Raw genomic sequence first — 123,183 nt, forward strand, 5'->3', positions numbered from 1 at the left:
GTTGATGTAATGGCTTAAAAAATGCTGATTTTATTTTGGTGTGTGGATGGAGCTTAACTTGCATCAGTTTAAAGAATATCTTTTTTTGCCTTTTATTATGATAGGACAGTATAGTATCAAGAAATTTCGAGGGCCCGGGCCTTGAACTCGGGTCGCAATAAGCTGAAAAACAACGAATGTTAACGCAGAGTGCACTGACCACTAGGCTATTGGGTCTAGTAATCACCTGCAATGTCATCAATATTAGAACCTCATTGTGTAAGAAACATAGGGGGAACAGAATCCGACGGCAAATAGTTCAGCTGTCGAAATCCGTTCCCCCACCCCAATGATGAGAGATGTTGATGTATCGGCTTAAAAAATGCTTATTCCTTTCTGTGTGTGGATGGAGCTTAAACAGCATCAATTTGATAAAATATTAGAACCTCAGTGTGTCAGAAATATGGGGGGAACAGAATCCGACGGCAAAAAAAACAGCTGTCGGAATCGATGTAATGGCTTAAAAAATGCTGATTTTATTTTGGTGTGTGGATGGAGCTTAACTTGCATCAGTTTAAAGAATATATTTTTTTGCCTTTTATTATGATAGGACAGTATAGTATCAAGAAATTTCGAGGGCCCGGGCCTTGAACTCGGGTCGCAATAAGCTGAAAAACAACAAATGTTAACGCAGAGTGCACTGACCACTAGGCTATTGGGTCTAGTAATCAGCTGCAATGTCATCAATATTAGAACCTCATTGTGTAAGAAACATAGGGGGAACAGAATCCGACGGCAAATAGTTCAGCTGTCGAAATCCGTTCCCCCACCCCAATGATGAGAGATGTTGATGTATCGGCTTAAAAAATGCTTATTCCTTTCTGTGTGTGGATGGAGCTTAAACAGCATCAATTTGAGAAATATTAGAACCTCAGTGTGTCAGAAATATGGGGGGAACAGAATCCGACGGCAAAAAAAACAGCTGTCGGAATCCGTTCCCCCACTCCCATTATGAGAGGTGTTGATGTAATGGCTTAAAAAATGCTGATTTTATTTTGGTGTGTGGATGGAGCTTAACTTGCATCAGTTTAAAGAATATATTTTTTTGCCTTTTATTATGATAGGACAGTATAGTATCAAGAAATTTCGAGGGCCCGGGCCTTGAACTCGGGTCGCAATTAGCTGAAAACCAATGAATGTTAACACAGAGTGCACTGACCACTAGGCTATTGGGTCTAGTAATCAGCTGCAATGTCATCAATATTAGAACCTCATTGTGTAAGAAACATAGGGGGAACAGAATCCGACGGCAAATAGTTCAGCTGTCGAAATCCGTTCCCCCACCCCAATGATGAGAGATGTTGATGTATCGGCTTAAAAAATGCTTATTCCTTTCTGTGTGTGGATGGAGCTTAAACAGCATCAATTTGAGAAATATTAGAACCTCAGTGTGTCAGAAATATGGGGGAACAGAATCCGACGGCAAAAAAAACAGCTGTCGGAATCGATGTAATGGCTTAAAAAATGCTGATTTTATTTTGGTGTGTGGATGGAGCTTAACTTGCATCAGTTTAAAGAATATATTTTTTTGCCTTTTATTATGATAGGACAGTATAGTATCAAGAAATTTCGAGGGCCCGGGCCGGGCCTTGAACTCGGGTCGCAATAAGCTGAAAAACAACGAATGTTAACGCAGAGTGCACTGACCACTAGGCTATTGGGTCTAGTAATCAGCTGCAATGTCATCAATATTAGAACCTCATTGTGTAAGAAACATAGGGGGAACAGAATCCGACGGCAAATAGTTCAGCTGTCGAAATCCGTTCCCCCACCCCAATGATGAGAGATGTTGATGTATCGGCTTAAAAAATGCTTATTCCTTTCTGTGTGTGGATGGAGCTTAAACAGCATCAATTTGAGAAATATTAGAACCTCAGTGTGTCAGAAATATGGGGGGAACAGAATCCGACGGCAAAAAAAACAGCTGTCGGAATCCGTTCCCCCACTCCCATTATGAGAGGTGTTGATGTAATGGCTTAAAAAATGCTGATTTTATTTTGGTGTGTGGATGGAGCTTAACTTGCATCAGTTTAAAGAATATATTATTTTGCCTTTTATTATGATAGGACAGTATAGTATCAAAAAATTTCGAGGGCCCGGGCCTTGAACTCGGGTCGCAATAAGCTGAAAAACAACGAATGTTAACGCAGAGTGCACTGACCACTAGGCTATTGGGTCTAGTAATCAGCTGCAATGTCATCAATATTAGAACCTCATTGTGTAAGAAACATAGGGGGAACAGAATCCGACGGCAAATAGTTCAGCTGTCGAAATCCGTTCCCCCACCCCAATGATGAGAGATGTTGATGTATCGGCTTAAAAAATGCTTATTCCTTTCTGTGTGTGGATGGAGCTTAAACAGCATCAATTTGAGAAATATTAGAACCTCAGTGTGTCAGAAATATGGGGGGAACAGAATCCGACGGCAAAAAAAACAGCTGTCGGAATCGATGTAATGGCTTAAAAAATGCTGATTTTATTTTGGTGTGTGGATGGAGCTTAACTTGCATCAGTTTAAAGAATATATTTTTTTGCCTTTTATTATGATAGGACAGTATAGTATCAAGAAATTTCGAGGGCCCGGGCCTTGAACTCGGGTCGCAATAAGCTGAAAAACAACGCATGTTAACGCAGAGTGCACTGACCACTAGGCTATTGGGTCTAGTAATCAGCTGCAATGTCATCAATATTAGAACCTCATTGTGTAAGAAACATAGGGGGAACAGAATCCGACGGCAAATAGTTCAGCTGTCGAAATCCGTTCCCCCACCCCAATGATGAGAGATGTTGATGTATCGGCTTAAAAAATGCTTATTCCTTTCTGTGTGTGGATGGAGCTTAAACAGCATCAATTTGAGAAATATTAGAACCTCAGTGTGTCAGAAATATGGGGGGAACAGAATCCGACGGCAAAAAAAACAGCTGTCGGAATCCGTTCCCCCACTCCCATTATGAGAGGTGTTGATGTAATGGCTTAAAAAATGCTGATTTTATTTTGGTGTGTGGATGGAGCTTAACTTGCATCAGTTTAAAGAATATATATTTTTTCCTTTTATTATGATAGGACAGTATAGTATCAAGAAATTTCGAGGGCCCGGGCCTTGAACTCGGGTCGCAATAAGCTGAAAAACAATGAATGTTAATGCAGAGTGCACTGACCACTAGGCTATTGGGTTTAGTAATCAGCTGCAATGTCATCAATATTAGAACCTCATTGTGTAAGAAACATAGGGGGAACAGAATCCGACGGCAAATAGTTCAGCTGTCGAAATCCGTTCCCCCACCCCAATGATGAGAGATGTTGATGTATCGGCTTAAAAAATGCTGATTTTATTTTGGTGTGTGGATGGAGCTTAACTTGCATCAGTTTAAAGAATATATTTTTTTGCCTTTTATTATGATAGGACAGTATAGTATCAAGAAATTTCGAGGGCCCGGGCCTTGAACTCGGGTCGCAATAAGCTGAAAAACAACAAATGTTAACGCAGAGTGCACTGACCACTAGGCTATTGGGTCTAATAATCAGTTGCAATGTCATAAATATTAGAACCTCATTGTGTAAGAAACATAGGGGGAACAGAATCCGACGGCAAATAGTTCAGCTGTCGAAATCCGTTCCCCCACCCCAATGATGAGAGATGTTGATGTATCGGCTTAAAAAATGCTTATTCCTTTCTGTGTGTGGATGGAGCTTAAACAGCATCAATTTGAGAAATATTAGAACCTCAGTGTGTCAGAAATATGGGGGGAACAGAATCCGACGGCAAAAAAAACAGCTGTCGGAATCCGTTCCCCCACTCCCATTATGAGAGGTGTTGATGTAATGGCTTAAAAAATGCTGATTTTATTTTGGTGTGTGGATGGAGCTTAACTTGCATCAGTTTAAAGAATATATTATTTTGCCTTTTATTATGATAGGACAGTATAGTATCAAGAAATTTCGAGGGCCCGGGCCTTGAACTCGGGTCGCAATAAGCTGAAAAACAACGCATGTTAACGCAGAGTGCACTGACCACTAGGCTATTGGGTCTAGTAATCAGCTGCAATGTCATCAATATTAGAACCTCATTGTGTAAGAAACATAGGGGGAACAGAATCCGACGGCAAATAGTTCAGCTGTCGAAATCCGTTCCCCCACCCCAATGATGAGAGATGTTGATGTATCGGCTTAAAAAATGCTGATTTTATTTTGGTGTGTGGATGGAGCTTAACTTGCATCAGTTTAAAGAATATATTTTTTTGCCTTTTATTATGATAGGACAGTATAGTATCAAGAAATTTCGAGGGCCCGGGCCTTGAACTCGGGTCGCAATAAGCTGAAAAACAACAAATGTTAACGCAGAGTGCACTGACCACTAGGCTATTGGGTCTAATAATCAGTTGCAATGTCATAAATATTAGAACCTCATTGTGTAAGAAACATAGGGGGAACAGAATCCGACGGCAAATAGTTCAGCTGTCGAAATCCGTTCCCCCACCCCAATGATGAGAGATGTTGATGTATCGGCTTAAAAAATGCTTATTCCTTTCTGTGTGTGGATGGAGCTTAAACAGCATCAATTTGAGAAATATTAGAACCTCAGTGTGTCAGAAATATGGGGGGAACAGAATCCGACGGCAAAAAAAACAGCTGTCGGAATCCGTTCCCCCACTCCCATTATGAGAGGTGTTGATGTAATGGCTTAAAAAATGCTGATTTTATTTTGGTGTGTGGATGGAGCTTAACTTGCATCAGTTTAAAGAATATATTATTTTGCCTTTTATTATGATAGGACAGTATAGTATCAAAAAATTTCGAGGGCCCGGGCCTTGAACTCGGGTCGCAATAAGCTGAAAAACAACGAATGTTAACGCAGAGTGCACTGACCACTAGGCTATTGGGTCTAGTAATCAGCTGCAATGTCATCAATATTAGAACCTCATTGTGTAAGAAACATAGGGGGAACAGAATCCGACGGCAAATAGTTCAGCTGTCGAAATCCGTTCCCCCACCCCAATGATGAGAGATGTTGATGTATCGGCTTAAAAAATGCTTATTCCTTTCTGTGTGTGGATGGAGCTTAAACAGCATCAATTTGAGAAGTATTAGAACCTCAGTGTGTCAGAAATATGGGGGAACAGAATCCGACGGCAAAAAAACCAGCTGTCGGAATCGATGTAATGGCTTAAAAAATGCTGATTTTATTTTGGTGTGTGGATGGAGCTTAACTTGCATCAGTTTAAAGAATATATTTTTTTGCCTTTTATTATGATAGGACAGTATAGTATCAAGAAATTTCGAGGGCCCGGGCCGGGCCTTGAACTCGGGTCGCAATAAGCTGAAAAACAACGAATGTTAACGCAGAGTGCACTGACCACTAGGCTATTGGGTCTAGTAATCAGCTGCAATGTCATCAATATTAGAACCTCATTGTGTAAGAAACATAGGGGGAACAGAATCCGACGGCAAATAGTTCAGCTGTCGAAATCCGTTCCCCCACCCCAATGATGAGAGATGTTGATGTATCGGCTTAAAAAATGCTTATTCCTTTCTGTGTGTGGATGGAGCTTAAACAGCATCAATTTGAGAAATATTAGAACCTCAGTGTGTCAGAAATATGGGGGGAACAGAATCCGACGGCAAAAAAAACAGCTGTCGGAATCCGTTCCCCCACTCCCATTATGAGAGGTGTTGATGTAATGGCTTAAAAAATGCTGATTTTATTTTGGTGTGTGGATGGAGCTTAACTTGCATCAGTTTAAAGAATATATTATTTTGCCTTGTATAATGATAGGACAGTATAGTATCAAAAAATTTCGAGGGCCCGGGCCTTGAACTCGGGTCGCAATAAGCTGAAAAACAACGAATGTTAACGCAGAGTGCACTGACCACTAGGCTATTGGGTCTAGTAATCAGCTGCAATGTCATCAATATTAGAACCTCATTGTGTAAGAAACATAGGGGGAACAGAATCCGACGGCAAATAGTTCAGCTGTCGAAATCCGTTCCCCCACCCCAATGATGAGAGATGTTGATGTATCGGCTTAAAAAATGCTTATTCCTTTCTGTGTGTGGATGGAGCTTAAACAGCATCAATTTGAGAAATATTAGAACCTCAGTGTGTCAGAAATATGGGGGGAACAGAATCCGACGGCAAAAAAAACAGCTGTCGGAATCGATGTAATGGCTTAAAAAATGCTGATTTTATTTTGGTGTGTGGATGGAGCTTAACTTGCATCAGTTTAAAGAATATATTTTTTTGCCTTTTATTATGATAGGACAGTATAGTATCAAGAAATTTCGAGGGCCCGGGCCTTGAACTCGGGTCGCAATAAGCTGAAAAACAACAAATGTTAACGCAGAGTGCACTGACCACTAGGCTATTGGGTCTAGTAATCAGCTGCAATGTCATCAATATTAGAACCTCATTGTGTAAGAAACATAGGGGGAACAGAATCCGACGGCAAATAGTTCAGCTGTCGAAATCCGTTCCCCCACCCCAATGATGAGAGATGTTGATGTATCGGCTTAAAAAATGCTTATTCCTTTCTGTGTGTGGATGGAGCTTAAACAGCATAAATTTGAGAAATATTAGAACCTCAGTGTGTCAGAAATATGGGGGGAACAGAATCCGACGGCAAAAAAAACAGCTGTCGGAATCCGTTCCCCCACTCCCATTATGAGAGGTGTTGATGTAATGGCTTAAAAAATGCTGATTTTATTTTGGTGTGTGGATGGAGCTTAACTTGCATCAGTTTAAAGAATATATTTTTTTGCCTTTTATTATGATAGGACAGTATAGTATCAAGAAATTTCGAGGGCCCGGGCCTTGAACTCGGGTCGCAATTAGCTGAAAACCAATGAATGTTAACACAGAGTGCACTGACCACTAGGCTATTGGGTCTAGTAATCAGCTGCAATGTCATCAATATTAGAACCTCATTGTGTAAGAAACATAGGGGGAACAGAATCCGACGGCAAATAGTTCAGCTGTCGAAATCCGTTCCCCCACCCCAATGATGAGAGATGTTGATGTATCGGCTTAAAAAATGCTTATTCCTTTCTGTGTGTGGATGGAGCTTAAACAGCATCAATTTGAGAAATATTAGAACCTCAGTGTGTCAGAAATATGGGGGAACAGAATCCGACGGCAAAAAAAACAGCTGTCGGAATCGATGTAATGGCTTAAAAAATGCTGATTTTATTTTGGTGTGTGGATGGAGCTTAACTTGCATCAGTTTAAAGAATATATTTTTTTGCCTTTTATTATGATAGGACAGTATAGTATCAAGAAATTTCGAGGGCCCGGGCCGGGCCTTGAACTCGGGTCGCAATAAGCTGAAAAACAACGAATGTTAACGCAGAGTGCACTGACCACTAGGCTATTGGGTCTAGTAATCAGCTGCAATGTCATCAATATTAGAACCTCATTGTGTAAGAAACATAGGGGGAACAGAATCCGACGGCAAATAGTTCAGCTGTCGAAATCCGTTCCCCCACCCCAATGATGAGAGATGTTGATGTATCGGCTTAAAAAATGCTTATTCCTTTCTGTGTGTGGATGGAGCTTAAACAGCATCAATTTGAGAAATATTAGAACCTCAGTGTGTCAGAAATATGGGGGGAACAGAATCCGACGGCAAAAAAAACAGCTGTCGGAATCCGTTCCCCCACTCCCATTATGAGAGGTGTTGATGTAATGGCTTAAAAAATGCTGATTTTATTTTGGTGTGTGGATGGAGCTTAACTTGCATCAGTTTAAAGAATATATTATTTTGCCTTTTATTATGATAGGACAGTATAGTATCAAAAAATTTCGAGGGCCCGGGCCTTGAACTCGGGTCGCAATAAGCTGAAAAACAACGAATGTTAACGCAGAGTGCACTGACCACTAGGCTATTGGGTCTAGTAATCAGCTGCAATGTCATCAATATTAGAACCTCATTGTGTAAGAAACATAGGGGGAACAGAATCCGACGGCAAATAGTTCAGCTGTCGAAATCCGTTCCCCCACCCCAATGATGAGAGATGTTGATGTATCGGCTTAAAAAATGCTTATTCCTTTCTGTGTGTGGATGGAGCTTAAACAGCATCAATTTGAGAAATATTAGAACCTCAGTGTGTCAGAAATATGGGGGGAACAGAATCCGACGGCAAAAAAAACAGCTGTCGGAATCGATGTAATGGCTTAAAAAATGCTGATTTTATTTTGGTGTGTGGATGGAGCTTAACTTGCATCAGTTTAAAGAATATATTTTTTTGCCTTTTATTATGATAGGACAGTATAGTATCAAGAAATTTCGAGGGCCCGGGCCTTGAACTCGGGTCGCAATAAGCTGAAAAACAACGCATGTTAACGCAGAGTGCACTGACCACTAGGCTATTGGGTCTAGTAATCAGCTGCAATGTCATCAATATTAGAACCTCATTGTGTAAGAAACATAGGGGGAACAGAATCCGACGGCAAATAGTTCAGCTGTCGAAATCCGTTCCCCCACCCCAATGATGAGAGATGTTGATGTATCGGCTTAAAAAATGCTTATTCCTTTCTGTGTGTGGATGGAGCTTAAACAGCATCAATTTGAGAAATATTAGAACCTCAGTGTGTCAGAAATATGGGGGGAACAGAATCCGACGGCAAAAAAAACAGCTGTCGGAATCGATGTAATGGCTTAAAAAATGCTGATTTTATTTTGGTGTGTGGATGGAGCTTAACTTGCATCAGTTTAAAGAATATATTTTTTTGCCTTTTATTATGATAGGACAGTATAGTATCAAGAAATTTCGAGGGCCCGGGCCTTGAACTCGGGTCGCAATAAGCTGAAAAACAACAAATGTTAACGCAGAGTGCACTGACCACTAGGCTATTGGGTCTAGTAATCAGCTGCAATGTCATCAATATTAGAACCTCATTGTGTAAGAAACATAGGGGGAACAGAATCCGACGGCAAATAGTTCAGCTGTCGAAATCCGTTCCCCCACCCCAATGATGAGAGATGTTGATGTATCGGCTTAAAAAATGCTTATTCCTTTCTGTGTGTGGATGGAGCTTAAACAGCATCAATTTGAGAAATATTAGAACCTCAGTGTGTCAGAAATATGGGGGGAACAGAATCCGACGGCAAAAAAAACAGCTGTCGGAATCCGTTCCCCCACTCCCATTATGAGAGGTGTTGATGTAATGGCTTAAAAAATGCTGATTTTATTTTGGTGTGTGGATGGAGCTTAACTTGCATCAGTTTAAAGAATATATATTTTTTCCTTTTATTATGATAGGACAGTATAGTATCAAGAAATTTCGAGGGCCCGGGCCTTGAACTCGGGTCGCAATAAGCTGAAAAACAATGAATGTTAATGCAGAGTGCACTGACCACTAGGCTATTGGGTTTAGTAATCAGCTGCAATGTCATCAATATTAGAACCTCATTGTGTAAGAAACATAGGGGGAACAGAATCCGACGGCAAATAGTTCAGCTGTCGAAATCCGTTCCCCCACCCCAATGATGAGAGATGTTGATGTATCGGCTTAAAAAATGCTGATTTTATTTTGGTGTGTGGATGGAGCTTAACTTGCATCAGTTTAAAGAATATATTTTTTTGCCTTTTATTATGATAGGACAGTATAGTATCAAGAAATTTCGAGGGCCCGGGCCTTGAACTCGGGTCGCAATAAGCTGAAAAACAACAAATGTTAACGCAGAGTGCACTGACCACTAGGCTATTGGGTCTAATAATCAGTTGCAATGTCATAAATATTAGAACCTCATTGTGTAAGAAACATAGGGGGAACAGAATCCGACGGCAAATAGTTCAGCTGTCGAAATCCGTTCCCCCACCCCAATGATGAGAGATGTTGATGTATCGGCTTAAAAAATGCTTATTCCTTTCTGTGTGTGGATGGAGCTTAAACAGCATCAATTTGAGAAATATTAGAACCTCAGTGTGTCAGAAATATGGGGGGAACAGAATCCGACGGCAAAAAAAACAGCTGTCGGAATCCGTTCCCCCACTCCCATTATGAGAGGTGTTGATGTAATGGCTTAAAAAATGCTGATTTTATTTTGGTGTGTGGATGGAGCTTAACTTGCATCAGTTTAAAGAATATATTATTTTGCCTTTTATTATGATAGGACAGTATAGTATCAAAAAATTTCGAGGGCCCGGGCCTTGAACTCGGGTCGCAATAAGCTGAAAAACAACGCATGTTAACGCAGAGTGCACTGCCCACTAGGCTATTGGGTCTAGTAATCAGCTGCAATGTCATCAATATTAGAACCTCATTGTGTAAGAAACATAGGGGGAACAGAATCCGACGGCAAATAGTTCAGCTGTCGAAATCCGTTCCCCCACCCCAATGATGAGAGATGTTGATGTATCGGCTTAAAAAATGCTTATTCCTTTCTGTGTGTGGATGGAGCTTAAACAGCATCAATTTGAGAAATATTAGAACCTCAGTGTGTCAGAAATATGGGGGGAACAGAATCCGACGGCAAAAAAAACAGCTGTCGGAATCGATGTAATGGCTTAAAAAATGCTGATTTTATTTTGGTGTGTGGATGGAGCTTAACTTGCATCAGTTTAAAGAATATATTTTTTTGCCTTTTATTATGATAGGACAGTATAGTATCAAGAAATTTCGAGGGCCCGGGCCTTGAACTCGGGTCGCAATAAGCTGAAAAACAACGCATGTTAACGCAGAGTGCACTGACCACTAGGCTATTGGGTCTAGTAATCAGCTGCAATGTCATCAATATTAGAACCTCATTGTGTAAGAAACATAGGGGGAACAGAATCCGACGGCAAATAGTTCAGCTGTCGAAATCCGTTCCCCCACCCCAATGATGAGAGATGTTGATGTATCGGCTTAAAAAATGCTTATTCCTTTCTGTGTGTGGATGGAGCTTAAACAGCATCAATTTGAGAAATATTAGAACCTCAGTGTGTCAGAAATATGGGGGGAACAGAATCCGACGGCAAAAAAAACAGCTGTCGGAATCGATGTAATGGCTTAAAAAATGCTGATTTTATTTTGGTGTGTGGATGGAGCTTAACTTGCATCAGTTTAAAGAATATATTTTTTTGCCTTTTATTATGATAGGACAGTATAGTATCAAGAAATTTCGAGGGCCCGGGCCTTGAACTCGGGTCGCAATAAGCTGAAAAACAACAAATGTTAACGCAGAGTGCACTGACCACTAGGCTATTGGGTCTAGTAATCAGCTGCAATGTCATCAATATTAGAACCTCATTGTGTAAGAAACATAGGGGGAACAGAATCCGACGGCAAATAGTTCAGCTGTCGAAATCCGTTCCCCCACCCCAATGATGAGAGATGTTGATGTATCGGCTTAAAAAATGCTTATTCCTTTCTGTGTGTGGATGGAGCTTAAACAGCATCAATTTGAGAAATATTAGAACCTCAGTGTGTCAGAAATATGGGGGGAACAGAATCCGACGGCAAAAAAAACAGCTGTCGGAATCCGTTCCCCCACTCCCATTATGAGAGGTGTTGATGTAATGGCTTAAAAAATGCTGATTTTATTTTGGTGTGTGGATGGAGCTTAACTTGCATCAGTTTAAAGAATATATATTTTTTCCTTTTATTATGATAGGACAGTATAGTATCAAGAAATTTCGAGGGCCCGGGCCTTGAACTCGGGTCGCAATAAGCTGAAAAACAATGAATGTTAATGCAGAGTGCACTGACCACTAGGCTATTGGGTTTAGTAATCAGCTGCAATGTCATCAATATTAGAACCTCATTGTGTAAGAAACATAGGGGGAACAGAATCCGACGGCAAATAGTTCAGCTGTCGAAATCCGTTCCCCCACCCCAATGATGAGAGATGTTGATGTATCGGCTTAAAAAATGCTGATTTTATTTTGGTGTGTGGATGGAGCTTAACTTGCATCAGTTTAAAGAATATATTTTTTTGCCTTTTATTATGATAGGACAGTATAGTATCAAGAAATTTCGAGGGCCCGGGCCTTGAACTCGGGTCGCAATAAGCTGAAAAACAACAAATGTTAACGCAGAGTGCACTGACCACTAGGCTATTGGGTCTAATAATCAGTTGCAATGTCATAAATATTAGAACCTCATTGTGTAAGAAACATAGGGGGAACAGAATCCGACGGCAAATAGTTCAGCTGTCGAAATCCGTTCCCCCACCCCAATGATGAGAGATGTTGATGTATCGGCTTAAAAAATGCTTATTCCTTTCTGTGTGTGGATGGAGCTTAAACAGCATCAATTTGAGAAATATTAGAACCTCAGTGTGTCAGAAATATGGGGGGAACAGAATCCGACGGCAAAAAAAACAGCTGTCGGAATCCGTTCCCCCACTCCCATTATGAGAGGTGTTGATGTAATGGCTTAAAAAATGCTGATTTTATTTTGGTGTGTGGATGGAGCTTAACTTGCATCAGTTTAAAGAATATATTATTTTGCCTTTTATTATGATAGGACAGTATAGTATCAAAAAATTTCGAGGGCCCGGGCCTTGAACTCGGGTCGCAATAAGCTGAAAAACAACGCATGTTAACGCAGAGTGCACTGCCCACTAGGCTATTGGGTCTAGTAATCAGCTGCAATGTCATCAATATTAGAACCTCATTGTGTAAGAAACATAGGGGGAACAGAATCCGACGGCAAATAGTTCAGCTGTCGAAATCCGTTCCCCCACCCCAATGATGAGAGATGTTGATGTATCGGCTTAAAAAATGCTTATTCCTTTCTGTGTGTGGATGGAGCTTAAACAGCATCAATTTGAGAAATATTAGAACCTCAGTGTGTCAGAAATATGGGGGGAACAGAATCCGACGGCAAAAAAAACAGCTGTCGGAATCCGTTCCCCCACTCCCATTATGAGAGGTGTTGATGTAATGGCTTAAAAAATGCTGATTTTATTTTGGTGTGTGGATGGAGCTTAACTTGCATCAGTTTAAAGAATATATTATTTTGCCTTTTATTATGATAGGACAGTATAGTATCAAAAAATTTCGAGGGCCCGGGCCTTGAACTCGGGTCGCAATAAGCTGAAAAACAACGAATGTTAACGCAGAGTGCACTGACCACTAGGCTATTGGGTCTAGTAATCAGCTGCAATGTCATCAATATTAGAACCTCATTGTGTAAGAAACATAGGGGGAACAGAATCCGACGGCAAATAGTTCAGCTGTCGAAATCCGTTCCCCCACCCCAATGATGAGAGATGTTGATGTATCGGCTTAAAAAATGCTGATTTTATTTTGGTGTGTGGATGGAGCTTAACTTGCATCAGTTTAAAGAATATATTTTTTTGCCTTTTATTATGATAGGACAGTATAGTATCAAGAAATTTCGAGGGCCCGGGCCTTGAACTCGGGTCGCAATAAGCTGAAAAACAACAAATGTTAACGCAGAGTGCACTGACCACTAGGCTATTGGGTCTAATAATCAGTTGCAATGTCATAAATATTAGAACCTCATTGTGTAAGAAACATAGGGGGAACAGAATCCGACGGCAAATAGTTCAGCTGTCGAAATCCGTTCCCCCACCCCAATGATGAGAGATGTTGATGTATCGGCTTAAAAAATGCTTATTCCTTTCTGTGTGTGGATGGAGCTTAAACAGCATCAATTTGAGAAATATTAGAACCTCAGTGTGTCAGAAATATGGGGGGAACAGAATCCGACGGCAAAAAAAACAGCTGTCGGAATCGATGTAATGGCTTAAAAAATGCTGATTTTATTTTGGTGTGTGGATGGAGCTTAACTTGCATCAGTTTAAAGAATATATTTTTTTGCCTTTTATTATGATAGGACAGTATAGTATCAAGAAATTTCGAGGGCCCGGGCCTTGAACTCGGGTCGCAATAAGCTGAAAAACAACAAATGTTAACGCAGAGTGCACTGACCACTAGGCTATTGGGTCTAGTAATCAGCTGCAATGTCATCAATATTAGAACCTCATTGTGTAAGAAACATAGGGGGAACAGAATCCGACGGCAAATAGTTCAGCTGTCGAAATCCGTTCCCCCACCCCAATGATGAGAGATGTTGATGTATCGGCTTAAAAAATGCTTATTCCTTTCTGTGTGTGGATGGAGCTTAAACAGCATCAATTTGAGAAATATTAGAACCTCAGTGTGTCAGAAATATGGGGGGAACAGAATCCGACGGCAAAAAAAACAGCTGTCGGAATCCGTTCCCCCACTCCCATTATGAGAGGTGTTGATGTAATGGCTTAAAAAATGCTGATTTTATTTTGGTGTGTGGATGGAGCTTAACTTGCATCAGTTTAAAGAATATATTATTTTGCCTTTTATTATGATAGGACAGTATAGTATCAAAAAATTTCGAGGGCCCGGGCCTTGAACTCGGGTCGCAATAAGCTGAAAAACAACGAATGTTAACGCAGAGTGCACTGACCACTAGGCTATTGGGTCTAGTAATCAGCTGCAATGTCATCAATATTAGAACCTCATTGTGTAAGAAACATAGGGGGAACAGAATCCGACGGCAAATAGTTCAGCTGTCGAAATCCGTTCCCCCACCCCAATGATGAGAGATGTTGATGTATCGGCTTAAAAAATGCTGATTTTATTTTGGTGTGTGGATGGAGCTTAACTTGCATCAGTTTAAAGAATATATTTTTTTGCCTTTTATTATGATAGGACAGTATAGTATCAAGAAATTTCGAGGGCCCGGGCCTTGAACTCGGGTCGCAATAAGCTGAAAAACAACAAATGTTAACGCAGAGTGCACTGACCACTAGGCTATTGGGTCTAATAATCAGTTGCAATGTCATAAATATTAGAACCTCATTGTGTAAGAAACATAGGGGGAACAGAATCCGACGGCAAATAGTTCAGCTGTCGAAATCCGTTCCCCCACCCCAATGATGAGAGATGTTGATGTATCGGCTTAAAAAATGCTTATTCCTTTCTGTGTGTGGATGGAGCTTAAACAGCATCAATTTGAGAAATATTAGAACCTCAGTGTGTCAGAAATATGGGGGGAACAGAATCCGACGGCAAAAAAAACAGCTGTCGGAATCCGTTCCCCCACTCCCATTATGAGAGGTGTTGATGTAATGGCTTAAAAAATGCTGATTTTATTTTGGTGTGTGGATGGAGCTTAACTTGCATCAGTTTAAAGAATATATTATTTTGCCTTTTATTATGATAGGACAGTATAGTATCAAAAAATTTCGAGGGCCCGGGCCTTGAACTCGGGTCGCAATAAGCTGAAAAAAAACGCATGTTAACGCAGAGTGCACTGACCACTAGGCTATTGGGTCTAGTAATCAGCTGCAATGTCATCAATATTAGAACCTCATTGTGTAAGAAACATAGGGGGAACAGAATCCGACGGCAAATAGTTCAGCTGTCGAAATCCGTTCCCCCACCCCAATGATGAGAGATGTTGATGTATCGGCTTAAAAAATGCTTATTCCTTTCTGTGTGTGGATGGAGCTTAAACAGCATCAATTTGAGAAATATTAGAACCTCAGTGTGTCAGAAATATGGGGGGAACAGAATCCGACGGCAAAAAAAACAGCTGTCGGAATCGATGTAATGGCTTAAAAAATGCTGATTTTATTTTGGTGTGTGGATGGAGCTTAACTTGCATCAGTTTAAAGAATATATTTTTTTGCCTTTTATTATGATAGGACAGTATAGTATCAAGAAATTTCGAGGGCCCGGGCCTTGAACTCGGGTCGCAATAAGCTGAAAAACAACAAATGTTAACGCAGAGTGCACTGACCACTAGGCTATTGGGTCTAGTAATCAGCTGCAATGTCATCAATATTAGAACCTCATTGTGTAAGAAACATAGGGGGAACAGAATCCGACGGCAAATAGTTCAGCTGTCGAAATCCGTTCCCCCACCCCAATGATGAGAGATGTTGATGTATCGGCTTAAAAAATGCTTATTCCTTTCTGTGTGTGGATGGAGCTTAAACAGCATCAATTTGAGAAATATTAGAACCTCAGTGTGTCAGAAATATGGGGGGAACAGAATCCGACGGCAAAAAAAACAGCTGTCGGAATCCGTTCCCCCACTCCCATTATGAGAGGTGTTGATGTAATGGCTTAAAAAATGCTGATTTTATTTTGGTGTGTGGATGGAGCTTAACTTGCATCAGTTTAAAGAACATTTTTTTTGCCTTTTATTATGATAGGACAGTATAGTATCAAGAAATTTCGAGGGCCCGGGCCTTGAACTCGGGTCGCAATAAGCTGAAAACCAATGAATGTTAACGCAGAGTGCACTGACCACTAGGCTATTGGGTCTAGTAATCAGCTGCAATGTCATCAATATTAGAACCTCATTGTGTAAGAAACATAGGGGGAACAGAATCCGACGGCAAATAGTTCAGCTGTCGAAATCCGTTCCCCCACCCCAATGATGAGAGATGTTGATGTATCGGCTTAAAAAATGCTGATTTTATTTTGGTGTGTGGATGGAGCTTAACTTGCATCAGTTTAAAGAATATATTTTTTTGCCTTTTATTATGATAGGACAGTATAGTATCAAGAAATTTCGAGGGCCCGGGCCGGGCCTTGAACTCGGGTCGCAATAAGCTGAAAAACAACGAATGTTAAAGCAGAGTGCACTGACCACTAGGCTATTGGGTCTAGTAATCAGCTGCAATGTCATCAATATTAGAACCTCATTGTGTAAGAAACATAGGGGGAACAGAATCCGACGGCAAATAGTTCAGCTGTCGAAATCCGTTCCCCCACCCCAATGATGAGAGATGTTGATGTATCGGCTTAAAAAATGCTTATTCCTTTCTGTGTGTGGATGGAGCTTAAACAGCATCAATTTGAGAAATATTAGAACCTCAGTGTGTCAGAAATATGGGGGGAACAGAATCCGACGGCAAAAAAAACAGCTGTCGGAATCCGTTCCCCCACTCCCATTATGAGAGGTGTTGATGTAATGGCTTAAAAAATGCTGATTTTATTTTGGTGTGTGGATGGAGCTTAACTTGCATCAGTTTAAAGAATATATTATTTTGCCTTTTATTATGATAGGACAGTATAGTATCAAAAAATTTCGAGGGCCCGGGCCTTGAACTCGGGTCGCAATAAGCTGAAAAACAACGAATGTTAACGCAGAGTGCACTGACCACTAGGCTATTGGGTCTAGTAATCAGCTGCAATGTCATCAATATTAGAACCTCATTGTGTAAGAAACATAGGGGGAACAGAATCCGACGGCAAATAGTTCAGCTGTCGAAATCCGTTCCCCCACCCCAATGATGAGAGATGTTGATGTATCGGCTTAAAAAATGCTTATTCCTTTCTGTGTGTGGATGGAGCTTAAACAGCATCAATTTGAGAAATATTAGAACCTCAGTGTGTCAGAAATATGGGGGGAACAGAATCCGACGGCAAAAAAAACAGCTGTCGGAATCGATGTAATGGCTTAAAAAATGCTGATTTTATTTTGGTGTGTGGATGGAGCTTAACTTGCATCAGTTTAAAGAATATCTTTTTTTGCCTTTTATTATGATAGGACAGTATAGTATCAAGAAATTTCGAGGGCCCGGGCCTTGAACTCGGGTCGCAATAAGCTGAAAAACAACGCATGTTAACGCAGAGTGCACTGACCACTAGGCTATTGGGTCTAGTAATCAGCTGCAATGTCATCAATATTAGAACCTCATTGTGTAAGAAACATAGGGGGAACAGAATCCGACGGCAAATAGTTCAGCTGTCGAAATCCGTTCCCCCACCCCAATGATGAGAGATGTTGATGTATCGGCTTAAAAAATGCTTATTCCTTTCTGTGTGTGGATGGAGCTTAAACAGCATCAATTTGAGAAATATTAGAACCTCAGTGTGTCAGAAATATGGGGGGAACAGAATCCGACGGCAAAAAAAACAGCTGTCGGAATCGATGTAATGGCTTAAAAAATGCTGATTTTATTTTGGTGTGTGGATGGAGCTTAACTTGCATCAGTTTAAAGAATATATTTTTTTGCCTTTTATTATGATAGGACAGTATAGTATCAAGAAATTTCGAGGGCCCGGGCCTTGAACTCGGGTCGCAATAAGCTGAAAAACAACAAATGTTAACGCAGAGTGCACTGACCACTAGGCTATTGGGTCTAGTAATCAGCTGCAATGTCATCAATATTAGAACCTCATTGTGTAAGAAACATAGGGGGAACAGAATCCGACGGCAAATAGTTCAGCTGTCGAAATCCGTTCCCCCACCCCAATGATGAGAGATGTTGATGTATCGGCTTAAAAAATGCTTATTCCTTTCTGTGTGTGGATGGAGCTTAAACAGCATCAATTTGAGAAATATTAGAACCTCAGTGTGTCAGAAATATGGGGGGAACAGAATCCGACGGCAAAAAAAACAGCTGTCGGAATCCGTTCCCCCACTCCCATTATGAGAGGTGTTGATGTAATGGCTTAAAAAATGCTGATTTTATTTTGGTGTGTGGATGGAGCTTAACTTGCATCAGTTTAAAGAATATATATTTTTTCCTTTTATTATGATAGGACAGTATAGTATCAAGAAATTTCGAGGGCCCGGGCCTTGAACTCGGGTCGCAATAAGCTGAAAAACAATGAATGTTAATGCAGAGTGCACTGACCACTAGGCTATTGGGTTTAGTAATCAGCTGCAATGTCATCAATATTAGAACCTCATTGTGTAAGAAACATAGGGGGAACAGAATCCGACGGCAAATAGTTCAGCTGTCGAAATCCGTTCCCCCACCCCAATGATGAGAGATGTTGATGTATCGGCTTAAAAAATGCTGATTTTATTTTGGTGTGTGGATGGAGCTTAACTTGCATCAGTTTAAAGAATATATTTTTTTGCCTTTTATTATGATAGGACAGTATAGTATCAAGAAATTTCGAGGGCCCGGGCCTTGAACTCGGGTCGCAATAAGCTGAAAAACAACAAATGTTAACGCAGAGTGCACTGACCACTAGGCTATTGGGTCTAATAATCAGTTGCAATGTCATAAATATTAGAACCTCATTGTGTAAGAAACATAGGGGGAACAGAATCCGACGGCAAATAGTTCAGCTGTCGAAATCCGTTCCCCCACCCCAATGATGAGAGATGTTGATGTATCGGCTTAAAAAATGCTTATTCCTTTCTGTGTGTGGATGGAGCTTAAACAGCATCAATTTGAGAAATATTAGAACCTCAGTGTGTCAGAAATATGGGGGGAACAGAATCCGACGGCAAAAAAAACAGCTGTCGGAATCCGTTCCCCCACTCCCATTATGAGAGGTGTTGATGTAATGGCTTAAAAAATGCTGATTTTATTTTGGTGTGTGGATGGAGCTTAACTTGCATCAGTTTAAAGAATATATTATTTTGCCTTTTATTATGATAGGACAGTATAGTATCAAGAAATTTCGAGGGCCCGGGCCTTGAACTCGGGTCGCAATAAGCTGAAAAACAACGCATGTTAACGCAGAGTGCACTGACCACTAGGCTATTGGGTCTAGTAATCAGCTGCAATGTCATCAATATTAGAACCTCATTGTGTAAGAAACATAGGGGGAACAGAATCCGACGGCAAATAGTTCAGCTGTCGAAATCCGTTCCCCCACCCCAATGATGAGAGATGTTGATGTATCGGCTTAAAAAATGCTGATTTTATTTTGGTGTGTGGATGGAGCTTAACTTGCATCAGTTTAAAGAATATATTTTTTTGCCTTTTATTATGATAGGACAGTATAGTATCAAGAAATTTCGAGGGCCCGGGCCGGGCCTTGAAGTCGGGTCGCAATAAGCTGAAAAACAACGAATGTTAACGCAGAGTGCACTGATCACTAGGCTATTGGGTCTAGTAATCAGCTGCAATGTCATCAATATTAGAACCTCATTGTGTAAGAAACATAGGGGGAACAGAATCCGACGGCAAATAGTTCAGCTGTCGAAATCCGTTCCCCCACCCCAATGATGAGAGATGTTGATGTATCGGCTTAAAAAATGCTTATTCCTTTCTGTGTGTGGATGGAGCTTAAACAGCATCAATTTGAGAAATATTAGAACCTCAGTGTGTCAGAAATATGGGGGGAACAGAATCCGACGGCAAAAAAAACAGCTGTCGGAATCGATGTAATGGCTTAAAAAATGCTGATTTTATTTTGGTGTGTGGATGGAGCTTAACTTGCATCAGTTTAAAGAATATATTATTTTGCCTTTTATTATGATAGGACAGTATAGTATCAAGAAATTTCGAGGGCCCGGGCCTTGAACTCGGGTCGCAATAAGCTGAAAAACAACGAATGTTAACGCAGAGTGCACTGACCACTAGGCTATTGGGTCTAGTAATCAGCTGCAATGTCATCAATATTAGAACCTCATTGTGTAAGAAACATAGGGGGAACAGAATCCGACGGCAAATAGTTCAGCTGTCGAAATCCGTTCCCCCACCCCAATGATGAGAGATGTTGATGTATCGGCTTAAAAAATGCTTATTCCTTTCTGTGTGTGGATGGAGCTTAAACAGCATCAATTTGAGAAATATTAGAACCTCAGTGTGTCAGAAATATGGGGGGAACAGAATCCGACGGCAAAAAAAACAGCTGTCGGAATCCGTTCCCCCACTCCCATTATGAGAGGTGTTGATGTAATGGCTTAAAAAATGCTGATTTTATTTTGGTGTGTGGATGGAGCTTAACTTGCATCAGTTTAAAGAAAATTTTTTTTGCCTTTTATTATGATAGGACAGTATAGTATCAAGAAATTTCGAGGGCCCGGGCCTTGAACTCGGGTCGCAATAAGCTGAAAACCAATGAATGTTAACGCAGAGTGCACTGACCACTAGGCTATTGGGTCTAGTAATCAGCTGCAATGTCATCAATATTAGAACCTCATTGTGTAAGAAACATAGGGGGAAAAGAATCCGACGGCAAATAGTTCAGCTGTCGAAATCCGTTCCCCACCCCAATGATGAGAGATGTTGATGTATCGGCTTAAAAAATGCTTATTCCTTTCTGTGTGTGGATGGAGCTTAAACAGCATCAATTTGAGAAATATTAGAACCTCAGTGTGTCAGAAATATGGGGGGAACAGAATCCGACGGCAAAAAAAACAGCTGTCGGAATCCGTTCCCCCACTCCCATTATGAGAGGTGTTGATGTAATGGCTTAAAAAATGCTGATTTTATTTTGGTGTGTGGATGGAGCTTAACTTGCATCAGTTTAAAGAATATGTTTTTTTGCCTTTTATTATGATAGGACAGTATAGTATCAAGAAATTTCGAGGGCCCGGGCCTTGAACTCGGGTCGCAATAAGCTGAAAACCAATGAATGTTAACGCAGAGTGCACTGACCACTAGGCTATTGGGTCTAGTAATCAGCTGCAATGTCATCAATATTAGAACCTCATTGTGTAAGAAACATAGGGGGAACAGAATCCGACGGCAAATAGTTCAGCTGTCGAAATCCGTTCCCCCACCCCAATGATGAGAGATGTTGATGTATCGGCTTAAAAAATGCTTATTCCTTTCTGTGTGTGGATGGAGCTTAAACAGCATCAATTTGAGAAATATTAGAACCTCAGTGTGTCAGAAATATGGGGGGAACAGAATCCGACGGCAAAAAAACCAGCTGTCGGAATCGATGTAATGGCTTAAAAAATGCTGATTTTATTTTGGTGTGTGGATGGAGCTTAACTTGCATCAGTTTAAAGAATATATTTTTTTGCCTTTTATTATGATAGGACAGTATAGTATCAAGAAATTTCGAGGGCCCGGGCCTTGAACTTGGGTCGCAATAAGCTGAAAAACAACAAATGTTAACGCAGAGTGCACTGACCACTAGGCTATTGGGTCTAGTAATCAGCTGCAATGTCATCAATATTAGAACCTCATTGTGTAAGAAACATAGGGGGAACAGAATCCGACGGCAAATAGTTCAGCTGTCGAAATCCGTTCCCCCACCCCAATGATGAGAGATGTTGATGTATCGGCTTAAAAAATGCTTATTCCTTTCTGTGTGTGGATGGAGCTTAAATAGCATCAATTTGAGAAATATTAGAACCTCAGTGTGTCAGAAATATGGGGGGAACAGAATCCAACAATCCGTAAAAAACAATATACACATCAATAATTAATCATACTTACAGGTTGTGATTTGTAAATCCGTTTTGTAAATCCACTTTAGAAATTAGACCTCACAGAGATTTGAGAAGCAATCATCAAAAGGTTAGCTGTTGTATCGCTGTGGTAATTTTAACCACTGACTCTTCACATCCTCATCTTTTGGAATCCTGATGTATAACGTACAAGGGGAAACCCTAGTACTGCAGCACAGCACCGTGGTATAAAGTTAAGGAAACTAAACATCTGAGAGAAATATAGCCTATGTCTTCCTCAGATGTAATGTTTGATCTGTACAGCAGCATCAGGGGAATAATGTTATAATCTCCTTCGCGGTAGAGAAAGCTGCTTACATTGTACACAAGGAATGTAACCGTGAAGACTTTGAATTAAACGTAAACACAGCTTTTGTGTCTTAATCAGCTTTTCCGCATATATACTAGCCCTAATAATCATCACATATACTTACTGCTTGCTCCATTTTTTTATGAATTAATTAATGACTTGCTCTAACTGTTGCTCTGGTCTTCCTCAACACCTTGCACCACCTGCTGGTGAGAAGACTATCAGCAGATGAAGATATGCATCGGTACTCTACTGCTATTCCTGCAGTTCCCGGATGTGCAATGTTGAATATTCTGTCGAATTTGTTGAAGCGAATTTGTAAAACGAAATAAAATGGACCGAAAATTGCCTGTCGAATAGGTTGTATTTTTAAACAGACCAAATATTTTGGAAGTGAAATCTGAAAGGTGTATATGGATTATTGAATTTTGAATAATGAAAATATGTGTGAAATGTTTTGAATTGAAATATTCACAGCTTAAATATACAACCATGTTGATTTTCAGCCAATAAAAATGCAAGCCCTAAAAATACAATGCATTAAAATTCAAAAGTAGTACATAAACTAGTGCAATTCAACAAGCTTTTTTGTTTCAAATACATTTGCCATTATTTTACTTCTATACATGATACAGACAGTTTAGCAATAGAAAGAAAAAGGATAGATTAAGCCTGACAAAGACTGAGCCAGTCGGTGAAGTCTGAAAGTCTGAAGTCTGACTCTGGTAAAAGCTTTTTTGTCTCCCCCTCATGGGACATAACAGAAGGTGAAGGGGGCTATTATTAGTATTGTGGTCAGTTCATATGTATATATAATTTTACACCAGGGTTACACCCATAGTCTTTCTGAGACAGACTCTTGGGTTTATAGCAACCGCAGAAGGTGCATTTTTACAGTAACATCTCACAGACTGCAGGACGAGCACCCCCTGCTGGCCAAGGGCTCTTCCCGCACCAACATTGGGTTTCCCTTTCATGTACTGACCAGGCTCAAATGAGGTGCTTAGTGAGGGTGTAGGCGAAATCTACGGGCACTTTTTAGGCATGAAAAAGAAACGGTTGTGGAGAAAAAAGCAGCACCCTTCATGCAGACTCCAACATTACCGTCTTTTACACGTTCTTGGACTATGGTGTGACTGTGCACAAAAAAACATCCTTCATAGTTTATGACAGAACAAATAACAAGTAAAGCTTGTCAAGTAAAGCTGACAAGACACTTTATTTCATTAAAACAACTCTGTTAAAGCCACCAATAGAATTATTTTTTATGGAATATTGGTTTTATTATTTATTATAAATGATTTATCAGTAGGCTACACTTTTTTTTTTAATTCATGTGCCCACATAATCTCTAATCAAAATAACTTCCCCTCCCTCTTGTAAAGACATCTCTTCTCTGATGACGTGTTTACTGGTGTGAGGGCGGGACAACCTGTCACTCACATGAGATTGACCAATAGCAAATACCACAAAAATCCAATCATGGACAAAAACCAAGTCCCATCCTACATTTTTTCTTGTTTGAGAAGCCGTTTCACTCAGATATATATCACAATAGGAAGAAAAGACTATCACTGCTTTCGTTTCATGCCGAATTTAAATGATCACATTAACATGCATTTGTTGACTAACAAGAGAAGATTCAGTTCTGAGTGAAATGTTCTGTATTGTTATTAATGGGTTTATTTAAAGGTGAACTAAGTAACTTTTTTACCTTAACTGAACAGCTTCGGAGTCATTGGAATGGTTATAATACTTATTTCGGGTTGAATGGTGGTCGTTTCGCACCCCCCTGGAAAATACGCACTTGCAACTTTGGAGCAGCGGGCCGTCGGCCGCCGCGTCAGGAAGTATCACGTGATATCAGGTCTCGCGATGTAAACAACTGCTTTAAGGCCAGAAGAAATCTGCTAAAATGCTATCATTATTGCGCTCCCTCACGCTGTCCGAACCTGAATGAAGAAGACGTTTTAAAGAATGTCCCATCTGCTTTGATGTCGTTGATCTACTAGCCTCTGGTGTCTGAGAATCACCAACGAGTTTTTACAACAGTGTTGTCAAATATCTATTCCGAAGCTGTGGGGGGAGCTCTAGAGAGAAACCTGCGAGCAAAAAGCGAGAATACAGCGAAAAAAAACCCGAAGCTACTGAGTGCTGCTTTAAAGGTATAGCGGAGGATTTTCCCCAATTTTAGAAAAGAACCGCCCTCTCCACTTTTTGAAAAAAATGCACATGCGCAACACTCTACCTGCTCCCGAGAGAGAACGCCTATTAAACGTGTGCACGAGAGAGCATGCACGAGCTAATCATAGCTTACATTAACTTTTGCTAGCAGTGATTTTAAATGGATTTCTCCAAATAGCATGCCAAACTTTACCTGTCAAGTAGAAACTTCGCGACTGAGGCATCAGTGGGAAGCCCAACCTGTGTTTTGAGTGCACGCCATCGTGTGAATCGTGTGCACGAGCACGTACGACGGCCTTACGTAAACATATCACCAGAATGATTGACACTTAGGAGGACCAATAGTCTTGATGATCCACCCGGAAAAAGAAAATCCTCCGCTATGCCTTTAATCTGGCTAAATTCACACTGTAAATCTTTGAGATTGACAACCGCATTTACTTACAGGTGTGAGTCTTGAAATGTCCCATTCACACAGCAGCTTATAGTAGCGTCTCGAATACTGTTTGTATGAACGTGCAACAGGAGTCAAGCCAATTTTCTCTTCAGTAACCAAAGCGATATCGAAGATGGTGACGTCCATAAAACTGAAAATTCATATCACTTTTGACACGACAGAGTTCATCGATCAAATCTTCATTACTTCATTACAACTGTGTGTGAACGTAACCGTTTTAAAGGAGTAATTCAATTTAAAATGAAAATTAGCCTATGATTTACTCACCCTCAAGCCATCCTAGGTGTATATGACTTTCTTCTTTCAGACGAATACAATCAGAGTTATATTAATAAACACCCTGACGCTTCCTAGCTTCATAATGGCAGTGAATTGCAACCAGATTTAAGCTAAAAAAAAGTGCATCCATTGATCATAAAATAACTCCACACGGCTCCGGGGGGTTAATAAAGGCCTTCTGAAGCAAAGCGGTGAGTTTGTGTATAAAATATTCATATTTAAGTATAAAGTCAAATAACTAGCTTCTGGCCAAACGAACATAAGCATTTGACTTAAGTGTAAAGCACAACTTATGCAAGAGTAATGCAACGTACTGCTGATATTTACGCTAGGCCGCTATGCTACTTTCTTGGTCACAAGTTGCATAAGTTATGCTTTATATGCAAGTAGACTGTGTATGGCCGTTTGGCCAGAAGCTAGAATTTTACTTTGTAGCGTGTTAAATATGAATAATTTTCTTACCTTTATTAACCCCCCGGAGCCATGTGGAGATCGTTTATGATGGATGGATGCATTTTTTTGAGCTTCAATCTGATGGTTGCAATCCACTGCCATTATAAAGGTTGGAAGCGTCAGGGTGTTTATTAATATAACTCCGATTGTATTCGTATGAAAGAAGAAAGTCATATACACCTAGGATGGCTTGAGGGTGAGTAAATCATGGGCTAATTTTCCTTTAAGGACTCAAATACAGGACTGACAACAATATTCTGCTGCTGTGTGAACGTAGACTTATTTTAAACAGCAGGGAGCGCCACACATCACCACACAGACTCCACTCTCTCTGTCTCTCCTAATTAAGATTGTTAAGATTTGTAGGGGTCCACGCACTAAAGGTTCTGGAACCCTGTTGTGTTTGTACTGATTTTCTTCTTCCTTATTTTTCTGCCCTAGAAGTATATGGTCGCCTGAGGTCGTAAATCGTAGAGAACCCAAACTCAGCAGGATGGTCACCACTCCAATTTCATTTTCTCTTATAAAATGTGCAAGTCATTTTGGATTCCTTATTTTTTTAACTCCTCCTTAGCCGTTGGTCCGATTTTCACCAAAATAGGCACACAGCAGGGACCGTGCTGGCAAAAAGTTATCAAAAGAATCTTATTTGTCAAAGCATTGCAAAGATATAAGTTAATTAATTAATAAAGCTATTGCCCATTTTTACAAGTTGATAGCTGCTGAACCTAATGTCCAAGTTTAACGAAACACACATAGACAACAGGACATCTGAGGTCGCACACAACATTTTGCATTTTGCAACGTTGCATTTCGCACAAAAAAAAAAAAAAAAAAAAAAACGTTTGTTTTTATTTATATTAACAATTAATCAGGCTAATTGCGTGTTGTCACTCACAGTAAGAATCAATGATGCCACAACATTATGCAGCTTCTGATTGAAACCGCCAAGATTTAAATTCCCGAAGAGATGGGATAACCTTTTACAGGTGAGAATGTGTTAGTTTGTATATTACCTACATGTTTTTACTATGGTAATTGTAATGTTTTTACTTTTATATGGTAACTTTGTAATGTCAGCTGCTGACGCCTTCGTCTTGCTGTATTAAGTTAGTTTAGCAAAATCATCTGCTGAAGTCTATTTCATATATTCATACATGCATCGAACTACGGTTGCTGCAGATGCTCAGTCAACTCGCTCTCAAATGTTCACGGACCATTCAAATGTGGCGAACGACTTACGTGTAGTGGCCCATTGAAACTGCCGCTAATGAGACATCTATGTGGTTCTTAAAGGGATACTCCACTTTAAAATGAAAATTCTGACATCATATACTCACCCTCATGTTGTTTCAAACCTGTAAGAATTTCTTTCTTTTGCTGAACAGAAAGGAAGATATTTAGAAGAATGTCAGTAACCAGACAGTTTCTGGTCTCATTGACTTCCATAGTAGGAAAAAATATATACTATGGAAGTCAATGGGACCAGAAACTGTCTGGTTACTGACATTCTTCTAAATATCTTCCTTTCTGTTCAGCAGAAGAAAGTAATTCATACAGGTTTGAAACAACATGAGGGTGAGTATATGATGACAGAATTTTCATTTTAAAGTGGAGTATCCCTTTAACATATCCTCTATGATTTGCACACTTTTAAAAAAAAAATATGGCCACCAGCAGCCAATAAAATTTCAGTGGTTAATATAATATAAAATCTGAATAGCCCACTGTTACAAAAATGTATATATTTGTAACCAACATCTTATGTGTAGGCTACTATTGTGAAAATCACCCACAAGGTGGCGCTATAATAAGCAATTTTACATTTTAGCTAACTCCATGACCGGTGTGTAACAGAATCAAAATTCTTGTTTCTTCTGAACCCTTGCTTTGAGGCCAAACCATAGAAATGTAAACTTATCAGCCATTCTAATTTGTTAAAAATACGTCTTTTTCAAACTCCAAGGCCGTTTGTCCGCAGTTTCACTGAAAACATTTCATGTAGGCCTATTTAATAAAAAAAAATAAAAAAATAAAAAAATAAAGCACAGTAACCTTGTGAAATATTTCTACAATTTAAACCAATTTAACTGTTTTCTATTTTAATATATTTTAAAATGTAATTGTATTCCTCTCATGGCAAAGCTGAATTTTCACAGGCCACTTTGCAGTCTTCAGTGTGACATGATCCTTTAGAAATCATTCTAAGATGCTCATTATAACCTAGTTATAATGTTAAATAAGTTAAAAACAGCTGTGCTGCTTAAAAATTTTGTAGAAACTGAGACATTTTTTTAGGACTCTTTGAATATGAAGTTATAATAAATATGTTCAGACCTTTGGCACAGTTGTGATGTCATCAGTGAAATGTAACACACTGGGTGTCCTTCCCAAAAAATAGACTGTAGTGATGTCACTCCTATATATGATCCTATTGGTGCCATGTGGCTTGTTCTTGAGGCCTAAATTTGGAAGATCAAGATACCACTGACATTAAACTTATGACTTCATGGGAAGAAAAGGTGAGAGAAATATTGAAAGAAGGTGACTGACAGCAACCTCTTGGATAGAAGTTCAAATTAGATCATCCATGCTAACAAGATCCAAATGAACACAGTGCTACCAGAATACACCCAGTGATCAGCTTATCTGGCCAGTGACAGGTCTAAAAGAGAACAGCTGTGTTATTGAGTCATTGGACAGCACTCAGGAGGGACTATGACTGTGACTCTCATGAATAATGCAATTAGCCAATAGATACTAACAGACTAATACACATGGCAGCAGAATGATGCAACAGCAAGTGGAGAGGATAACAAATCAAACACTATTTTGTGTCTCCCTGCCCTCTCCGTATCCTGTATTTCTTTTTAGAAGGCTTTTTGATTCACTGGCTAATGGTGATGATCAAAGAATAAAAATAGGTATATGAAATAAAGTACTTGTACATATGGAACTAAGAGCACCTTTAGTGCAATATACTGAAATTATAGTTGTTGTAATGGAGAATGAAGATTCTGTCCCAAGAAAGAAAAGTGACAGTGAATTGAATCATTACCAGTGTTGTATTTGAGCCTGAACTTATGAAGCAATGCTTATATAATCATTATTTAAATATATTTTTTTAAGTTCCTAATGTCTGTGCCATTAGCTTCTCCAAATGGAATCAAAATAATAGGTATGTTCGACTTGAAGGGGCGAAGCGCAGACCGATCAGTGTATGACATCAAAGTACCACAAGAGTGCTCTCTAATTACTATTGCAGTACTTTGATGTCATACATTGGTATGCGCAGCGCCGCATCAAGTCGAACACACCTCTCGATGAGTTTTCCCAGAACATCCCCTACGCCTTTTATTGGTTGGATAAAGAGATAGCCCCACCCATTTGGTTCTGTTAAGAAACACCAAATATAAGTTGTCTGGCTTTCACCAGACCAAGCTCAGTCTTTTAAGATTGAACATTAGTCTGGGGAGTTCAAATGACTCTGTGCGCAATTGGATAGTCCTTCAACCAATCAGACCAATGATCCAGGTGACGTACTTTACAGCTAAAATTCCAGGCAGGAAACGTGTCAACAGACAACAGACGTTGGAGCATTGATCAGCGGTTTGCAGAAGCAGCAATGGCATCGGTTTTTCGGTTGTGCAAAAAAAAAAAAAAAAAATGAAAGTGAGTGTTATTTACACCCACTCGAGCGATTTGTTTGCTAAACCAAAGAAGCCATTGAGCATCGTCGAGAGGTTAAAAGCAGGGGGGCAGCGTTTCATATTATGTTGAAGCTTCCCCGGGCGCCGCCATTGAGTCAGACCATCACCTGCTGTTAGCATCCCATTGACTCCCATTCATTTTGGCGTCACTTTGACAGCGAATAACTTTACATCTGAGGCGTTTAAAGACTCCATTTGTCCATTATTTATTTCTAAAGAAACACGAAAATGTATAAAAGGCTCCCCAAAAATAGGCTAACGATTGCGTCATAACCACGCGACTCTCTGTCGCACAGTAGAGAAATTACCGTATGGACAGGAGGAGAAGCTCGCGCACAATCGGGGGGACGTGGAGGCAAAATGGCAAAGTAATTAATCAGAATACTTAGCAAAAGTTTCTCCTGCTCTTATCTCATGGACACCTCCTACTCACACTCTCCGTCTCTGCAAGTTTCGGAAGGGAATGATTGAGATTTCGCTTGGCACAGCTACTAGAAGACAGACGGGTTGCTCACGTCACATCTACGTCGTCAAGCTCAGTTTGAGTCTGCGCAGTACGCTCGACCATCAGGAAGTTAGTGCTTCTAATTGACTTCACTTTCCTCCGTTGAATCCAATGGGGTCGCTGTGTCCAGTTTATATACTGTCTATGGTTAAAAGGAATTGGATTGACGGTCGAGCGAGAGACTGCTTGCCGTTGCTTCTCTATCGTCATCGTGTTAAACCCACCAATAGCGCGCCAGGTGGATAAGCCAGTTTGTGATTGGTCCCTGCAGATTTGTAACGGAAGCAGGATAGAAAAATGTACAGGTTTAAAAGACAAAGACAAAGATAAAAGATGGATCGCGGGATTCACAGGATTCATGCTCGTGCACGTGTTGCTAATAAACTGGATGTAATTTAAGTTCTGTTGCTTTTATATGAAAATAAATATAATGACCAGGACACCCAAAGTAGCCTACTTGTTATTTAATTCCATTCCAAATATGTGTTTATCAATAATTTTTACTTTAAAGGTGCTGTATGTAACTTTTCTACTAAAATGAATCCTTTTTTTATTGCCTGTGTGTGGAGGGGTTGTAATCTCACATTAAAATTATCCACTTTGCGGGTTTTGCTATTACCTCGGAAAGCAAGTATTCTTATTTTTATGTGAAGGTGCGGGGTCGGATTTACCGCGAAATCCAGTGACATGACCTGCACGCGCGCTCCCGAGCCTCTCGCCTCGTCTAACCTACTGACTTTGCACTCAACAGTGATGACACTGCAACTTATGACATGGACTTATGCAACTTATGACATGTCTGATAACACTAAGAAACGACCTGCTCCCAGCACAACACGTCACAGACTCCAACACAAACTCCACATATTGATTAAAAAAAAAAAAAAAAAAAAAAGTTTTTTCTGCTGAAGCTTGTAAGGCCAGACGTGAATCGCATGACCTTCGGGTGAAAAAACACGGCTCAACATCGGCAGGGCATTTGAATCATGGCGAAACCTTATCAACAAACCTAGAATGTACATTTCCTGAAGAAAATGTGAAGTGGTGCTTGCAGTGGCAAAATTCGGCACGGTTGATAGGGTTCCATACTTATCATGGTATGAGCATTGAGCATTAGTTCAACGTCAAGCTGATAAAAGTAGCCTATTATTGTAACGTTGCAGTGGGAGTTTACCTGAGTTTCCACTTTCCAGCATGTTGTGTGATGCTTTCTCCGGTGTGTTGCGTCTCAGTCTGAAGGTACCCACAGACAGTGCTCGTTCATAAATTCGAGCACGCGCAAGAGCACGCGCTTGTAAACTTATTGGTTGCAATCTGAAACATCACCGCTAGAGGTCGCTGAAAACTACATACACCACCTTTAAAGGTAGGGTATGTAATCTTTTTTCTAAAAAAAAAACATTCCAAATTTGTTTAAACTGTCTTTATATACCAATACATAATTAAAATGTAAGTACTCTGAAAAAGAAAATATAAAAATCGAGTGACTGTAGACCTTTTAATCTGCAATAAACACAGCTCATTATTTCCATTCACTCCCACCCAATCCCTTCTGAGCTCCTTCCAAAGCCACGCCCCCAAAACACATGAACGCGCGACGCCAAACGCTCAGGCTCAGCTGGAAGACGCATTTATTACCTGAGACGAGTGGAGAGGAAGGAGCAGTACATACAGTGACATCATGTCAGAATCACATGTAATAAAATACCTAACTTTATCACTATGAATATAAACAAATAAGATTTCTTTTAGTACTCACTATCAAGCAAGCATATCGATACTGGTAAAGTTTGATTCGGTAACGAGCTATATTTATAGGTAACGAGCTATATTTATAAGGCAAAACTAAAAACAGGTTGCATTGATACACGTTTTTCCATTACCATCAGTTACACTGTGATGAAGGTGAATTTCGTGTAAGATTCATAACATATACGGTGTTTTGCATGTAAGAGTTTCCATGATGAAAACATTGTTGACTCTAGAAGACTAACGTACACCAAAGAGTATAGAAGCCCAAGAGGCGAAACTCAATAGAACGCTCCATAGCAACAGTTGCCCCCATGACGTGACGGCGCGGCCGCCATTATGGACTGAAAACTGAAGGAAAACGCTGAAAAATAATGGGAGTCAATGGCACTGAAAAACTTGACATAACAAAAACTTAACATAACTTAATTTTTTCTGGCCGTCATATCTAAATATGAAAACAATTTAAAATACATTAATGAGGATGACCGACGTTAAATGACGTTAAATGACAGAAAATATTCGTCTATGTGTTGGTTATGCATGGCCTAATTACCCTTAGGAAAATAGTATTTTGGGACAAAATATTACTATAGAAGTACTATAAGACTACTATAGAAATACTATAGCGGCTCTAGGATATTATAGAGTTATTACAGAACATAACATACTTCTGTGATGTTCTAATACCTCTATAATATTTTAAAGCTGCTATGGTATTTATATAGTAGTCTTATCGTACTTCTGTAGTATGTCCCAAATTACTATAGTATTCCTATAAGATTACTATAATAATTTGTCCCAAAATACTATAAGATTCCTATAGTACTTTTTAGTAAGGGTATGTCCCCCACTGAATCGGCTTCATTAGCCTATACGGTTTGCAAATATACAATTATAAAATTACTGCAAAACTTGAATCTATCAATATTTATGTTCTATTATGCATTTTCCTTGTTATATGACTAACAGAAATTCATGAAATAATAGGCTATAGGCAGACACACAGTAATTAGATATAAGTAATAAGATATGTATTCAATGTTGATTTTGAAATTAGTGAACATCACCATATATATGATTTGAAAAAATTATAAATTATAAATGAACATTTCTAAAGACAGTTAATATTTTACATAGAATATCACAAAAATATTAACAACTTGTTTTTTCAACATCTTCAGTTAAAGTGCACACAGTGAACGTTTCAATGGCAAGAAAAAAACAATCTATGAATGTCCTATTACAGGAGGAAAGGTACAAAAAAGATGTGCAATCTAGCAAGTGCACACATGAACTATAAACACCTACTAAAATGGATTTTGCCATTGACTGGCGCTAACGATTTCAGCAGCTTTCAGTCCATAATGGCGGACGCGCCTCCGCAGCGCCATCTACAGACTGTTACCCATAACACAACAGAGTTTCGCCTCTTGGGCTTCTATACTCTTTGCGTACACTCCGAGTCCGGAGACAAGTAAGTTACCGCATCGTCGGTTCGAGGACAGGTCCGGGGTTGAGGGCGAAGCAGAGGAGGTCATTCAAGAGTGCGGGCAGGGTCCGAGGAAGTAGTTTTTGCCTTGTTTGCCTTCGCTGACTGCATATGCAGGTGCTTTGAGCTGAATATTTCCGGGAACGGTGACATGTGATGAGTGCACGCAGGGCAGCGCGCGCAGTGGGGCTCGGGGCGGGCACGAGACATGAAGGCATCTGATTGGTTCTTTACATTCGCACCGAATGGCAGTGATTGGTCAGAGTTTTTACTGTCCTGCAGCTGCTACAGAGGTCTGATTTTTTTCATTCCTTTTTCTAAACACATAATGTATTGACTACTATCAGGATGGAAGGACCATTTCACCCAGTATAAAAAAAAGTGTTACCTACCCTACCTTTAATACAGACATATGTTTATAAATATATATATATATATTTTTAAATAAAATGACGTCACATAACGCATTTAGAGATCACCAGACATCCCAAGTCTCCCGGAAGTTCCGGGAGTCTCCCGCATGTTGATCGTGGCTCCCTGATGCCCGCAAATGAGTTAAAATCTCCCGGAATCTAGAGCGAGCCAGCAAGAGGGAGCGAGAGACCTTGCGTGTGTGTGCTAGTGTGCGTGTGTTCCTCACAAAGCGCATGTAAGGACCCAACCAATCAATTGTCAGTGCGGGCGGGCTTTTATCTATACTCCCGAACCGAATTAATCAGAACCGAACCACCCCACTCACTCAGCCCCATACCATACATATAAAACATGATATCAGAGTTTTTAAATCAAACATTTTAAAAGACAACAATACATCACAGTTGTTTAAACCAATGAGCATTAAAATGTGTCATCAGCAAGTCATTTCCCATCATGCTTTTGATCGACTGCAGAATCCAACACGTCCGCCTTGCGCTCGCGAGAGTTTCTGACATACGTCAGCATGACATCAGAGCAAGGCACTTGTCTCGGACACATTTCTAACCGGCATACATCTCGCGCTGATCACCAGTGATCGGTTCTGCTCATCTCAAACAAGCCTAATGTCACAAAAATCGCATGCAAAAGCTTAAAAAGGGGTGATAGAATGCAAAACCAAGTTTACTTTGGCATAGTTGAATAACAGCAGCTTGGTGGGTAAAATGACCATACACTTAAGTTCACCCAAAACTGAAAATTCTGTTATTAATTACTCACCCTCATGTCGTTCCAAACCTGGCCGTCAGACTTTTGTTCATCTTCGGAATACAAATCTTTTTAATAAAATTGGAGAGCTTTCTGTCCTTCCATTGATGCTTCAAAACATTCATAAAGCGATTGTAAATCAAATCTAAATGTATTAAGTGGTTTAGTCCAAATTTTCTGGAGAGACACAATTAACAGATTTAATTTCAGCTTTTATTGACATATAAACATTAATCAACTCACACATAGATCTGGTAAACGGAAGCTCAAGCATATTCGCGTGCAGGAACAAATGAGGTCAAGCAGGTTCTGTTGAGCTTCTGTTTACGTTCACATAGCAATATGTGAATAAAAACCTAAATTCAGTCTGTTCATCAAAGCAATCTTCTCTCTCTTAATTCATGTGGATTAGTTTTACGATCTCTTTATGAACGTTTTGGAGCTTCAAAGTGGTAGTTGCAGCTGTCAATGGAGAGTACAGAACTGGCTCAGATTTTGTGTTCCGATGATGAACGAAAGTCTTACAGGTTATTGATGACAGAAATTTCATTTTTGGGTGAACTATCCCTTTAAACACCGGATATGTATGCTTGAGGATGAAATGGGATTCCTGCTTTAAACCATGTAAATTGAATGAAAACTACAATCTGCTTCCCTTCCTTTTTTTCTGTAATGGTTTAATGTTGAGGTATTAGCAGGGGGGCGGAGGGATTCAGTCTCACTTTCTCTGTTTAACAAATGAGCTGTGAATTCTCCAACTCATCCTGACTAAAAATAGAGTTGTTTGTAACATTCCATGATGAAAGGGAAGACAAAAAAAGAGAGACAGTGGCAGACTTTCTTTGTTTATTTACATTTGTGGGATGAACGTGTGTTTTGAACATGTTCATATTCTTGTCTATGTTGACATTAACATCTCCTTATGTAGATTTCACGTTTAAAGAATTTTGGGTCACTGATTTATTTCACAGTTTACAAAATCTGCAGACACTTGCAATGTACTGTAAACATCCAAACAAACTTATTGCTGACAGCTCTTCCAAAATCCTACAGCAAACATTTGACCAACTTCAGCTCATAACTGCAATAAAATAAGTGTTGCTGCATGGGCATGGACAAATTTGTGATTAAGTGTGTGTTGCCTTTGCCCTACATTAAGTATTTTTGACCTTCTCTTTTGCAAGATGAACAGCAGGGCAAACAGACAGCTGAACAAGTGATGCACAGACTAAAAGAAGAATGCATGTTACATTCCACTTCCTTTTGCATGAGTGGGGGAGAAAGAAAGTGAGCGAGAAAGAGATAGAGAAGCAGGGAGCTGTGCATAGAAACAGTCTAAAAGAAGGCACATTCTTGTCTTTGTTTTTCATTGTCAGATTTAAACTCACACACTAATATCATCACACACTTGAAATGGTGGTTTCGAAGAATGGCTTTCAACAACTTCAAAGGTTTAGCTTCTCTGTTTTTAAGGTCAGCTGCCCTCAGTCTATTTTAATATGAGTATTTAATGCAAAGACTTCTAAAATTCTTCAATCTAAATCTAAACTGTCATGCAAGTATAATAGGCAGCTTTCAGAATGTTTACAGAAAAAAATCACATGTTTCTGGAATACAGTCGAAGAAAAGCCACTATTTTTTGTCAAATTTTAATGTTCATTAATTAAATAACAATATGTAATGAACAGCATTAGGTAGCTTTTCATGTACAGTGCGAACATTTACAAGGGGAACACATAGCAGGCGGTGGGACGTATAAAAAAAGAATAAATTACCCCAAGCAGCATCATCTATTAGGAAAAAGACAAGCATTGACAAAATCTTTTGATTATAGGTTCAAGTGCGTCAACATACAAAAATACATTGTATTTATAATCAGAGCTCAAAGACACTTCATATTTGATTTGCATGTTTTCTTAGTGGGGAGGAAATTGGATTTGGGAGTGCAGCCAGTGGCCTTTGTCCTAAACAACAACGTCAAGAATTCCACTGAACTGACAGACAGTGCAAATGATTTTTAAGATTCAGTACAATAGATCATGTTGGTATAACATGTTTTAGCTTGTCATAAGAAACATTTGGACAAATATATTTGTACTATTGGTAGACAGGTACAATCCACTTAAAACAGTGTTGCTGAGCAATTCAGAATCATTCTATATTCATCTTTTGATTAACTGTAAAGACTTACAGCACTGAAGCGACTCTAATTTCAAACACCCATTGTTAAGATTCCTTGATTCCAAAACTGAACTGGAGAACACACAACAAACCCTCATTTCACCCGTTTTCACCCCCTGAGATGATCCAAATCAAAGGTTCACGTAATGATTCATGTAATCCTTTTCTACTTTGAGTACCATCACATACAATTTTTGTGGAATATAATCTGGATTGGCAAAACTCCATGTTTTGAACGCTTAATTCTCAAAAAGCATTCTGAGAATGTGCATGAAATCGATTTGGCAACTTTATCAGTTTGGCGATCATTTGCTTGCAATTATGATTTGAAATGATTCCTAGGCCACTACACATACAGTAAAGATTTACACTGTCATGTAAACAAACTTAGAAAGCTAACCCTATCACCTTATCTGAACTAATGCTCCAAAAAACACCCTTAATATTTAAAATATTTAAAACGTGATGACTGAATTTTAAACTCTCCTTCGAATATAGTGTAGTAGAGGACCACATTGAGAAATATTGGATTTGGACTTTTCTTCCACTTTGTGGAAGTAAACAAATGCATTATTGCATGTCCCTTGTGCAGTTGTTTTTCCAGACATCACAAATTTTTAGAAAGTGCATAAAATAAAACACGTTTTGCACTTCATTTTGTTTAACCAAACATTGTTGCATCAGTATAGCATTATTTTGCTACATTACACTCAAAATACACTGTAAAAAGTGCATTATTGACATTCTGGGTTTTAAGATTCAAACATCTAATGAGGTGGATTTGATTGGAATGTCTCAAATATATTTCTGATTAAACAGGAAACAACAGAATGTTTACAACTGACAGACTGTGAGCCAAAGCAGCTCTTAGAGAGATGCAGCTGGAACCCTTCAGTCATTCCCCATTCAGCTGTTTTTAAAGATGAGAATTTTCAATGAATTAATTCATTAAGCATATCTGGCATCAGTTAATCTTATATCATTTCTATTAAGAAAACAATCTGGTTTGGGTAAATGTAAGACTTGGCCTTCACAGTGTGAAGGAAAAATGCTTACCCAGAGTGCCTTTCAGTGCTGTTATTTTGGGACATATACAGCGCTCTCATTCAATTCCATCTGAATGAGATCCATCAATACTTCAGACTAGAGCCAAAAACACCATTGGAGAAAAATGAGAGTATGAGGGAAGATGGAAATTGGCTGAGAAAGAGGGAGTGAGTGTGCGTGAGCGAAAGAAAGAGAGAGAGAATGATGACATGAAAAAGAGTCACTGAATTTATGAGGGACAATGTGGGCGGTTAGAGCAGGAAAGAAAAGTAACTAAAAGTAAAGGGAGAGAGTGTAAAAGGTAAGAGAACAGGAACACTACAGTGAGACATTTGGATTTGCCTCTAGTGCAAAATCTTGGATAAAAACACTTAATAAAACATTCTAAAATCTACCTTCTAGCGAGACTTCATTTTAAAAACGTCTCCATTTTCTCTCTCTCCTGTCACCTGGCCAAGACGCAGCTTTGCGACGAGTTTTAGCTTACTTTCTGTGATTGCTAGATTGCTATCAGATAATCCCAACGGGCCGCTGAACGCTAAGGCGTTGTCATAGAGACAACATGCAGAGAAAGCTTTGGAGGAATATAATCATCAAACTTGATACAGTGCCAGTGGGCGGAGCCACAACTGTCAAACAGGAACATGAAGGAGGGAGGAATGGAGGAGTAGAGGCTGAAGCAGTGCACAGGAAGGAGAGTAGTCCTGTCAGTCATGGAGCTTTGTGTTGTTGACTTTCAACAGACGCACAATCATTCAGTTTTTCAGCTTTTTTTTTCCATCTCTTGACATCAGTCTGCATGAGATTTCCACTAAAGCTGTAAGTGCTGTTTAACCAAAGTCAATCCTCGGACGGTATTCGAGAACCATGGGATAAGCCTGGGGTGAAAACGAAAGTAAAGAATGACTTCACATTTTCTGATGTAAGCACCATATCATATCCATTATATTGTCATAGTTCTCTCCTATTTTCTTGTGGTGTAAAAGGCAAGGACACAAAACTAGGGGCATCATTGTGTCCTCTGATCTGATTTTGTATCAACCTCTAGTGTGTGTGTGTGTGCGTGTGTGTGTGTGTGTGTGAGTGTGTGTAACTGGAGAAATATGACTCATAGATGTGTCAGTAGCTGTGAGCAGGGTTTTTTTTTTCTTTTGCCTCTGCCCCCCCACAATCACCACCAACTCAGAGACAGCTGTTCACACTTCTCATGAGCACACACCCACATTTTCAGGGTCAAACTAACTTTTCAATAATTTACCTGTCAATGTTTCTAGTAAAGGTGTTTCAAACTTTTTAATGCCAAAGATTTTGAATATAATATGATGATCCCTGATCCTAAAATATAAATGCAGCTATATATTTTAATAAATAAAAAATAAAAAAAAAGATTTATACTGTGTGACCAATTAAACAAAAGGAGTGACAGTTTTTGTTCTTGTTCTTACTGGTAAAAACTAGAATACTAGAATAAAATCATCACAATTAATCTCATGATTTATTAGCAGTCTTCAGACAGTAATATTATCAGACTTGGTGAATGTGACTGTAAATGTATAAATCTGTATCTTAAGTGCACAGTAACTTTGACAGGCCAAAAGATTATAAATGAAAGGTAATGTTGCAAACACACGCATAAACATATATATATACACACATACATTTGCTTTTCAATAATAGTGGTGACTTTCCAATAACTTTGATTGTTTTAACACTGAGGTAATGATATTTTTCATCCCCAAACCCTAAAGAAAATATTAAGTATGTTTATGAAGCCATTTTCCTTCTGGGGATGATAGGCTGGTCCATATAATGTAAGTCATTCTGGTTTTACTATCCTTGGGGGACATTCAGTCCAAACAATGTTTGTAAAATTTGACCCACACACATACAGACTTACGCTGTCACCCTGAAGTCTCCAGCGAGTGCGGTAGATGAATTCCAGGGTGTGGTCTTTGCCCATGATCTCCCCGTTACACAAAACGTCGAGCTGTAAGAAATACGGACAAGCATCTTTTATGAGCTTTATGAAATCAAATAATAGGCACGTTTAGACTATGGCATGTTGTGTGTTACACATACACTTAGTCAAACATCATAGAGAACAGTAGAGGCTAAGAAAAACAACCTCAGAAACAATTTTCATTTAATATTAAGTTTCACAACTGATGGGTAAACCCATCAAGAGCTTATTTATTAATATCTGTATTGAACTGTGAAAGAAACCTATTAATTCTAAGTACACTCACACAAATGCAGTTTGCCTGCATTGACAGCCCAGTGATACTGTAATAAAACAGTATTTTACCTCATAAGAGCTTGGCAGCTTCAATTTTACACCAAGGAACTTCTTAATGGTTCCCACCGTAACACGGGTGGAGCAACGGATGAATTTCTTCATTAAACCCTGTTTCAGAGAGACATGGGGTGCAAATTATAAACACACACACACACACAAACATACATCGCAACATATACACACAATATATTAAACTATACTGTCTCTGTGCACCTTAACTGTGCTTTCTCCTGATTGGCCATTGTTACGTAGACAGTCCAGACAAATAGCGATCTGAGGATCACTCCTGTGGTAGTCTCCACCTTTCCCATCATCATCCTCTTCGTCACTCAGGCGAGCTTTCTTAGCCCTAGGGCCATCTAGAAGACAAAGGAAACCTGACCTTTAATCTTAAAATATATCTGTATATTCACTGTACGTGTAGTACATGTGACTGTGTGTGAAAGGGGTTGTGTATGGAATGGTTAATTATTACCTTCTCCATTTGCTTTGATTTTATTTTTTCTCCAAAACTCACTTTCCTGTTGTTCCTCCTCTAGTAAATAAACACAATAATTTAAAGAAAGTACATTAAGAAACAATTTACAGATATAGAAACACTTACCAACTAAAGCACAACTACATAACCTACAGAGTGTATCTCTGAAGTGCATTATAAAGCATAAAGTATGTCTGTCTCTCTCTCTCCCTCTCCATACATACACACACATATACATATAAATGTATATATATATAGGCCTATATATCTCACTCTCTCTTAGTCCAGGCACCAGCTTGAAGATGATCTCCTCCAGGGTTTTATCTAACCTGCCAAAAAGTGCAAAATACCATATAAAACACAGAGGACTTGTGTCTGTACTTAATCTGTGCATGTGAGAAATTAATGCGGGTGAGTTTGGTTACCTCAGCATCTCTAAAGGGTTGGTTTCATGGACCTGTATCCCACATTCTGGACACTCATTACTCTCCTCAAAGTGCTGAACGATACAACTCTTACAAACTAGAGGAGAATGGAATAAGAAGAAAAGGAGGAACAGAAGAGGGACTTAATGTACTTTCTAAATAAATGAAATGAAATGGACAAGAGAATGAGAGAATCAGGGCAAAGTACTCTAAAACCATAAAAAAGTTTGGTGTTAAAATTATTATTGTTAAAAAACTATTTATTTTACCTACTACATAACTATCAGATTATATTTTTTAGAGTAATATTATTTAACAACATTGTAATTATGCATAATTTACTGTTATTACTGTGATAAGTACATGTAACATATGTATACAAGGACAGTGTAAAATAAAGTGTTACTTTTTTTCATTTAGAACAGTATTTATCTGACAAAAACAATGAGTGTCTCAATAAAAGTACCAGCATTAAACAGCATTTGAACAGATTAGAACAGATTACACTGCCACCAACAAAACTAGAAAAAAACACTATAATTTAGAACATTTAGTAAAAACTCTAACCAAAAGTAGCATTAAATAAGCATAATATATTTTGTATAATTATTATACATTATACATAAAAAAAAAAAAAATCTGTATTTTTTTTAGTTTTTACTGTATTTTTACAGCTCTTTCACCCCTAACTTTTAAACAGTAGTGTACAATACAGTTTTCTTAAGACTTTCAGGTCCTATTTAGACACCCAGACACAGCAGCTCTGCCAAAAAAATCATTCAGGTGGGTCAGACAAAGATGGAAATTTGAATGTTAAGCAGAGTGTGAAACAAATAGGTTTTGATATGAGATATGAGACAGGTCAGGCAAGCAGGTATGGGTAGGTCTAAGAGACATCCAGATAGTTGCAATCTTTCCATTACATATTATTGACAATAATAGCAGCTATTTTTGGTGCTATAGCTGAACCATACACATTTTTTCACAAATCTTGCTTATAAATAAACTCACCACATAATGAAACAAAACAATTCTAGAAAAAGGCCATTCTTATTTCTGTTAATGAAGATTACAACACAGGGGCGTAGAATTTAGTAGGGACGCTAGGGACATGTCCCTACCAATATCCAGTGACACTGATATGTCCCTCGCAATGAGAGAGAGAGAGAGAGAGAGAGAGAGAGAGAGAGAGAGAGATTGTGTATGCTTAAGTGTGTGTGTGTAACACTACATTATAGGGACAAAATGGTTGTTGTTTTTTTGGAAAACAGCTGAAAATGTAAAAATGCCGAAAGTTTTCTGTGATAGGCAGGGTTAGTGTAGGGGGATATAATATACAGTTTGTACAGTATTAAATCATTAGCCTATGTCTGTAAAAAGTCCCCATAAAACATAAAAACACAACATTGCTTGTTGAAATGAGAGGACTGTTTGATGAAGTTGAAACCCTTGTCATCCCAGTCTCATCATCTGAGGCTGAAAGAAGTTTCAGTGCTCTTAGGAGACTGAAAACATGGCTCAGAACAATGGCACAAGTTACACTTAACAGTATTGCTGTGTGCCATGTCCAACAGGACAAACTGGACATTATTGATGTGAAACAAATATGCCAACAGTTAATTTCTGTTAAAGGGATAGTTCACTTAAAAATGAAAATTCTGTCATCATTTACTCACCCTCAAGTTGTTTCAAACCTGTATGAATTTCTTTCTTCTTCTGAACACAAAAGAATATATTTTGAAGAATGTCGGTAAACCAGTTTTGAGGGTTTTTTTCTACTATGGAAGTCAATGGGGTCCATCAACTGTCTGGTTACCGATATTCTTCAAAATATTTTCTTTTGTGTTCAGCAGAAGAAAGAAATGCATACAGGTTTGAAACAACTTGAGGGTGAGTAAATGATGACAGAATTTTCATTTTTGGGTGAACTGTCCCTTTAATGACAGATGCAGCTCAGCTTCTGGGGATGTCCCCATCCCCACCAATTTCAAAATCAAACCTACGCCCTTGTTACAACACCAAAGAAAGAAAAAACGATTTGGGGAGAAGAAGGACCAAAATATTTGGTTTGCTGTTATTATCAGAAAAGAGAGATGGTCATAGAGAACATAATGCGGATTAGCGAGACATGAATGACTTACAAGTGTGCAGGCATTCCGTGACAGCGGTGGGCTTGATCAGGTATCCATGGCAAATTGAGCAGGTAATGTGTCGGTTAAAATCTCGGACCAGGTGCTTTCGGTGGGTTGCCATCTCGACTCACAGAGGTCAGGAGATCACAAGCTAGAGTCACAGTGCTGCCTGTGCTCCCACACAGGGTTGCCACGGTGATTTCATCATTGCCTCCGTTTTGAGGCAGTTGTAACACTGATCTGAAGACATTATTGGTGAGAGAGTGATCCTAGAATAAAAATAAAAAAACATATATAAAGGGTTATTGTAAGAATACCAATTCCCAACTTTTAGTGTGAATTTTCAGTTAAAATTTTTTGAAACCAGTCCAACTCAAACCAGACTTGAGCTGAGCCTGCTTTCAGTCTGAAAACTTTTAGGAAAGTCCCTGTCGGGAGAGACGGGAAAAGCGAAGGGTGCGTCATTTCAAGAGTTCTTTTGAGTTTTCATTGGCTTGGCCACAATATAACCACCAGATCCAGCAGGATATTGAGGCCCTCTTTCTTTAGCATCAAATGCACACACAACAAAGTCTTGCCTATTTAAAACTAATGTCAGTACTGAGCAAAGTCTCCCAAAAAGAAGAATATGAATCGATATTTTTAGTGGGTCAGACTCAGTACTAAATATTGTACATTAGCATCATATCAATCACTTAGAGAGTATTAGAAGTGTTGCACCAAGGCAAGTAGCCTAGCTAAATTGCAATGCTTGATTACACCTATTTATTTTAGTTTAGAGTAACACTCTGAACTATCAAAGCAAATGTTTTGGTGGGGAAAAACTAAAATATACAGAGTCACACAATAAGCTTACTGCCTATTAACACAATTGTTAACTTTTTTTGTAACAAATAGCGTATTCATTTTTCAAGTAAACATTTGAACTGTTCTTTCTTAATTATGTTAAGGAAATGAAAAATAGACTGAAAATCAGTAAATCAAAGATAAACTACTCCAAATGATCAGAATAGGCCTCTAAACATGACATGAAAGTATGTCATTGCACACATTGACCCCATTGTGACAACATGCCCCAACAGCATGGGACTATTATGAAGTCCTCACAGTACAAGGAGCCTGCCTATGATCGTAAACAGCTGTGAAAGTCCAGCATTTTTACAATGTCAAAATTCACATCAAAAACAAAATATGCTTTAAAATAATTAACATTTTTTTTAACTAGCTTTATAACTAGCTTTAGAAAGCACTTTCAACAGGGAAACGAGAACATACAATTGTAAATAGCCTACTTGGGTCTCTGAGGGTTAAACTTTTTAACACATTTACACATTTACATGCACTGTTACTGTGTTTCAGAAACAACGCCATCGGTCAATCATTTCTAACGATGACGTACTCCTTACGATGTTCTCTGCCTTTTATGTAATACATATTTGTATAAGAGGAAAACAGCAACAAACAGGCTGCTTTGTGAATAATAACTTACACGAATGGATTGTTATCGTCCCTTTTAAACGCATTATAAACCAGTAACCTGTTCCTATGAAGCTTTTAGTGTGCATCAGAAACGCGCAGTGTGTGTCACAGTCCCGTTATCTCATCAGCGCAAGCTGCGCGCACGGCGTCAAGGACTGCGTGACGTCATCCCCATGGAAATTATAACACATGGTAAGTTGAGCTCGTCTCGCGCGACGTCGTTTTTACATTCTATAATTATGTATCTGTCTGCTCCACTAGAGCGGACTGGCGGGCACACAGCCTCTGTCTTACCACATGACACAATTTCTCCCCTCCCCAAACTTTACACACATTCGGTGTCCCCAAACCGATAACGTAGCGCAGATTCCCACGTTCAGTGGCCATCCGAAATACACTCACCGTTACGAATCCCCTCGTCTCGCTCTGTGCTGGGCCGTTAATGGAGACTGAAAAGGGGGGGTTCTGGAAGCCAGAGAGAGTCACATCGTTACAGCCCGGCGGTGGATTGAGCGCGTGCAGGCAGTGCGTGGCTGGTAAACTCGCGGCCGACACGGAACTGGCAGTAGCACGCGCAGAGAGAGGAGCGCTCGCGCAGAGAAGGGGCGGGGGATTCACGCGCTTGTTTACGCGGTTCTGTAGATTGATACCAGCGGAGGGAGAGAACAGTTTAGAACAGTTTCCCAGCATTCGTAACATTATTAAGAGAAAAGTCATTGGGCCAAAAGACAGACTGAATTTAAAATTATATATATATATATATATATAAACACACACACACACACACACACACACACACACTGATTCTTTTTTTCCTCTCCAGGTCTCCTTTCCTCTCCCTCTTTATGTTAAAAATAAATAAATTCATCAAAATAAAAATACTTTAAAAGGTACATCTAAAGGAAATGTGGATATCAGTACATTCATTGATTTTATTTTTAAATAATTTCTTTAGTATTATTTTAAATACATGCTTTAAAAACTTGGAAAATACATGTAATTTAACATGTCCTCAGAAAGAGGTCACAATGTAAACCTGCCTACAAAATGTTTAAAATATAGGCTTAAATTGAAAGGCAGAGATCTGTACTATATCAAACAATACAAAAAAATAAATCTTGAATTATATTTTCCATTAAAAAAAATGCCTATTAAAGTTGCATCCTCACTTTTGCATCAACTCAGGATTTTTTTTTATCATGGTCATCTTAAACTCTGAGGAACCCTATCCTATTTCCTGCTCAATGTGGTATAGGACACATAGTTCTGGAAGTTTTTATAATTTTTTGTCTTTTATACAAACAATGTTGAAGTTACTTTAACATGTTAACTCCGTCATCCCGGTGTAATCGTTTCTGTAAATAGTTGTGGGATAAATCTTGGCATTTGCATATGTTAATTAAGGTAACATATGGTTAAGGTAGCAAAATATTCAGTTTTGTCAATTCCGTGAGGTTTTATGTCTGACAGAGTTGACTTGTAAGCTGATGGAGTTGACAAATGCTCACAAAACTCTTTATATAGTGATATTATATATAATTTTGGTAACACTTTATTTTAAGGTGTCGTAGTTACACGTGTACTTACTATAGTAATAACAGTAAATTATGCATAATTAAAAGTAACTAACCGTAACTAGTAAGTACATAGTTAATTAATATTACTCAGTACTTAGAGTATGTAACTACGTCACCTTAAAATAAAGTTTAACCATATATATATATATATATATATATATATATAATTTATTATTCAAATGTATATATATATATATATATATATATATATATATATATATATATATATATATATATATATATATATATATATATACATTTTGCATATGGGGAATTATTCTAATGTTATTTCATGATTTTATTTACATACAGTATTTGGCCTGATTTACATGCCTCATGTACAGTATATAACATCTTTACATACTGTCACCATGAATTAAAAATTGATGATCCTTTTTTTTATGAAATATTGCAGTTCCTATTAGAAATAAATAATTTGTACACATCTTTTTTTTCTTTCTTTCTTTTTTTTTTATAACCTGCACTCACATGAGATCACAGCAATAGCAAACCCTGATGTAATGGACTTCATAGAAAGCGAACATGCCAGTTTCCCACTGCTTAAGTCATGCAAGTCAGCACAAATAAAATGCACAAAACTGATGCGGGTTAAAGATAGGCTACATATTCTTTGGATTCACATTGGGAACATTTCTGTTGCTGCTACAGAGCGGCACATATAATGCTTCCCATTGCACTCGCTTCTTATTCTGTGAGCTTCTTGAGACCCAGAATGAGACATACTGTACCACTAAAATAAGATTGTTGTATTAAATTAAATATTTAAAAATGACTAACTTAAGAAAATTTTACTATTCTACATGAATCAAGGTGATTTTTGGCCTTTAATCATAGATTTTTCAGTGTCCCGCATTAGGGACACAACTGTCCCACATTAGGAAGCTGCAGATAGTCTCAGACGACTTGCACTAAGAGCACTAATATGTCTATAATTTCTCTTATGAATGTGTTATCTGAATTTTCTCTTATGAATGTTTTTTTCTGTGTAATCTGAATTGGATTTAATGTTTTGGCTACACATCGTAATATGTTACAGAAGTCTGAAATGTAAAAATATCCCACATTAGGGCATTTCACCCTATAGTTGTCTTAATTTGTTGTCTTGTCAATCAGTTGTTGTAACTTCAGTTGGACCTTCGTCAACTCTGTCAGTTTATTCAACTTCCTTAGTATTTAACACCATCAAATGAAAGTTTCTGTTAAGGTTTCTAAAATATCTCTTTCTTTTTTCCATTTATTGTGTTAAAATATTAAAACATTAACTGAACTACATGATATTATGCCTGATTTAAGAATATTGGTTATATATATGTTTGTATATTTGTATATGTATTATATATGTATATATAAGGAGGGTATAGGAATTTAGGAACTGGATTGTTCATAATAACCCTAACCCGGAAAAAAATGTAGACAATGTATTTTTTCACTTATAAGCTCCTTTACTGAACCCCATTATACATAACGGATGACTTTACATTTTTGTTGGATGAATCAAATTAAAATAGCATGCTTTTTAATGCATCTGATGAAGTTGACACAAATTAAGTTATGAAGTGAATAAATGTAGCCTACATTTTTAGAAAAAAACATTTTCAGAAAAACCTGTTCCCTTACATTCTTTAGCTGAGACCTTTGTCTACAAATATATCAGTTTATAATAATGTATTATTAAATAATAAAAAATTAACTTCTTTTGTCCCTTATCTCAAGAATCAGTGATATATTTATATTGGTAATATACATTTCAAAATACACACACTGACCTTTGTGACCTTTCCGATATTAATATATAATATCAAACCAAGAAACAATTATGACACACATAATAGCTCAAATCTAAAATATTGTAATTTACATTTATGCATTTTAATTTATTGAAAATAAGTATTAAATTACATAAAATAATTTTGTAACAATTTGATTAAATATAAAAATTTTGAATATAATTTTTTTATTAAATAACATTTTAAAACATAGGCTATACCTTTGTCCTGCATGAGAACAAAGTTCAAACATTTGGTTGAAATCTTCATTAGTTGACTCATGAATGTATTTTACTGTGAATTTATTATGACTCAGAAGTGTTGCTTTTGACTCAAAACCATATGAGACTTCCCCTGTGTGACAACTAGCCCTTGTCTACTTTACTTAAACCTGTTATCTCCATTTCAGCCCATGCATTCTATTACTGTTTAAGATGCTGGGAACCTTTCTACTAGCATTGCCCATACAGGATAGTAGGACCTTGCTCTACTCCTAAGTGTGTGGGTGAGTCCTTGAGTGGGTGATACCACAGGCTCTGATGGGTGAATGGTTATGCATGTACATTTCTTAATGAGATACACATGTGTTATAGCTTTGAATAATGTAAACACTCTCCAACATCATCCGTATGTTACCCTAGCAACAGAACATCAGTGCAGTGCCCTTTGAACTGAATATCCAGCTCCTCAATGAAAGATCTTCAATGAAACATCTCTGCTCCCTCATGCATTTTGATGTCTTCATTCAGATGTGTACATATTAATGCTTTGTTTACATGGATGCTAAAACTATGCGTGAGCGCCCATCGACATACAGAACAATATGTAATTTTCTTTTAATTTTCTTTAGGTGCGTGCAACTGCAAACATGCACAGTGGAAAATGCATTTTAGAGTGCGTAAAAAGGGTTTTAGTGAGATTTTCTTTTTATACCGCTGGCTGTCCTTCAAATCCGTATTTCACTTGCCATTAGATGCCACTATTTATAGAAAATTAAATAAATAAATAAACAGTGAGATGTAAGGAAGTGATCACCTGTCATTTCAAAGGCATTTCATGGCATTTCTAATGGCATTTCACTTGCCATTAGATGCCACTATTTATAGAAAATTAAATAAATAAATAAATAAATAAATAAACAGTGAGATGTAAGGAAGTGATCACCTGTCATTTCAAAGGATTTTAATGTGTACAACTCAAAGAGCCGGAGTTGTTAACACGCAAATAACATCTTCAAGACCAGTAGATGTTCAAAGCATTGCACAGATACATTATAACATCAGAGAAGAGTCTCACCAACAGTACATAAAGCTTGAGGTTGCTGTGTCTACTGAGTCACTCTGACAGCTGGGTTGCTATAGCCGTTTGCGTGTCAAAGCCTAACCTGTCATGAGGAGGAATATACTGCAATAAAAAATACCTTTGGATCACCCTCACATAATAAGGTATAAGCTATAAAAATGTTGCACATGGTCACTGAGAAATTACTTTAATTAAAGCTCCTCTTGTACATTTTTTAGTATTGACACAATATGTTATTTATATCAACAAACTCATATTCAGACCAAAAGAAAGAAATAGAAAGAAAAATGCAGGGCCAAATATTTAATACAATTCTTTTTTTATCAGTGTATTAATTAATTAATTAATTAATTTTCTTTCTTTATTAATTGTATTAAAGCTACACTGTGTAGGATTTTCTCCCATCTAGCGGTGAAATTGTTTATGACTACCAACTGAATATTACTTTCTAGCCCCTCCCATTCCGAGGGCGTTTTAACTCCTACGGTGGCCGTATTATTTCAAATCTGCCGGCAGTCGCGAGTAATCTCCCCCTCTCATTCGTCACGGTGCCACTGTGTGTCAAAACGCGAAAGGCGAAGCTTGAATTTCCAGGTATGCCGTCTTTGGCTAATGTATTTTCAAGATGGAGGCACAACATGGCTACCGCCATTCGAGCGACTCACTCGTATGTATTCTAAATGGCAGATTCTACGCTTACGAGAATACTTGATTAGTTGGTACAAGTAATTACACATTAATGAGCACATGTATTTTTGAAAGAACAGTGTTTTTTGCCAAGAATCAACTTAAAAAAATTTTTAAGTTAAAGATTATAAAAAGGAGTGAAATACCAGGAACTGAGTAAACATATACTGACAAATGAAACATTACATTACATTAAACCTGATGGTTTTCTTATACTTTTTAAAGCTACTGTCCCCAGCCAACTTTTTGTCATGCCATAATGATGAAGCAATGGAAAAATCTGAGATAGAAATGTAAAAAATAAAATAAAATAATAAGCGAGAGAAGAGAATAACGGATTCATTAGCATGCATATTTTGCACACTTATACTGATTGATGACATTTACCTTAAGATATTTTGATGTACCCTCTCTTGCTCTTCTCTGCTCTGTCCTGCTCTCTCACATCTTTTTTCTCATCCTCTCACTCTTATCCCCTCACACAATGACTGCCGAAGCAGATAAGATTCTGTTGCTTTGACTAAAAAGAAGGGAACAATGAACTCTTTGCCTTCTATTGATAGTGCTGACTTAAAATAGATAAATAGAAGGGGAGAAAGTAAGAGAGAGAAATACTGCTTGCAACATAGTATTGCCTATGTAAATAACATAACATATGCAAAACACATTCTTAAATCATAACACAAAGCCTCATAAGAGACACATTTGAATTACTAAGAATCATTTCAGCTAAAATTGAACAGCTGTAGGAAGAACCTGCGTACCAGGTGATCACATTATGACTGTATGTGAAAGAGTGATCAAATTTGGCACAAAGAAGGGAAACAGAATACAGTGCCATGAAGAATTATGTGAGTATGTCCATGTAATTTATAACATTTCAACAGCTGCAAGAAAGGCCATAAAAATACAATCTTAAATGTCAAAACCAAATGTTCATACCAGAGCGTGACTATTCTCATATGTCTGCAGAATAGGCGAACACACAATCCCCTTTCCCTATAGTGTTTATGGCTGGTTTAGTGTTTAGAGACACAAAGCATCAGACAATCATGTGGAGTCTCAGAAACCTTATGCAAAAACCAAACACATTCTAAAATTCTAAAATGCCATTGGTGGCAACAATAATGGTTCTACGATCTACTTAGGCTTACAATGCTTTTGGGAAACGCAGCCCCATATGTTTTCTGACTAAATACACCTCCAGCATTGACTAGATTAAATGTTTGCCCATTTAGTTCGAGGTGAGCTCCATCCGTCCTGCCCTGACAGTCTTGTCTGTCTTGTCACTGTTTAATGTTTCCTTGTTTGTCTTTGCTGGTTCATTTTGTGTCCTATGGTGTGTTCATGTTTGCTTGCATGTATCTGTAGTTTATCTGTAGTTGTAGTGCATCCTTGTTGCTATTTATTTATTTATTTTTCTCTTCCCAGTCTTGTTTTGTTTTTCTATTTTGATTTCATTTCTACTTAAGATTTTCATCTCCAGTGTCTAGTTCCCTGCAAGTTTGTTCCAAGGTCCAGTTATTTCTAGTGTGGAAATACACTTGGTATAACACTTGTTTCATTTAGTATCTTCTCTCTTGACTTGCTTTATCTTGTGTCTTGTCTTGTTCATCGTGTTTGTCCCTGCCCTGCATCCTGAGATTTCCTGGCCACTGACCCTCACTGCCTGGCAGCAACATTGAAGAGATCATCAAGCCCTGCCCTACAGTTTGAATGTTTTCACGACTCACTCTCCTTGTTCCCTGTCTACAATCTTGTCAATAAAACATCACTGCTCTTTCTGCATCTGGGTCCTCTCTCTTGCAGAACCATAACATTATTGTCATAAAATGTATTCATTCATGAACCAACCCAAGTACATGCTGCATCCACCCTTAAAATTAGGTCTCCATTAGGACCACAATTGATTCCATTGGCTCAAAAAACTTTTAATGGGTGCTCTTTAGCACCCAATTACAATTCAAAAGCATGTTATGATGTTGTTTGATCTATGTTTATAATGATGACCTGACCATTAATGTCTGTTTAATTAGCATAAGTATAGCATTGCATACAGATAACCTGATAGCTTAGGTTATCCACCTCAACTATATTTAATGTAATTATGTGTTAAATGTCCAAATATTTCAGTTATAAAAAGAAAGATGCAATGATGTTCAATTATTCATTTATTATTTTTTTTAGTGTAAGAAATTATGTCCAATTTGTTTTATAAAGTGCAGTATACTAAGATATTATATACATACAGTATTTTAGCAGGCCTTGCAAATGTTTTTTTTTCTTTACGTTTTTTCATGAGGTCAGGTTGTTGATACCATGCCTTTGCCTTATAGTTAATTCATTAATGTGCTGTTGTCATAATATCTCACACTGTAAACTTAGTAAAACTTAAAAATCCAAGGCAACTTGATGCCTTCAGATTTTTTAAGTTATCTCCACTATTGTACTAAGTAACACTTTGTTTTGTCAATTAGAATTGGTTTGTTCACTAAATGCAAAAAACCTCATTCAGCCAATGAATTCATCAAAACAATAAGAGTTTTCTTGTTCTGCAAATTTTCATTTAGTAACACAACAAATTCATTTATTGTTTTAATAGCAGTATATACAGTCGTATAGGAAATATTTATATAAGTAAACAGCAAAACAATAATCATAACAGTAAACATAATTTATTCATGCTGTAATGGATGCTGGGAATGCACAAACTCTTATTTTAGCAATATGAAGTTCTTTGTTCAGACAATTGTGTCTGGGACAACATTTGGGGGAATTATGTTGGTCTGTCATATTTCTTTGTATTTACTAAATGTTTCGTTAACTCGAAAATGTAGTTGCTTTTTTACAATGAAGGGTACAAGAAAATAAATATGTAAATGAACTAATTCATGAAAATAGAACCTCTTATTAACAATAAAACACATAATGCATGAACTGAGTGATATTGTTTGTTTTTTTTACCTTTTTTTTAATAGTTTGAACAGACTGTGCCCATTCATCACTGAGACCTAAATGTGGAAGTATTTAATAGATGTGTTGTAAATCAACAGAGAAAAACGTTATCATAGAACCTTGTCAGGTGCTCTTGGAATGGTCAGGTGTTGAGGAAATATATTTGTTTTGGACACATTGAGGGATCAAGTGATTCGCATGCAAGCTATCATGTGAACCAAGAGGGGAGATAAATTATCTTAAAACAACACATATGGCCACAGCTGAGGACATAGAATCCTAAATCCCCTCACCATTCCCAAAACTTCATAGCACTTCTGAATCCTTGTAGCATTCCAAGCCCCTGCCATTGTGAGAACATGATTCCAACATTCTTGTTTGATTTGTTGGTGTTCTACTGCCCCTGTCTCAGTATGGCCTGGGCTGGGCCCCTGTCTGTTTTTTCAGTTCTGGGATTAAATAAGAATTCCAAATAGCCATTTGTATTGGGAACTGATTTTTTTTTAGCAGAACATTATGTGTTATTTTCTTATTGTGCTCAATCCATTCATGCATGTTTCTTCATGATTATTAAATCATACTTTACATGTCTCCGAGTATATTTGCATGCATGCATGTGGGCAAGGAAGAGTGGGATGTTTGTGTACATCCTGCTAATCTAAACTCCGAGGATGGGCAGTTATTTTGGTGTAGTGCCTGTTTGGATCCACAAAAAAAAAAAAAAAAAAAAAAAAATCATAATAAACTAAGGCAGCTGTTGCATGTGCAGCACCTGCAATCACTTGCCAGAGAAGTCATTTGCCAAGGTTAGTGGGTTAGAGCTCAGAATCCCTACAAGCATTCAGTAATACTGAAACATATACTCTTGGTAACACCCCGTAAATAACCCTAATTAGAGACACCAACAAAGCCAATGGCTAAATTTAACTAAACCTCACAACTGTCAATATACAGACACACATTCCCAATTGTGTTTGAAAACACGTGGGGTTATGCCTTAAAACCCTACACTGTAAAAAAAAATACATGTGAAATCTACAGTAATTTACTGTTTGTGCACAGGAAATTACTGTATACGAGTTCACAGTAGAATACTGTGTAAAGTATTCTGCAAATATTCTTTACACAGTATTCAAAAAGTGCAAGTCAAAACTTGCAGTAATGAAAGAAGTACTGTGATAGTCACAGTAATCAGCAAAGTCCTGTAAAAACCAACTCAGGACTGAGTTTTATGTCTCTGGGGGAGAGTCAGTAGCAGTAGCTTGCCCTGCTGTTTATCAGGCTTGCTAATGCTAGTATATCTGAGAGGAATGAGCTGAGGCTACAGTTAGCCAGTGCTCTGATATTTATACTTGGCCTGTTAGCTGATATGAAATATACTTCTGAGTCTTACCAATAACATCACAATAGGGAGAAACTAGGGTGACCAGACGTCCCGAAAAATTCGTGACAGTCCCGAAATCTAAGCTGTTGTAACAATGTAAATGTAAACAATTATTTAGTTTTCTTATTTAATGACCGACAATTTAGTTGTAATAATAATTTTGGCATAAGGATTATTAGCGTTAGCTATAGCCTGAAAGGTCTGAATTACGCACTGTTACAACAGTCATTGTTTTTTTGTTTTTTCACAGTGACATCTGAGTTCATGATTTTAATGTTGTTGTTTTTTGTGGCAGACTAAAGACTAATGACAGACTGTTGATCTTTAAATAAAAATATGTTTGGCTCAGGTTTGAAATTCATTATCTTTTATTAGGCTATAGTCTAATAGTAGGCCTACCCCCTTTTATTCATATTAATTCAACTTCCATAGTCTTCATAGGAGTAGGTCTCTTCTTATTATTCTTTCTTGTTTTATGGCGGTTGGCATCCAGCTTATAGGAGTAAGCTAGCCCTGCGTCTCAATGTCCATACTATCCATCCTAAACAATATATGAGATTAAAATAAGTGTGTCCCAAAGCATAGTAGCCTATGTTGAAAAGAGTATGCCAGAAGTCCTCGGATGGTCTATTTCCGATGGGTTTTCGAAGTGTGGATCCGTGCACACTGCTAATATTGCCCACAACCCATTGCGCCATAATCTTGTGACAAACACGAGTAAAAAGTGTTAAAAAAAATGCAATGGCGAGTATGTGCGACCGACGGTGAGAGGTTTAGATAAAGGTTTGAGTGACTAATAGAAAAATATTTATTTAATGTTATCCGTGTTATATTTAATCTGCAATAACAATGTGGACTTTTTTAAAGATCCGTTCGGCCATTAACTTTTAAATGCATTATTATGCATTAATATGAGGAGAGTTCTCTGCATAAAAGACCCGCGACTGCAGATCAAAGTGCGACTGCATTTCTCTCCGATACGGTAGGAAATGAAATGTGGAGAAATGTATAATTTGACAAGATGATTGACAGGTCAGTTTGCATGACAGGATGCGTGTAACTAAGCGACAGAGAGCAACCGTTAAAGACGCAATTGTATGACGTTATAGTAGGCCTATGTCCCAAAGCTTGTCTACTCTTCTGTACACACTCAAAATGCACTTTTCCTTCACAAAAAGAGTACATACTTTCAGGGTGTAGTAAGTAGGCGAATTGAAACGCAGCATAGGTCTCAGCTGGGAGAAAATATCAATCATGAATAGGCTACTTCCACCTGCTCACCCTTCAAACGTGAAACCACCCATAGCTGTGGCCAATGAGAGCATATGGAGATCACTATAAAACCAGGAACCCTCTTGCATTCATGGTTGGTTTGTTCTGGCTACAGATTGCTGATGAGGTGCTGAAGATGAGGGTGGTCCAGAGTGTGACATACTGAAGAGAGTGAAGTCTATATAATCCCTGCTAACTCCTCTGTGAAGTATTGCCTTTTTCCTGTCTTATCTTTACTTTTGACGGTGGCATAGATTTGGTTCAGGCATGTGGAAGAAGCTGCCATGGATACCCCAGACCAGCAAGAACCTCTGTTCAAAATGTACTTCCTTCTCACGTTTTTTTTGTTTAAATTAAAGATTTGTTAACCATATTCTGCCATCTCTAGTGGTCTTGTTTTGATGCAGCATAACCTCTCTTTGCCTGGGAGGCGTGTTAAAAAAAAAAGTATCTGCCATCACCATACTGTGTGTGGTAGCATTGTGGTATGCTCACCCATTAAGGACAAGAAAAATGTTTATGCTTGTTACTGTTCAACAATTAATAATAAATATTGTTTGCTGGCTTTCTGCAGTTATTGTTGAACCCTAATACTGTTTAAGAAAATCTGTAGTTTAGTTAACATTACATTACTGGCACTGTAACTTAGGGCTGTTTACACGACACGGTTTTAAATTAAAAATATAAAACTTGTGCGTTTTGGCCGTTCAATTACGACAAGGGCGTTTTGGGTGCCTGAAAACGCAAACTTTTAAAAACGGGTTTCAAAGTTTAAGTGTTTGAAAGCGGTCTCAATGTAAACAATCAAAAACGTGCATCTCTGAAAACGAGAACCTCATGCACATGCATATTATGTGTTCAGTCTAGTGTTTCATCGCCATCTAATGGTCTGGCAGCAGAATACAGTATTTTTAGTCGTTTTTCGCGGATCTGTGTGAGTAGGGATCGTTTTGACAATGACGTACGTGTCTGTACACGCAGAAAATTCAAAGGAAAAACTTCTCCGTTTTAAGCATAGTGTTGTCATGTAAACGTACCCTAAAAAATACAGAATTAAACTTTCTATTTTACAGTAAAAATCAGAAATAACTTTTATTTTAAAGTTAAAACACTACTTCTGTAACCAAAAATATGTTATTTGGACATTACTGTTTTATTTTTCAGTGAAAACATTATTAGGCTACCATTAAAAAAGCTTTTTCTTTAGAGGAACATAGTTGCTATTGTAAATGAAAACAGTAAAATACAGTTATTTCTTCTACAGTAAGTTACTTGACAATTGTTGCTAGTTAATTACTGTGAATATTTTACAGTAAGTTACTTGTCAATAGCTGCCATGATAACTGTTTTTATTTTACAGTAAGTTACTTGACACTTGCTGCCAGTTAATGACTTTTTATTTTACAGTAAGTTAACTTACTTGTCACTTGCTGCCAGTTAATGACTTTTTATTTTACAGTAAGTTACTTGTCACTTGCTGCCAGTTAATGACTTTTTATTTTACAGTAAGTTACTTGTCACTTGCTGCCAGTTAATTACTGTTTATTTTACAGTAAGTTACTTGTCACTTGCTGCCAGTTAATTACTATGAATTTTACAGTCAATTTAGTGTAGTTTTACAGATCGACAGCTATCATTAAATGAGCAGTTTAGCATAGAAAGCATTGTGAGGGCTATAGTCGATTTGAAAATTAACGCTTTTTTCATGCAGTCTGAATTTCATTTTGAATATCAGAGAAAATAATCAGCTTTTTTTTTCAGTGCTCCATTTTGTACCATTACCATGTTTTTTTTTTTTTACATGACCGGCTGTTCCATAAAAAAGTTTAACACCACCACTCAATTTATACTACTATTATAGGCATATAAGAGTCCTATTTCAGGGGCTGCTGTCTCAAGCGATGTGGGAGCACTCCTCTCCCACACCCTACAGAGAGCTAAAACTGATCTCAGCCCCACAAGTGACTTTCCTCTCTGCTGTTCAGACCATGTTTCAGGCCATTAACCAACTATATGTTACTTAATCGTTTGTTGCTAATATATATTAATTAATATATTAACCACTGCCATTACAAAATATTATAAAAGCTTCTTTAAATTTTATTATAAATGTAATAAATGCAAATTTTCCACAAAAAACCAAAACAAATGTCCTCTGTAGCATTCAAATTAATAGAAAATGATGTATATTATTCAGTTTAGTACTAATAGAAAGCTATATAGACCAATATGCTCTCTTTTTAAGATTTGTTTAAATACCAAAGTCATGTGTTATTTGTGGATTAAATATTGTGGATTAAATATTTTATTCTATTTAGTTACAAAGGAGACTTGGAGCTGGCCGACGAAGGAGACCTGGGGCTGGGGAGAATTAGTGGCAGAGACAAGGCTTGAATGTGGGCTTGGATCAGGGAATTCAGGAGTTCACACAGTCAGGGAGGAATCGAATTCGGAGGAAGAATGGAATTTTTGGTCAAAATCTTGTAATGACAATGCAAGAGTCAAGCACTCTGTAAAGTCTGTTCCAGCACATCCCAAAGACTTTCAATTAATTTAAGGTCTGGACTCAGAGATGCCAATGTGTTAAAATGATTCTTCATGCTCGCTCCCAACCATTCTTTCACAATTTGAGCCTGATGAATCTTGACATTGTCATACTGTATGTCTTCCTACATGGTTGTTTAAGAAATGAAAGATTGAGATTGGTGAGAAGGAAGGTTTGAACCTCACAAATGGCAATCCAGCCCTGTGCCCTTAAGCAATACACTCTCATTAGTCATTCTTTCTTCATCTCCAAAGTCATGACCTTTGGTATCTCTCAGATAAAGTGTCTAGTCAAAGTGTCAGTCTAGTGTCCTGGCCTGAGTGTCTCCTTTTAAGGAAAACTCCATTGCAAATAATCTTGTGATTGATTTTGATTTATGTCTGATGGACTGGTTGAGCTCCTCACTCTTTACAGTAAACTTCATATCACAGAGTGATCACACTTGTGTGCAATTCTGCACCTGCTCAGCTTGTGGTTGAAGGACATGAGCACCTTGCAGATACATGCATCTGCAAAAACACTGCTGTTGATGGATGACATCAGCTCAGATTTATCTGTACGTATTGCTCTCTGTCCATAAGAGGTGAAAAGGTGTCTCAAACATGTCACTCTGTCATCATTACCATAAGGCTATTAAAAGCCTATGTTACTGACTGTCATCAGACAGTATTGCCATGTGAAAGGAAGTTCACAGACATCATTCCATACCTGTCATGCTCACGCCAGACTTGCACAACTTCACAGACTGGCACGTTATTTTTGAACATTTGTTACAATGGAGTCTTTAATTATAACGGCCATTAAATATAGTGAGTGTTAACAGCTCTTGATTGCAAAAGGACGCATGGTGACATGAACACTAAAAACGAGCCCATGTGAAAACAGAGAGCACAAAAATAAATAAATGTCCTTGAATTTAAATGTAATCATCACAAACAAAGTAACAAACATACAAAGAAATTGTATAATGTACTGTAATAGGTCTACTGTACTGTTCTATGGGGGTGACTGGGGCTAGAAGTTATTGCATCTTTGTCATACTGTATGTATTTGCATATTATCTTGACCAAAAAGATTATATATTTGTGTTATCTTTTTTAAAAGAACAGAATTTTGTAATTTGTAATTATTTTTAATCTTTAAATGGAAATGAAACGCCTTTAATAGACAGTGTAGCCTAATGGTTACCATTTGTGACAACTATCCCCATGTAGTGTGACACCATGAACTGTCTTTTTATCCGGGGCAATACCGGAAAATATCCTGGGAAATGGCTTTTTTTAGGCAAGACTTTATCATATGCGCTTTAACAGAAGCTGAATTAAAAAATAGACCTACCCTGAGAAATATTAATTGGAGCAGCAGGCCTGAAAAGTGTAGTCTCCCTTACTATTGATTGACACAAATCCACGTCACACACTGCTTTATTGCTTTTCTCACGAGAGGAATAGACTATGCAGTCATGCCGTTGTGCACCTGTTGCACACGTGTCAATGGTCGCAGGTCAGTCCTGTAAGTCTAGAGCTAGGCTACATACCAGAACGGAAGCCGCGCGTTCCTGGCTCGTGCAGTCATCGTGCGCGCGAGATTCATCAGAGGTTCGGGAAGAATGAATGAAGGTGTCATTGGAATTTTGTGGGCGGTGAAAGAGGAGAGAAAGTAAGGGATATGATCTAACTTTTTTATGGTCCGCGCCAGAGTCTGGAACCATATATATGGGTGGTGATGGAGAGACGAGATGCACAGATCATTAGGGAGCTGAGCAGGCAACACCGATTGCTTTGGGACTCTTAATTTACCATTAAAGAGAACTATCGCTCACCACTGACAGGCAGCCTTACAGCAAAACTCACAACCGAGTGCTGAAGACACAAACTCCAGATAATAGACATGGGACTGCTGCGTGTTGAAGAGCTGGTAAGTTTTGTGGTGATGCATGCAGCGCGTTCTCGTCTTAATGTTGTTGACGCACTCTAAACATTAATGTGTTGGCTAAACAGTTTGCATCTCTTTTTCTTTCTTTCTTTCTTTCTTTCTTTCTTTCTTTCTTTCTTTCTTTCTTTCTTTCTTTCTTTCTTTCTTTCTTTCTTTCTTTCTTTCTTTCTTTCTTTCTTTCTTTCTTTCTTTCTTTCTTTTTTAGTTATTAATGGGGGGGTGATGTGGTGTTATTAAATATCTGTCAGCGATTAAGAAGGTTCCAGGATGTCTAGAATAAGCCAACTGCATTGGCCTGTCTTCCTATTTTAAACAACAGAAATGTGTGTAATTATTTTAGGTTCTCAAAACAGCTGAACACTCCCTTCACCCCACCCACACAATCACTAAATCAAGTTACATCTACTTTAAACTACACACTTGTTCTTTCCCTGGAAGCTGTTCAATCCTTGAAAAAAAGCTGTGGTCACACTAGACCACAGATGCTTGTGCTACATTGACTTCCACTCATATGCATACAGTATCCAAGACTTATGTTTGTCACATCTAATCACAGGTCACCGGGAAGAGAGGTGAGGGAAAGGTGGCAGGAGGTGCCTGCGCAGAGGCGTTCGCTGCAGGAGAATATGAGACCAGCATCATTCAGGAGAAACAGGATGGTCTTCAGACACAACAGGACCTGAATGACACCTCCCAGAAAGACATCAAACTGAGTGAAGAGAAGCTCAAACTCAATGTAAGAATGAATAGGCCTACAACTTGATAAAAGAGAACATGGCTTTACATTTTTGCACAGTAGCATAATGAAAAAACATCTGTCTTTTTATTTTTCTTAGGTTGACCGGTCAGGACATTTAAAACTAGAAACTGTAGAAGACCTCTTTAACATTTTGGAGTTGAGGAAGAGGAGAAAGGAAAGGAAGATTCAAGTGCTAAAGAAACAGCCAGAGCCTGATATCCTGGTAAGGAACTCTTTCCACAATAAACCACAAATACAGCTATATCATTTTAAACCCCTAAAATGTACATATTTGAAGTGTAATTATTGGCTAACATTTTTTTCAGCCTGATACAGTGGACCAGGCTTTGTTCCTAAAGGCTGTCACAGAAAAAAAAATACTTCTTGTGGAGAAATATTTATCAGATGGTGGAGACCCCAATGCCTGTGATCATGTGAGTGTGTAACACAAAAACACTCACACACACATCTCACACTCTCCTTCAGTTGTGCTGCGTGTTCCAATACACATTAAACCCTTGTAAACTAGTGTTATTTTAGTATATATATATACAGTCAAACCAAAATGTATTCAGACACCTTAAACATTTCTCACATTATCACAGTTTATTCGCTATAGTTTAGAAAATAGTAATAAAATATGACGAGAATTCAGAGTTATCAAATCAGTTGATATTTCACTGGTTTTGGCCTTCCTTCTCTTAATGTCTCACAAATGAATTAAGTTTAATAGCATACAATTAACAATTAGCATACTATATACAATAGCAATAGTAAACAATTTTGTTTAGTCTGTGGTGTAAAAAGGTCGCATTAACAATTAAAGAAAAAAAACACTTTGTCGGGTCACAAAACATGGTCGGGTCAAAGTGTCTGAATGATTTTTGGTCCCAAATTTTTATACATTTTACTGGTAGTGCACTGTATGAAGACTTTTTGGGTATAATATGTCACAGTTTACTTTATTTTGCTATCCTCACTTACTTAAATGAGCTATACTCACTAGTAAAAAAATATCAAAAACTATATCTGGTGTCTGAATATTTTTTAGTTAGACTGTATATTTCTATTCAGCTTTAATTTATTTTTATTTCAGCTTTAGTTTTAGTAATTTTGGTAGTTTTTTTAGTTAACAGGAACAACACTGACTCTCACTTGTTCTCTCTCTCAGTTTAAACGCTCAGCTCTGCATAAAGCCAGTGCACAAGGTCACACAGAGATCATGCAGAAGCTCCTGGAGAGTGGAGCATCCATGGATCAAAAAGACAAGGTAGCACAGATGGCTGATGTGACTTTTACACCAGTGCTACAAGATTATTTCCTCACATTTATTTTATATTATAATTCTGGGATGCAAATTTTTTTTTTTATCATAATCATAGCTGGATGCCTCAGCTGTGCACTGGGCCTGTAGAGGTGGAAGCCTGCATGCTCTGGAGCTGCTTCTAAATAAAGGAGCCAAATTCAACACTAGAGACAAGGTAGATATAAAGCTCCTGTGAGCATATGACACCAGATGGTCTTTGGACAGTGATAATAACATTCACAAATCATTCTAATGCTTTACATGCTAAAGTTTCTGTAGCAAGCATTATGTATCCTTCTTGTGCTTAAAGTTTACAATTTGCGCCTCTGGGTTGGCACTGTAGTTTGCACTCTTAGCACTAGGTGCACTAACTAAAACTCTTCTTGTGTATCTTCAGCTATGCAGCACTCCCCTCCATGTTGCAGTTCGGACGGGACATTACGACTGTGCTGAGCTTCTCATTCACTGTGGAGCGGATGTCAATGCTAAAGACAGGGTAAGAATTCTTTTTGCACATTATTTCCATAACATTCAGAAGCTTTAAAGTGCCATTATTATGCTTTTTCAAATATTACCTTTCATGCAGTGTGTAATATAGCTGTCTGCGAGTGTAAAAGGCCTCCAAAGTTTCAAGATCAAAGTGGACGACAAATAAAGTTAATGTCTCCTGAAAGAAAGAATCGAGTCGTCAGCAATTCCAGTCTTACTTCCAGTTACAAACCTACTTAACAATGTAACACATTTGCATATATTTGCATATGGTCTTCATTGGCTAATCATGCGAATCATGTTTACTTTGACCCACCCTCAAACACTGTAGTTGTAGCTGAGTTTGGTTTGTCGACATGTCAATAGACGCTATTTTTTAGCTCTGCAAATCCACTTTGCATGCACTTCCAAAGAATGAGGACTCGGGCTCGAATTGATATGGTAAAACCAACTTCATTATTACTGTTCTTATCACGGTGTGTACAAGTGCTGAGGCAGATCCGGAGCTAATTGGCGTTTGGTTTCCAACACGCACTGTAAGTGGTAGACAAATCACAACAGACTGGGCTGTCTGACCAATCAGAACAGAGTAGGCTTGCGGAAAGAGACAGAATGCATTTACGATGCATATACAGTGCAACGTATATTATGAGGATGCATGTAACCCTATTGTAGGAGACCTCCAAAACAAAATTAGCATAATAGGGGCACTTTAATATGGTAATTTTAATATATAATGTTATAATGTTAACATGACACTATGGTCTTGAAGAAAAGTGACTAAACTCATCTCTTCCATGAGCACTTAACCTCATAAAAAAAAAATATTATTTCCTTTTCCTTTAATCCTCCCTCATCTGGTTTATGCTAATCTGAGCAATGCCTGAACTTTGTATTTTGAGCACTTCTTGCGTTGTTTTTTGCCACTTCACGATGACTCACTTAATTTAGTCCTAATTTGTAAGTGTCTTTGGACAAAAGCGTCTGCTAAATGACTAAATGTAAATGTAATTTTTTTTTAAATAATTTTAAATAGCAAATTTATAACATTAGTAATGCATTGTCCCACATGTTGCTTTCTTCTCTATAATGTTTTGTGCTTGTGTAGGATGGAGACACACCAATGCACGACGCAGTGAGGATAAATAGATTTAAAATGATAAAATTGCTGATGATGTATGGAGCCAGTCTAAATGCCAAAAACAAGGTAAGTTCAATCAGGGTACATACAACCTTTACTGTATGAGTTGAAGGTTACATGGTGCCCTCTAGAGACAGATTCAGTCACTACAGGATTATGTTTAATGCCCCGATGCTGACTCTACACAATATCAAATTTAAGAAGCAAGATATGCAAAAAAAGATGACAGTGCAAATGATAAAAGAACAATGAAAGAATGATCTCATACTGTATTCCTTGGAAGTCTTAGTTGTACAAATATATCTGTTTGAATAGGTATATTTTTAATGGATATGTCCTTAAAATGATCTGTCATTTACAGGATGGAAAGACACCAATGGAGACTCTGCTTTCATGGCAAAAAGGTGTGAAAAACATCCTGAATAACTTTAATGAAGAGGAAGCACCAAAGCCAGATGAACAACTTTTGTTTTGAATGTTTTCTATCCTTCTTTCTTTCTTTCTTTCCTTCTGAACAGTACTTTTCAATTTACGTAATGATGACGCTAATTGCTGGCAATAGAGCGTCCGAAATATTGATGAGGTTATTTGTAAATATTGTTTTCTCACTTGATTTTGAGAGAAAAAGAAGCTTGAGGGAGTGGCACAAGACATGAACTTGTGTGAGTGGTTGGATGTTTGTTTGCTTGTTCAGTGTATTTATTTAATATTATTTTAATTTCTTTTCTATACTTGTGACAGCATTTGAAAAATGTCCATGACCGTTTGATCTACTGGGAAAATGAATAGAGAATAGAGACCGAACTATAAGTTTTCAGAAAAGGAACAGAATGTGAATGCTGGTCTGAGAATGTTTATTATGATGGACATTATTGTAATTGTTTTGTGATTTGTGATTTTGGACTGGATTTGTGAAAGACTTGGTACCGGGTTCACGGGCATTATGAAATGTGCATTGATAAATGTGTTTTGTAATTCTTGCACTTAAATGTAATTTTGAATAATTTTAATCTGTGAATAAAGTTTGGTATGTGTCACCATGTGTTTCCACCTTCCACCTTTTTTAAACAAACATTTAAAATTATATTAATTACAAAAGTATGGATAAATTTGGCATAAGCATAAACTTACTTTTGTTTATTGGGAAGTTTTACATTAATACATTTAAATACACAAACTGAAAAATCCCATTTTAATATCCTCAGGCAGGAATTCAGGCAGTTTTTAAGGCACAGTTTCAAGATCTATTAATAAGAAACTGATCAAAACATCAAGAATATGTACCATGTTTGACATTCTTAATGTTTTCATCAACGTTAGGGGGTACCCTTTTTTCTTATTTTATCTTCAGTTCTGACTGACGAATTACACTTTAAAAGCGAAAATACAACATAGGAAATTAAATGACCACTCTAAAAACCAAACCAAACAATGTGTAAAATCAGCAACAATTTTATAATGAGAAATGCGCACGCAAATCAAGCTTCTGCGCATTTATAACGCCACAATGACGTGCACGAGCACGCGCTCCCAGCAGCCTTTGCTGCTGCTCTCGCTTATCCGATTGGTGGAATTTGAAAATAAGAACGCGCGACAGTTTGGGAAATGAGACAACACAAATAAAACACACAACACAGTATCGAAGTCTAACATAATATAGCACACACTTTATCCTTTGACAGCCCTGTAAGTCAACTAAATTAACTTGTTTTAATGCGCATGCTTTGCTGACCTGTTCTTATTTGCTGTTTTAACTCAGTGAGCGTCTGAGGTTGTGAGTTTGGGAGGGTCCTGGTGTCATTTTTTCCGCAGATGTAACGTTAACTTACTTATAACATATCTGTACAAGTTGTGTAAATTGTCTGTTAAAATGTACGTAAGATAGTTGAGAAAGTGTACAAATAAGTAGGCTCTTTAAAATGTAAAAGGGTCTTATTACCATCAGATGTGATAAAAGGGTGGACATGTTTCAGTGGCTTTTATTTCATTTTCCTAGTTTATGTCTTCTTAAATGTTTCTTTAGAGCAGAATGATGGAGTCAGGGCTAAAGGATGATCCGGCAAGACCGCAGATGATGGTTGTGGAAGATCTAAGGAGAAATCTGTCCTCCGAGTTCAGTGAGTGTTCGGATTTCCAGGTAAGATGACAGACTTTATGAACATGTCTGTTCATAAATATATGATTTTTGAAATGGTCAACTGAAATGGTTGGAGCCTTGATGTTTCTTTTGTAGGACCCGTCTGACCTGGAGAAGGAACATTTGAAGGTGTATCTTAGAATAAGACCATTTTCAGCAGCTGAGATGGTGAATGGAGAATCACAGGTGAAAATTAGGAAGAAATGGTTCAGGGATATTTCACATATTTCAAGCACTCTTAAAATGCAAACCCTCATGTAGAAGTGTTTTGATATGGTGTGCCTTCTCTCTATGTTTTTTAAGGAATGTGTGGCCATTCAGCCTCCAGAGACTGTGCTTCTCAAAGCTCCACGATCATCTCTCTCTGCCAGGCTCAGTGATAAATCAGTGCCAGTTACAGCTCAACGTTTCCAGTTCTCTCAGGCAAGCTGATCCATCAGCACACACACTAGTGACTGATTGTGTGAGCCAGTGTTTTTTGTGACAAACAAATTTGACAAACAAATTTGTCAATAAAATTATCTTCTGTTTGGAAATACTACTCTGTCTTGAGTCATGGTCATAACTTGCTCATGAATGACATACAATGTTTATATTATTGTGTGTTATTTTTAGGTTTATGGCCCAGACACTACACAGAAGGATATGTTTGATGGCACAGTGAAGGGTCTTGTAAAGGATGTTCTAGAGGGACAAAATTCTCTGGTCTTTACATACGGTGTCACCAATGCTGGGAAGACCTTCACATTTTTAGGTTTGTATATTTTATGTTATTGCATTGACAGACTTAATTATTTTCTAAAAAGAGGTAAAAGTTGCTACATTTTAATAAAAGATTACAAAGATTTTATTTTCATTGAAGCAGTGTAAACCTAATGAATGTTTCGCAAAAAGGCCAGGAATGTATATTAGGGTCAATAAATTAAGATCCGTTTTGATCAGAACAACCTTGTAAAGTAGGGTCTGTATTGATGATCTTGGTAATTAAAGGCACAATGAAACCGAAGTAGCGACAGATCATTTCTTCCGTATTGAAAATAAAAAATCGGGGTGAGGACTTGGTTATATCTAGTTGTTGGTTGAATATAGACAGATCTGAATGCAAGCTTGTGGTCTACTGTAAGATAAGTAGACCTTTGTTCCCGCAAGACCTTTGTTCATCTTCGGAACACAAATGAAGATATTTTTGATGAAATCCAAAATCCTTTCAGTCCCTCCATTGGGAGCAATGCAATTTACACATTCAAGGTCCAGAACGATAGGAAAGACATCATTAAAGTAATCCATGTGACTCCAGTGGTTTAACCTCAATTTTATGAAGTGACGCAAGTGCTTTGTTTTGCAAAAAAAATTTTTTATTTATTATATTTATAATGTTATATTTATAAATATATTTACATAAAAATATTATCAAAAGCGCATTCACAGAACAACTTCTTGATGTCTTTCCTATCGTTCTGGACCTTGAATATGAGTGTGAATATGAATAGTGAAAAGTCGGCTATACTCCATCAGTGAGAATTCTGTCGTTTCACTGAATCGGGCTAACATTTTGATTAAAAATTGATTTGTAAAAAAGAAACATAATCATGGATTATTTGCAATAAGATCATTAAGATGCCTTTAGAAAATAGATAGGGTGAATTTCCTTTTCATGCTAAATTTAACAGTGCTTTGCTTTTGTAAAATATTCAGATTTAACCATAATGTCCTGATTGTGTTTATGTATTAGGTCCAGATACAGATCCAGGCATCTTGCCACGTTCCCTCAACATGATCTTCAGTAGTCTGGATGGACGCATCTTCACTCAGATGTGCTTGAAACCCCAAAGGTGCCGGGATTTCATCAGACTCACCAAAGAGCAGCAAAATGAGGAAGCAGCTGGCAAACGCAACCTGCTCAAGCTTTTCAAAGAGGTACAGTAATGTCATAATGAGTTCAACACCCTCAGTTTTTACTGGAGTGTTCATTTAACTGAATCTTTAGATTTAATCTTCTTTTTAGACTGATGCGCAGAAGTCTTGCCACAGCTCGCAGTCTGATCTTGAAGGTAAAGAGAGAATTTTTCAGCTAGTGTGCACATCTCTAAGTTTGTGCTTGGCAGTCTGTTTATATTGTTTGTCTGGCTGAAACTCTTTTCTGGTTGCCTGTTAGATGGTTCCACTCTCTGTGATATAAGCTCTGCAGCGAATGAGAGGAGTTTGGCTGTGGATATGGACATGCACACTAAGTTTTCTATATGGGTCTCGTTCTGCGAGATCTACAATGAGAACATCCATGACTTGCTAGAACAGCATGCGAGCAATGCTTTACGGAGAACCAACCTCCGCCTTTGTCAAGACGTCAAAGGAAACTCATTCATCAAAGGTAAAGGAGCATCTGCTTCTGTAATTAGCTTTTTATTCTGTCAATAAATTGTTAATTTACTGTTTATCCTCTCAATAAATTAAGATGGAGCTAAAATATGAACCCTGATAATCTGATATAATAAAGTTTTGCATGTAACAACAAAATGAAACCAGCTTGTAAGGCTGGGATGGGAATGCAATAATGTGCGTCTTCATTTACATTTGACCTTTTCTGCATTTGTTTTTTATTTTGTTAATCTAAAGCATCTTAATTTCCCATTTTATCAGTTCATGCATTCCCTAGGAACTCATGACATTGGCCTTTCTATTGCCGTATACTGTTTGAGCTACAGGAGTGAGACACTGCAGTATTACACTGCAACATTTCTTGCTTTAAAACGTTCCAAAAAAATAATTACATTAATTAATTTGAGTGTACTGGAGTGACTTTCGGGTTTGTTTGGAAATAGTGTGTTATAGCCAAAACTGGCCAGGTGCTGGTGCTAGAGCAACAAGAAAAAAATGTAGCAACAATAGCATTTCCATGGCTGATTCAGTTGGTTGATTATGAAAACTGCTTATGTTGCCCATGCAGATTGCGTTGTTGCTCATAACTGTTTTTTTTTTTGTTTTTTTTTGGTTAATTTTCCAGATCTGAAATGGGTTCAGGTGAGCAGTGCTGATGAAGCCTTAAAAGTGATGCAACTGGGGAAAAGGAATCAGAGCATCTCCAGCACTAAACTCAACCTGCTCTCTAGCAGGAGGTACAAATTCCTTCCTGGTGCTTATCTGTTTTAATGTGGTGGATTCTGTATGGAACTGTTATTCTGACTTTGTCCCTTTTTGTTTGATTTTTAGCCACAGTATTTTCTCTGTCCGGATCCTGAAGGTGGAGGATGTGGGAATACCCAGAGTGGAGTCAGTCAGCGAGTGAGTCTGTGTGTTCTGATCTGAGCTCTCTGCAGGGTGTTTGTGTTGTGTTTCAGAATGTTTTGTAAAAGTATGTACTCTGGTTCCAGGCTGGCATTGTGTGATCTGGCTGGATCGGAGCGATGTGCTAAGACACAAAATAAAGGTGAACGGCTGAAAGAGGCTGGAAACATCAACACCTCTCTGCTCAGCCTGGGAAAATGCATCAATGCACTCAGAAATAACCAGCAGGCCAAGTATGCTAGTACCTTTTTCTTTTCTTTTATTCTCCCTTTTCTTTGTCTTTTAATCACTCTTACTTTGTCATTTTAGACAGCACGTTCCATTCAGAGAGAGCAAACTCACTCACTATCTGCAGGGATACTTTACGGGCCGGGGCAAAGCCTGTATGATTGTAAACATCAACCAGTGCGCCTCCATGTATGATGAGACACTCAATGTGCTCAAGTTCTCCGCTGTAGCTCAAAAGGTATGTAATGTCCTAATATGTCTGTATCTCACTCATATAAGCACTAATTCTCCCAAAAGTGAAAATTCTGTCATTAATTATTCACCCTCATGTCATTCCACCTGCGACTTTCGTTCATCTTCAAATTTTTAATGTTACCTGAGTGATTTCTGTCCCTCCATTGAAAGTCCATTCCAAAACTTTAATGCTTCAAAAAGTTAATGAAGAGACACAGTTTCCTTGTACTGCTTTACTCGCAAACTACAATTCCTGTTCATCAATAAGGCGAGAACCAGACCAGTTATAAACCCTGAATATACTCAAATTATTTGAAACGTGTACAGTCCGAGTAGTAATAGAAGATGATTGCTGTCGTAATGACATTAGCGCACAAACGTAGTAGCTGTTCCGTGCTCTGGCACTAGCCCAACTGAACCGCGCTCTGGCACTGTACGGAGCAATTACACTAGTCAAACGAATCAGACTTTGGGGGTCAAACGCTCCCAAAGATCTCTTAGTGTGAGTACACCCTTTAATGCATTATTGAGATGTTTTAACTGAAAGCTACTTATCTTTAAATGTGTCAGTGCCATTGTTTTGTCACAAGATGCATACCAGTAATGTTATTTTCTGAGGCAAGTTTATAAAAGCTACTTCAATGTTGTAATTGAACTAAGGCTTAATCCTTAGTCTAAGCTCTGTCTGTGAAAAAGGACCTAAGCGTCAAAGTTTCAGTCGAGTAGACTTTTAATGGAGGGACAGAAATATCAGGTTTCATTAAAACTATCTTGGTTATTTTTGTTGTGAAGATGAACAGTCTCATGGGTTTGAAATGACATGATTAATCAATTTTCATTTTTGGGGTGAACTATCCCTTTAAAAGGGCTGTATTCTACACAGTGTACACTTTTGGACCATTTTATTGGTTTCCTATCATGTTTGTTTGTCAAGTTTCTTGACATTACTCAAACTGCTGGATTTTTATTTATTTTTTTTATTTTTTTCTCTGCTGAAAGGTTACTTGTAGTTATGTTATGGACAGTTCTGTCTTGTTTTTCAGGTGGTGGTCATCACCACTAAGAGCATTCCAGTAGTGGTGAAAAGGAGTGCCAGAGAGGTGTCCTTCATTATCAACAATGTTGATCGACGGGAAATGCGACGCAGCTCGCTTGTACGATGGGACACCAGCCTTGAGGATGTCCGGGAAGATTCTGACACTGAGGAGGGGGAGGATGAAGAGGGGAGTGAAATGGAGGACACCATACTGGATGCTGAGGAAGAAGGGAAAGAGACTGTGCTGCTTGATAAAGAGGTTTATGAGGTGAGTTTTGGCACCTTCTAGGGCTGCACAATATTGAAGAAAATTGCGATATGCGATAACTCATTAGATAATGCGATGCGACAATGCTTAAAGTGTGTAAAATAAACTTAAATTATATTGAAAATTATATAACCTACTACATGCATGTTTCACATTCTTTTTGTGACAAGGAAACATCCCTACAGCTTCTAAAAGCGAACATCGGTGTTTTACTGTAGCATTAGAAGTGTTATTTTAACATCAGTGTAAACCACAGGGTTTAAGGTTCCAGGAAGGCCTACTTTAGGATTATTTAACAACAGAAACTGAATAATCACATGTAAAAAATAAAACACTGCTTAGTTTTCAATGTATGAATTAAATATATACTGATTATTATAAAAGCTACAAAAGTTATTTAGCCAAGAGCAGTGAGTGATTTTCTTTTTGTCTTTTGTTCATGACCCCAGTTATTGCAAGCCGTTGCGATATGCATATCGCGATATGTACATTGCGATATTTCGATAATTTCTATAATGTGCAGCCCTAGCACCTTACACAGTAAGTCACATCTATGGTAATTTTAGGTTTTGTCCAAATCAACCATAACTTCAACAAGCATCACACAAGATGTTTTTAAGAATTATTTTTGCTGCATGATTTTATGTTTGTACAACAATGAGGCTTCTGCATTATGTTTTGTTGTATGTAAAGGCCCAGCTGCAGTTTATAGAGGGGATTCAGCAGCAGTTGAGGAAGGAAAAAGCAGAACACTTAGCTCTCGAGGCACATGTTCGAGATGAGGTTACAAAAGAGTTCTCTGAGCTGATTTCCCAAATGCAAGAAGATTACAGGTCAGAGATCACAGGCTTCCGTGTTCAATTATGTGAAATTATAACAAATTACAGGTCCTGCTTTATGATGACTCTGACGGCTTTCTGTGTCTTTTTCTATTTTAGCGAGCGCATATCCAGAGAGAGGGAGCTGATTGAAGAACGGTGTGAAAGGAGACTGGAGATTCTCAAAAACTTGGTGGGAAAAACAGCTGTGGAGGACGACAGCATGGTTTCAGCTGCGACAAAATCCGAGGTTCAGATATGCTTTCAGAATAGATATTCAAGGTTACATAAATACTTTCTTTGAAAGATTATCATATTTCATTTGGGAATAGTAATTGTAGTTGTGAATTTGTGTAGGAGGAGAACCATGTTTCTCTAGACAGCATGCTTGACTCTATGAGCAGTAACCTGGCTGAAATCAGACAGGATGCCCAGGCTGCCCAGACTTGCTTGGTGACCTCTGACCTTAGAGTCTCTACAACGCTGCATGACCTTGAGAAAAAGGTCACAGAACTTTCAGAACTGCTCAGTGAAACTCAGAATCAGCTGTCACTCAAATCAAAGGGTGAGAAATCATTGCAGATGAGCTGACATGCACCAAATATCCACCTGCACACTTCCACAGAAATATGCTTTGCATCCCCTACCCCTTGTTTGTTAAATTGTTTTTTTAATTTTTTTTTATTTAGGGTTCCCACTGTTCTGGAGAACCTGCAAATTAAAAAAAAAAAAAAAAAAAGGTTAATTTTTATTATATTTTCTTCAGCAAGAAAATGCTTTTGTGAGAGCAAAAAAATTTCCTTAGGAAAAGTCATGGAACTTCATTGGCCAGAAAGTGTGGGAACCCTATATTATGAGAGACGGATGCTTTTATTGTAAAACTTAAACCACAATAGACTTGCTTAGTGTTCATACTCCATACTCCAACTTACCAGGCTTCCTAATCACTTGATCTAACATCAAGCCCCATACTCCCTCGCAGAGCTGGAAACCCAGAGCCGAATGTCAGATGAACTGGAGGAGGTTAAGAAGGTAAAACTGACATTGTAAAATGCCTCTGCCATTTTAACACGCAATATGAAGTCCAGACTGTGAGGTTATGCTATGCATCACTGCGGGTTTTGCATAAGCAAGCGCCACTTTTTTTTTTTCTTCAGAAATTGTAAAAAATCTTGTAGTGAAGCTGTGACTTGTTCTGCTGCTTTTAGGCTCTGGAGAGCCATAGGCAAAGGGAATGGGATCTGAGTGAAATGTGCAGACAGAAGGATGAGATGGTTTCTAAACTCCAGACAGTTCTTGACCAACATGTAGAAAACACGGATCAGGATGTGAGTGTGAACATCTAGACATTGTTTTCCAATGTTCAAAATAATTGGATGTACACTACCTTTCAAAAGTTTGGGGTCGGTAAGATTTTGACATGATTTTGAAAGTAGTCTCTTATGCTCACCAAGCCTGCATTTATTTGATTAAAAAAAAAACGTAAAATTGTGAAATATTGCTTAATTTTAGCAGTTAACTGTTTTCTAGTTTAATTTATTTTAAAATGTAATTTATTCCTGTGAAAGCAAAAGTGAATTTTCAGCAAGCGTTATTCCAAAGTTCAGTGTCACACTATCCTTCAGAAATCATTCTAATATGCTGATTTGGTGCTAAAGAAACATTTCTTATAAATGTTGAAAACAGTTTTGCTTCTTATCAGTTGTGTTGAGTTTTATTCCCCCAGGATTCTCTGAATATAAAGTTGAAAAGAACAGCCTTTATGTGAAATGGAAATCTTTTATAATGTTATAAATGCATAAAGGTGAATAAATTAAAAGTATTAATACAAAATATTCAAAATACAAACTTTTGAACAGTAGTGTATCTTTTGGTAATGGTTAAAAGGATATTTTGTCACAAAAAAAATCTGTCATTATTAACTCATCCTTTCATGGTGTTGATCCTATTTGGAGCTTGTCATTGTTCATTGTCACAATGAACTGTTGTGTAGAAAATATCTATATGCAATCTAAAATAATTTTTCCACAAAACAAGTAAAATATTGGTTTAGAACAACATACGGGTGAGAAAGTGATGACAGAATTGTCATTTTGGGTGAACTGTTCCTTTAATGCAGTTCCTACCTGATTCAAATTTTAGCATTTTTTTTTCTTTCTCTTTTGTTGCGGATATCTAGAGAACTCAAATTGACTCCATCAAAAAGGAGATCATCCAACTTAAACGCAATTGTACCTGCTCAGAGCAGCGGCCCAGCGCCCGGACTGAAACCAGAAAGCGGCGTCAGGAAGGGGAGGGGCTTGATGGACAGCCCCCACTCAAGAAAGGTATAGACTCCGTCCCAGGTGCTGAAAAGTGCCTCCCAGCTTTTGTCACAACCAGAGGGGCCGGCCGAGAGAATCGGGTCAAAGGACGACGATACCTCCACAGTCGAAAAAGGCTATCAAGCATAAAGAAATAATCATTATAAATGTTTTTTTTGTTTTGTTTTGTTTTTTTTGAAAAAGTTACCACAGTGCATGATAAGCCCTGTATCTCAAAAGTACTTCTGTGAAGTGTAATGTTTTTATGAGCTCAACTGAATAAAGAAGCATATTCATTTTACACATGGAGAGCATTGCACAAAAATAAAAGCACTGTAAGCCATATGAGGGGGGCAAAGGATGTTTCACTTTAATATAAAAAAGAAAGAGTAAAAGAAATGTAATTATAGTATCAAAGCATTGCAGACACGTGAGGTGCTTCCTGTGCATAAATGGGAGGCTCTCAAGACTGAGTGATTTCACATTTAAATGCCCCTCTTTCATCTTCAGAATGAAATCAAATTGAAAATTAATTTTACGCTCCATGTGTAAGTAAAGACTAGCGCAATTTAGATAAAATAATTACTGGCTTTGTTGCTAGGCCAGTAGCAATACATTTTAAATACCTGGTTGTACCAAACTATTTTGATTGTTGAAGCAATGTTTAAATTAAAAACAATTTATATTACGCACACACACAAATACTGTATTATTGCATGTCACAGACACTTCACAAGATTACATTTTTTTTATATATGACTTTTAAGTATTTTCAAAGCTCTCCATTCTTCATAGGTCCCCTGGAGGACTTTAAAGTCCAAGATGATGTTGCAGATAATGAGTGTCAAGACTCCGCCCTTCTTGAGGTCAAAGGTCAGCTGGAGTGTTGCCTTGCTGAATCCAAACAAAAAGACAAGCAGATCACAGAACTTGAGCAGGAATGCCACACATTAGAAGGTTGCATACAAGATCTGAAGTCTAAACTGGAAGAGAGAAATCCACAGGAACATATTCCATCAGAGAAGCTTTGTCAGACATCCTTGGAAAACAAGCATATGACAATGGCAATGGATTGCAGGAATTTTAAGGTAGAAGCTGTGTCCAGTTATACCAACACTACAGAACTTTTGAAAGGTGTGTATCAAGACCTTTCTGCTGCCAAATCACAAATGGCCAAGCAAGATCAGGAACTGGGAGAAAAGAACAAACACATCTTGACTCTTGAACAGGAAATTACACTACTAAACCAGGAGGCTGAAACCTTTGCTTTGCTTCAGTCTAAAAATACATCAGCTGACTGTGATGACCTCAAAAAAGTCAACTTTGACCTGCAGGCTGAGGTTGCCACCCTTCGTGGTGTCAAAGCTGAACTAGAGAAGAAGATCGGATGCCTTCAGAAAAAGGCGGAGACAGATACGGCACTTCTGCCTAAAGATGGGGAGGTGGGGCTGACAAACCCTAACACTCTTGGATCTAAAAGCAGGGAGATCGATAGTGACATAAACATGCTGTCTGAAAAGGAGGCTGAACTTGCACAGAGGGAGAAAGCCCTAGCATCAAAGGAGGCTCAGCTTTCAGTTCTGCAGAAAAGACTAAAGGAAGCACAGGATCGTCTGGAGGAGGAGGAGACACAAGCGGTGCAAGAGGCGCGCAGGAGGGAGGTGGAGAGAAGGAGAGAGCTGCTGGCTGTGGCAGAGGAGGCCATCGCTCAAAAAGATGCAGATCTACTGAAGAAACAAGAAGAGATTAACCGGTCAGTTATTTTGAACTATAATACCGTTTCCTAAAACACAAGTCACATTAAACCACCATACAAAATTAAGTCCAGTTTTATTACTGTTGCCAAACATATAATTCATTATTTTTGTATTTTGCATATATTTTATTTATATCCAATACCATTCAAAAGTTAAAAGAAATGAATACTTGCCATTCAGCAACGATGCATTAAATTGGTCAAAAATGACAGTAACGACTTTTGCATTGTTACAAAAAAAAAAAATCTATTTCAAATGAATGCTGTTTTTGAACTTTTTATTCATCAAAGAACCCTGACAAAAAAAAGTTTCATACTTTCCACAAAAATGTCAAGTAGCGCAACTATTTTCCACATTAATAATAATATAACAATTATTTCTGGATGATCAGTTGATACTGAAGACTGAAATAATGACTGTTAATCAGCTTTGCCATCATAGAAAAAAATAAAATAATAATTCACACATTGAAATAGAAAACAGTTGTTTTAATGTTTTACTGTTTTTTATAGTTTTGAACAAATAAATGCAGCCTTGGGTAAGCATAAGAGACCTCTTAAATTAGAATGGTAGTGTAATTAAAAAAAAAATGTAAAATACAAAAAAAATATTATTATATTAGGACAACTACCACTAGTGGTGCCGAAATTAGACAATTCACCTGTAAATGTTTCTTAGAATTTAAATAAATTGCTTTTAATGTTGATTCCTTGTAAAACAAAGATTTATGTCTTTGGAACTGACTTTCATGGTGTTAGGCATTAGCAGCTTTTGTATAAGCAGTGATGGATTGTTTGATTACCAAGTGATCAGGAAAGCATTAAACGGTTTGAGAATGTTTTGTGCTCAAGATTGCTGCTTTTGTTAGATTAATTATCATTCCATTCCCACACACAAGAAGACAAGCCATTGATTTATTTTGGTAGTTTGAAAGCCTTTTTGTTGTTTGTTTGTTCTTTCTGAATAAGCATGAAAAGACAAGTATATTCGTAACGGGGATTATGTGTACACTATTCTGTCAGATTAATGGTCTGTTTTTTAAAAGTTTTTAAGTAGTTGATCAACACAGATTTTCATTAGCTGATGCCAATATCTAGGGAGCAGGGTGGGTGATATAATACCAATATATAAATAATACAATCCATTAGTAGAAAATGAGATGTACACAGCCTTGTGGAAGTAAAAAGAAAAAACTTAATTGGAAAAAAGTAGAATCTGGAACTAACCAAAATGGAAAGATACGGCAAATAAATCTTTTAATTGGCCAAGAAGACAGTTTGATGATGCAGAAAAAATTGCCCAAAAACTGGCAAAATAATCAGACAACAATTTATCAATACTTTTTTTTTTTTTTTTTTTTTATTGTTATTCATTTTGTGTGTATGTGGTTTTTCATCTCTCAGATTAAAGGAGGAGATTAAAACTATCGCGTGTAAGATGAGCAGTCTGGCTGTTGATCTACGCAGAAGGGAAGATGATTCATCTGATCTTCGGGAAAAACTTGGTGACTCGAAGAAACAGATTCAACAGGTCCAGAGGGAGGTGAGAACTCACACTTCAAACGGCTTTACTGTCCGGGCTGAAACGTGTCAAAGCAGAGCTTGAATTGAATCTACCTGTTGCTGACCTGTGCTAAAACTGCTTATGTTGTTTGATATAGATCTCCTCCATGCGAGATTCTGAGAAATCTCTACGACTGAAGCTCAGTGATCTAGAAAAGATTAAAGCGCAGCTCCAGAATGAGATCGCCAACAGGGACCGCATCATCAACCAGCTGAAAGCTGTAAGCACCATCCAACGATGAATACCTAAAACCTCAAAGAGAGAAACATTTACTGAAATTGCTATGTGACCTGAATATTTACTCTTTCTTCTAAAACAGGAACGATCCTCTGAATCGAAGTCAAATGAGAATCTGCTGCTCTATCAGAAAGCATGTAAAGGTATCGTTTGTTTACTTCCATGTATCTGCATTGATGAGTGTGAGCAATAATGGATGTCATTTATTTTTAAGTGCTTAATTAAATGTGTGGCAACACAGTAATGAATGTTAATTTTTGTTGATGGTTTCTGCAGATTTGCAAGAGCGTGAGCATGTTATTGAAAACATGCGTTTGGCTCTGACAGAACAGGAGGAAACACAAACACAGCTGGACCTGGAGCTGGACAACAGAGAGACTCAGATAAATGAGCTCACTCAGGGTATGTGATTACATGGACAATATTGCATTCCCGATACATTAATGTACTGTAATAATATATCATACAATTAAAAAAGGATTATACACAGAAAAAAAAAATTCTGAAAAAAAGTATAAAAAAAAAGAAAGAAAAGAAATGCACATTTTATGTAACAATTTAAATCAAGTTAAAGATTGTTTCAATTAAAAACCTTTATATTTATGAATTTATGGTAGATATTGAATCCCTGTTTTTCAGTATTGTCTCAGATTTTTGACATCACTGTATTTATTTTCAGAATTGGTGAGGTTGAGAGCAACGCTCCCTGAACAGAGGAACAGGAGAGATTCTAGACCGATCTCTGATGACGTTTTACTGGCCAAACAACAGACCACTCAGGCCCAGGAGAGCTTGCAGGTCTGGTGTCCAAATTTCTCTTCAACTGTAAGAGAAAATGTGTGCTCATGGTCTTATAGTGTGGTTGTTCGGTGTTCATGTTTGTAGCTGGCCAATGAGAAGCACCAGGCAGAGCGCAGGAAGTGGATGGAGGAGAAGTTGGCTCTGATTGGTCAGGCTAAAGAGGCTGAGGAGAGGAGGAACCAGGACATGAGACGATTCGCTGATGATCGAGAACGGCATGCCCGCCAACAGGCTGAAATGGTAAAGAGCAGTGTGTGTTTCCAGAGACAAAATCAGACAAGTATTTTAGTTAAAGAGAGAATCATTCTCTTGATACATGTCAATTAGGAGTCTCTGGCTGCATGTCTTGCTGCTCGTGATGAAGAGATGGAAAGCTGGAGAAAAGAGAGAGACACACTTGTCTCTGCTCTGGAAGTTCAGCTGAAGAAACTCATCGTGTCCAATGCAGAGAAAGACCAACAGATCAAGATCCTACAGTCCAGTAACACCCCCCAAACACCAGAGGTCAGTGTCGGTTACAGATCTCACCATCTACACAAACTCTTTAAAAAAATGTGGGTCAGTAAGATTTTTTTTTTTTTTTTTTTGAAATAAATAAATATTTATTACAGCAAAAATGCATTAAATTGGTTAAAAGTGGAAGTTAAGACATTTATGATGTTCTATGTCAAAAAAATTAAGCGTAGCGTAAGTTCTGGCAGGTCAAGTTAGTCAATTTCGCATCAGCTGACTCTCAGCTGATCCACGTCTACCTATAGGAATACGACGCCTATCACTGTATACATATATAGACCTTATGCGCCAGAGAAACAAGGGCGCCGCCATCTTTAGAATATTGTCTTTGAACTTCCGTTTTTGCGGTCGCTCTGTATATTTCTATGGCATTGTTGTCCAGTAGTAATTAGCTTTTGAAGTGGATTTACTTAATGTAAAGTTAACGAAAGTTATCATGAGGATTGTAATGTTTAAAGCAGATGTCTTAACAAATGTCAGTATTCCGGGAAGATTTTAAAACGAGCCGTTCATTCATAAATACGCAAGATCGGTGTGAAAATACAGACAAAGTAGTCAAAAGACAACAAGCGCAGCGCTGAAAAGGGGCGGGGCTACATAAGGTCTATAAGCTCCTTCAGCATTATCAGCAGCTATCACGTTTCTCAGGAGCTAATTACCCTCCTCCATCCCCAGCTCCTCCTCGCCCGTCAGGATTTGGCATTCTGGTTACCCCTGAATCAGACTAAAATTCTCTAATTATGTTCTAGATTAAAATTAATTAATGATATTTGCAATACATTCATGTTGGTTCTGTTCTCTTTACCCTAAGGGGGGTTATTGCTGCTCTCCCTGCTCTTATTCATGCTAGGCTGCATTGATGCGCAGGGAGTTCTTGCCCAGAACAGAACCATATACCGCCAATCCTTAACTGTATGCTAATTGTCAATCGTATTTGACGATAGTGGTCATGACAGAAATGCTGTTCTTGTGAACTTTTTCTGAACGTTTTTCACTTTTACAATTTCCACAAAAATATTAAGCAGAGCAACCATTTTCAACGTTGATCATAATTATAAATGTTTCTTGAGCACCAAATCAGCATATTAGAATCATTTCTGAAGGATCATTTGATACTAAAAACTGGAATAATGGCTGCTGAAAAATTCACCTTTACCATCACAGGAATCTCTGATGAAATATATTAAAATGGAAAACATTTAGGCTATTTTAAATTGTAATAATATTTCACAAATTTTCTGTTTTACTGTTTTTTGATTGCATAAATGCAGCTTTAGCGAGCTTTTTGTTATCTTACAGACATACAATTTTTGAATGGTAGTAAAATGGTCTGATACATAAAAGCCCATTTAAAGTCGGTTGCAACTTCTAGTTCACTCAAACTATAACGTTTACACATAACAATGAGCAAAAATCTAAACATTTTATTGATTGATATTTATAATATACACCTTTTAATGTACATTACAGTGAAACATCTTTATCAATAAATAATTATTAACAATTATATTTACATGGAACTTCTCCATGTTTCTTTCATGCAATTTATACATTCATTTGTTTATAGTTAAAAATAATATTACTTGGTATGAAAGCATGGTTAATTTAGATATTATTTAATAATTCCTAGGGCAAATAACTCAGTGGCAGTTCAGGTGCATGTAGGAAAGTGTGATAGCAGTGCAGTCATTTGTTCAGCGGTGCTGAATAGTTGATTCTGATTGGTTGACAGACATTCTAAGAGTTAACTTCCTATTAACTGTACGACTATTAGGCAGTCCAGATTTGTTTACAGCATTACAGTTTCATATCACTCACATCAGCAGAACTTCAAAGAGCCATACAGCTCTTTTGAAGCCAAAGCAAATCTAATAAAAATGACACAATTCAGAAGTTATTTTTAGCTGGACTAAAGCTGAATGGGATCTCTGTCCAGTCAGAATTAGTTTTTAATAATATGGAGGCTTAATAATGTAGCCTGTATGACTATATCATCTGGATGTGATGTATACACGCAGAACCTTATAATTGTCAACAATAGTTTTACTGAAAATTTTGTTTCTGAAAAAGGTAAACTGCAAAAGCTAAACTAATAGCTGTGTTACCAATTGATTGTTTGCTATATTGTTGTATAATTCATTCCTTCATCAATTTTCCTTACATAAAGTGTTATTTTAACACTCTTAGGAGGTCACTGAGGACAGCAGGACCGAGGCACTGCAGGCAGAGCTGACTGCAAAGGACGCAGAGATCCAGAAACTGAAGGAACTGCTCAGTGTCAGTGTCGTGGACGGCAGACTTCGCAGAAACTCATCAACCCAAGTCAGAAACACGTGTTTTATTACTGCCAATTCACCCGTTGCCTTTGATGATTCATTAGAGTCTGCATATGACAAATATAATCACTGTCAAAAGACTTAAGTGGCTTTACTCTGAATGTTGGCATTTGTACAAAACACACTGTTAAGTAAAGTGTGGCCTTGTCCTTCAAACAATCATTTTTATTTTATATAATTCACCTTAGATGAGATGAGTTGACTGTATGCTAGGAGGAACTGAGAGTTATATGAATTGAGCTTTTATATGGATTGTATTGTATAATTATAGTCAGAATAGAAACTGCCCTTTATTACTTTTTACTTCTTGGTACATCAATGCCTTCCAAAGAATCGTCTCTCCAAACTAATTTGAACACATGTAATCATTCAGGGAGCTCTCAATCTATATTTGTACCAACCTGTGGTGATATGTGTTGTTTATTAGACATAGCTGTGTAATTAAATTGAGTTGGTAATTATTTAGAGAGAGGAATGTTTTTTGACTCTCTTAATTGTTGTGCTAGACGATGGAAGAAGAATTGTCTGATGTGAAGCCTCTGAACACCAGTACGCTCAAAAACACGAGCAGAAACAGAGGATCTGTCACCAGTCAGGTAAATCAGAAATACACCCTTCCTGGTTATCATTTCATTGTGAAAATGGTGAATCACAATTACATTCTGTTCCATTTTTTTATTTTAGTTTTTCATTTAGTTGATACCTGGTTTATGCATTTAGCAGATTGTATTTTTTTTTTTTTTTTTTTTTTTTGGACAATTCTAAAACAAACCTGCATATTCATCTCTCTTAGTTTTAAATGATCCATCTGTCAGTAACAAAATAAAATTGGGTTACACTTTAGTTTAGGGTCCAATTCTCAATTGCATTCTATTCTAACAATAACTAGTTGCTTATTAACATGCATAATACTAGGATTTTGGCTGTTTACTAGTACTTATAAAGCACATATTAATGCCTTATTCTGCATGACCATATTCTACATCTCTTAATCCTACCCAATAACTAAACTTAACAAACTTACCTTACTAAGAATTAATAAGCAGTAATTAGGTGTTATTTGAGGCAAAAGTAGTTAATAGCTAGTTAATAGTGAGAACTAGACCCTAATCTAAAGTGTGACCAAAAATTGAAACAAGGAATAGAATCATGAAATGACAATTAAATAAAGTAATTTGTAATTTGTTACAATATATTTCTAATTTAAATAAATGCTGTTCTTTTGATATTTCTATTCATCAAAGAAACCTGAAAAAAAAAATATCTAAATTTCCACAAAAATATTAAGCAGCTCAATTGTTTTCAAAATTGATAATAATAATAATAATAATAGATGTTTCTTGAGCAGCATATTAGAATGATTTCTGAAGGATCATGTGACACTGAAGACTGGAGAAATGATGCTGAAAATTCAGCTTTGCATCACAGGAATAAATTAAAATATATTAATATAAATAATAGTAATATTTCACAATATCACAGTTTTGCTGTATTTTTATCAAATACATGCAGCCTTGGGGAGCATAAGATACTTTTCAAAAATGTAAAAAAAACTGCCCCCAAACTTTTGAACCATAGCATAGTTTAATAAGTGCTGTTAAAATATTGTTCACTGTTATTTCATGATAATTAAAGTGTTAACAAATGTCTCAAATCTACAGACCTATCCACAAGATGGATAACCTTGTCCAGATCATCTTTCCAGGCTGATATTTGGCTTCTTTAGGTTATCAGCATTTGGCCAATGATTGTGCTTGATTGGCCACTTAACAATGGTGGCCTTCCCGTGTCAGTTCTGACAGCCTTGCCACTAGATCTTTTATTTACACATTTTAGTGAGATTTCAGTAAATAAAAATCTCTTAATATGTCATCATTAAATAAAAAGTTTACTTTTTGTGGCACCTCTCATGTTACATCCTGTTAGATTAATTTATTGCGTTTGCTCATTTTTGATAAAAAGTGATAAATAAATGCACATATTTCTCAGTCCATTGATTATCAAGTTGATGATAATAATCTTCATATCGCAGAGTTCGTCCGCTAGCTGTCCGCTGGTGCTAGATTCCTCAGTGATCTCCACGGAAACAGGCAGACGTTCCAGGTTTCCAAGGCCTGAGCTGGAAATTTCCTTCAGCCCTCTGCAGCCGGATCGTTTCGCTCTCAAGCGGCAGGGAGAAGACTCCGCCGTTACTGTTAAAATCTCCCGACCCACTCGCAAGAGGAAGAGCGGGGAGATTGAGAAGGTGAGAAATTAATCCGATGGGGGGTTAGAAAATGGTTCTTAGCTCACATAAAGTGATATAAGTGCTGTGACTGGAAGGACCTGCAATCATCTTGTGCTTGAGCGAAATGTCTAATCTTTTCGATTTCTAGCCTTAAAATCATGGGAAATTTAGTAGAATATTAGTTCAGATTTATCACACAAAGTTAACTCCTCTTTCTCTCTAGTTGATGTTTTACTTTAATTTAAATTATTTTACCTAAATTATATATTTTTTAATATAAAATCCATTGACCATCTGCTGCTGACCTAATCTGCACAGCCAGTAGCCCTTTAATTGTCCTAATTAGTCATTAACAAGGCTCCAATTTTGCTCACTTACACTTAACGATCAGTGTTCATTGTGCATGGGCAGCAAAATGGCAGTCCTATTAAGCATAAAGTTCTGAGTGTGAGAATATATTTATGTGTGTGGTTGAGTATGCCTTGGCCTAACCTCACACACTCTCTCCAGGCAACTTAAACACTTGCGGATACTTGCTCTGGGAGCAATAACAATAATTATAGAATACACAGTAGGTTTATAGATTTTTAAAACCTGTTTATGGAAATTTAATTGAATGGTTCAGACAGAGGGATTACCAATGCACAAATACAAATCGACCATAAATGCTGACTAAACAGGGTGTTAACATTTTATTATAACACACTTAAAAAGGGTAGCCATGCACAGAGTCTGTAGTCTAGGTAGGTTGTGCTATTCTCTCAAAACACTGCAGTGAAGATGTAATGTTGCACTCTGAAAGAATGCTCTTCACTCGAAATAAGTGACCCCTTATTGTCAAAGAATCTTGTGCTCTTATGCCGGTTGCCCCTGGCAACAGAGTCACACTTCCACATGTTCTGTAGCTGCTAATTGTTGGAGAGTTTTGTAATCGAATGGCACAAACCATTTTTATGGCGCTTCTATTCACTTGAAGCAGAAAGGAGGCAGGAGCAGCGTGGTGAAAAAGAAAGCTTTCTCTGAACCCAGTCCTCAGGTACCCTCTTCCTGTTTAATCCTACTTCAACAGCTGTTCCACCTTCAGGACTCCTAATGGTCTGGAACCAGACATTCACAGCCAAGACACTAAGGGTCATGTTAATTTCGTAAGGTTAACCCACAGAGCTGGAGATTAGAAGTATAAATCCATAAATTATGTGATTACTTTTTTGCCCTCTGAAATTTTCCTCCACACCAAATCAATTTGAGCAAGTCTGTGTGATGTAAGTGTCTCATTAAATAAGATACTGGCAAAGCTTGTCCTTAAAGTCAATATGAATTCCAAATTTTGAATCTTTACTTTCTTAAAAGATGCGAAAATGAAAGTTCTGTTGTTATTTGCTTGTCCTCATGTTGTTCCAAACCCATATGCTGTTATCTTTTCAGTGGAACACAAAAGGAGAATTTTAAGGAAATTTAATGCAGCTGCTCTTCATACAAATGAAAAATGTTAAAAAGAAATAAGGATAAAACTGTATTCCAAGTCCTTCGTGGTGCAGGTTGGATGTCAGTAACAAATGTCATTGGTTCTTGCACTTTTTTGACCAGAAGTCTAATGTCAGACAAATATGCATCAGGTTTAACATACATCAAAATCTTCAGCATAGAGCTGCTTAATGATTCCTCAGATATTTTTTTAGTTCCACAGAAAGAAAATTACATATGTTATGAAAAATGTAGTTGTTGAGTCATCTATTCCTTTAATATACATTCTTGGTTGGTTCACAATTCACTTATTAAAAGCAGAACATGGCCTAGTCCAGACGTCTTTGAACAGAGTACCTATAGAGTGTAAAGATGCAGAAATTAAAACATTTGCAACTACCAGTAATCTTATTAACCCTTTCAAGTTCCTAATAAAGTCTTTGTGACCATCTTATCCAGGCCATTTGGTTAGAGTTCCTGATGGTGGAAATGCAGCTTATGAGTCATTATCCCTGAAGCCTTTGACGCATCAAAGAAATAATAACATTTCTATCGTGGTGGGCGTGTAAATGAAGCGGGTTTTGCTATGTGGTTTTACAGATCCATTATGGTGATATTGCCTGTAAGAGCTGTCCATGCCCTCAGTGGCAGGACTTTTTTTTTTTTTTTTATGCATAAATAACAAACGCTTTGGGGGATAATGCTCTGTAGAATTTAAAATAGACCTATAATTCATCATTCACCCATAAAATCCTCAAGGTCATGACTTTTCACATATAATTGGGGGAAATCATCGTAATCGTGTGATACGTTCACCCTCGACACCTCTAAATGAATGTAATTACACTTTCCCATTTCACGGCAGGGAAACACCTGCACCTGACTTTAGAACAAACCATCATGATGATTTTCAGTCAGTCAGTTTCCCTCCGATGCGATTGAACGGTGAATGACTTGACAGGTTCCTAGGAGTCAGGGCATTAGTCTGCTTTTAATGTGAGCTTGCAAGTCGGAGAGCAGGTGACAGGTGTGACAGACAGAGATCCGCCCCGTTTAGGCTGGCAGGTGTTACGAGCGTGGCATTGGCTGTCACATGCAATGTCACAGATGCAATCTTGTTGTCTAGAGAGAGAGAGAGAGAGAGAGACAGAGATAGTGACAGGAAAGGAGTGATGGAGGGAGAATGCAGAATGGTTGGAGAGAGAGAAAGGAAGAGACTGAAACTGATGAGTCACTGGAGAGAGACTAAGAAGTCTTTCAGACTGAATCATTTATTTATTCTGCAGATTTGAGTCTTTTTTTCATGCAGCATTTGTTCTTGTGTGTGTATAAAAGAGGGATCGGACAGATGCTCTGCTGTCTTTTTTTAAAGATGCTTTAATGCACTGCATTCTTGGCACTAGATCTGTCAACTAATCCTCAGGGGTTTGTGCTCTTTTGAGTGTCAAAATTAAACCGCCACTCTTTCCAGCTGACCTGAAACCAATGTGTGTTTTGTCAGTAGGGATTAAAGATTCAGATCATTTAGATGCTGTGTGTTTCTCCATATGCATTTAGCATTGTAAAATTGCCTGTTGACCTGATCATCAGCCGAGGGTTAATTAACCACTGCGACTGGGTAATTGTTTTATCCTTAACTAGCTCATCAGTGATCATCATAACATCCATCACATCTTATATGACCAATCACAGCCAAACATTCAGGTTCAACTAAGGCCTGTTTCACTGACTGCGGTGTGTGTACTGCGCATATTAATTTTGAGGTTAACAGCACATTTTCTGCAATTTATGCAGACAGTCATTTTCACATGATTGGAACAAACCCTTTTATTCCGTATATCTGACTGAATTCAGACTATTTAAGCAATTTATAGCTACACTTTCGGGTTTGGGTCCAGTGTAGATTTATGACCATTTTGTATGTAAACTACTGTTCAAAAGTTTGTAAGATATATATTTTTTTATTATTATTATTTGAAAGTAGTCTTTATGCTCAAGGCTGCAATTATTTGATTAAAAATACTGTAAAAACAGTGAAATTGTGAAATAGTATTTCAATTTCAAATAATTGTTTTCTATTTTAATATGCATTGCAATTTCTGAATTTTTTTAGCAGCCATGACTCCAGTCTTCAGTGTCACAAAACAAATATGCTGCTGCTCAACTTTTCTTATTCTAATTATTTATCTTGTGTTATAATATATATTGTCACTTATTATAATTTTTTTATTTGTTTTGTGGAAACAGTGATATATTTTGTCAGGATTCTTTTAATAGAAAGTTTTTTAAATAGAAATCACTGGTAACCATATAATAAATAATTGACTGTCACTTTGGATCAATTAATGCATGCTTGCTGAATAAAAGTATCAATTTCTTTAAAGAAAAAAATCTTTCTGACCCTAAACATTTGAACAGTATTGTATAAAAATCAGTAGTTCTAAATCTGATGTCCATCCTCATGTAAGATTTATCACTTCCAATAACCATTTTACTAAATAATAGGCTTTATGACAATAAATATTTAATCTTGTGAGCCAGAAATCACTTTGTTTTCTGTACAGAGCCATTGATCTGTTACACAGCAGAAACTCTGTTAGTGTGAAAGCACAGAACAAGCCTGCTGTTGAAATTGTTGTTTTGCTCACGCTTCGGAGACACAAATTGTGTGAAACAGGCCTAAAAGAAACCAAAGCATTTACGTTAGCCTTCCTAACTCCAAAATATTTGATTACTCTTGCACTTTGCTATTCCTCAGGATGGGATGGAAAGGGAGAACATTAGGAATACAAGGAGTAGAATGACTCCTCACCTAACACCTCATCAGGAAGAGGTGAGTTACAACACATTCTAACATTGAAGTAAATGTATTAACAAGGCCACATTAATGCACGGGCTTACCTGGGCTGAAGCCATGTTACCATGTTCAGGGGCCTCCCATGTTCAGGTTCACGATGAGCTGAAAAGGTTTTCAACTGTCAGGTTTTCTGTCAGTCACTCTAATCGCACGTTACATGTCTGCTGATTGAGTGACCCACGTTGCCCCATAAGCCCCGTTCACACAGCCAGCGATTTTGTCGCTGTATGTCGCTAGTCTCTATACTGTGAAGTCGCTTGTGGGCGTTGGTAGTGCTGTCGCTCTAATGTTATTGGTAGACTGCTCGTCTGGCCACATCTATCCAAACCACCATCACAAGTGATACAACTATATTATTTAAATTTGACTAGGAATTAGGCTCAAAAGAAACAGTATGCTGTTGGGAGTGTTTTTATATTACCACACAGCAGTGTTCAGTGGATTCAATAATTTACTAGATTAACGGTCGATCAATCTACAAATTAAACTCACTCATACTGTCATAAATTACTAAAACGTCATCCGAATTTGACAAATAATCAATTTTCTTGTCCCTAATAGTCAACATAATGCAGGGGAAACTGTAAAATGAACTGCAGCAGTGCTAAACTTGCATCATAAAACTACAACACTCGAACTATAAATGTATGAATTAAACTCACTGAGACTGTCGACAGTTTCTTTTCCATGCATCATTTTATTATATCCATGTTTGTGGTTAGTTACAGTCAAATCATATAAAACAGTGAAATCGCCCTCGAACTCATCTGTCTTGCCTGCACTGCACTCGAGACGGTGACGGGAGCTGAGCTCCACTGAAAGGATTCTTTCCTATTGGTTGTCGCTCGTGAAAATCGCTTCTCATTTGCATAAAGTTGAAAATTCTCAACTGTGATGTAGATTACCTAGATATTACACTTTTTTAATATGAGACTCTATAAATCGAGGGGATGGGGGGCTTACAAAACCTCTCAGCCCCGGGGCCTAACATTAGGTTAAGGCGGCTCTGTGTATTAAGAAATTTATTCTATGATAATGACCAGTGAAATCGCTCTCACAGTATATGATACTGAGATTCTCATCTAGACCAATGTGAATGATTAGGTTTTAATAAAGTAGAAGTTGGAAGTATGGACAGAGGAGTTAAGAGAGAAAAAGTGGCTCAGAGTCACTGCATCACACACTCAAAGACTTGATTCATGATTCCTGATCCTATCAGTATTGAGTGATTACAGTGACTGATGAACTCCCTCCTTATAGCCCTCAACTTCCCAGGAGTCAAACCAAAGAGGGAAAAAAGACAAAACGATCCAGAAGATTGGAGATTTTCTTCAGGGCTCTCCCACCTTTCTTGGGAGTAAAGGTCAGGATTAGATTTATTCTATCATTATTACCCTTTTGTTCATTTCTAGACTTTGTCATACTCGGGCATCCTATTTGTTTATCTGACAATCACAATATTTCTCTGTCTCAGCAAAGAGGATCATGGGATTAATGAGCGGAAAGTCCCCTGATAGCGGGACGATGTCTCTAAAGCTTAAATCCAAACGTGACAAACGGAAACACGACAGACCAGATATCTCCTCCCCAATGGACATACCGGCCCATCAGGTACTGTAATGGTAAAACAGTTCTTTTTTTTTTTAAAGAAGTCTCTTGCGCTCACCAAGGCTGCACTTATTTGATTATTTGCAGTTGTGCTGCCTAATAATTTTGTGGAGACTGATAAAGTCTTTTTCAGGATACTTTGATAAATGAAGGTTCAAATGAACAGCATTTATTTGAAATGGAAATCTTTTGCAAAAATGTGTCTTTAATATCACTTTTAATCCATTTAATATCCTTGCTGATTAAACTTGTTAATTTTATTTTATTTTTTTTTATCTTACTGACCCAAAATCTTAATGACATGATAGTGTACTTGATATAAATATCCATGTTTTCAATGCTTTTAACTGTAAAATTACATCCTCATTAACAGCTGACATTTGACCTTTCTTATAGATCATTGGCCGAAATCCAGGGGAGAAAGAGAGTGAAAACCTTATCAAGAAACGTCTTCGTACTAGGACTGCTAAATGAGCTGGAAGGAAATGTTTTGTTTTGTTCTTTTTCTTCTTCTTCTTTTTTATTTTAAATCAAACTAGTCTTAAAGTCTTTTTTTCTTTCTATCTGATGCACTTTTCATACATATCTATTGTTTATTAGTCAAATTCTCTTTTTACTTTTTATCATATATGGCACATAATATATTATCCTGGAAAGTAACTAACACTTGTACCGCTTTTAATGGCAATGATGGACAGTTATCATAAGCTCATGTATGGTGGAATGAATTTTTTTTTGCTGCTAGAGTTAGAATGAAAGTTCAGAAATCACTACTGCACATTTCTGACACAAGGTTTCGCTGTACATTTAAACCACGGTTATTCGTTTACATTGTGCTTATGCTCCCTGCAGATGAATGCAAAACGGTTGTTTCCTCTAACCACTTTCTGTTTTTCAAGAGTTAAAAATGCACACACGCAAAATATAGCACAAAGTTATTGTGGGGGTTTTTCCCCACTTGTCAAAATTCTTTTTTTTTTCTGTGTTAATCACCCTGTCACAAACCTTTAATATGTGCCACTCACTTGATAAAGACTCTCCATTACCATGTCAGTAATACTGTGTGCCAGATGCCTAATGAAACCCAAAGGACTATTCGTTTGAATTACTGAACAAATGTTTATGTAACAGACGGGTAATTGAATTTCCCGATTGCAGTGTGCGGCCCGGTGCTCTTATCTAAGGTGGCATGAAAGGAGTGAGGGGAAGGGTGAGGAACTGGGAACAGGTCTATCTCTTTGTTGGCACTGAATGACAGGATGTGAACGGGGTGGCTGCTTGCAATGATGAATCATGGTTGTGAGAGTGTCGAAAGTGTGGGAGCATGTGGTGAAGACAAAATGAAGGGGTGAAAACTGACTGTGTGAGGAGGAATAAAGAGAGATGATGAAAAAACAGAATGAGTCACGTGCAGCCCAGCTGTGCTTGTTGCAGGTCTTTGTTGCGCAATTTACTTCTGTTATAATTGTGTGACCGTTAGGAATGAGGTCTGAAAAATTTAATTCAGAGTCTGTTTTGTTTACATGCCCTTATATATATTTCCTTCTTGTCCACTTCCACATCACAAGTGCATGATGTACAAATGGATTTGTATGTGCTTCCTAGTGTAGTGTCAAGAGACAGTAATCATAAGTTTTGATTGTACGTGTAAAGTGGGGGGTTGGCACAAGGGGAGTCATTGTCCCTGTCATTTGATTGCGTCACTTAATTGACGCAATGACACAAAGTATAGTCTTTTTATTTTTAGTTCCATTTCCTTTTGGTCTGGTTCCTCTGCATGCAGAAAACAGCAGGGAGGCATGAAAGCATCAGCCTGATCCAAGGTATCCAAGCCTGGTAAACAATGCAGTAATAACCATCTGCTGCACCTATAATTTAGAGCAGAAAATTACCACATGATTTGAAATTATAAAGTTTGGCAGAGTGCAGCTCTAGAGACCGAAGAATTGAGAGCCTAGATTGATCTAATTGCTTGGCTTCATCTGGAGATGCGCTTTAAATAGGTTTGAGACAACGTAGTGAGACCGGCAAGAGGAATGCTCTGTGAAGATTTCCACTTAGTGTATCTGATTGCATTAATCCAAACAGTTTGTTCAGACGGTGAGAAAATTGGCACGCAATCTATGCACCATCTTGCCCTAAATGTGCCTGGGTGAGGATTTGTATCTCTTTAGCTAGACTATGTAGGCTAGTGTTTAAATAAAGTGTCATATCCTGTCGCATCTTAGTTGTACACAAAATACAATTTTAAAAGTTTTTAGAAATTAAATGACCAGCACTGAATCGGAAACTTGAGTTAGGCGACAGTGTGGAGAAATGGAAAAGATAGAGTAACCTCGATGTGCATTATTTTTATTTTTTATTTAGTTATATTTCTTTTAAAAGATGCATTTCTTATAACCACTATCAAAACAGATATGGCGCTACAGTAAAAGACCGTATAGCTCATGTTTGCATAGAAACAATTTAAAAGCTCAACGAGTTTTTAGAACTTCTTAACTTGGCCTTTTGTCTTGTTAAACTTGTTTCCACCACGGAATAAAAAAGGTAGCCTAATAAATACCTACTTTATATCTCACAATTCAGTTTTTTTCCCCTTGAAATTCCGATTTTATATCTCACAATTATGAGAAAACGTCAGAATTGCGGGTAAAAAAAAAAGTAGCTAATTGCGACTTTTTAATTGCACAATTTCTGCTATGGCAACGTCGCTGTCTATGTGCTCGCAACATTGTAACAACGCGACAGGGCGTTAGTTGTTAGACGTGACACAGGGCTGTAGCAACGTTGTTGCGCCTGCCTGCGTCTGCCAATTAATTTATTAATAATAATAATATTAAATTGAATAAAGATCACAGGGGACACTAGCCTGGCTAACGTCAGACCACTTTCTCTTTAAGACGTGGTCTGGGAACTACATGTTCATTTTCTCGTATTTGAGGCGTGGTTTACGAATGCCCAGAGCCGTTTATTGGGCGCTACAAATGTCTATCAAATGCGCCTGTATGTAGCTCATAGCCAATCGTTTCAATTATACCAGATGACGTATGTAGAGTGACAGATATTCAACGAAGAAGACGACGATGGGTCAGAGATTTATGTGTACACCAGAGTCCTGCACGGGTCCGGTTTTGTAAATCCGCACCCGCCCGTACCCGCAGTGCTTAAAACAGCACCCGACCAGTTTTCCGACAGGAGCACTAATTAAAATCTTCACCCGACCCACTTAAAATAGAACCGACACCCGACCCGCACCCGAAATAAAATCAGTTTAGACAATCACATTATAGACACACTTACAAAAATGTTTATTGCCAGGTCATACAGAAGTTATTACACGACAATTAACACAAGGACAACCTCAGACGAAGCTGTCAAAAGGCCGGTACATGAAGAACATGGCTAACGTTACCACAAAACTGAGTAGCCTAATAACAGACGCGGCTACAACACTATATCTGCCACGCAATTTCGTCTAGCCTACATCTGACAATTCTGGGTTCAAACACGCCCTGCACACCACACATACTTAAAGGGATAGTTCACTTTGAAATTAAATTTTGGTATGTTTTAGCTTACCTGAAGGGCATCCAAGATGTAGGTGTCTTTTTTTCCTCAGTAGTTTCAATTTTGATATTTTAGGTCAAACCGTTCTTGTCTGTCAGTCATAATGCAGGTCTGCGGTCACTGTCTCAAAGAGCATGCACAAGTCCAAATTAAAACAATTCCCCATCGTCCAAATGAAACAATTCCCCATCGTAAGTACACTTTGATGGCCTAAGACACGAAACGAGCGGTGTGTGTGAGAAAACGAACCGTATTTATATAGTTTTTGCCTCTTGAACAAAGCCGCGTCCAACTGATCTGACGGCGCGGGCGGGTATAGATATATACACTGATGTCGCCTTGGCTAATGAACTGCAATAGCGAAGGCGACATCTAGTGTTTCTATATCTATATCCGCCCGCGTGCGGGTATAGAAACACTAGCACTAGATGTCGCCTTCGCTATTGCAGTTCATTAGCCAAGGCGACATCAGTGTATATATCTATACCCGCCCGCGCCGTCAGATCAGTTGGACGCGGCTTTGTTCAAGAGGCAAAAACTATATAAATACGGTTCGTTTTCTCACACAAACCGCTCGTTTCGTGTCTTAGGCCATCAAAGTGTACTTACGATGGGGAATTGTTTCATTTGGACGATGGGGAATTGTTTTAATTTGGACTTGTGCATGCTGTTTTGAGACAGTGACCGCAGACCTGCATTATATGACTGACAGACAAGAACGGTTTGACCTAAAATATCAAAATTGAAACTACTGAGGAAAAAAAGACACCTACATCTTGGATGCCCTTCAGGTAAGCTAAAACATACCAAAATTTAATTTCAAAGTGAACTATCCCTTTAACAGTGTTAAATATGAAAAATACTGTTCGATAGAACTGCTTTGTTACCACAGTTTCTGCGTGCTTCCTCAGGGATGAAGTTCCACATTTGCGGCTATCCAACACGAAAATGTTTGCAGCAAAGCCTTTAACAATATTTTCTTCAGATAACTCCAAATTTCTCTCACACACTGGACTTGATTTTTGATGACGTATTGGCGACAACTTTACAATCTCCACTAGCTATTCTTTTCTTCAACTCCTCAGCATCCATCTCGAAGACTGCAAGCAGATCGCGCGCGCGCAGTTATGATGAATTTTTAAAAGTGAAAGTAGCCTAGGTAACGTTATAGATCCTGGGAGGGCGTGGTAAATAATAAACTGATGTGGATTTTTAATTATTTTATCAACTTGAAATACAGGCATATTTTTGTAGATGTGTTCCTAAAAATATGCATATATTTTTACTGTCATGTTGGAGCCATAGATATAAACAAACTGCTTCGGTGTGTCGCATAGATGTCGTCATCGTCTTGCTGCTCCCTCCCCGTTCTGTGATTGGTTCCCTAGCTGAGGGGAAAATCTGGTCCATGGTATCCAGACTGCCTAGCAGCGTGAATAAAATCGTGCTGTGCTCAAGGCAGCATGGGGAAACCCAGGCTAAGGGGACACATGTATCACAAAAAAAAAAAAAAAAAAAAGGATAAGGAACTTGAGTAAAGGCTACATTTTCAAACAAGATACAGTAAGAGAAAACATTTAAAAACATTAATTTCTGGAAGCAATTATATTCAGGCTGTATGCTATGGAAGCCCTCAACCGCATGGTGAAGAAAAAAACCTTATCTTTTTATTTCGAGATATTAAGTCGTTATTTCAACATAATATCTCGTTATTCCGACATATATTATTTCGACATAATATCTCGTTATTTCGACATGTTATTTCGACATAATATCTCGTTATTTCAACATAAGGGGACATTCTAATGCATTAAGCCACATTAAGCGTTCTTATAATGGTTTAAAATGAAAGGCTAGGTAAGTGGAACTCTATTTTAGCCTATGAAAGCATAGCCTAATTGAGTATTTTTCAGCTATAGGCACAGCTGGTCACAGCAGCTACTGAAGTGCTTAAGTTGCTTTTATTTGTTTTCCACACATAAGAAACACACATTTGTGGTGGTGTTTTTTTGTTTTGTTTTGTTTTTAAAGCATTTAGCACCTGCTGTTAAACAATTTTCACACCTCCAGAACCCTACAGTTGCAAGTGATTCTGGACTATTTACTGGGCTATTTAATTGGGTCTAATGACCGCTGATCATTGTAGGCTTACATGCTGGTCCTTTTATCACATCACACCAGCAGCCTACCAAATGAATCTATTTTAGAATTGCGTAATGTTCCTAATTGCAATGGCGTTAATAGCCTTTCTTTCCGGTTGAAATAACTTTTTCTAATACAAATTTCCAAACTCTAAATGTATGGATCAGCCAGGGTCATCACTGTGCAAACTAAGATAACCCAGACAGGCAACAAACTCTGTGTCACCTTTCATTTTCCCCCTCACTTCATTCTGATGTTGTTCGATAAGTCTCCCTCCTCCACCTTTTTCTTCTTTCTTTTCTTATGTCTTCCCTGCCGTGACTTGTACAGTTCACTAGTTATGGTAAATGAATCTGCTACCTCTATTTTAAAATCTGTTCAGACCAGAGCAAAATGCTGGAGAACCGTCCTCGTTGAATGTTGCTCATACGATCAGTTTTGTGTCAGTTAAATTAAAGATACTTTTACTGTTAAAATTTACACTACTGTTTAAAATTTTGTAGCCTGTGAGAAATGTTATAGCAAGAAATCTCTTATGCTCACCACGGCTGCATTTATTTGATTAAAAACGCAGTAATAACAGTAACATTGTGAAATATCAATATCAACTTTTTTTCTATATGAATATTTCTAAATGTAATTTACTCCTGTGATGGCGAAGCTGAATTTTCAGCAGTCTTCACTGTCACATGATCCTTCAGAAATCATAATATGCTGATTTGCTGCTCAGATAACATTTCTTATTATCAGTGCTGAAAACTGTTCTGTTGCTTAATATTTTTGTGGAAAGTGGAAACTGTAATACATTTTATTCGGGATTCCTTATTGAATAAAAAGTTCAAAAGCACTGATAAATGTCTTTGCATCCTTCACGCTTAAAAACAGGTTCTTTATTGATATTGATGGTTCCATGAACATCTACAGAAGAACCTTTCCATTGCACAAAAGCTTCTTCATTGTGGAGCTTCTTCATTTATTACTTAGAAAAAAATGGTTCTTGAACTGTTCACTGAAAGGTTCTTTGGGGAACCAAAAATGGTTCATCGCCGTGAAAACCCCATTTTGGATTTTTTTTTATTTTATGATTTTTATGTGCTTTAGTTGAAACTTTCACGTGAAAGTAGAAACTTCAAATCAAACAAGCTGTGTATGGTCAGAGAAGGACAAAACAATACCTTCAAACTTATTTTACCATCTCTGCTACAAATGTTTTTTTTTTATTAAAGTCTAACTTTGTTCTTTCTGGAAAAAAAAATAAAGTAGGCTACAAAAGAATAATTCAGCTTTTTTTTTTTTTTCGGGGTGGTACTTGGCCATTTGGCCATGTTTTGCTTTTGTTCTTTGACCACAAAGAAATAATTAACGTTTACAACGATTTAAAAGCCAGTTAAACTAAATGGCAGTCAGACAAAAAAAACACAGATTTCCGTCTGGCCACTTAAAACGAGACTCTAATGGTGTGATCTTATTGCTTTTGTTTGACTGTAAAAATCCAGTGTTACTCATTATTGCAAGGGAATAAAGCCTTCTAAATGAGAATTACTGTTGCACATATCCAGTAGTGTTAAACCCAGATAAAACTGTCACAAATTGAATTTATAATAAAATAAAATAAAATAGCAAAAAGGGAAAAACCAACCTGTTGGATATGACTTGTATTGCTTTAAAGGGATAGTTCACCCAAAAATAAAAATGTATTTCATAATTTACTAGTTGTTCCAAACGTGTATGAGTTTCTTTCTTCTGTTGAACACAACAGTTGACGGTAGGCAGTACACTCTTAAAAAAAAGGGTTCCTCGAGGTTCTATATAGAACCCTGGGGTTCAGTACTTGGCCAATAGAACCTTTTACCAAAAAAATGGTTCTATGTAGAACCCTTGTATAGCAAAGAACCTTTTTTTATTAAAATGGTTCTATAATTCATGTTTTATGACTGAAGTGTAAACTAAAGATTACACAACACATTCACAAAGCTTTTTGAGTCAAGACCCATGAGAATGACTGCTGTAGTCAAAAACAAGAGTAAACAAATATTAATATGAGCTGTACATTAGCATGAAACTTATATTTCCTAATATATTATAGTTTAACTTTTTGACAAATCATTTTGTGAAGAAAAAAATAAACTAACCAGGAGTTTTCTTTATTTTGTATACCATATTGTGATGGTTTTAATCTATCGAAGGGAACATTAAAAACAAATAATCGTAAAAATGCTCCCTGGTGGCGTACATGCGTTGCGTTCTGGATTGTTTATATTTTCTTATTTAATAATAACTCGTTTAATAATAAAGAACCCTTAAATGGTTCTATTTAGAACCATCTAACTTGGATTCAAAGAACCATTTGGGGTTCTTTTTATGGAACCCTTTTAAATGGTTCTATATAGAACCATTTTGGAGTTCCATATATGAAGCGGGTGATAGAACCATTTCTGGTTCTAAATAGAACCATTTCTTTTAAGAGTGTAGCCACTGACTTCCATATAATGTTTTTTCCTATAAGGGGTGCTGTCAACTGTGTGGTTATAAAAAAAAATTTTATTATCTTATTTTGTGTTCAACAGAAGAAAGAAACTCATACAGGTTTGGAACAACATGAGGGTGAGTAAATGATGACAATTTTCATTTTTGGGTGAACTATCCCTTTAAGCAGTGTCATAATATAAAAACGTTTCATAGAAATTTGTAAAGTAACTGTTTAACCTTAATACTGGGATTGTCAGCATGGTTTCTTCCGAAAATGTGGCCAAAGGTGAATGGTCTGTGACATTTGATAGAAAAATGCCTGGAGCAGCAGTGGTGCAGGATATCAGTAATGGCTGTCTGCTCAGATCTGACCGTCTGCAATAAAGGTCACCACCCTTATTACCACTGGTCCTTTGACCTTTAAGTTAACATGACGCCACTTTCGTTTTTACAACTAAATAAAGTTGTCTTTTTTATTATTCAGATGTTCTGTTGTCATTTTGCGGTTAATGTTGAGCATTTTGTCTGATTGCTGTGTTCACATGCTTGTTTGCCATGCTCTGCAGAGCGTGAATAAGACACACAGCAGGCTCAAAAGCACTATTTCTGTCTTATATTGCCCCTTTTAAGGTCATTCAATAAAAGCTATGAAATTACTTTTTTAAAGTGTCTTACCAGATTTGAGTGTCCAAATTGGGCTGGTCTTGTATGGTGTAAAGATTTCTAGGTCAAAAGGGTCTCAAACTATCAGCCCCTCAGGGAATTCCCTTAATTCATCCTGGCTGCAAATCAATTTTCACTTTTTGGTATCCTGTAGTTCTCTTAAGGACTTTAATTGTGTGTGTGGGTGGTCCTGGTACGTTATGGGAATTATTTTGTTGGTGAGACAACTTGTAAATAACACTAAATTATGTTTTTTGAAAATGTAAAAATGCAGAAAGTTTTCTGTGATGGTTAGGGTTAGATGATAGAATATACATTTTGTATAAAAAATAAATATGTCTATGGAATGGAAAAACGTGTGTGTGTGTGTGTGTGTGTGTGTGTGTGTGTGTGTGTGTGTGTGTGTGTGTGTGTGTGTGTGTGTGTGTGTTCTCCATCAATTCTCCTAAATGATTTATGTTCCTTACGAACACAACACTTGAGATGGATTATTGAAAGTAATAATAACTCACAGTTTAATAAATGAGTCATATGTTGATTCTTCCAGTGAAAGATTTGCTGGAGGTTTTTTTCTTGCTAAATACAGGCGCATTGCAGTCATATATTTGTGATTCTGATAATATATATATATATATATATATATATATATATATACATTGTGAAATATCAGAAAATAAATTAAAAGCGACACATTTAATCTACTTTAAAAAATAATTTATTCCTGTGTTGGCAAAGCAGAATTTTCAGCATCATTACTGCAGTCTACAGTGTCACATGATCCTTCAGAAATCACTTGAATATGCTGATTTGGTGCTAAATAATCATTTATTATCATTATCATTTATCACTGTTGGAAACTGTTGTGCTGATGCTTAGAGGGTTCGTTCACCCAAAAATGAAAATTCTGTCAGTAATTACTCACCCTCATGTTGTTCCAACCCCGTAAGATCTTCGTTCATCTTCGGAACACAAATTAAGATATTTTTGATTAAATCTGAGAGCTCGATCGCTCCTCCATAGGCTTCTAAGACACTATAACTTGCTGGCCCAGAAAATGTATTAAAGACATCGTTAATATAGTCCAAGTGACTACAGTGGCTCAATCTTAAGTTTATAAAGCGACGAGAATACTTTTTGTGCGCAAAAAAACAACAAAAATAACGACTTTATTCCACTATTCATTTCCTTCTCTCTGGGCCTCGAGTCTTTTCACGTAGTGTAACTGCGCAGCGCGTCTGTGTTGCACGTCACACGTAGGCTCACTATTGGCCGACGCTGGTCATGTGTGTGATGCGTGTGACGTACAACACAGAAGAGCTGCGCTGTTTTACTACGTGAAAAAACTCGAGGCCCAGAGAGAAGGAAATGAATACTGACAATCCTACTGACATACTACAGCAAAAGATCTAAAATACTGCAAAAACACACACCCAAACTTCAAAAATACCTAATATATCCTGCAAAATGAAGCACTGCAACCAAAACTACATATATCATTATCAAAATCAAACTTTTGCACGAAATGGTGCACACTTCATTCGTATTACCACTGTTGGGCATAATGAAAAGCACTCTCATCTTTAGTATGCTTTGCCATAATACTAAAATAGTTCAAATTATAGAAAATTCTTCAGATTGTTCACATGCACAGAAATATTTGCAGATATACACACATGCTGTTGAAACATTTCTTTTTTTTTATTTTCCACCAAATAAGTCACAAATAAGATATATTTACATTGGACCGAACAAAAATATGCTCACAAAAAAAAACAGTAAACTGAAAAAGATTGAAGTCTTACCAATTACCCATTGAGGTGTTTGGCCAGGTGGCACATGCATTGGCCAATTAGCTCATGTAGTGTCATTTTGAATGGCAGTGTTTTGAAATGGCAAACATGTGACTTTATGTCAGATTGCTGTGTCTTATGCAGAGAACCGTGTTCATTTTAAATTGCAAAATGTGTGTGAAGCAGAAAATGTGTTTAGACTTTTGGTGGACTTGAGAAGAGGTTTTGCTCTCTGTGTGTCAGTTGAAATAATTGTGCTGTGCATGTCATTTTAGTGTGTTAGCAATTGGAAAAAAATGTATAAACCTGCCTGCTTAGGCCTGACTTCAAGATGTTGATATATATACTTTTTAAATGACCTTATAATAATATCTTGGACTTTATAGGTTGTTTTTAGGTTGTTGTTTTTTTTTTTCAAACATTTGTCAAAGATTTTTGGGGGGATTAGACCAAATTAAAGTAATCATAATGTCATATACAGAATTTTTCTGAGACATGTATCTCTCTTTTCAGGCACTTATCTTTTGTGGTTGTGACCTTATTTCTTTATTTTTTATCAAATAAGACAAAGTTTTTGTGAAATTGGTTTTGCAATTTAATAATTTAATGGCAAAAAGGAACATTTAATGTAATAGTTGTTGCGCTTTCTGCCATTTCGTCTATTTTAACAGGACAGCTTTTGTGTGTATTTTTCTGTTTCTCTGTCTTCTGTCGCATGCAGGCACAGAATTTGGTGTTTTGATTTATGTTGTGTGTGTGTGTGTGTGTGTGTGTGTGTGTGTGTGTGTGTGTGTGTGTGTGTGTGTGTGTGTGTGTGTGTGTGTGTGTGTGTGTGTGTGTAAATCATTTTGAGAATCATGCAACAAACCAACTGGAAAGTTGTACTGCTGGCTAAGGTCTGACAATTTTAAAGAGGGTTCCCGGAGAGCTGTTAGTGTATCTGTATCTCATATACTGTTTCTCTAATGTAATTTATAAAAGATGTTATGCGTACAATCATATCTGCAACATTTAGCCAGGAAAGATGTAACATGTCTGTCAGAAAAGTTAGAAAAAGGGCGTCAGATATATTCCCAGTGGAATATATAACATCAATGCATCAATTATGCATGGGAACCTCTAAGAACATATGGGTGTGTGTTTATATGTCTGATTTGATCTTTATGTGGCATATTTCAGAGTATTGGTCAGCAATTTTAGACTGCATTCCCTAAATGATATATGATCTTTCAGAAGAGTCTTCCTGTGTTGTAAAAATAACCCAACCATTATCTGATATAAGCATTAGATATAAATACACTTTTTATAGCCTCCTCCTGTTTCTATTTGTTCTCCCCCCTCTCTTCCACCTGGATATCCCACACACTGTTATTGCCTGATGTCGACAATCTCTTCAACGTACCAGATATGAAGGAAGATGATACTATATAATAAGACTCACAGTCTATGTGCTAAACAGTATTGTCATTAGTATTTGCTAAGGCAAGCAACAATGTAATTATGGATTTTGAAAAAAAAACAAGCATTAAAGTAAACTTAAACTTTGGGTGGACAGTGTTTGTGCTGTGGACATGATTTCATATTGGACCTCAAAACCTCCTAATTTTACATTGGACCTCAAAACGTCCCATATGAAATTAGACTGGAAAAAATCTGATAGATGTCAACTGAAGCAGAGACTATTGAGCCATGTCTTGGGACAAGAATATCTTGGAGGTGAGCTCTAATATCATGGTGGTGGTGAGTTTTGCATGTGCTCGCCATAAGAAAATGTACAACAAATGTATAAAAAAATAAAGGATTTACTTTGAAACAATTTTCCCTCAGAAATTGTTAGTAAATTTCATAAATAATTACAAAGAAACAGCAAGTAACACATTGAATAACCCACTAAACCGTCCCTGAATGTTTTACAGCTTTCCCATTCTACACACATTCGATATGGTCATATGTTTCTGATATGTGTCAAGGAGCAAATGAGAGTGTGTGTGTGTGTGTGTGTGTATGTGTTTTTCCTGTGACCATGCTGTGAGATTATGAGATGGCTGTGGGAAGTACAGCCCTCTGTAATCAACCTCACAGAGGGGAACTGACCATAGAGGCTTAATTACTCCAGAGATTGAGATGCCTTTTTACAGTGTCCTTTGAGTGTCCATTTCATGTGTATCTGGGCAGGTGTCGGGATGCAGTGGGCAGCCTCAAATTTCCAAATAGGCACTTCAAGACTAATGTTCTCTAGAAAATAGGATAATAAACAGTTTGGTAAATGCAATTTGTACAGGGATCTCAAACCAACGCTATCTCACGACCAATTCGTACGAGTGGGTAAAATGTGACTGAGTCCTGTCTCTTTCATGAAGAATTACAATCAGTCAGTTTAAAAAGTAAATACAAAACCTGTCCTAAATGAATTTTGTTGAATATTGACAAATTTACCCACAAATAATGCTTTTTTCACTCATAAGGTGCATAAGCTTAGATCAATGAGGCCTATGATCAATCAGTTCCAGAAAGAAATACAAAACCTGTCCTAATTGAAAAAAAAAAAAAGTTGACAAAAAAATGTAATCCAATATTTGGTGATAATAGAATAATGAGAGATTTATAAGCATTTTTTGTAGGCCGGTCATTTTTAACCTAGAACACCACAAGTGTTGAGTGTAACAAAAATTAGAAAAATAAAAATAAATTAAAAAGAAAAAGAAAATCCTCTCTGAGTCAAAATGACGCAAAACAAAACCTGAGGGTTGAATATTCATACACTTTGTACAGTATTTTTTTTATTCCAGCATGTATAAGGGGGGAATTTAAATGGTAATCTAAGGTGCCGTCCACTTTTTTCGGTTCTGAAAGTATTTTTCCAGATAACTTTTCTCTTAAAAAAAAAAAAAAAGGCTCAGTTAAAGTGTTATATAGCATTGAACCAAACCATCCAGCTACGAGGTGAATTACCTACTTTTATTTGAAGCAAAGAGTATTTGAAAATCGAAAATACCATATTAGGTGTATTATTAGATGTTATTTTGTAGGTTTTAGAGAAAAGGGCCAGATGGAAGAAGCTGTCCTCTACAACCAAGGAGGATATTGTTGAAATGGCTAAATATGGTCAAGCGGTTTTGGATATTGCTAATGTACAGGATGTGAATGGTCACAAAGTCTTTATTTCAAAGCTAAGTGAGACCACTACCATGCAGAATGTAAAGTGCTGTGGCTGGTCAAGGAACACAAGTGAGCATTTTGATCGGAGAATGAAAATCACCTGAATGTGGGAAGACTTTAAAACAGCATCTTAAGACCTGGATGAGACTTCCAACCTCCAATTTCATCTTGAACTGGCGAATAGAGACTGGATTGAGAGGTTGTGTACCAGTAAAGAAACCATTTATTAGATTTATCTACTGCAAAGTGTTTACCTTGCATTTGCCCAAAAAAGAAAAACAAGGACTGGAGTGTGGAAGATGGGAGCCATGTTCTGCAATCTGAAAAGTCAAAATTTAATAACCTAGCATTGGATGGTGTCAGGTATGTTCGTAGGAGACGACTGGATTGTTTTGATACCAAATGCATGCGTGGCTCCATTAAGCACAGCAGGGGAAACATGTCTACAGCAGGTGTTGTAAGGACCTACAAAGTTGCTGGCACTTTGAAAATGGGCCAATATTTGGGAATCCCGCTGAACACAATGTAGTGAGTATGGAGGATCTGTTTGGACATCAAACCGCACAAGTGTTCATGCTCAGCATCTAGAAGTCTTAAAGTGGCCTCCTCAGTCTCCTGACCTTAAAGCCATTGAAAGCCTGCAGGACATTATAAACCTGAATTGTGAAAAGACATGCAGGTCTTCCACTGAAGCTCAACTTTGGGAAGAACTTAAGGAGGGTTGGAAAGAAGTTAAGCTATACACATGTGCAAAGTTTAGCGGGTCAATGCCCAAAATAATGGTCTGCTGTTATCAAGGAGAACCAACAAAATATTAATAACTGATTACATTTTAGTCAATGAATGCCTTATTTCCTGTGAGCTTTTGGTTTTTCTATGCTTTTTGTGTAATACAGTAAAACCCATATTTAATAATATGCTGGAATTTGCCTTTCTTGACAAATAATTTTTATACCTTAACTGAGTTTAGTGGATACTTCTTCCCAATACAACATACTCCTCATATTTTGATTGTTTATTAGGACCTGAAGTGTCCCCTCCAGACATCCCTTTTGTCACACATCACACATCTTGATTATAACTTTGCTTCAAGTATTTTGTCCAGTTTTATTTAAAAATTAAGAATGATGGGAACTAGGACTTGTTGTACACTTCTCTACATTATACTGCCTTTTGGTTCTTATTCCAGAGGAACATAACCTGATGGAAGCCAAATGTATAGACAGTCACTCAAATATCATTATGATCTATTTTAGACATAATTACATTAACCTTTATAATAATTACCTGCATTGGCAATTTAGCAAGTCATTAGGTTATCACATAATCAGTGTGGCGGAAAAAAGCCCTGTAGTTACACACTGAACAGCTTTCCACTCTGATGAAAAAAAGAAAAAGAGTGACAGACAAAAGCAATGAGACAGATCTGAGTGGATTTGTGAGTAAAAGTCATCCTCACAGGGCACCGATGAGTAACAGGCAACATTTTAGATAAGCAGCAACAAGTCCTTTTAGCAAACAGCCCAATCAGAACACACAATCATGATTTTTGTTTTCTGATTGTTAAATCATGTTTTATATAATGCAAATTTTGTGCTCATGATCAGTGTCTGTAATTACTGTTGTAGTGAAAAAAGGCAGCTTGAATATTTATTTCTATTTTTAAAGCATAGCCAAACACAAGTATGAGCTAATCAGTCTTAAGTGTGCGCAGAATGCTCCATTTTTCTGATTCTCTGTGCTCTCATCTCTCTCGCTTTCTTTCAGCAGGAAGCCGGAGCGATTTCTGTGACCACCTTATGAGGCACTTCATATGTAAATGGCATGCAGACTGATGAAGAATGCAGATGTATCTATTTTTCTAATCACATAAAGAGCAGTTCAACGATCCACTGACTGCTTCTATACAGCAAGACGAGAGGGAAAAAAAGCAAGAGGAAATTGTATTATTATGATTATTATTTATTTTGCTCAGAGCGCTCTAAAAAGTTGACAAAGTGTGAATGCCAAGGACGCAAATGAGCTTCACAGAAAATATGAGCAGAATTTTAGCAGGACAATTTAGCTGGGCCTAATGTGATTTTCAGAATTAATCTCCAGGTTCCAAATGTAATTAATTTATGCAAAGAAAATCTATAATTAATTAGTGTTCATAAGGAGAAATGGACTCAGGCGAGTCAATAATCGGAAATAAATCACATCACTGATCATTTGTCACAATGAATGGAGAGAACACCTTAACGCTGATGGAAAAAAAGGAAATAAAGATGTAGGAAAATTAGGAAAGTAATAAAAACACAGAAGTGTGTCACAGGTGATTATAGTCCATATGGGCTATAATCACACTCTTATATGACTGAAAGGATTTTCTCAGTGGGTGAATTATTATGACCTATAATTTTATAGTCCTCCAGTCCATCTACCACTGCGGCATCAGCCTTTATGTTATTTTATTTCTTCAGCTCAGCAGGCAGAAATTATTTCTTTGTGTCAGCAGGAGCTCATACAATACTCATGCACCAGAGTATATTCATGTTGAGTGAAACACTGGTGAAATCAGGACCATCATCATCATCGGCAGTCCAGCCTCTCTGTGAATGAATCTTTCACCAGCGGCAGGTAGCTGTCACAGGTAGACACGACGGACCCTTGAAATAGAATTCCCAGCAGGGCCTCAATGACCGGACAACTAATTAGATTTGAGTCATAACAAGTGCTTTAGTGATTCTAAGTGAATACCTCCCCCGCACTTCGCTTCTCTTTCTTTCTTTCTTTCTTTCTTTCTTTCTTTCTTTCTCCCGCCATCCTTCACTCACCCTAGGTGTATTCAATATTCAAGGTGCAGTCATAGAAATGGCATGCTAATGGGAGAAAAAAAATTATTAGTGGGGTAACTAGGCAGCAGTTCAAATATACACTGTAAAAAATTTGCTGTAGTTATGCAGCTGTTTGCCAGTAACTTACTGTAGATTTAAATTTATGTTATTTACTGGCAACAGTTTGTTCAAAGTTAAATGAACATTAAACATTAACAAGTCTTTGTCTTTACAGAATAAAACTATAAAATAACAATCTAATGCAAAGCATTCTGGGAACCAGAAATCTTCCTTCAGATTTTGGTTCCCAGAATGCTTTTGCATGAGGCTGTTATTTTAGTTTTATTCTGTAAAGATAAAGACTTGTTAATGTTTAATGTTCATTTAATTTTGAACAAATTGTTGCCAGTAAATAACATCAATTTAAATCTACAGTAAGTTACTGGCAAGTAGCTGCCAGTAATACTGTAATTTCTACAGATTTTTCTTACAGTGTAGATCTGTCAATGTTCTGAAGTGGATTCGAAGTGTAAACAAAAGTACTTCACAAAAATCCCACTTTTCTCATCATTTATTCCAACTCGTATGGGAAAATATGCACAAGAAGTGACATTAAAACATGTATACAACAATAAAGACACACTGAGATAGGTATCTTTACATTTTGGTGCTTTTTTTTATATTTACACAAGCAGACTTTAGCACCATACAAAAGTCATTACAAATTTGATGAAATTATTTTTATGCACAGGTAATTCTGAGGGATTCAAAAGAGTGAATCTGATCACAACGAGATGAATTTTTCCGTGACAAGTATACTAAATAAATACTCGTGACATAAAAGCTAATTGCGTAAGATCCACGCAGAACCGAACTATAAATAGCTGCCAACAAAAAAGAAAAAGAGCCGAGTCAATCTCATCAGAATCCCTTTAATTACTGATTGGTGATCAGATTACCTCCTGTTGCTTCTGGCTTAACCACAGCTGCAGGAAGAAGCTTAGCCGACATTAGACCTGTGTTTTTTAACGCACTTTCCATCAATGCATAAAATCAGTGGTTTTATCAGTGGTAGTGAGCATGTGCAGACTGAAAGTAGAAATGGTAAATTGTGTTTAGCATAAAGTAGCAAGAATCAGACACAGATGAATCACACTTAGTGAGCTAACAGGTGCTGACAGTTGACAAACCAGTTTCTCACAGCTCGTTGAGCTCGATTAACGTTTTTACAGCAGAAACGGAGCTGGGCGCTTTTCTATTTTTAAGAACGGATCAATCTGAACAGATTTCTCCCTACAGTTCTATTGATCTGTATATCTCGATTCCCTCAAATCCCTTGAGGGACAAGATTTCACAATCTCTGCGGTTATCAGGATACTGATGCAATATTACACGTGTCCTGTATATGAATTAAAGAAATTAATTGAATTCATATATATTCTGTCAAGGTAATATAACACAAAGAATGCCGTTTTAAATGTTTTTAAAATGGGAAAAACTTTTGAGAAAAGGGTTTGTCCATTTCTTGTTTTGTGGTTTGAAACAGAACCTGTAGGCTACTCTATTTGATCCATCCGCTATATGTATTTTCTCTGCTGTTCTACTAAAGAAAAGCCAGTGATAGTGTGTTCCTGTGTCAGCAAAGATGAGAAAATGCAACTGCATTGACCATAATGCACTTCTTTCTGAAGTGGCCACTGTTTTGACTGTGTAGTCAGTACACCATGACACCTTCCAAACATGACACGTCCTAAATGCCATCATGACCATTTAGGCTTGCGAGTTCCAAATGTTAACCTCTGAACTCTTTGTATGTTATGTGCACTGTTCGGGTCACCCAGAGACAACCACCTCCGGTCTTTCCACTAGTCGTAGGGCCTCATGCATGCCGGCGGCTGACAGTCTGCGGTTAATATTGCGGTAACGGCAGCTGAGCAGGCTTCGGTAGGTGGTGCGCAGGTCGCGGTTGAAGAAAGCATAGATGAAGGGGTTGATGAGTGAGTTGGCGTAGCCCAGCCACAACAGAGTTCTCTCCACCCACAGCGGGACACAGCTACACTCCGTGCCACAGATGAAGGGCCTGGCCGTGGACAGGAGAAAGAACGGGAGCCAGCAGACGGTGAACGCTCCTACCACCACCCCGAGCGTGGCTGCCGCCTTCTGTTCCCGCTTGAATATGGAAATGCTCCTGCGGTCCGAGCTCCTCCCGCCCACTCCTCGCAGGATTCGAGGCAGACACGCACACTCTTCCACTTCCCTCTGAAGCTTGATCGCAACAGTTACGCAATCCACACCCATGGGACCTACCGTCCCATCGGCCCCTTCCACTTCCACCTCATCCTCCTCTTCCTCCTCCTGTCCTGCACGAGGGAAGCCAGTGATGGTGTGTTTGGCAGCGCTGAGCTTGGCGGCACGGTAGATGCGGTTATACATGACCAGCATGACAGTCATGGGGATGTAAAACGCAACAGCTGTTGAGTAAATAGTGTAGCCAAAGTCCTGGCTGATCAGACACACGCGGTCATCGTTCACGTTCTGCGCCCAGCCAAAGAGCGGTGGCAAAGTGATTGACGCAGAGAGCAGCCACACTGAAAGCACCATTTTGGCCATACACCATCCGTTCTGCCTCACCGGGTATGTAAGGGGTCTGGTGATGCCCAGGTACCTGTGATAGAGGGAAAATATAGATGGAAACATTTTTTGACATCAATTTAAACTAAATAAAAAATAAGAAGTGTTGCCTTGGCAACTATAGCTGAAATAAAATACGATTAGGTTTTCTATATTTTATTTTATTTCAATACATATTTTATGTTCTTTTGTTATAGATTTAGTTAACTTAAAAATAAAAATACAAAACTGTAAAATGATGGTTAATTGTTAGTTAATAATACCTAATGGATTCACTAATGCTAACAAGCTGACCGTTATTGTAAAGTGTTGCCAAATCATTTATCATGTAGCCTATGTAGGTTATGTGCCTAGCCATCCCTAGGTCCAGATTGAAACACCGTGGTGATCGAGCTTTTTCTATTGCTGGTCCAACACTCTGGAACAAGCTCCCTGTGGCCATCCGAACAGCACCATCTCTTTTTGTTTTTAAATCTATGCTTAGATCCTATTTTCTTGAACAGATCCTGTTAGTCTAAAATATGTTATGTGGTTGTATTTTATCCCTTTGTAAAAAAAAAATTATGATGTACAGCACTTTGGTCAACCCATGGTTGTTTTTAAATGTGCTTTATAAATAAAGAAAAGAAAGAAAGAAAGTATCAATAAACTGATCATCATTATGGTGAACATAATCAGTCCACTGTTAAGAAAACTCACCGGTCGATGCTGATAACGCAAAGGGTCATGATGGACGCGGTGCAGCACATCACATCCATGGCTATGAACACGTTACAGAAGAACTTGCCAAAAATCCATCGGCCACCGATCAGGTCCGTGATGCTGACGAACGGCATCACCGCGAGCGCAACGGAGAGGTCCGCGAGCGCGAGGGACACGATCAGATAGTTGGAGGGCTGCCGTAGCTTTTTCACAAAACACACGGAGATGACCACGAGCAGGTTCCCGCAGATGGTTATGAGTGTGAGCATAGTCAGCACCCCACCGATCAGCACCTTCTCGACCTCTCCGTAGCTGAGGATCTGCTCCGCGCAGCGCGTGCCGTTTGCCACCTCCATCATCTCCAGTAGGATCGGCGAGCTGGAGGGCTTCATATCCAAGGAACCGGAGCCCGTAGACAATGACATTTCTCCAGACTCGTCTGCAATTTTGAATAGTCGAGGGACGAGGATCTCGGAGATCATTATACCGTTAGATGTTTCAACACGTGCACCTGTCTCTCTCGTGCGCTCCTCCATGAAGGGCTTCATAGTTTGTCCGTGGCTTTGCGCGACACTAGTTCTGTTGGTATCGCCCAGCACCATGCCGTGCTCCTTTTATTCATGAACTTTTCAGAGAACCCGATGATGGCACGAGATCACAGCTGCGCGCGCAAAGACTGATGCGCATCCGATTAGCGTTCAATCACTGACGCGCGGCTAATTGCTCTATTTTTAGAGGAGATCATTGGTGAAGGATTCGTCATTTTCGCACACCATATTCCGACAAAAACTGAGAGAAGTTTGTCATGTTTTTATGCAAGTGATCTAGCAAGCTGGTGTCAGTCTTTTATCCTTCACAACAACAAATAAGAATTTGGAAGATAATAGGTCTAACTTATTTAAATACACGATGGCAGTTTATAATCGTGATAAATTGCTGTAATTGATATAGCTACTATATTACAGTAACATAATATATCAACATTTTGTGTCTGATGTAAAATCAACAATATATCCCTAAACTGTGTAATTAGTGTTAGGCCTACAGCCTGTACAGTTTTAGTAAAATAAAAACATTTACAATTTTGTCAGTAAAAATTGTGGTAATCAAATAAATATTTTGCCATCATCACCATCCAGCACACCTTTATTTCATTTTTAACGTTTTAATTAAAAATGGTATGCTAACAACTGTAAACCCTAACGCTCAAAATAATTAATTGGTTTGAGTAGGACAAACTTAAATTAAACTAATTAGTTTAGTCGAATGAACTTTTATGAGTATTTAGCACTTTCTTTTTCTTTCAAGTTCACAGAACTGATATATTTTAAGTAAACTGAACTGTTTCATTGTTTTGAGTTTTGTTAAATTATTTATTTTAATTTAGACGAATTTAAGTTTAACTGAAACGGCTGGGATGTCTATTTCCCAGCATGCTTTGCCGATGGCACTCGAAAGTGAGAGTAAATGCTAAAATTAAGTGTAATATAATGGGGTTTTTTTGTGTAAGATTAATGTTAAGTGTGAGATTTAGTAGTGATTAATGTTTTGTTATGCTAATTTAGAAGAATTTCTGTTAATGTTGGCTTTAGGATAGTTACCATCATGGTGACAAGTGGTGCATGAGCTTGATTTGAGAGCAAATAACCCCTTTATATTGTTGAGGTCATAGCAAGTGCTTTTGTATAACATACTATTGTTAATATTATAGCAAATTAGTATGTTAGCAGATTAGCTTTTAAAGCTAATTAAGTTTATATTAATAAAAGTGTTCACACTGAGACTACATGAAAGTTAATTGTATGAATTAATGAACTCATACATTTTAATTGTTCTCAACTTGAAATGTTGAAGTACAAAATAAAAATCTGCTAGTTCTGCTTACTTAAACTTTGAATTTCAGAACTTAAAAAATTTAAGGCATAAGTAACTTGTTCGGGGTTACAATGTACTTCATAGATTTAAGTTATATTAACTGAATGGAATTAGTACTATTAACTTTATTTACCCAAGTTATCTTAACAATAAGTTAATGAGTTACTTGGACACAAATCAAATATTTTTTATGCTTAAATTGTTTGAGTTAAAAAACTTAAATGATTTAAGGCAATCGGTTTCCTCAAACGGTTTGAGTTTAACTAACTCATCAGGTTTTACAGTGTAGGACACTCTAAATCATAAAAACAATGTGTTATTATTCGCTCTGAAGGTCTCTAATATTAATTAGGTCTCTAATATATTAATATCAGGAATATCTGTGGGTCTAATATAACTATTCTGCAAAGTGTGCTACAACCCCAAGAAAATCACTTTTTATTGAAATAATAATAATAAAATAACATTATTCCACGGACATTATTCCAGACGGAATATCATTAGCCTACTCTTCTGTTCAATCCTGAAGTTTTATTTAGAAACAAGCTGCACTGTCGCCTCCTAGTGGCAAAATAAATATATACATACATATATCTATATACAAACGGCAAAAGCGCTACCCAAACACATAATCACACAAACACATAATCACAAGATTACAGCTGCGCGCATGAGACACATTTGAACAATGTTTTTTCTCTCTCTCTCTCTTTTCTTTTTAAGACACATGTGTGCTCCTGAGAGCAACTGAAATCATAAATTGACCAAAATGACATTGGGACCAGCTGCTTAAAAGTAACTGCAAAATGTAAAAGAATGGTAGCCTAGTAAAGTTAATTCTAAGAAATGTTTTAGCATATTTTCCTCACAGATGCCACTTTTTGAGTCTAATGAATGACATTCGTGCGTTTTAAGAGTCCCTTATTGTCTTAATGCTTTTTAGGGCTGTTCAATGACTACCCAGCTAACAAAAAGACGTCCCTAGAACGTCCCTGAACGTCCTCTGCGAACGTCCTCTGGACGTCTTCGTGTAGGGTTCTTTAAACGTTAGCAGGACGTCGCGGGGGACGTTCGCAGGACGTCGCGGGGGACGTTCGCAGGACGTTTGCAGGACCGTCGTGCGACGTCTCGAGGGACCTTCGTGGGACGTTTGGAAAACATTCGGGGACCTTTACAGAACGTTCATTAGAAGTCCTTTTAACATCCTTTTTTAATTTAATTTTACTTCTGGCTAACCAAAGAAAACAGACACGTTGTAAGGAACAAAGTATTTATATGAACGTAAAGGTGTTGTGCTCTTTCCGTGTGTGTGTGTCTTCAAACGCGCTGGCAGCTGTGTGTGTGTGTGTGTGTGTGTCTCGGTCGGTCAGCTGTGGGGTTAGTCCGTTGGCAATTCTTCCCCCTGGCATCTAAAACAACAAAATTAACACATTCAGTAGTGTTATGATTTTATATGTCTATATATGAATATGTGAAATATAACGTCGTCTCATTTCAGCAACATTTAGCAGCTAACGTTAGTTTTGTAGTGTTAGCATAACGGTTCCCAGCAAACATTTGGACGTTTAATGACCGTTGAAAAGACGTCCGTCCGAGACGTCCCGTCATGGTTGAAAAATAGTTCCAAAATGGAAGTTGAACCGACGTCATTTCTGGCCGTGAATTCCACGTCTTTTCTGGCCGTGAATTCCACGTCTCTTCTGCGCGTCCCTGGACGTCTAAATGCGTCGTCATATGTGTTTAAATGTGTTGCTGCATAATTTAAGTGTATATATAAGCCTGCATATAAAATAATCACACACCTATTGTGTAACATCGTGAAAGACAATCAAGTCTTGAGGTTTAGCCTACACATCTTGACAAAGGTTCTAAAACGGTCCAAAATTGGTCCAGTCAGACCTGAACGTCAATGAAACGTTTTAATCACGTGTACATCAAAAACAATAACACATTATTTGTGGACATAAGCAAAAAAGAAGCATGTTCTGATTAAGCACAACATTTTATTGATATTGAACAGCCAAAATTTCTCTTTATTTTTTTCAATGTTTAACATTTTGTGAGCTTAGAATTTTAAGGTTCTATCTCCACTTTTGGTTGAAATTGAGTTTTTGACAATCTGATCCATTAGGTGTTTATTAATGCCTGTGTGGTGTTATTTTTGTAAAAAAAAAAAAAATTGTTAGTAGTTATTAATAAAATAAAAGGTTCCATCTCACAAAACATAAACCGAGTTTAAAAACTTTGATGCTCAATAAACTACAATAAACGGAGATAGAACCTTATAATTCTAAGCTCTCGATTTGTTAACCAAACTAAAATACCAATTGCAAAATACTGAATTATTATATAAAGATAGTTCACCCAAAAATGAAAATTATGTAATTTACTCACCAAATTCCAAACCTGTATGAGTTTCTTTCTTCTGCTGAACACAAAAGAAGATATTTTGAAGAATGTTTGTAACCAAGCAAATAGAGCATCCACTGACTACCATTGTTGGAGAAAAAATGATTATTAATGGGAAGCGACATCTGCTTGGTTACAAACATTCTTCTAAACATCTTTGTGTTTAGCATAGAAAGGTATACAGGTTTGAAACATGAGGTTGAGTAAATGATGACAATTTCATTTTGGGGTGAACTATCCCTTAAACACATTGTTTGGCTCATTTTTTGTATCCACCACCCCCAGCTCTTCCTGGAGCGTGTTTCAGGTGTTCTGCCATTGCTGCATCAATTTCAGTGTCTGTAGCATGTGGGCTCCACCTCTTCACAGCATCTAAGGGAAGAGAATATATTTCTTTTTAAAATAAATGAAAATTAAAAATTTGAGGTAAATGACATGCACTTATTTTCAAAATATTTGTATGGTCTTCAGCTAAATTCAAAACAGCATTTGTCCCCTGCCTCTTCAATACCACTGTGGTGCCCTTGAGAAAGACCCTTAACTAGGTGTGTAACAGTGAGAAAGTGAACAGGACATTTCTGATGAAGACAGGTGGGCTGTGATGTCCCCTGAATAGACATGTTTAGCAATTCTAAAATTACAAAAATTTTAAAGCAGTTACTGAAAACATACATGTTCAAATCCAGCTAAACATTTCATTCTACTTCAGATAATTTACTTTCTGAAAGAAACTCTCAAAAGGCTACATTAATAATTTACAGTAATAACTTTGACTGTATCATTAAACATACTTTATACTATGGTATACCGTTGTATAAGTTCAAAACAACTTTTAGCCTACTAGCTAATTTTAGCCAAACTCAGTTAACGTTAGCCAATTTCAGTTGACAATGTGGGCATCATTTCTTTCGGTTCATTCATGTCAAACAAGTAAAACTCTAGCACGTGAATCTAATAATACAAAATGTACGTACCCAACAGTAGATTTTTAATAATATGGGCCTCAATTCCTCCTCTCTTCGTGGTTGTTCAAACTTCAGTGTTCCGGAGTGAGTCTATGGGGAAAACGCGTTAACATCTCGTGAGATAATCTAACCTATCGCGGGATTAGGTAATGTCGGGAGATCTTTTGTTACATCTTGGCAGCACAGTTTTGGCAATTACATCCAACTCAGACATAAATGGTGACCAGATATATTTCTGTTTTACATGCATACATTCCATAAAAAAAAAAAAAAAAACACACAACGTATCAGGTAGGCTACAGGTTGAAATAATGACTAAAATGCAGAGGCTTTGCATTCACTTAACCACACTGGGAACTGTGTGATTATAATTTATTTAAACAAGATAAAGTAAATATATTTACTTTGTATACAATTCGTGTATTTCATAAAGATAATTCCTGGGGGTTTTTTTTCTGTCTTGCTTGACTAGATGTGTAAAGGACGTCAGTGGACGTGTATTCACAGCCTTGACGTGTAAAGGACGTCAGTGGACGTCTTCACAACCTCTTAAAAACTACTTGGGCAATTAAATTAATTTTTGCAGTATTAACCATGCAAGGATTAAGCACAGCTTTTGCATATTTCACAAGGATTCCATGATGGAGGGTCATGATGGACTATAAATGCACGTGTAAAAGACGTCGCCAGGTGACGTCCTCTCACCCGATACTATAGACGTGTAAAGGACGTCAGTGGACGTATTCACACAACTTATTAAAACTTTAATTTAATTAAAATTTTAATTAATTATTGCAGTATTAACCACGCAAGGATTAAGCACAGCTTTATCACAATTGATTTCATAGAGGGTCATGATGGACTATAAATGCACGTGTAAAAGACGTCGCCATGGTGACGTCCTCTCTCACCCTAAACACAACATGGTATATATTGAACTACACGTAGCTAAAAGTCAAAATAACAATTATACATGCAACCTCAGATAACTGTAGACATGCACACATGTATCTGAATGCATTTTTAGGAAATGTTCTGTGTTACATATTTTTACCGATTTATGCCGTCATACCGCGACTATTTTTGGCCAGGCACACGACGTTGCCGTCGGACCAATGTTTGCTGGGTTAGCAGTGGTACACGGCGGACAACTTCAGCAAACGTTTTAAAAAGTCAAATTTTCATAATATGTAATGATGTATAGTGGTTACGATAACTAATGTATACTAATCTAAAAATTAAAAATACCTTTTAGACAGACGAAAGGGAAAACACAAGGCCGTGTCTGAGGAGGACCGTCAACTGTCACTACAGCTGAGCGTTGCCATGGATACATGGATACATGCTGCGTGCATAATGAATGACGTCACTCGCTTAGGTGCATTTGATCGTAACTTGCTGGTGTGTTATGGAAGGCTGGTGTTTTTTTTGTTATTTGAAATGCAATGTGCTATCAGTCTTAAGTGCAATAATTAGAATAATATTTTTCCTAAAATAACTTATTTTGAATAAAACCAGTCCTTCGATCGCCCTGACCAACATTTTTACAGGTAGCCTAAATTAGGATACATTTGTCTTACCTGTGTTATTTTCCACGTTCTTTCCAGCATGTGCTTTTCCATTCTTCGCATTTTCCTTGGCTGCATTCATCATGTGAAGTCGATGCATTATTTTAGAGCTCCTGAGATTCAACCTTATTTTCTTCATGCGGAATAATAAATTGTAGGCTATTCAATTGAATCAATTCTCATGTTTTTGATGTTTAAATTATATTGGCTGAAAACAGACTCGTGATTTAATTTTACAATTAATTTAAATAATATTTTTACTATAGTTTATTTTCAGTTATAAAACTATAACCTCAATCTGCAAAACAAAAAACATGTTTTTTAGATAAAATCCATTATCACAGTTAATTTAACGGATAAACAAATCCCCTTTTAAATCCAATATGGGTTTATATTTTAGTTTAATCATTCATTTGTCTGAGTTGCAAGATGTCCGGTCTAATGATAAAAATCAAAGGCATGGGCGACTGGATTGTGTGTTGTCATGGAAATGGCATGTGAGGGAGACGTTCGCAAACTGGCACGGATAAATGTCCTCAGAACGTCCATCAGCGAACGTTACAAAGCGGACCAGATGCGGACGTCCTCCGAAGGTCCGCTCGGGAACGTTCCAAAGCGGACCAAATGCGGACGTCCCCCGAAGGTCCGCTCGGGAACGTTACAAAGCGGACCAAATGCGGACGTCCTGCGAACGTCCGCTCGGGAACGTTACAAAGCGGACCTAATGCGGACCTAAGGGGACGTTCGAAACGTCCGGGGGACGTCCCCTGTTTGCTGGGTATGCTACATTGGCTTCTACTGATAATATAGTAAGCCTAAATTTGCAAATGTAGGCTATTTCTGGCTTATTAGATAGGCTACTTTAGTATTAGTCGTACATTTTAAATATAGCCTATATCCTACATAAAATACAATGTGATTTTTATAGGCCTAGCTACTACAATCATAATTGACAAACTAGATGTAGGCCTAATCTTTGTAGCCTACTACCTAAAAAAAAAAAAAAAACAGAATTGAAATTACTCCCAACATCTAGTACGGAAACACGCACGATAATACAAGTTACAAAACTAGTTTGTTGTGTAAGCGTCCTTCTGCCGCCCATAGAGGGCAGTCAATACAAATTCACGTGCGTCTGATTTTCGTGAGGAGTCATGGCTGCTGTGGCGCTTGTGCAGGGAGCAAGCAGAGGTCTAGGTTTAGACTTCTGCAGATATCTACTCTTAAACAAATCTCCAGCTGCCATTATCGCGACATGCAGAAATCCAGACGCCGCACAACATCTGACAGAGCTGAGCGCGCAGCACGCGGGCAGGATGACTGTACTGAAACTGGATGTCAACAGGGAAGATGACATCAAAAGAGCAGCTGAAAGTGTCAAATCTACCTTTGGGAAAGTGGATTTGATCATTAATTCTTCAGCTATGCTTCATCCATCCGGTAAAGGAGAAACAAGTTTACGGGACGTGTCCGCTCAGGTGACCAAAGGACCTTTTAATCAGTATTGAAATAATAGGCTATGTTGTGGGGCATATTCAAATGTTGTGGACATGTTAAAGGACATGTTTTTTTTTTTTACAGGGAACCATTTCCACTTTGGTCACTAATACGGTGGGTCCTCTAGTGATGGCCAAATATTTTGTCCCCTTGCTTCAGAAGGGAACAGGGGCGTTTGGCCAGCAGCCCCCAAAGAAAGAGAAACAGCACAGTGGCATCATTGTGAACATGACTGCTAGAGTGGGATCTATAGGAGACAATGGTTTGTATCCATATGCAAAACAGTTCAAGTGCAAGTTTTTCTTTATTAGGTTTACAGGTGCGTATCCTAAATAAATAGCCTAATTGTGTGATATTATAAATATCAATTAAAGTCAGTAATATTTTTTTTCAAACGTGTTATTTGTGTCACGTCTGTATTTGATTGGTATGTGCCACCGAATGTTTTGTAATACCAGTGCTACGTTATGTTGTTTATCTCGCAAAGTCACAAACTGCCCATTCTAGGAAAGACACGAAATAAATCTATCATGGGTTACTACCATAGACTGTAAAAAAAGATGTCACTATGAATAAAGCATTAACAGTCGCGCCCGTTACTGTAAAACTTTATTTTTGCGTGATGCTGCACAGACGCACGCCAGTAGGTGTCAGTATAAGTGAGTGTAACACTGGCCAGCGCAAGATTCTCATCTGTGGCTTTCAAGTCCTTCCAAAAAGTGTATTAAAAAAAATAATTAGTTAGGCTAAGGATTACATACCGAGCTACTAGCAATCTTCTTTATTTACAAGTGCAAAAAAGTGCTCAGTGCATTTAAAAAATTCAACAAATGTTTCGGTCACGCAGGACCTTCCTCAGTACTACCTTTAATATTTAAAAAATAATTTTATGGAATTATTCAATAAGCTAAATATAATCCATTTTTGCTGTACAAATTAAGTATGTGCATATGTTGTATAATCTACATTATATTCAGGCAGCTGCAGGTGCCACTACTGGAGGTGCCACAACAAAAAGAGACATGTCAGTTTTAGTGACACAGGCCAACTGGCACATGCCAGTGGATATTGTGATACGTGTGATGTGCCAATGGATTGCGTCATGTGCCACTTGCGTAGCAATTTGCTTTATGCTGTCAAACATGATTTATTACATCGCTGAGTTAATGTGTACATCATTATTATTCATAATTCGATACAATTATTTTTGAAATTTTAATACGTTATTCGTAGTGACCCATGATAGATTTATTTCGTGTCTTTTCTAGAATGGGCAGTTTGTGACTTTGCGAGATAAACAACATAAAGTACCACTGGTATTACAAAACATTCGGTGGCACATACCAATAAAACACAGACGTGACACAAATAATACGTTTGAAAAAATATTACTGACTTTAATGCGTTTAACTGATATTTAAAAATATCACAAAATTAAGTTAAAAGTTTATTGCCATTTGCACAGGTACGTTTCAGTACAGGTACATTGGAATTCTTGTGCGTGTCTCTGAGTCAGGTTCTAAATTAAAAAGAATATATGCATATATATATATACTAGGGCTGTCAATCGATTAACATTTTTAATCGATTAATCGCATGATTGTCATGAGTTAACTCGTGATTAATCGCACATTTTTTTATTTGTTCTAAATGTACCTTAAATGAATACTTTTCAAGTTTGTAATACTCTAATCAACGTGGGCATGGATAAATATGGATGCTTTATGCAAATGTATGTTTATTATTGAAACCATAGTCAACATAGAGCATGAAGACGAGACATGTTTCAAAGTTCAAAGAACTTGTTCATGTCTATTAGACACATGTAGAAAGAACAAAGAAATACCAGGTTCCCATTACTTCTCTTTCTTTGCACTGAGCAATTAACACAAACATGTTTAGATTTTTGCATGACAGGGCAGCTCTTCTGAAAATGCTAAATGTACATTTATTATTTATTATTAGGCTACATTATAGTTTGTCTCTCTCTGTGCCCATTTTGATGAAGCTAAATTCTCAATAAAACTGTTTTCATTGGTATATTTTACTGTTTCTGTTGTCAAACAACGGAATGAATATGAAATGGTGACTGAAACGCGACCCATTAAGACATAACCAGCTCTCCCTTCCAAGACGTTAATCTGCACAAAAATCCTGATAATCGAGCCGTCGTCTGATGAAATCAAATACACATAAGATAAACACAATATCTGTTTTGCGATTTCGGCTATACTTGCATGTAAAATTAGAGAAGCAACATCATATCTGTGTTTAACTGAATTAAAGCGCTGCTCCTCTCTCCAGCGCGAGACGCAGAGAGAGAGCGAGAGAGAGAGAGGCGCGCGCGCGTGCTGGGAGAGCATGCAGTAGCCTACCGGCGGTACCGGTAGATTCTCAGAAACTAAATAAGGTTTGGGCGCTTTGTTGAAGGGAAAAAAATCGCTAAATGGGTCTGCAATGTCGCTAAGTTGGCAACACTGTGTATCTCCATTTCTCCAACTAGGTTTTGGGCCACGGGTCAAACAGAAAATACGCGCTGCGTTAATCGAGCGTCAAAAAAAATAGTGCCGTTAATATGATTTTGCGTTACCGCGTTATTAACGCGCTAACTTTGACAGCCCTAATATATACATATAAATACACATACATACACACATACATACATATACATATATATATATATATATATATATATATACACATACATACACATACATATATACATATACATATACATATATATATATATATATATATATATATATATATATATATATACACATACATATATACACATATTAGACCAATTAGGCTATTTATTTAGGATTTTGTGTCACAATTACGTCAGTATAGGTGCTCGATTCATCTGTCAGTCACTACTGGAGGTGTCACAACAACACCTGAGGTGTCAGTCAGGTGTCATGTCAGTGTCAGTGCGTCACGATGATGCCAATACGCATAGCGACATGTGCCATTGGCTTCTGTGCGTCAGATGCCATGTCACTTAATGTTAACACTGCTACCGGAGAGAAAGTAATCCACAGTACAAAAATAAAAGTACACATATGGATTTAAATTTTCTAGGAGCCCTGAAGACCTTGGCTGAATCCGAAATCGCCCCCTATACCCATAAAATAGAGCATTACTTGAGGGGACAGCAATTTGTAGTGGTGTCCGAAACCATAGTGGATGTTATTGAGTGCACTCATTCAATCAGAGGGATATAAATCTTGTGAGGTGTCATAAAAAAAACAGTAAAATATAATGACAAAATAATAATATAAATTCACACATAATAATTTTAAAGGGATAGTTCACTCCAAAATAAAAATTCAGTCATAATTTACTCACCCTTAAGTTGTTCCAAACCTTTATTAATTACTTTGTTCTGCTTAACACAAAAGAAGATATTTTAGTATAATATTATGGAAGTCAATGGTGCCCCACAGCTTTTTAGTTACAAATATGTTTCTTTTATTACAGTCTATGGTCTTTGCATGACACTTGCAGTGTTTACCGAGCTTTGATGATGGATGATCTGAAAATAAGTTGACTATTAAAAAGAAAAGCCTAATATCAGTTTACCAAAAACATAAATGAAATATGAAATTTGTTACAGTTATTATTTTGAAATAAATGTAAAAATTCTTAAAAAGCACTTGATGAGAAACTTAAAAAGCAACTTGATGAGGAAATATATTTAGTTTTGATAAATATGACATTAATTACACTGTTAATGTAAAAATACAAAATAGAATTGGACTGGTTGTTTTTGTTTACTTGATAGTATAAGTAATGCTTATTTAACCTGTTTAAATGTTTGTTTGTTTGTTTGTTTGTTTTTTACATTAATTTACCTCCTTTGCCTCCTCAATTCAGAACACAACTGCATGAGCTTCAGATCAATAACTTCATGAAAAAATTACGCTGTCAAAAATCTGATGAAAATTGATGATTTGAAAAGTTACCTGTACTTGAGCTTAAGTTTATTCTACCAATTACCTGATTAGGCCCTTCAAATATGATAATAATGAAACAAATGTTACATTTGTCTTATTTTTTAAGAAACTCATGCACACATTTTCCACAATGTTTTCTATCCTCATTTAAGTCTGTTTCTCAAAATAAAACAGAACTTGAATATGATGTTGCATTTTAGAGCAAGGCCTAAATTATTTACTCCTACTAACATATAATTATAGCTACATGCTAGAAGTGACTTCAGATGAAATTAACTAGAGTTATTTACAGCCACATCTGGACTATTTCTTAACAGCCTGAAGCTTACCACTCTGTTGGTTTATATTTCTGTCTACAGTTCTTGGAGGCTGGTACAGCTATAGGATGTCTAAAGCTGCCTTAAACATGGCCACCAGAAACCTGTCCATTGAGCTGGGTCGAGGGCGATCTAAAATTGTGTGTGTATCCCTGCATCCTGGAACCGTGAATACGGATTTGTCTCGGCCCTACCATCGAAACGTACCCAAGGACAAGCTGTTCAGCACAGAATACTCTGTCCAATGCCTTATGAACATAATAGACAATCTAAACATTGACAAAACAGGGAAAGCCTATGCATGGGACAGCAATGAAATACCTTGGTAAACAGTCACGTCGAAAACAACAGCGTTGTGTCTACCTCATTTTAAAATAAGGTGTATAACAAAATAATGCTGAAACAAATAACCAGGCAATGTAAATCTAGCACGGAAAATAAATGTTTGCATATTAATAAAACAGACTGTTGGTTTTTTTAGAGAGCCACACATGCATTCCAGGAAGACTAACGGATGTCACAGCAGATAAAAAGAGCTTATCACAAATTTCACAATATAAAACATCACAAGAATCCACTTGTATTTTTATGTTTGTGATATAACAGTATCGATTTTTACCGTTAGCTTAGATCAAATGTTTAATAAATTACATTTTTAAACATGTTTGGTGTTTTCTTCATTTCTGAATTCTTTTGTTTGGATCCAAGAAAACATTGATGTTTGTGTTGCCTTATAGAAGTATTCAGTTTTCCTCATTACATTTTGTCAAAGATGTCCAGTTCTTTAGTATCTTTCCAAGTAGTTGTTGAGGTCACTGGTGTCACATTAACAGCAGTTTCCTAAATGATTTGGCTCCTCTCAGTCTTGTAGCTATTTTGGCATGTAAAAAGGACCACGCACTGTACTTTCCAGAAAATGTTCACAGTGAGTGAAATCACATTTGATGGTGCAATTGTTCCGCTGTTCTAAAGCTAACTGAACTGACCAAAGTCAGTTAGCACTGTGGTGTGTGGAGACTTAAAATTGACTTATTTTGTCTCTGGTTATTGCGGTATTTACTGGTCTCTGCCACTCGGTCAACTGTCTTTTACTCTTCTCTCCATTAGGTGGCCGAGCCAATTTGAGCAATCACAAAGGAAAATAAAATACAAATTGCAACATTTATTATTATAAATAGATAATGGTGTGAAAAGTATTTTTTCTGTCAGTCAGAAACTGTGTTGCTTGATGTGTAAATTTGTCTTTCTGTGGGTACTAAAATAAAATACTGAACTTAGCAGAAGGTAATTCATCCATTTAAACTTCAAAAGCACACTTTAGTAGTCAACCACATGTCTGTATTTGGTTAACTTCAGCAAGAAAATAGATAA

The 123,183-nt window shown here is 37.5% G+C and overlaps 5 protein-coding genes and 1 long non-coding RNA gene across 7 annotated transcripts; 3 read left to right on the forward strand and 3 right to left on the reverse strand.

The window, feature by feature from the left end:
- Window positions 1-35,289: 35,289 nt before the first annotated feature.
- On the reverse strand, window positions 35,290-45,095 carry pcgf5a (polycomb group ring finger 5a). Its single transcript, XM_084393491.1, has 9 exons — window positions 44,898-45,095; window positions 43,026-43,285; window positions 40,885-40,981; window positions 40,733-40,788; window positions 40,457-40,516; window positions 40,195-40,340; window positions 39,991-40,089; window positions 39,583-39,672; window positions 35,290-38,563 (listed from the first exon to the last, which is right to left on the reverse strand). Exons 2-9 carry the CDS (start codon window positions 43,135-43,137, stop codon window positions 38,516-38,518), a joined length of 708 nt encoding a protein of 235 aa, XP_084249617.1. The 5' UTR covers window positions 43,138-43,285; window positions 44,898-45,095; the 3' UTR covers window positions 35,290-38,515.
- A 14,362-nt stretch (window positions 45,096-59,457) lies between these two features.
- Window positions 59,458-64,652, forward strand: ankrd1a (ankyrin repeat domain 1a (cardiac muscle)). The gene is made up of 9 exons (XM_084394015.1): window positions 59,458-59,921; window positions 60,496-60,675; window positions 60,776-60,901; window positions 61,005-61,112; window positions 61,850-61,948; window positions 62,061-62,159; window positions 62,382-62,480; window positions 63,582-63,680; window positions 63,976-64,652. The coding sequence occupies exons 1-9, from the start codon at window positions 59,895-59,897 to the stop codon at window positions 64,087-64,089; spliced, it is 951 nt and encodes a 316-aa protein (XP_084250141.1). The 5' UTR covers window positions 59,458-59,894; the 3' UTR covers window positions 64,090-64,652.
- A 542-nt stretch (window positions 64,653-65,194) lies between these two features.
- kif20ba (kinesin family member 20Ba) lies at window positions 65,195-90,672 on the forward strand. Of its 2 annotated transcripts, none has more exons than XM_084392781.1 (34): window positions 65,195-65,300; window positions 65,638-65,751; window positions 65,848-65,937; window positions 66,055-66,174; window positions 66,367-66,505; window positions 67,484-67,668; window positions 67,757-67,802; window positions 67,907-68,119; window positions 68,753-68,864; window positions 68,959-69,030; window positions 69,120-69,266; window positions 69,343-69,499; window positions 70,539-70,799; window positions 71,493-71,632; window positions 71,738-71,867; window positions 71,975-72,182; window positions 72,600-72,649; window positions 72,826-72,945; window positions 73,797-73,944; window positions 74,716-75,673; window positions 77,081-77,219; window positions 77,338-77,460; window positions 77,560-77,620; window positions 77,754-77,879; window positions 78,157-78,275; window positions 78,363-78,518; window positions 78,606-78,782; window positions 80,979-81,113; window positions 81,634-81,723; window positions 83,160-83,372; window positions 87,577-87,651; window positions 88,936-89,038; window positions 89,150-89,286; window positions 89,680-90,672. In XM_084392781.1, exons 2-34 carry the CDS (start codon window positions 65,644-65,646, stop codon window positions 89,755-89,757), a joined length of 5,136 nt encoding a protein of 1,711 aa, XP_084248907.1. In that variant the 5' UTR covers window positions 65,195-65,300; window positions 65,638-65,643; the 3' UTR covers window positions 89,758-90,672. The 2 variants fall into 2 exon arrangements, with proteins under 2 accessions (XP_084248907.1, XP_084248908.1); XM_084392782.1 differs by having other exon boundaries at window positions 65,233-65,300; window positions 65,611-65,751.
- A 15,792-nt stretch (window positions 90,673-106,464) lies between these two features.
- On the reverse strand, window positions 106,465-109,824 carry htr7a (5-hydroxytryptamine (serotonin) receptor 7a; the record flags this gene model as incomplete). The annotated part of the gene is made up of 2 exons (XM_084393849.1): window positions 106,465-108,554; window positions 109,220-109,824. The coding sequence occupies 2 exons, from the start codon at window positions 109,822-109,824 to the stop codon at window positions 107,723-107,725; spliced, it is 1,437 nt and encodes a 478-aa protein (XP_084249975.1). The 3' UTR covers window positions 106,465-107,722.
- Window positions 109,825-113,080: 3,256 nt separating this feature from the next.
- On the reverse strand, window positions 113,081-114,594 carry LOC311280906. Its single transcript, XR_014625750.1, has 2 exons — window positions 114,481-114,594; window positions 113,081-113,878 (listed from the first exon to the last, which is right to left on the reverse strand). It is a non-coding gene; the product is annotated as an uncharacterized lncRNA (long non-coding RNA).
- Window positions 114,595-117,137: 2,543 nt separating this feature from the next.
- LOC311281366 (C-signal) lies at window positions 117,138-122,476 on the forward strand. Its single transcript, XM_084394204.1, has 3 exons — window positions 117,138-117,517; window positions 117,621-117,798; window positions 121,855-122,476. The coding sequence occupies exons 1-3, from the start codon at window positions 117,194-117,196 to the stop codon at window positions 122,139-122,141; spliced, it is 789 nt and encodes a 262-aa protein (XP_084250330.1). The 5' UTR covers window positions 117,138-117,193; the 3' UTR covers window positions 122,142-122,476.
- Window positions 122,477-123,183: the final 707 nt, after the last annotated feature.

Source organism: Rutilus rutilus, assembly GCF_951802725.1.
Source record: "Rutilus rutilus genome assembly, chromosome: 21".
Classification (NCBI taxonomy): Eukaryota; Metazoa; Chordata; class Actinopteri; order Cypriniformes; family Leuciscidae; genus Rutilus; species Rutilus rutilus.

Bases quoted from the DNA above. Each gene is read 5' to 3' on its own strand.
- pcgf5a (XM_084393491.1), bottom strand. From the start codon at position 43,137: ATGGCAACCCACCGAAAGCACCTGGTCCGAGATTTTAACCGACACATT. The intron at 40,982-43,025 runs GTAAGTCATTCA...ATTCTCCTCTAG, and splicing joins CACGGAATGCCTGCACACTT to TTTGTAAGAGTTGTATCGTT. The intron at 40,341-40,456 runs GTAATAATTAAC...TTTGTCTTCTAG, and splicing joins AATCAAAGCAAATGGAGAAG to ATGGCCCTAGGGCTAAGAAA.
- ankrd1a (XM_084394015.1), top strand. From the start codon at position 59,895: ATGGGACTGCTGCGTGTTGAAGAGCTG. The intron at 60,676-60,775 runs GTAAGAATGAAT...TATTTTTCTTAG, and splicing joins AAGAGAAGCTCAAACTCAAT to GTTGACCGGTCAGGACATTT. The intron at 63,681-63,975 runs GTAAGTTCAATC...TGTCATTTACAG, and splicing joins GTCTAAATGCCAAAAACAAG to GATGGAAAGACACCAATGGA.
- kif20ba (XM_084392781.1), top strand. From the start codon at position 65,644: ATGATGGAGTCAGGGCTAAAGGATGATCCGGCAAGACCGCAGATGATG. The intron at 65,752-65,847 runs GTAAGATGACAG...TTTCTTTTGTAG, and splicing joins GTGAGTGTTCGGATTTCCAG to GACCCGTCTGACCTGGAGAA. The intron at 81,724-83,159 runs GTAAATCAGAAA...TTCATATCGCAG, and splicing joins GAGGATCTGTCACCAGTCAG to AGTTCGTCCGCTAGCTGTCC.
- LOC311281366 (XM_084394204.1), top strand. From the start codon at position 117,194: ATGGCTGCTGTGGCGCTTGTGCAGGGAGCAAGCAGAGGTCTAGGTTTA. The intron at 117,518-117,620 runs GTGACCAAAGGA...TTTTTTTTACAG, and splicing joins TACGGGACGTGTCCGCTCAG to GGAACCATTTCCACTTTGGT. The intron at 117,799-121,854 runs GTTTGTATCCAT...TTCTGTCTACAG, and splicing joins GGGATCTATAGGAGACAATG to TTCTTGGAGGCTGGTACAGC.